This window comes from Molossus molossus, unplaced genomic scaffold (assembly GCF_014108415.1).
Source record: "Molossus molossus isolate mMolMol1 unplaced genomic scaffold, mMolMol1.p scaffold_m16_p_14, whole genome shotgun sequence".
Taxonomy (NCBI): Eukaryota; Metazoa; Chordata; class Mammalia; order Chiroptera; family Molossidae; genus Molossus; species Molossus molossus.
Genome location: NW_023425349.1, coordinates 87,643,185 through 87,770,027, shown reverse-complemented (window position 1 = coordinate 87,770,027; position 126,843 = coordinate 87,643,185). Strand labels below are relative to the sequence as shown.

At 52.2% G+C, this 126,843-nt stretch overlaps 1 protein-coding gene across 4 annotated transcripts; it reads left to right on the top strand.

Annotated features, from left to right (window-relative positions):
* Positions 1–6,711: 6,711 nt before the first annotated feature.
* Positions 6,712–89,699, top strand: PHF2 (PHD finger protein 2). 4 transcript variants are annotated; one of them, XM_036260719.1, is made up of 22 exons: positions 6,712–6,809; positions 46,073–46,158; positions 51,993–52,107; positions 59,094–59,254; positions 62,151–62,292; positions 64,822–65,008; positions 65,722–65,884; positions 66,790–66,877; positions 67,287–67,393; positions 68,900–68,991; positions 70,549–70,638; positions 73,042–73,095; positions 75,047–75,166; positions 75,675–75,793; positions 77,218–77,396; positions 77,523–77,593; positions 78,348–78,511; positions 83,510–83,784; positions 85,348–85,443; positions 85,853–85,962; positions 86,700–87,078; positions 87,766–89,699. In XM_036260719.1, exons 1-22 carry the CDS (start codon positions 6,712–6,714, stop codon positions 87,852–87,854), a joined length of 2,985 nt encoding a protein of 994 aa, XP_036116612.1. In that variant the 3' UTR covers positions 87,855–89,699. The 4 variants fall into 4 exon arrangements, with proteins under 4 accessions (XP_036116612.1, XP_036116610.1, XP_036116613.1 ...); XM_036260717.1 differs by having other exon boundaries at positions 73,042–73,410; XM_036260718.1 differs by lacking the exon at positions 6,712–6,809 and adding an exon at positions 34,790–34,895 and having other exon boundaries at positions 73,042–73,410.
* Positions 89,700–126,843: the final 37,144 nt, after the last annotated feature.

Genomic DNA, 126,843 nt, shown 5'->3' with positions numbered 1-126,843 from the left:
AGATGGACAAATTCCTAGAAACACACAAAACTGAATCATGAAGAAGTAGAACATCTCAATAAACATCTACCTATTAAGGAGTTGAAGCAATAATAAAAACCACCTGCTCTGGCTGGTGTGACTCAATTGGTTGGAACACTGTCCCATACACCTAAAGTCTCAGGTTTTATTTCTGGTCAGGGCAGATAGCTAGGTTGCAGGTTCAGTCCCCGGTTGGGGCATGTATGGGAGGCAACTGATCAATGTTTCTCTTTTGCATTGATGATTCTCTCTCTCTCTCCCTTCCTCTCTCTGAAAATCAATAAACATATTTTAAAATACACACCTGACAAAGAAAAGCCCAGGACCAGATGGCTTTGCTGGTGAATTTTACCACACACTTAAAAGTTAACACCAATCCTTCTTAAACTCTTCCCAAAAATTGAAGTGGAGGGAATCCTAACCCTTTCTATGAAAGTCACATTACCCTGATCAAAAGCCAGACAAAGACTCTATAAGAAAAGAAAACTGCAAAACAATATCCCTTAACACTGATGCAAAATCCTCAACAAAATACCAGAATTCAATAGCATATTAAAAGGATCATACACCATAACCCAATGGAATTTGTTCCTGGAATGCAGGGATGGTTCAACATCCTTTAAATCAATAAAAACCAATAAATGTAATACACTACATTAACAGGATGAAGGGGAAAAAACATCATCATCTTAATTGACAAAGAAAAGGCATTTGACAAAATGCAACACCCTTTCATGATAAAAATACTCAACAAAAATAGAAGACTTTGCAGCATTGTAAAGGGCATATGTGAAAGACCCTAAACAAATGTAATAATGGTGAAAGACTAAGAAATAAGCTTTTCCTCTAAAATCAGGAACAAGAGAAAGATGCCCCACTTCTATTAACATAGTACTGGAAGTTCTAGCTAGAGCAATTAGGCAAGAAAAAGAAAGAAAAGGTATTAAAATTAGGAAAGAAGAAGTAAAATTATCTCTGTTTGTAGGAGACATGATCTTATATCACGTAAAATCATCAAGATTTAAGAACTCTTGCCCTGGCTGGTGGGCTCAGTGGTTTAGAGTGCCGGGCCACAGACCAAAGGGCCAAGTGTTCAATCCCCAGCCCTGGTTGGGGTGAGTGTAGGAGGCAACCAATTAATGTGAGGCAACCAATTGATACATCTCTCTCACACTGATGTTTCTCTCCCCCTCCCTTCCTCCCTTCCACTCTCTCTGAAAATCAATGAAAAAAAGTAGCCTTGGGTGAGGATTAAAAAAAAAAAATTCAGGAACTCTGAAGATTCCATGAAAAGCCGAACTAATAAACAAATTCAGCCAAGTTGTAGGATACTACATCAACACACAAAAATCAGTTTTCATTCCACACACTAAAAATCAACAATCCAAAAAGGAAATTAGGAACACAATTCCATTTACAATACCACCAGAAAAATAAAATACTTAGGAATCAACTTAACTGAGGAGACTAAACCCATACACTGAAAACTACAAAATATTGCTGAAAGCAATAAAAGAAGACACAACTAATGGAAAGACATCCTGTGTTTATGAATCATAAAATATCATTTAAGATATCAGTACTACCCAAAGCCACCTACTAGACCCACTGTAATCTCTGTCAAAATTCCAACAGCCCTTTGCAGAAATGAAGAAGCCAATCTTCAAATTCATATGGAAGTGTAAGCCAAAACAATCTTGAAAAAGAAGAACAAAGCTGGAGCACTCATAGTTCCTTATTTCAAAACTTACTACAAATCTACCATGATCAAAAGTGTGGTACTTTAGAGAGAGAAGAAAGGAGCCAGTACCACCATATGAGTGTGGTACTGGCAAAAAATAGACATATAGACCAATATAATACAATAGAGAGCCCAGACATAAACCCTTGCCCATATGGTTAAATGGACTTTGACAAGGGTGTCATACCACAAAGAAAGGGCAGTGTTTTATTTTACATTATTTAAAAAACTGTTTAAAATTAATTTGAGAGAGAGAGGGAGAGAAAGATAGAGACATTGATGAGACGGAACATCAACTGGCATGCCCCCCAGTGGGGAGCAGGCCCACAACCTGGGCATGTGCCTGACCGGGAATGGAACTGGCAACCTCTTGGTGCATGGGTCGATGCTCAACCACTGAGTCACACCAGCCAGGCAAAGGCAGTGTTTTCAACAAATGGTGCTGGGAAAACCAGATATCCACATGTGAGAGAATGAAGTTGGACCCTTACCTCATACCACATACAAAAATTAATTTAAAATGGATTGAAGACCTAAATCTCAGAACTGAAACTATAAAACTCTTAGAAGGAAACATAGGGGGGAAGAAGAAAAGAAAATGTAGAATTAGCCAACATCACTAATCATTAGAGAAGTGTAAATCAAAACCACAATGATTAGGGTGTTTCAGTGGAACCAAAAAAACAAAACAAAACAAAAACACCACAATGAGATACCACTTCACACACATTAGGATGGCTGTAATAAAAAATAAACACTCACACACATGCAACCAAACCAAAAATGAGGAAAGAAGTGCTGATGAGGATGCGGAGAATGAGAACCCCTGTGCACTGTTAGGGGGAATGTAAAAGGTGCAGCTGCTGTGGGAAACAGTACTGGTTCCTCAGACAGTTAAAAATAGAGCTACCATATGATTCAGCAATTCCACTTCTGGGTGTATGTACACACAAAAGAAGTGAAAACAGGGACTTGCACAGATATGTGTACACCCATGTTCATAGCAGAATAATCCACCATAGCCCAAATGTGGAAACAATCCAAGTATCCATCAACAATGAATGAATAACCCAGACGATACATACATACAGTATAGGATTATTCGGCCTTAAAAAGCAAGTTCTGATATATGCTATGACGTGGATGAACTTGAGGACGTTAGGCTAAATGAAATAAACCAGACACAAAAGGACAAGCGCTGTATGATTCCACTTATAGGAGGTAGCTAGAGTTGTCAAATTCACAGGGTAGAACGGTGGTTTCCAAGGGCCAGGGAGAGGGGGTAATGGGGAGTGGAAGTTGGTGTTTAATGGGAAAAGAGTTTCAGTTTGGGAAGGTGTTCTGGAGATGGATGATAGTGATGACTGCACAACCATGTGAATGTACTTAATGCCACAGAGCAGTACACTTAAAAATGGCTAAAATGGTAACTTTTAAGGTGTGTGTTACACAATTAAAAATATATCTACACTTGCATTCATTGCAATCTACTGAGTGACGGATGGAATAAACAGGGACTAGAAAGTGCTGTTTTCCTTTGGGCAACAAGGTGAATGACAGGTCTTGGTCTCAGATGCTCACAACTGGATGCACAGTGCTATAGGTGTTCTTCATTGGAGCACCAGGGTGATGGGCAGCATGGGGACCACATCGTTTGGGGGCCCACCCTCTGACCCCTGCAGCAGGCCAGGCCACTGGGGGTGAGTGGTGAGGTCTTGATGCTCACAGACTCCTGGATGCTGCGCCCTGGGGAATGGGGCAGATTTTGGGGGGTGGGTATGGAGGCAATGGCAGATCATGTGGAGAGGCCACCAAGCTTGGGGCAGCAGAATCCCAGGATGCCTATGGCCAGAGAGGATGCCTGGACCTCTGAAGCCACCTCTTTTCTGGGTCCCTGTGAGGAAATTCCTTCTGCTGTCCTTCCCTTTACTGTACAGTCTCGCCTGGTCCAGGCCTCTGCTTCCAAGTCACCTCTGTCTGCCCCCCACCTGGGCCAGTTTCCCCAGGACACTGTGGCACCCAGTCTACTAGTCTTGCATATGTGTCACTGTCTCTCTTTACTATGGGACAAGCTCCAGAGGACTTGGGACTGCTCAGTGCTCCACAGAGGCTACCAAGCAGCTACAGCACTGCAGGGCACACAGCAGGTGCTCAATACCTGCTTAAGGAAATGAGTGAGATGGAGGGTGGACATGAACACAGAAAGAACAGGGAACTCATAGGGAGAAGCCCAATAGAGGAAGAGTTTGGGATCCATGTCCGGGCTTATTTCAGTCTGTATTTAGCAGGCAGCCATAGAAGAGGTATGAATAACAGCATTCTCAGTTCACACTTCAAATGCAGTCCATTCTCCAAGGTCAGCAGTGAATGCCTGCAGGTGGGGTGACAGGCTCCCAGGCAACTGTGTGTGCTTAGGGCGCCCTGAGGGTGGCAAAGGGGTGCAGCATAGGCTCTGGCTTGGGATTTAGTCTGGGTTCCTGTCTTGCTCCCTCATCTCACCAGCCAGCTGACCTCCTTCATGAGGCATTTAACTGCTTTGAGCCTCAGTTTTCACTTCTGGAAATGGCACCAATCCTACCCATCGATGACATCTATCTATATACTCATCTCTAAAGTGGAAGCACTAACACCTAAGGTGTCAATGTGAGTTTTGAGTATGTAATCACCACCAAGGGGATATTCTAAGTGCTTTAGAAGCAGCTGCTGAGTGCTGGTCTGGTCTCGTCTGGTCTGGGAACGACTAAGCACAGTGCATTTGAAAAATGCTGGGTAACTATTATTATTTGTAAACAAGGAAATGGAAGTGTCAGAGAGGAGGACCGTCCACAGTCAGGATGGCTTCCCCTGCACCACAGTGGCCTCCAGAAGCTTCTGGTTTCAGTGCACCACACGGGTACATGTGGACACTGCTGCTCTGAGTGCTTCAGCACTGCTGGAGGGGAAGTAACAGCAGTGCCCAGGCAGGTGGCTCTCTGGGCCTCCTTACAGACGCTGGCCTGCAGGCTGAGCACTGTTTATCTGCCCTAATTCACTCCAGGGTGTCAATGGTCCAACAGTTACTCCCTTTTCAGAGCCATATAGGCTGTCTCCAGGAAGAAAGACACAGGAGAGGAGGGACAGCCTTAGCTGCAGACCCTAGGCAGCTCACTAAGGTGTGAAAGGGTGGAAGAGAAAGCTTATCCCTCTCCTGTCTTACCCTTTTTCCAGCTTTTCCCCACTGGCATCTTCCTCATGCGTGAGCCCCCAGCGATGGCACTGCTGAGGGGGTCCCCTTTCGGGGGAGGATGGCTGACTGGTAAGGGCCGATTTGGACTCAATTAGGCGTGAGGACTTCAACTGAGCTGCCTGCAAGTGGCCCTTAGAGGCTGCTGGCTGAAGCCACAGGCCTGTCAGTAGTGCTGCTGGACCAGACTCCTGCCCCAGGTCTGTAACTGAGTTTGCAGTTGCCAAGGTGGGACAGAGTGAGGGAGCACATTCAGGTTCCCTACTCCAATGGGAGGACACAGTATGCAGCAGCTGGGAGGGGCAGGGAGGGTCTGCCAAGGGACACCTTGACAAAAGATCCCTGCCAGCTGAGCAGCCTGACCATACAAGCCAAACACCCCGACCAGCCAGGTGAGGAGGGAGGACTACTTTGGGGCAAGGCTGGGGGGCCCAGAGTGGGGCTATGGTGCCTCTACACCTCCTTCTCCCCAGTCACCAGTGGAGCTCAGTAATCCCTGACACAATGGGACATCGAGGGCCTGCTGCTCTCCTTGCCACTTAGATCACCCAGGCCTGGAAGCTTTGACCAGTGCTCCTGGGCTCCTGCATTCTGTCCCCCTTTGGGGCTGGGCATCAGGGAAGTCCAGGGGCAGTATGAAGGAGGGTGGGGTGTCTTCAGCCAGGAATGAAGGGGAAAGGCAGGAGGAAAGGGAGCAGGAAAAAAGGGACTGGAGGAACCCCTGCCTGCTGGGTCATAACAAAGTTAGAGCCAAGTAGTCCGTCTGCTCTACCTTCTTAATGAGAAAGGGCATGGGGGAGGGGGGTGTCACCCTGCACACAGGGGTTTCCTGTCCTCAGCCCACCTTCTCACCCCACCCTGTGTCCCTGTTCCCCCTTCCCTGCAGGTCCCTCCCCATGTTCTCCCTCCACCATATCCTGGCCCACCATCTCCTAGCAGGGTACCCCGTCCATATTCTCCTGCAGGGGGTATCCTGGGGCCTCCCTTCTCCCAGCTCCCCAGCTTCCTCCGCGGGTCCCCGGCCCACTATCTCCCCTGAAGAATCCCCCAGCTCACTTTCTCCCCTGGAGAGATTCCCAGGCCTACTTTCTGCCCTGGCAAGTCTCCAAGTCCACCTTCCCCCCTGGAGGGGTCCCTGACCCACCTTCTCTCCCTAACCAGGGGTCCAGGTCCCACTTTCTCCCCGGGACTGGCCCCCAGGCCCACTTTCTCTCCTTCAGGTTTCCAGCCCACCTTCTCCCTCGGAGGGGTCCCGAGCCCACCTGTCCCCTGTAAGGGTCCTCAGGACCACCTTCTCCCCGGCAGGTCCCCGGCCCGCCTTCACCGCGGTCCCCGGCCCGCCTTCCCGCGGCGGGAGCGGCGGCCAGGCCGCGGGCGGAGGCGGCGCCACCCGGGGCGCTGACGTAGAGGCCGCTCGGCGGCCGGGGGTCCCTTCGGTGGGGCCGCGGCTCCCCGCTCGCCCGCCGCCCCCGCGCGTCCATTCCCTTTTGTGTCCCGCGCGCCGGCCCCGCGCACACTCGCGCCCTGAGCCCCCGGGCCGGCGGGCGGCTCCCGCGGCCTGCGCGCGCCCCGCTTTGTGTGGACGCGCCGCGGGTGCGCGCGGGCTGTCGTGCGCCCCCGGCCCGTCCCCGGCCCCGGCCCCGGCCCGCCCGGCCCCCGCCCGGCCCGGCCCGCCCGGCCCGACCCGGAGCGCAGCGCGGGCGGCGGGCGGGCGGGCGGCGCGAACATGGCGACGGTGCCGGTGTACTGCATCTGCCGGCTGCCCTACGACGTTACCCGCTTCATGATCGAGTGCGACGCCTGCAAGGACTGGTTCCACGGCAGGTGAGCGTGGCCCGGCCCCCGGGCCGGCCCCGGCCCCAGCTCGGCCCGGCCCGTGCGCCTCGCAGGCCCGGCCCCGCCGCCCGCCGGCCGCGCGCCCTTTTGTGCCCGGGGCGGGGGCCAGGCCTGCGGCGCCCCTCGCTGCCGCGCACAAAGCGGGCCCGGGGGCCAGGCGGGCCGGGCTGGGAGTTGGGGCGCCGGCGGCCTGGCGACTGACCGCGGGGCGCAGGCCGGCTCCGAGGCCCAGGCCGGCCGCCGCCTCCCCCGCGAAGTTGCAGGAACTTTCCCCGCGCGGCCCGGGGAGGCGCGAGCGGCGGGCTCGGACGCCGGCGGGGCTTGGCGGACGCGGGTCCGGGGAGGGGGCGGCCGGCGCGCCCACCCTGCGCTGCGGCCGGAGCTCCCGGGCCTCGTCTCCTCCGGCGGGACCCCTTCCCGGCCCCGCGGGCTCCTGGACCCGGCGGCCTGCTCGTCCCCAGTTGGGAGTGGGTGACAGAAGGTGTCTGTGCGGGTGGGGTGTTGTGGCTTTGCCGCCTCCTCCCTGGTCGGTACGTTTCCCCTTTCCCCTCGTCTCTGCTCCAGACAGGAACACCCCGGTTTTGACTTGAACCTTATGCTCCCTGAGAAAGATGGGGTTGGGAAGGTAAAGCTTATCTCTTGCCCATGGCCATGACCTGGCCCTGCGCCTAGTTTTCAAAAGCCGAGGTCCCTTCTCACCCAGAAGTAAATGGAGGGGGAGGAAAAGGAGGTGGCACTGCTGCCCAAACTGCTCCAACAGGTTTTCATGTGTCTGGGCCTCTGCAAGACCGGCCAGGGGCTGGCCAGGGGTGGCCAGGACTGTATGCCCTCTCAGGCCTGGAGAACCGGGCTGGGGCAGGAGGGGTATGTGCTAGTGGGTGGTCCCTGATCCCCATGGCTGTTGGGTCTAGTCCTGCCAGTTCACGTGTGGGGAGCCAGGCAGCCTGATGTGACAGGGCCTGTTCACACTGGTCAGTGCCAGGCCTGAGTCCCTGTGACAGAGACTTCCAGTGAGGAGTGTGGAGAGCGGGGACACCTACTGAAATCTCCCGGGCCTCAGAGACTGCCTTCCTTTGGGTGCCAAGGGCTGCAGAGACACCCCCCCCCACAACACACATACCCCAGAGCATCAGAGCCTGGGGTGTGAACACTAGGCTCTACACATCCACCAACTGGCATCCTCTCAAAGTTCATAGCTGGACCAAGGGTGAGAGCTGCCATCTGATCCCTCATGTCTCCTCATTTCCAGAGATGCTGAGAAGGTGGCCCTCAGTGCCCTGAAAGTGAACGGGGCCTCTCCTTCCTCCCTACCTCCATCTGGACCTGCAGAGCTTCCAGGGTGCCCAGGTTGGGGGAGGTATAGGGCCAGGGAGGACCCTGAGGGGCTGGTAGCATTTGCTGTGTTAGCCTGGGAAGAGGCCAGGAGAGAGGTTTGTCCTGACACCTTAAAGGGGCTGTTTTGGGGAGGCCTTGTCTCCTTATTTCTTATTTCTCATCTGAGGTCTTTGATTTGATCTTACACAGGCTCAGATCATTTGATCAGCACAGATTCATGTCCACCTATGTGGAGTGGCCCTGGGGTCTGAAAGAGGCTTACCCTCTTTGGGAAAAGGGTCACTTGTAGACCGGAGCCCTGAGGCCGGATTGCCTCCTGGAGTTCCCTCCCCCTCCCCCACACAGGGAGTGCCCTCACAGACCCTGGCCAGGCCCTCCTTCTCTGTAACAGGAAGGTGTGTGACATGACGCCTGTTTCCCAACCTTTATTTCTGGATAACCCGCTGCTCTTTCTAGATCCACTTGCCACCTGTACTATTGTTTACTTAGTATTCAACAGCTCAACCCACTTTTAAAAAGTTTGAATACTTTGTAACTTTTTATTTTTAGAGAATTTTAGACTTACAGAAGAGTTACAAAAATGGTACAGATTCCCCATTCTTCACCTCCCTGAAGTTAACATCTCACTAGGTCATGCTGCAAGGGTGGAAACTGAGGCAGAAACACTGGGCACTGCGTCATCCAGACGACAGGCGTCAGCGGGTTTATTTCACCAGCTTTTCTCCCTGTTGTCCATTTCTTGTTCCAGGACACACAGTGCCTTTCACACCCATGTCTCCTTACTCCCCAGAATATTTTTTAGAGGAAAGCTTGGTATCTTTCCCTGAAGTGGAACATTAGTATCACTTGCCATGGATAGTACCTATAAAAAACAAACAACTGTTAAAGTCACAGGCTCTGTCTTGTCCCCCCCGTGATCTACCGCATCTCCAACACACCGCATTTGGAGATTACCCACATTCATGCCAGTGGAGCGTGCCAGCCGAGAACATGGTTGGGGCAGCTCTTAGGTAGGGCTGCTCCCATGGTTCGATCTCATCAGCACCCCAAGCCCCCCTCCCCATGTTCTCTGGGGAGGCCTCTCTGCTGGGTTGGGCTAGAAGTGCGGTCAGTCAGGAAGCCAGGAGTCCATGTTTCTGTCTTGACTGTGGCTGGTCACTCTCAAGTCGGGGCACCTTGTCAGCCCATCCAGCTGTCACCGGCACTGACTGGGCCTCACCTGGGAATTGACTTTGACTAGGATGGGATGGATTTTGCAGCCAGTTAGTTGCCTTGTGAACTGTCTTGTCCGTGTGTTTGGTAGGGAAGTGTGGCACCATGTCAGCCTTGGGGACCTTCCACCCCAGTTAGGGTGCCACAAAGCCCCTTGTATCAAGCCCCGGACAGCTTCTTGTATCTTCTGCCAGACCCCACGTGTGCCTCCACCCTTGCCTGTAGTGGGGTGTTCGGTGGCTGTGGACCAGTGGCTCTAAAAAATGACCCAGGTGGCTCATCTTGTCACCACCTGATGTGAAGAGTATTTGTCTCTGAAAAATAGGCATGTTTCTGTTAAAACAACAGACACCCTAAAGCTTCCTGGCCCTCCTTCAGGCACCTGTTCTGAAGGGTTTCTGGAGGCAGATGACTCAAATGAACTTGAACGAGTTTGAAAGCGAGTTGCTGTGTACATGCTTTAGTGATAGCAGTTCCGTGTATTCCTCGGTAAACGTGTCTGGGGTGTGTGTCCTGTGTGGGGTGCCACACTGGCTATAGGATCACAAGGTAGCATCCTTGCCTCTGCAGTGTTTTCTATGGAAGTCGGACGTGTAGATCTGGGAGTTCCAGGCCAGCCTGAGGAGCCTGGACAGAGTTGTGAGGAAGCATCATGGGGGCAGAAATGGAGGCGGGGCAGGGAGGCCACTTCAGGGATGTCCTGCAGCGTGGCCAGGAGGCAGGAGCCATATTGGAAGCTCTGAGCAAAGGAGTGGTGGGAGGGAACTGAGGATCTGGCAGGGTCCCTTTGGCTGCCACAGGCACAGTTGGTGGCAGAGGCGGGAGCCACTGTCCAGGTGAGAGGTGCTGGGCAGGACAGGGGTGGGGGGAACGGAGGTGGTGAGAAGGGGTCAGGTTCTGGTGTGGATCCCCTCCAGTCCCTGGGTGTTCTTCCGTCTGCCTGGGCTCTGCCCACCCTGTCTGCCCATGGCCTCCAGCACTTGTAGGCCTTTGTGGGCTCTTGCCATGTCCCCACCCCACCAGCCGCAAGAGCCTTGGGGCAGAGCCACGTCTGGAGGTCCTTGGCTCTCACGGGTGCCTGGCGACACAGTGGGGCACGTGGCCAGCTCTGTTGGCCAGCGGAGCATGTGTGTGCTTGGAGGGAATGGAGGGCCCGCCAGGGGTCAAGCTTCAATGTTGCAATCTGGGTGATTAGATCTGACATTTCAATCCTAGAACCTGAGATTCCTAAACACCAGGGGAAGGGCCTTCCACAGGAAGACGGAGTGTGGCCTGTCTGCCGAGCTTGGAGATAGCAGTCATATTAAAGCGAGGAATTCTCACTTTGTGAACTTAAGAAGTTCTGAAAGAAGTTGGGGAATACCAGCTTCCAGAGGGCAGAGCAGAGGTCCCCTGCCCATTGACCCTTTCCATGTGAGGCGAGGCTCCGAGGGAGTCACTTGGAGTTAGGCTCATTGTAATTGCAGAATGTTTGCTTTTATTGAAAATATTGAGTTGGAAACGTGCTTGGTTGTGAGCTTTTCCCCTGTGGATCCACATGGGCTCAGGTGTGGCTGCTGATGGCCTGACTTTGGGCAAACATTTGGGGGTCTTGGTATGGACCCTGCCACCCCCGAGCACCCTGTCCTCTGGGGCCACCCCCCGCCTCTAGGCTTGTGGCATCTGGCCACAGGGCAGGGCCTTATTCTCAAACAATTTGTGGAGATTTGCAGTTGGGAGTGAGTATTAGCCAGGAAATGTTCCACACCAAATGTGCTGGAAGAATCTAAGTCCTAAATTCTGTGTGTGCAGAAAGCAGAGTGGTCACTTGGCTTCTAAATGTCCGATGTGATAGGGCTGCAGGACTCACACTGGGCCAGCCTGTATGGATTTGCTCTCAGTCATCCTTGGTTCCCACAGTGACCTGGGTGCTAGGCCGCCTGGGTGCTTGTCCTCCCACTTCTAGCAGAGAGGGGAGTCCTGCCTCCTCATCCTCTGGAGACAGACACTTTCCCACCAAGGCGCAGGGGCAGGGATGGCATCCAGCTTAAGTCATTCTGGCTCAAGGGCCTGAACAAGTACCAGGTGCTGACAACCCCATGCGTGTCCATGGTTTCACAAACACAACGTGGATGGAAACATCTTTACAGTAGGAGGGTGGCATCCAGTGCCAGGCTCTCTGCAGTGAGGAAGCCAGGCTCTCCGCAGTGCCCCTGTGTCTCTGGTGTGCCCACGTCCCGCCAGCCCCTTGCACCTCTCCTCCTCTTGCTCCACCACCATCCCCTCCTGCGCGTGCCTTGGTTCTCAGCTTTTAGGCTTGGTGGGTAACCCTAACCATGCATCTGGAATGGGGCTTGACCCTGTGCTTTGAGTCTAGTGTCTGGCCCTGGCCGGGTGGTTCAGTTGCTGGAACATTGTCTTGTGCACCAAAATATTGTGGAAGGTTGCCGGTTCACTTCCTGGTCAGGGCACATACCTAGGTTGTGGGGTTGGGGTGTGGTCAGGGGGAAACCGATGGATATTTTTCTCTCACATCGATGATGTTTCTCTCTCCCTTGCTCTTTCCCTAAAATCAATTAAAAACAAATAAAATGTATCCTGGGGTGAGGGAATAACAAAGAGTTTAGTGTCTGTTCATTTCCCCTCAAAGTGATGGGTCATTCCTGGAAACACATAGAATTCCAATCAATGGTTGGCTTTGACCTCAGAGCATAAAAACTGAAGGTCATTGTGGTGTTTGTCCAGGCAAATGAAGAAACCAGCCTTTTATCTTTTTTGAAAAAATTGGGGTAAAATTTATATACCATGAAATTATCCATTTTAAAGTGCATGGTTTATGGCATTTAGTACATTCAAAATGCTGTGCAACCATCACCTCTCTCTAGTTCCCAAACATTTTTATCACCCCAAAGGAAACCCATTATACAACAGCTTTCCCTTCTCCTCCCCTCCCCGGCCCTGGACAACCATCCATCTGTTTTGTGTCCCTATGGATTTATCTATTCTGGACATTTCATATAAATGGAATCATACAATGTGAAACTTTTTGTGTATGGCTTCTTTTACTTAGCATAATGTTTTTTACGTTCATCCATGTTGTAACATATATCAGAATTTCACTGATTTTTTTTATGGCAGAATAGTACTGCATTGTATGGGCAGATCCCAGTTTGTGTATCTATTCACCTGTTGATGGACATTTCGGCTTTTTCCACCTTTGGCCATTGTCAATAGTGCTGCTGTGAACATTTGTGTACAGATATTTATTTGAGGACCTGATTTCAATTCTTTTAGGAATTGTTGGGTCATATGCTTATTCTGTGTTTACCTCTTTGAGAAATCAACAAATTGTTTTCCACAGCAGCTGCACCGTTTTACATTCTCACCATCAATGTAGTAGTGATCTGATCCTCACCAATACTGGTTCTTTTCCATGAAAAAAAAGTGTTTTTATTGGTTTCAGAGAGAGGAAGGGAGAGAGAGAGAGAGAGAGAGAGAGAGAGAGAAAGAAACATCCATCAGCTGCCTCCTGCACCCCCCCTACTGAGGGTCAAGCCTGCAACCTGGGCATGTGCCATGGCTGGGAATCGAACCAGCAACCTCTTGGTGCATGGGACGACACTCAACCAACTGAGCCATACAGGCTGGGCTCATTTTCCATTTATAAAATGATAGCCATCCTAGCGGGTGTGAGGTGGGACCTCAGCATGGTTTGGGTTTTCATTTCCCTAAAGGCTAATGATGCTGAGCATGTTTCCATGTGCTTGTCGCGTTGACATCTTCGCAGCAATGTATATTGAAACACTGCCCATCTGTAAATTGGGTTATCTTTTTATTTTTGAGTTATAAGTGTTATTTATATATTCTGGACACCAGATTCTTATCAGATACATGATTTGTAAATATTTTCCCATTTGTGGGTTGTTTTTCACTTTGGTGATAATGTCCATAAAAGTTTTTAATTTTAATTTTTCTTCTGTCATTTGTGCTTTTGGTGTAATAGCTGGCCAAACTCACAGTCATGAAGATGTACCCCTTTGCTTTCTTTCTAAGAGTTTTATCGTTTTAGCTCTTACTAGTTCGTGTTTTTATTTATTTTCAGTTCATTTTAATATGTGATTGGAGGTAGGGATCCAACTTCATTTATTTGCATGTGAGTATCCAGTTGCTCCAGCACCATTTGTTGAGAATATTCTTTTCCTGTTGAAATCTCAGTGGCCGTGTTGAAAGTAATTTGACCACATATGTGAGCTCAGACTCTATTCCATTCCATTGATCTCTGTCTCTACTTATGCCAGTACCACACTGTTTTAATTACAGTAGCTTTGTAAGTTTTGAAATCAGGAAGTGTGAGACCTCCAATTTTGTTCTTTTTAAAAAAAAAAAAATATTGTTTTGGCTTTTCAGGGCTTCTTGCAGTTCCCTGCGAATTTGAGGGTTGGCTTCTCCATTTCTGCAGAAAGGGCTGTTGGAATTTTGAAAGGGATTGCATTGAAGATGGCAGCATAGACCATTTGGGGTATCTTGACATCTAATATTATGCCTTCTGATCCATGAGCACGGGATGTCTTTCCATTTATTTAGATTTAGGGCTTTGATTTTTTTCAGCAACGTTTTATAGTTTTCATTGTATGAGCCTTACATACCTTGGTTGAGTTTATTCCCAGGTATTTTATTCCTTCCGATGCAACTGTAAGTGGGATCCTTTTTGTAATTTCCTTCTTGGATTGTTTATGGCTGGTACTTTTACCCTTAAAAAAAAACATTGCCTTTTAATATGTGGTGACTGAATTTCCAGAAGCAGACACCTGCAGGTGTCTGTGCAGGTGCTGGGGTGCGCACGCTCAGCTGCGCGCCCGTGGGTGCCTGGGGAGGGATGTTGCTTTCCTTTGAACCGCCGTGTTTGGTGAGCTTGGCTCTGTCCCATCCCAGGCTGGGCATTTCCCCCCCACATGTGGAGGGCTCCTTATTGTATACGTGGGTCTCTGTCTCTTTCACCCTGATCTTTGAGAAAGCCATGATGTGGCATTTCAGGAACCACGCTGGGGGTTCTGCACGTGGCCTTTCTGGCCTTCCTACTGCCCCCAAGGGTGTGGTGGGGGTGGGTTGTTCTCATTGGGAGGACCGGAGAGATCAGCCTGTGAAAGCCAACAGGACCACAGGGCAGGCCGGGACAGCAGTGGTGTGTCTACCCCAGAGCTCCCCCTCTAGTGCCTCTCCACTGATGAGAGTGACAAGGGGATGCCAGGGACCCCTGAAGGCAGGCTGGTCATGGGATACCCTAACCTGCAGGATAGGTCAGCACTGCTCATGGCTGAGCTGTGTCCTCAAGAAAGTTTTGGGCAGCCTCTGGCTGTGTGCTCCCCACGCTGGGTCCCCCAAGTGGAGTGCCATTTTCTGCTTCACACAGAGGTGCAGAGTGAACCTCATTCCTTCTTACACCTGACACACGTGGGCTGGGCACAAGTCTCACGGTGCCAGACAGTGTGAGTGTGAGCATCTGGATGGGCCTTGGAGAGGTCTGAGCCCCATCAACACTGACCCCTGGGGCAGCCAGGCTCAGCTTGGGTTCCCGACCACCCCCACTCCTGCAGCCCGCAATCCCAGAGCAACACACGAGTAGCCCATAACCTGGTATGTGACTCTGGTACTTACAGATCTTGTAACTGTGCAACTGTGCCCCTTATGTTGCTTCCCCCCTTAGAAACCCCATTAAGACAGAGTGTGGGTGCAAATTCTCAAGAAACTGGGCTGAGCAGGAAGGGCAGCGAGCACGTGGAACCTGAGTGTGTCCCAGCAGGGCATGGGGCCCTCCCTGCCCAGGCCTCATCTCCTGGCTGACTTGCCTTTGACTGGAGAGATGACACAGGTTTGGGAGTCAGGCCCGATTCTCCTTCAGGGGAGACTGAGGCCTGGGTCCTGGTGCAACATGACACTTTGCATCCTAACAAAATTTAGGATCTTCAGGTGGATCCAGTCTGCCTTCCAGGTGAACAAGGCCGGGGAAGGTGGGGCTTCCTGAGAGCTTCCCAGACCCCTTGGGGAGGGGGACCCTCTTGAACCACAAGAAACAATACAAGGGTGCATGTTGGACAAGAAGTGGGTTCTCCCTGAACTTCCTTCTGCCTACATTTGTGAAACTTGGAGGATTTGTTGCTGCTGGTGCCTTTCCTGGCATTTCTGACCATGCTGGCTGCTCTCTGCCCCGCTGTTGTGGAGTTAGAGCTCATAAAAAACGAGCGTGGGGGGAGCATTTCCTGCCACTCGTCTGCACCCAGCAGCCGGCGCCTTCTAACTGTCATCTCCTCCTTTTCTATCAGCAGCTCCCAAGGGCCCTGGACCTGGGTCTGCTGAGGAGAACCTGGCTGGGAGAAAGCCAGCAGCTGGCCTGGGTCACATTCTGATAAGTGGCCCATGGGGCTTGGCCCAGACCTGGGAACCTCCCTGACCCACTCTCCACTGCAGCCGTAGTGAGCAGCCATAACGGTTTCGTGTGGTTCCTGGTTGTGGTTGCAGGCCGAGCTCGCATTCAAGGCCAAAGCGGCCGGGAATCCCCATCTCGGAAGGCCAGGGCCTTGCACACAGGGCTGACTCCTCGCCTGCCAAGTAAGGGAGCCCATCAGTCTGTCCAGCCTAGCACCATGGGGTTTTGGGCTTATTTTGGCATCTGGATGCAGCACCAAGGAAGATGCTGGGTCCCTGTACCACTGGGCGACACATACCAGCGGCTGGCCTGCTGGCATTGCTGGACACCCTCATGGCCGCGGCAGCAGGGTGGTGGCCACAGGTGGCTCAGTGCATTGTGCAGGAGGACAGGTGCTGTGGGGATGGGCTGGGCTGTCGCCAGGGGTGGGAGTTCCCAACGTCCAGACAGAGGTGCGACCTTCTCCAGTTTACCAAGTTCTCTGAGTGCTGAGTGCCCTGTATGGAGGGGCAGGATGATGGAGTGAGACTCGAGACCAGCTAGGGGCCTGGAAGGGAGGACTGGATAGGGCCTGGGGATGCAAAGCCCACAGGGAGTGTCTGGCACTCCACCTTGCCTGCCCCTTGGGAAGGTCCGAGTCACTGGACATTGCTCCTGCCCTGGCTCCCTCGTGCTGCTGGAGGGTGGAAGCAGTATCTGCTTTTTGGCCTCGGGGTTCCCAGGGTCCATGTCGGCATGGTGACCGTCTGATCCCAGTCGTCCTGGCGCTGCCATGGCCTCCCCTGGGCCCTGCCTGCCAGGATCCCTGCTGTCTACCTACTGCACAGCATCAGGCACTTGTGTTTCCGTCCCGGCCCAGACTGGAGGTGACAGTCTAAGGCAGTGTGTGAGCATGCGTCTGGGGGCTCAGCCACGTCCCCCTTCTCTGAGATGCAACAAGGTGCGGGACTAGGGCTCCGAGAACCTCTTACCCGGCTCCCTCCTCCAAGGACAGGAAGGAAAGCTTTCTGTCTGACCTCAGGCAGCCAGGCAGGGTCTCTGTCCTCAGCCCAGATCTGCCCAGTGTGTGCTGTGTGGTCCCCTCCGGATCCCACTGCCCGCCCCACCTCTCTGAAATCTCTGTGGGGCCCTGAGGCAGTGCTGTCAGTGAGGAGGGGATTCAGTTCCGAAGTCCCTCTGGCCATCTGGGGTGGAGTGAGGAGAGACCCCGGAGTAGGCAGCTGTGAAGCCACCCCCGCCGGACTTCAGCCAGCCCTGCCCCTCCCATGTCCTTCCCCAGCTCTCCGGGGCCCCTGGCTCTCCTCTCCTCTCTGGCTGCTGCGTCCTCTGGAACAGCAGTGGGTGTCGGAGGGACCAGAGAGCGCCGTGTGGCTTTGCTCCTGCTGGTCCCCGGCAGCTGTCCCTGCCTCAGGCTATGAAGGAACCTGGTGCTAGATTAAAGCTCAGAGAAGGAGGCAGACAGATTTAGGTTCCGTTTGAGAAATAGCTTTAATAATTGAAACTGGCCTCGAACCAGGCATATCAGGGGAACGAATGTGTAGTTAGGCCGCGGTTTCTCCGCTGGCTCTGTGGGCGCTGAGGCTGGGGAGTCTGCTGGCAGGACGTGCGGCCGTCCTGGCCTCCACCGCTGATCCAGGAGCACGTGTTAGCTGTGCACTCTGGCCCCCGCCCTCCAGTTGCACTGTTGGAGCAAGATGTGCTGGGGGGACGTCCCAGGGTGCACTTGGTCTAGGCCTCCCTTCCACAAACAGGCGGCGGAGGCCGCACACCAGTGTCCTCTCAGCCTGGTGCTCTTTGCAGACCCTGAGGTGTCCCTACAGAAGGACTGGCCCCTCAGTGTGTGGCCCGGCAGCAGAGGGCTGTGGCCAGCTGGACACGTGGTTCTGGGGAAAGGCGGAGGTGGCCTGATGCCTGTGCGAGTTCAGGCTGCAGTCACCCTGCTGGGCCCCTTCCCTGCTGGCTGCCTGTGTTCTCCACGCGGCCTCTGTGTCACGCATGGGCCTGGCCAGCTCTCAGAGGTTCTCCGGCCTGCTCTCCATTAAAACTGTGGGTCAGGAGCAGCCCATCACCAGCCTTCCTTGCAGCCGGTCCCTGGAGACCTAAGGGGTCGCAGAGCCGACCAGGTTGTCTCCTGGCTCACACGTCCCTCCTGACACTCGGGAACTCCAGGATTTAGGCCTGTTCTGAAATTCCTGGGGATCCCTGTGCAGACAGTCCCTGTGCTGGGGCCGCTGGTCTGTCCCAGTGGATGCAGGAGGACATACCCGAGTGTCTGCTCCGGGGAAGGTGCCGGCACACCTGGCACTGGCCCGTCAGCGTGACGGACATGCACTGCTAGCTGGTGACGGAGAAGCTCTTGGTGAGGTCACCCAGCAGCACTTGGCAGTCTGCTCTTCCTACCACTGCTTGGCGAGAGAATCCTAGGCCCTTCTGGAAGTGTCCCGTCTTCAGGGTGGTACGTATAGATGAGGCGTAATTCTGTGCTCCCTGGTGTCTGTCGGTGAGTGTCCCTCGGACGGACGGAGAGCCCTGGCGCTCCCTGTTTGTGGGGTCTGGTGTGCTCATCTGTCCTCAGACAGCTCTGTGAGTCGTGGGCCCCAGTGTAGGGATGGGGCGCCGATGCGCTGGCCGCTCAGGAGCCACAGGCACCCGCTGCCAGGTTGGAGGGACCTGGCATGGCTACTGTCTTTCCGCCGCACTCGCTGCCCCTTGGCTGGTGCTGGCTGCTGTTGAAGTGTCCCCGGAGGCCCCGCCTGTGTCATCCTAGCCTCAGGCCTGGTACCTTTGGGGCTGGGGACCCATCAGAAGGCGCTCACCCCAGGGGGCCACAGTGCTGCTTCTACTGCAGGTCCCACACCCTGCAGTTGTGGCCTCTGGGGACCTGGGGCAAGGCCCAGCCAGAGCCCAGCCAGATTTCCATCTCCTAAGCTTTTCTTTTCTTGTCCTTTTGGGGGCAGGGTTGGGAAGGGGCAAAGAACAGATCATAGAATGTTCCAGCAGGACAGCACCTTGGAGAGCACCGGTCCCTTCCTTCTCCAGATGGGCAGCTGTGGAGAACCAGCCAACCGTTCTTTCTAGGGCTGCTCCCTGGAGGGTCGCAGTGCAGAGCTGGTCCCCAGGCCCCATGCCCAGGTCGATGCCCTCGGGGGTATGGTGGAGCCTGTGGACAGAGGCCTCACCTCCCTTGGTCTAGAGTCATTATTTCTGTTTATATGACCTTGGACTGCATTTGCGCTCGCATCAAAAGTGTCTTCCCAGCGACCTTGTGCGTTTCTCAGGGTTTTAAATGCAGGTGGAAGGCTGCAATTCTCAGAGCTCCCGGATGGAGATATTTGCTCTGTGTACAAGGGCTGGGGTAGATATCCAAAACCTGCTTATGACTTCTAAAGCAACTATTTCTCTGTCCAGAATATCTGTTAAAAATCCACTGGAACAGGTTTAAAAACACAGACATTTAAACGTGTATTTACGATATCAAGGATTCTGGACTCTTAGATGATAGAGTTGAGAGAATGATTAAGTAAACTATGATATACTCACGTAACGGAAAGCCATGCAGTCATCAACAGTGATGTGGACATCCAGGTTTTAGTGATATGTGAAAATGTTTGTTATAACACGGAATGGGGGTAAAAACAAATTTAACATTATTCATATAGTATGATAGTTGGTGTTAAATAGTTATAACGGGAAGCATCTGGAGGTACATGTTAAAAGGGCTAAGATCCCTGGCCGGTTTGCTCAATGGTTAGAGCGTCGGCCTGCAGACCAGAGAGGCCCGGGTTTGGTTCCCACCAGGGGCACGTACCTTGGTTGCAGTTTGTCCCTGGCCCCGATTGGGGTCGTGTGGGTGGCAACCAGTCGATGTGTCTCTCTCACATTGATGTTTCTCTCTCTCCCCTACTCTTTCCCTCCCACTCTATCTGAAGATAAATGCAAAAATGTCCTCGGGTGATGATTTAAAAAAAAAAGGCTAAGAATATTTTTTTCCTACTGCTTTTTTTTTTTTGGTGTTACATGCCCCTTGCGGTAACCGAACCCAGGACTCTCTGGTCTGCAGGCCGACGCTCAACCGCTGAGCCAAACTGGCCAGGGCACATCCCTACTGCTTTTATACTTTACGTTCCATTTTGTTTTACAGGAGCATAAAATTACTTTTATAATAAAAAATACTATTGCCAGAGTATAGTGGTCATCCTGCCCACCTCCCGTTTCACACATTTTGTGGACTGCGGGTTTTATAGACACCATGGCTTGAGCGTCTCCCACCTCCCAGTCACCAGGGGCAAGAAGATGATGTCCTTCAGGACCCCTTACTCTAAAGGCTGGGTGGGGATTCCTTTGCCCTTCTGACACCCCACTCCTGATGTAAGCACCCAGTAATGCACATTAGCCTGGCCTGCAGCCTGTCTGCTGAGAAAGGGCCCATAGGTACCCATGGCCAGAGCTGCCCCAAGGGTCCCTGTGCAGGTATCATTTTAAGCCCCTCACGCCCTGCCCAGTCAGAGCCAGGCCCCTCCTGTGGGATCATCGCAGGGGTGGGTCTGGGGATGGAGCCAACACTGCCCTAGGAAGAGCAGCTGAGGCCCCATGACCACTTCCCAAAGCAGCAAACCATCCTGCCATCAGCGGCTCTCACGCCCAAGTGTTGCACCCTAAGTGGGGACCGAGGTGCACAGCCAACTTCGGAGGACACCCTGGGCTTGTGCACCCAGCCCCCTCCAGTGTGTCCTGACATTTTCCTGCTGCAGACCCGCAGCTAAACTCCTACGTGGGGCCTCTTGCCGCGGAATGTGTGTTTTGCAAAGCCGAGGGGGTGTGACCCTAGCGGGGGCTTGTGGAGAAAGCCCAGTACACACCGGCCAGGCCAGACAGGCTGAGGGCACGGACCAGCGTAGGTTAGTTCCAGTCTGAGATGGTCAACACTCTCTGCAAATGGGAGTCCTCCTGCAGGGGCCTTTAAACCTGTACTTACAGATACGAAACAATTCCTCATATATATTTGGGTAGTTACAGGTGCAAATTATTATTTACATATGCTCCACCTGGGGGTAGAGAGTACGGTGACCTAAGGCCATAATATGGGGGCCACTTCCGGTTGGATCTACTTTAGGAATGACAATAAAGCATTCTGAAAATAAAACGTAAGCCTTGAGAAGTTTAGGATCTCTTGTCACAGAAAATATTTTCTGAGCACGTTCACAGAGCCCGTGCTTTCTCACAGTGCCGTTCTGAATGCCCTGGGAACACGCCTCTGTGCTCACACCCCTTCTGAGTGTGCCAGGAGCCCTTTGCAGTGCCCAGGGCTATAGGTGGCTGTTCACACTGCATGTCCACACCGCCGGTCTACACACGTGTGCATGTCCACACCGCTGGTCTACACATGTGTGCATATGCAAACAGGCCCTGTTCTTTTTTTTTTTTTTACACATATATGTTTTTTTTATTATCGGGAGGAGGGTGTCAATAGGGGGAAAAGGAGAAACATCTGTAACAAAAATAAATTAATAAAAAATATGTTTTGCCCTGGCCGGTTTGGCTCAGCGGTTAGAGCGTCGGCCTGCGGTCCTGAGAGACCTGGGTTCGGTTCCCACTAAGGGCGCGTACCTCGGTTGCAGTTTGTCCCCGGCCCTGGTCGGTTGTGCGGGTGGTAGCCACTCGATGTGTCCCTTTCACATTGATGTTTCTCTCTCTCTCTGTTCCTCTCTCTCCCTCCCACTCTACCTGAGCAAAGAATGGAAAAATGTCCTCGGGTGAGGATAAAAAAAATATATATATATGTTTTTATTGATTTTTTAGAGAGAGGAAGGGAAAGAGAGATAGAAACATCAATGTGAGAGAGAAACATCTGTCAGCTGCCTCCTGCACACCCCCTGCTGGGGATCAAGCCTGCCCCGGGACCTCTCCGTCCCTGGCACAATGCTCAAACCACTGAGCTGCACTGGCCGGGCAGCCCTGGTCTTTTCTTTTTCTTACATGGTTTACAAGATTCGTTTTATTTCTTCAGCTTTACTGAGGTATAATTGGAAATGAAATTGTAATGTGTGTAAAGCGCACGCCGTGATGATTTGATGTCTCTGTACATTGTGGAAGGGTTCCACCATCGCGTTCATCAGCTCACACGCTCACCCCCGTTTCTGGCGGGAACACCGAACTCCTGCTGGCTCGATGATATAATGTCAGGAACTCCAGTCCCCACGCTGTCTGTCAGATCCTCAGACCTTGCTTGTCTTGTAGCCGAAAGTTTGTGCTTCTCCCGTTTCCCTCCCCCACAAAGGTGCCTTGTTTTTGGTGGACCTTGGATTCCTGCAAGGGATGCCATCAAACAGAGGGTCACCGTCCTGAGGTTGACTCTGCTTCTTTACTTCATCGAGCGTCATATTAACTTGGTTTTATTCCAGTCTCACAGGACGGGGTCCTACTGGAGTATTTAGAGTTGACAGCTCACCCTGTCTGGGTGGCCATGTACACAGTGGCCAGCAGGAGTGCACATTTTTCCAGCTGCTCACTTCCCAGCTGTCCAGCCTCTTGGACAGGCTGCCCGCTGGCTCCGCCTTCCTGGCCCTTGTGTTTAGCAGGGCTCCTTCTCTCCTGTTTTCTGGGTCTGGGGTCTTCGCTGAGATAGCTCTAAGGGTGCTTGAAGCCTAGGCCAGTGGATGGCTGTTCCGGTGGGCACTTTGGACAACAGTGTCATGGAGGTTTCCTTGTTTCCATCAGGACCCTGTGCCCAGGACAAAGGGGGGCAGTTGCATATAGCACCTCCTGGCACCCCTCCCCCATTTGGCGGCTCCTATAGCTCAGCTCACTGGGTGCTGCACTTCCTTCCCCTGCAGGTCTCAGCTGCTCATCCACTTGGGTGGGAGGCCTGCTGCCTGTGGTGACCACCCACCTGGGGCCCAGGAGCAGTCCAGATGCCACTAAGAGGACACAGGAAAGCCTGACCCACCCAGGCGCCTGTTTATTCCAGTAGGTGAAACCAGCCGTGTCCATGGTGACAACTCCCCTGAATGTGGCCCCATGTTTGGGGGGGCTGCCAACTTCTTTGTCTCGAGAACCTGAGACTTGACCCATCCCAGTGGGAATGGGAGGGACGGTAGGCATCGGCGGGGTCTCGGGCTGGGCTGGGCTGGACTGCCGCGAGGGGCAGTGCCGAGCGGGAGAGCTGGACGTGGCCGTGCCGTCGGTCCCAGGCCTCGTGGCGCCCCGAGGAGCCCCCTGCCCCGCAGACGGTGGGGAGGCCCAGGAGGCGGGCCTCGAGGCTGGGAGAGGTCCTGTTGGTGGGGAGATGGGTTGGGGAGGGCCTTCCAGGATTGGGGTGGCCCCAGAGTGGGCATAGGTCTTGGCTTCCAAGTGGTGGTTCGCAGTGCTCAGGTGGTTCCTGTCCCCGAGAACAGCACCGCAGGGCTGGCCCACCTTTCTGGCTGGCTGTGGTCCAGGACAGCCCCACAGGCATCCTCCTCGCCCAGGCCCCAGGAAGCACACCCTCCTGGAGAGGACCTGAGGGTGTGTGTCCCGGGGCACGTCTGGGTGGACGAGCCGTGAGGCCCCGGAAAGAGCCCAGTGCCATCCTCACGCGGGAACTTGAAGCCACCTCCAGGGGGACTCAGGAGGCCATTTCCCCGAGACGCTGGCTCCACTTTGTCCAGTTGGCCCCGCCTCGCCCCCACACCCTGGTGTCTGACCCAAGCCCTGACTTTCCCTCGTGGTTGCCCTTGGCCATGTTCTTCCTCAGTGGTTCCATTCACACTGGTTGCTCTGTAGCCTGTATCTTCCCTTCACACAGGCCTCCGTGAGCGGGCCCTTCGGACACCCTTGTCGTGGGTCCCAGGGGTGGGGTCTGCTGCCCGTCCCTCTGTGGGGAGCTGGGGCAGCCCAGCGGCCCGTCCTCATACACCTGCAGAGGCTCCCGAGGGTTGTTCCAGGGACACCTGAGGGGCCAGGGCTGTGCTCAGGGTCAGTGCTTGTGTCCAGTATGTTCACCTGCTAGTGGCAGGACAGGCGGGGACCAGAAGCACTGGCCTGGCCTGAGAGTGGATGTGCACCCCCACACTGTGATGCCACCAGCCCCCCATGACCCCAGGTCAGCCCCTCCACTCTGGCAAGTCAAGAAGGGGGATCCCCATGGCCCAAGGAGGGGCTCCAGACAGATTCCAAATGGCAGTGGCGGAGGTGCTTCCGAGGGGTGGGTGCCTGGAGGTCAGAAGCAGGGATTTAAACACCAAGGAAGGGTGTGCTGTGCTTGAAATGGGCGCCACTGAACAGCTGTGGGGGACCTCGCCCCGGGACACTGATGACCACCCCTGAATCTCACCTTCCGGGGCTGGCCTAAAGCATGAGTGTCATAGCTGGGACCGAGGTTCCCTCCCTCATTTCACACCCCAGGGGGTCAGAGCGGAAGAGGACATAGCGATGTGGGGAGGGTACCAGATAGACATAGTTCAAATGTCTGTTCATCTGAAATTCAAATGTAACTGGCTGTCCTGTGTGTTTGTTTGTGAACTCTGACCATCCTCGGTGCAGGCCAGCCCTGTCTTTGTCAATAAGATGACACAAAGGAGCCCTGGCCTGTTTTGCTCAGCGGTTAGAGCGTTGGCCCGTAGACCAATGAGTCGCAGGTTCGATTCCAGTCAAGGACACGTACCTCGGTTGCGGTTTGTCCCTGACCCTGGTCGGGGTCATGGGGGAGGCGGCCAGTCGATGTGTCTTTCTCACATCGATGTTTCTCTATCTCTCCATCTCTCCCTCCCTCCTACTCTATCTGAAGATAACTGGAAAAATATCCTCGGGTGAGGATTAAAAAAAAAAAAAAAAAGAGGACACAAAGGTGGGACTTCCAGGGTCCCAGCACTTCTGGTGGGGGGAGGGGGGCGGGACTCTGGCTGTTGGGAAGTCCTGTGGTCCTGAGCTCGGTCCAGACGGCATTTTGTGAGAGGAGAACCCTGCAGTGTGTGGTCTATGTATTCTGTGTGAGGTGTACGTGGTGTGTGTATTTGTGGTGTGTGTGAGAGTGATATGTGTAGCTGTGTGCAGCCTGTGTTCGGCATTTGGAGGAGAACTTGGGGAGGCCCTTGTGAGCCCTCAGGGCCCTGAGTGGCAGCTGCACTGGGAGGAGGGTCGTTTTCTAGAGCCTCGCTGTGGGGTGCTCTCAGTCTGAAATCTGTCCCAATGGCGAGAGCCTCCTGCAACCTCAGGTCCTGGCGACCACCTCCAGCACGAGGCCTGCGTGACCCCTCGCCTGTCCCAGCCGCCGCCTCTCTCCTGTGCAGTGAAAACGACAGGGTCACCTTGCAGATTGCCATGAGGATGGAGGCCAGGCCGGGGCCCGCGTCTCGTCCCGGCACCCCATCAGGCCCTGCGCTGGAGCGGAAATGCAGATTGGGGTGGCTGGGTCTCAGCCCTCTGCCCACCGCCAGAGCGACCAGAGACTTAGGGAAGCATGTGCCCAGCCCCTGACCAGGGGGCCTCAGCTCCACGGAGCAGACCTGATAGGAGCGCCCGTCTCCTGTGTTTGAGGAGCAGAAACTTGATGTTTTACGAGATGGTGGAATTTGTGAGAGCATATGAAGGCGACCTCAGAGAATTCATCCTCTTGCAGTAACTGTAGCTGCGTTCAAGCGCTTCTAGGACTGTGCTGAAACTGAGCGCGCTGGCCAGTGCCGAGCCCCACGCAGCCTCCCTGGGTTTGGCTGTCCGTGTCCACACAGCCCAGGGAAGGAGCCGCTCTGCTGTCGGAGGAGACGCTGTAGGTAGCATCACTTTTAAAACGGTTCACTTGAAAAGTAAAAACAAAATTAATTGTAAAATAGCTCAGGCCTGAGCAAGGAGAAGAATAGTGTCAGAGTAGTGCTGAATTTACAGAGAGGCCCTGGCAGCTGGAGAACACACCGAAGGAGGTCCAGTGCTGCCCCCCCCCCCCCCAGTCTTTATTTGGTAAAGAAAAGAGGAGAAATGAGCTGAGTGTATACTTAGAGCCGAGGTTTTGTATACTCAGCATCTGACGGGAGGGTTGGCACCCTGGTACTTGGGCTGCTGTCCGGAGGCGCTCATGGCCTGAGGGGGACGCAGTAGGCCCCTGATGGACACGCAGGGAGGCTCTCGGGAGTGTGTGCTAGGCCCACACACTGTTCTGGGAGGAGGAAGGGGTGTGTTCCCAGTAGTCTCCAGGTGGTGAGGCTGCCGGCCCCCTCAGGGAACAAGGAAGCAAGGATGGCAGGAGTGTCATGGAGAATGGGGGCAGGGACCTGGTTCCGGCATGTGGCGGTGAGATGGTGTCTGCTTCTGCAGCCGCTGCACACTCGTCCTGCCGGGCCGGTGCTGGCGGAGCTCGGCCAGCCTCTCCTCTCCTCCGGGAGCTGTTTTCGTTGTGTCGGACCTTCTGCCTCTCTGTCCTGGCTGCTAACTCTGCTTCTCATAGTCCACCTTTCTGTCTCTGTTACATCCCGGGGGCTCCGCTCGCCAGTTCTCTGAACTCGATGGAAGCATGGCGCCACGTGGCGAATGTGTTGCTCAAACTGTTAATAGAGTTTTAGTTTTTTGTTTTGTTTTTTTAATCCTCACCCGAGGACATTTTTGCACTTATCTTCAGATAGAGTGGGAGGGAAAGAGGGAAGAAGAGGGAGTGAGAAACATCGACGTGAAAGGGACACATCAATTGGCTGCCACCTGTACGACCCAACCAGGGCCGGGGACAAATGGCAACTGAGATACGTGCCCTTAGCGGGAACCGAACCCAGGACTTTCTGGTCTGCGGGCCAACGCTTCAACCACTGAGCCAAACCGGCCAGGGCAAGAGTTTTAGTTTTTAATGTCATTATTCATTTCTAGAAGTTGTCACTTTCCAGATTTGTGTGATCATTTTCCCTAGTGTATGTTCCACCTTTGTGGATCCTTTTTTCTACAATTACTTAAAACAATTTTATTTCCTCTGTGAGAGCACTATGATGTCGTAGAGTTGGGGGTTTAGTCCTACTTCTGCTCAGAGTAGATCGTCTTGGGTGTGGAAGTGTGAGACTCGGGAGGGGCCCACGGTCCCCACCCAGGGCCGTTCAAGCACGGCTCACACACACTTGCCCCGCAGTGTCGTTTCTCAGGGTGTTGGTGCTCCTGGGGTGGTCTCCCGAGGGCTGAAGGAACTCGGTGCCACGGCGAGTGGTGGGGGGCTGTGAGAAGAGGTACTGGTCAGTGGTCAGGGGACATAAAGCCCGGTGGCACGTCACCCACGGTCGCTTCTACTCCACGGCACTCGTGCACATGACGTGTCCACACAGGTGGATACATGTTCCAGTGTGCCAGCTGTCTCCCGCGTTTCCCCGCAGCCTGTTTCCCAGGGCGCGGCTGCCCGTGAGTCCCTAGGTGGGTGGCATCCTGACTCAGGCCTCCCTGTGGAGCATCGGGAATCCCCAGGACCATCTTTTTCGGTTCTTTGGCATCCCTGTCTTTGGGCAGAGTGCCTGCAGTGAGGCCATCTGACCAGAGGACCTGGGCTGGGTGGATGGCTCACTTCTGGACATGTGGCCCCCAGGTACAGCTTCAGTGCTGTGACGGCTGGAGAGGCTGTGGAACCTTCTAGTTATCGCAGAGCCTGGGGCTGGGGGCTCTGCCTAGGAGTCTCTCCAGCAGGGAGGGAGTGATGTGGAGCTAAGGGGCCCCCTGAGTCACCTGGACCAGTTGGGGCACAGCTATGGGAAGGAAGCCAAGATGTGGAAAAGGACCCTCAGGTCCGCAGCCTCCCTTCCTGGGGGCCCCGGCTGCAGAGGCAGCTGGCCCAGATGGTGCTTGTGTGGGAACCTCACCGGTGCGGCGTCGGTGCCCTGGCTCTCAGTGCACAGGTAGGACAGGGCCCGACTGAAAGACTGGCTCCCCTCTCCTGGGCCCGTCAGTTCTTGGAGGGAGCCTCCAGGTCTGGGAAGGGACAGTGGCTCTGGCCTGAGCCGGCACTTCCAGCCACAGAGCGCAGAGCATTCTCAGGTGTGGACACAGTTGGTCTTGTGGTTGTGTTTGAAGGCACCATGGACTCCTGCTACCCACACAGCTGGGTCACTGACCACCTCCTCCCCAACCCTCACCCCCCAGCCCGGCCCTCACCTCGGCTTCTGGGTTCTGTACAGCTGGTAAGTGTCAGCACCCACTGCTAGACACATTCACCTACAGGGCCCTCCCCCTGGGCTCCAGGACATTCCATCATCTGCAGATTCAAGTGGCAACCTCAGCCTGTCGGGACATGCTGGAGGCCCCCCCTGTCCCTGCCAGCTTTTTGGGCCAGAACCACACAGGCTCATCAGCGCACCTGTGACCAGCGGCGCCCCTTCGCTGCACGCCTGCCTGTGGAAGGAGGCCTCACTCATCCTCTGAGACTCCCCGGATGCTGCTCCTCTCGCATCCCGTGTGCTCGTGTGAGGGCCTGGCACAGTGCACTCTCCTTGACGCCACCCGTCAGTCAGCTCCCGGAGGCTGATGGCCCCCACAGCCTGGGAGCACTGGGAGCACCGAGGGGGACGCTGAGATAGGGAGACCCCTGTGAGGTTGGCAGAAGCAGATGGTGCTCCAGACCAAGAAGCAGACTGGCGGGGGCAGGGCAGAGGACGAGTGGGGGTGGGGGCGTATGTGGAGGGTGGAGGCCTCTCATCTCCAGGGCTGAGCACCTCCTAGCCTGGAGCCTGACCTTGGCTCTTGGTGTCAAGGGATAGGAGAGAAGTGGGCTTAGTGGGTGGCAGGAGACCTTGCTTTTAAATGTAGAGAGGTGACAATTCTGTACATTGGTGTAGTATTCTAAAATGGAATAGCAGCTTTGGGATCTCGTTACCAGCACGCCAGCGTTCCTCAGTCCCGGCCCTCCAGCGGCTTGCTCGTGTTGCACCTGCTCTAAGTGTTGTCTGAGACAGATTCTGTTTCTGTCAGTTTCTTCAGTGTTTTGTGCATAATGTTTTCCCAGTTTGGCCACTTTTCTCCAGCGTTCTCACGAGATAACCCACTGTTTCTCTAGGATCTTTCAGTTAGTAAGTATTCAGACATATATGGAACTTTTCCTTTCTGCAGCTCTCTGATGATTAGTGATGTTGAACAACTTTTCACAGGTCTGTTGTCCATCTGTATGTCCTTTTTGGAGAAGTGTCTATTCAGGTCCTCTGCCCATTTTTAATTGGATTGTCTATTGTTTTGATGTTGAGTTTTATGAGTTCTTAACCCACTGTAAGATATATCATTGGCCAATATGTTCTCACATTCAGTAGGTTGTCATTTTGTTTTGCTGATGGTTTCCTTTGCTATATAAAAACTTTTTAGTTTGATGTAGTCCCATTTGTTTATTTTGTTTGTTTGTTTGTTTTCCTTGGCCAAGGAGATATGTCTGAAAACAATATTGCTAAGAGAAATGTCAGAGATTTTACTATCTATGTTTTCCGCTAGGATTTTATGGTTTGGGATCTCATATTTAAGTATTTAATCCATTTTGAGTTTATTCTTGTATATGGTGTAAGAAGTTGATCTAGTTTTATTTTTTTGCATGTAGCTGTCCAATTTTCCCAACACCATTTATTGAATAGACTGTTTTTACCCCACTGTATGTTCTTGCTTCTTTGTCATAGATTAATTGACCTATAGGTGTGGGTTTACTTCTGGGCTCTCTCTTCTGTTTTATTGATCTGTATGTCTGTTTGTGTGCCAGTACCATGCAGGTTTGATTACTGTAGCCTTGTACTATAGTTTGATATCAGGTAGTATGATACCTCTCACCTTGTTCTTTTTCAAGATTGCTGATGCTATTCAGGGTCTTTTATGCTTCCATACACATTTTTGGATCATTTGTTCTAGTTCTGTGAAAAACTACATTGGTATTTTGATAGGAATTATGTTGACTCTATGGGTTGCTTTGGATAGTATGGGCATTCTAGTGATGTCAGTTCTGCCTGCCTGTGAGCACAGTATGTCCTTCCATTTATTAGTAACTTTTTTTATTTCTTCCTTCACTGTCATAATTTTCTGAGCTCAGGTCTTTTACAGCCTTGGTTAAATGTATTCCTAGGCATCTTTTTGATGCAGTTGTAAATGTCATTGTTTTATTAGTTTCTCTTTCTGATAGTTTATTATTGGTGTTCTAAAAATGTAACTGATTTCTGAATATGTATTTTGTATCCTGCTACTTTACTGAATTCATTTTTCCGTTCTAGTAGTTTTTTTGTGTGTGGAATCTTTAGAGTTCTCTATGTACAGTATCATGTCATTTGCAAATAATGACAGTTTTTCCTTTTCCTTTCCAATTTGGATACCTACTATTTCTTCTTTTTTTTTCTCTTATTACTGTGTCTAGGACTTCCAGTACTATGTTGAATGAAAGTGGTGAGAGTGGACATCTCTGTCTTGTTTGGGATCTTAAGGGAAACACTTTTAGTTTTATTCTTTATAATTATGTTCTTTTTCTTTCTTCTTACAAAAATTCCTTTAACATTTCTTGTAATGCTGGTTCATTGTTGATAACTCCTTTAGCTTTTTCCTGTCTACAACACTTTTTATTTCTCATTCAATATTAAACGATAGCCTAGCTGAGTGGAGGTGTTTTGGTTGTAGGTCCTGGCTTTTTATCACTTTGAATATTTCATGCCAGTCCTTTCTGGCCTGAAATGTTTCTGTTGAGAAATAAGCTGACAGTGTTATGGGAGTGTCCTTGTAGGTAACTGTCATTCACTTGCTGACTTTCAGGCTGGCTGACTGTTGGGATTGACCCCGATCACATTGTACAAGCTGCTGTGTGGGGGCTGAACCCACAAAGTGGAATTTGCCTGTCGGGGTCTGCTGCCTGTTGGAATCGTCCTTTGGGTGGGATGCTTTTGGAACTAATTGGGTTATGCTCTGGTGTGGTCTGAAGTCCCCCCACTGGGTGTGTTGGTTCTGGGGACTCTCTTGAGGGTCCTCAGTGCAGGTCAATGTCAGATGCTGCCTATGACAGGCCTTGGGCTACCTGTCTAGAGCTACCATGTGATCTGCAGTTTGTGTGCCTCTGCTGGGCCTGGGTGCAGATGGGGCGGGTGGCAAGCTGCATACCGGCTTCAAGCCTGGGGGCAGGTCAGCAAAAGGCCCAAGGCACCCCAAGATCCGCTTCCACCTGCCAGCTGCCTGGTAGACCCGGGAAGAGCCTATGGCAAGTTGCGTGAACTAGGTTCTCCGTGTGGCACCAGGTGGGGGCAAATGATGTCTACCAGGCTGATACAGGTTCAAACTCTGTGCCAGTGCTGGGTCTGAGGCCACTCAGCCGAAGTCTCAGAGTACACCAAGGCCAGCCCCACCCACCTGGGACCCGTGGACTCTGAGGTGGGGCGAGGTCTCAGGGAGCAGTCAGGGTGAAGCCAGCAACGTTTACCAGGCTAAGACAGACCCAGATTCGACCCTGTGGAGGGAGGGCCCCTCACAGTAACAGAGACGCCCCTCAGGTGCAGGGCGGGGGAAGGTAGGGCCCTCCTCTCCAGCCTCGCGCTCAGTCTCTTCCCCTGTGATCCTGGCACTGCCCACGCCTGCCTCAGTGAGCTTGGCACCATGGGCGCAGGCTGGCGCCCGCCAGAGACCTCTCCACCAGGACTGTCCTGGCGAGGCGGGGGGCCTCCAGAAGTCAGCAGGAGCCGTTTCCACTCCCCAGACTGATGTATGAACGGGGATGCTTGATGCAGGAGAGATGGGGTCTGTGGGCAGTGTGGGAGGGGGACGTGTCACGGACGCTAGCTTGCTGCTACTCCAGTCCTGTCTACGCAGCTGTGCCACTCGAATTCCCCTGATGACTCCAGTCCGCCCTGAGCTGCCAGCCCTCTGTTAGAGCCCAGGGTGAGTGCTGTGACTGGCCCTTCGAGAGAGTGGTCCCCCTTCCCACCGGGGCTGGCAGAATCCCTGCTAGTTTTCAGTAGGATATTGTGTGGGTTCCTCTTCCTGTCTCTAGTGCTCTGAGTTGGGGAGCCTGGCCTGGGGCTGCGGCCCCTCGCTTCTTGGGGGGGAACCCTCTCAGCTGAGATATCCCTCTGAATTCCTGCCTCCCGCTGGTGGGCACTGCCCGCCCCTTTCTAGTCTCCGCCCTTTCTGCCCGTCTCAGTGTGGTTCCCCTGCGAGTCCTTGGTAAGCCTTCCGTTCAGCTGGTCTTCAGATGGCTATTCAGGCCGATTGCTCTGTGCTGCAGTCGCTACTCTGGTGTGGTTCTTGTGGGGCGAGGGAGCTTCCCCTCAGCTGTGGTCTTGCCATCCCTGATCATGGTCATTTTCATGCTGGTGTAACCCATCATCCCTGCCATCGCTGAGAGAACATGGCTTGCGCTTTCTCTGTCTTGCAGACTGTATTGTTTTCATATGCCTACATTTTGTTGCAGAAAACTATTTTAAACGCAAGACAGCTGTCCCCCTTCTGTGCCACTGCCCAGAGGTGCTCCAGACGGCTGTGTGCTGTCTGCTGTAGCAGGGCGTGAATGTGTCCCTGCAGGACAGCGTCTGGCTGCCCGATGACTTGTTAGGGGGCTACTGCCCTGCCAGCTCCTCTAATGCTGGACGCTGTGGGGTGTGAGATTCTTAGTCGCTCCGGCCGGCCTCCTCCTTCCTGGTCACTCTGATGCTGCTGCAGGACTGGGCATGGCCAGGCCTCTGTTCAAGGGAGCCTGGCACCTCAGCGTCCTGGGGCTGACTTCCAGCGGTGCTACTGGTCTGCAGGTGGGAGTCTCAGAGTAGCCCCAGGCCCGGAGTCTCTTGGCAACGGTGTGGTCCTTGGGCCACTGGACTGCCTCTCAGTCAGAGTGCAGGAAGACCCTGTGCGGCAAGGGAGGGTGGGCCGCTGCCCAGACAGCAGCACTCAGGCCTGGTCATGGAGGGAACCGGCAGGCCCGGGGGCTGGTGCGATCTCTCACCCCTCGGATGCCATGCTGTGGAGCCGGGCCTGGGTGGGTTCGGCTTCCTAGAGCAAGGGGGACGTGCTGACTGTGGGAAGGGGCGGAAGTTGCCAAGTGTCCCCTGGCTGGGCACAACGTACCACGGGCATCTGCTGGGCCCGTGACATTGGTCTGCACAGGGCTTTCAAAAACAGTTCTATTAGCTGCAATATAGTCAAATCAGGAGATTTCACCTAAAGATGTGCATGTCCAGGTTTTCTTGAAAAACGAGGAGACCCGGCAACACTCACGGCACATCGACAGTGCGCCCCGCGGGCCGTGCAGACCTGTCTCCCGGTCCTCGCTCAGCTGAGCAGGGCCCATACCTCTGTCCCCTCGCCCCTGCCTGCTCCCTCCCTGCAGGCCAAGCACTGCACCCTGCACACAGACGAGCACCTGGGTGGCTTGTTCTAGATGCCCCGGGTCTCCGTGTGGAGACGCAGTGGGTTCTGAGGGCCTGGCTGTGTGGAGACCCGTGATCGCTGGGCCTCTGTCATTTCCTTTCCACGTTTCCTTGGAGTGGCGTCAGGGAGAGCCCTTCCTGCACATGGGCCCCGCCTCTGCGATGTCCCAGGACAGAGAGAAACATGACTCACTGAAGGAGAGAGAGGATGGCGGGCAGGCTGGATTGGCCACTCGTGGCCTTAGTGTCCGCGTCTTACAGGTGACAGGGTTGGACAGGATGGATTTTTGCTGTGAGTCCTTTCGTTTCAGGTGCTGCAAGAGCCTTAAATATTTGCCCACTTAAGGTATTAGGGAGTTCTGAGCACTTACCAGGAATGCTTGATTTTGACCTGCATTTGATATAGATTTATTTTTGAAAGTCAAAGAGTATTTTCTTAAAACTCTATTTGTGTATACTTTTAAAAATGCAAACAGCTCTGGTTTAAATCAAATCAGTTTATAAGGATTATAATTGTTCTTTTTTTTTCTTTATTGATTTTAGAGAGAGAGGAAGGGAGAGGGAGAGAGTTAGAGAGAACATCGATTGGCTGCCTCCTGCATGCTCCCCACTGGGGATTGGGCCCACAACCTGGGCATGTGCCCTGGCTGGGAATCAAACCAGTGACCTCTTGGTACATGGGTCAATGCTCAACCACTGAGCCACACCACAACTGTTCCTTAAAATGTTTGAAGGTGGATAGCAATATGTATATATAGGAAAAAAATTCAACAGTCAGAAATCTGTCTTCAGTGGCAAATCTGTTCCCTTGCCTCTAACCACCACACTTGTCCAGAGATGGCTGCTGGGGTCAGGTTTCCGAGTCTTTCCAGAACATCCTGATCACAGAGGAGCCTGTGTATGCATTTCTGTCAGTGCCCCACAAAAACTGGGCGTGTGCCTTACTTCTGCGGCGCATGCTCTTTGCTAAACGATACATCCTGGAGATTGTTCCAGATCACTAAGTGTGGGGTCTGTACTTCTTGGCATTCCCTACATTTACCCAAGTTTCCCGTGGATGGGCTCCTGGCTGCGGTCTCAGGAAATGCCCTGTGCACACCTGTGCCCATGTACCTGTGCATTCTGGAAAGAGGGCCACAGGCAGGCAGCATGTGCTCTTGGCTCGGCGGCTGCCCCCTCGGAGGCCGTGGGAAGGGCGTGTGTCCGCATCTGCACACAGGTGCTCCCGGCTCTGCACCCTTGGCAGCTGACTGGAGAAAGGCTTCCCAGGGGTGGTGCACCTCTTTCCATGTGTTGAAAACCACATATGTCCTTTTCTGTAAGCTGTTTACTTAAAGTCACGATCGAAGTCATGGTCAGGCAGTTTCATTATGTGTTCGCCCACGAAGGAGTCTTTCTACTGTTCACGGTGCGTTTCACAGGGAGACAAGGTCTCCCAGAGGCATAGGAGATGCCGCGGAAAGCGTCATTGATCTGGGCACTGGTATTTCTTCCTTTGGGTGTGCTGTTCATTGTTGGGGCGATCGTGTCTGTGAGACGAAACTGAGCGCCTTGGCGGGGCCGCGGGGTGCTGCCCCCTGGGCTGTGTCTCCGTGGGAGAGGAGCCAGGTCTCCTCAGGGCCCACAGCCAGCCCTGATGTGTCCTTGGTCAGTCAGAGTCGCGAGCCTGGGCACCTTCTCCTCTCCCACAACACTTGTCTAAACTAACCCTGCAGGTGGGGCTGTGCACTTTTCAGTGCTCCAGGGGTGAGGTTTGAAGAAGGCAGTCCACATGAAAACGCGGCCCCGGGGTGCCGCCCCGCTGTCGGTCCTCCTGTTCTTACCTGCTCACAGGTGGGTGTCAGCTCTATTCCGTTCTCCTCTCCGCCGGAGGGAGATCAAGCTATTCCGTGTTCCTTTGGGACGGGCTGCCCTTAGGTTTCTCGGTCACAGAGCTTTAGTGCCTCCAGGACTTTGGAGATGAGCCAGGAAGAACGGTCCCCTTAGAGCTGAGGAACCGGACCCCCAGTAGGTGACTTACGTCCCATGGAAACGGGGCTCAGCTTAGTCTGTGGTTTCTACCAGTCACGCTTCAGTTTTCCCGGAGCAGATGATGGTCCAGAAATGCAGCTGAGGAGTGACTTCCTGGACGACAGAGGCTGGCGCCTCTGCACAGGTGGTGGCTGAGAGCCGAGGGTGCCAACGAGGAGCGAGCCTGGGACTTGGGTTCCACGTATTGGCACTTTTCTGGACGGGAGTCTGTGTCCCCTAAGAAGGAGGCTTTGGCCCCAGGTTTCAAGGGCTGATGGGCACAGCCTCAGCCCCACCTACCCTCCCAAGGGCCCTGAGACAGGCCCTGTTGCAGCAGCTCCTGATCCTGGCTTGTTTAGAAATGGGCCTGCCTCAGAACCTTCCCAGACCTTCTCCGCCCCAGCTTGGACCTGTTGCCAAGACAGGGTCATTGCCAGGACACAGTGCTAGATGGAAGCCTCCCAGGGTGGTAACCGATTCCTGCCGGGTTATCTCTGGGTGCTGAGGCCGTAGGCCAGAGCTTGTGGGGGAGCAGAGGGACCTCTCCCAGAGCCCTTCTTCATCACCTGATGGTGGCCTTCGTGCCTGGGGGGGACAGGTGGACCCGTGTCTGTGACCTACGCCAGCACCACTCACGGGCACTCACACCAGAAACACAGCCCGAGTGAGCTTGTGCGGGAATGCAGACAGCCCGGAATGTGTCTCTCTCGGGACCGCTGGCCCGGAGCTCGCAAAAGGCACCGCTGCTGAAGACGGAAAGGCCGGCCCTTTAAGGAGCCGGGCCCACAGCAGTGCCACGCGGGTCCTGGGTCCGTAGCAGCTGCAGAGACTGTTGTTGGGACAGCTGGGGAGTGTGAATGTGTAGACACCACATTAGAATACATCTTGGGGGTTGCTGCCGTGGTGATGGTGAAGGCCCTGATTTGGGGAGACTTCAAGCTGATGAATTAGGGGGACAGATGTGTAAAGCACATGAGGGAAATTGCCAGCCACTGGAGAGCATGAGTGAAGGGAACACAGATATCCATTGTACTAATGTGTCAACATTTCTGTAAATGTAAACATTTTCAAATAGGAATCGGGTGGGGAGAGCCCTCTCAGGTGACAGTGACATTGAGCTGGCGGAGAACTGTCACCTGCCTGCCTCTGCCCGAGTCCCTCCCCTATGCCAGGGGAGGGCCTGGATCCTGCCTGTCCGAGTGGCACCCACTTATGGATGTCTCGGGGCTGCATGGTGCCCGACTCAGGACTCGTCCCTCAGACCCGTGCTGGCTCCCCCGCCCTGCCCCTCACACCACCTTTGGTGCCCCTTTCTGGAAGGACCAGGACTGGAGAGGTGAGTCACCTCCCCAAGGCAGCCAGCAGGAGAGGAGCATGGATGGCAGGGACCTTGACCTCTACCTCCTTCCACTAGAGAGAGGACATCAGTCTGTGATCTGTCTTACTTAAACGTTGAACTGGGAGACAGGAGCAAGCTCCACGTGCCCCACGAGGGTTCATCCATGAACCTGTGCTTCCGTTGGTGGTGAGGGTGCATGTGTTCCTCTTGTGAACTGTGATACACTGAGACGTTGAAGAACACAGGCTCTCTGGGCCCTGCTACCCTCACCCTGCAGTTGGGCTCTCTCCCTATTCCCATGAGCGGCATTCTCAGGGGTGACCAGGCGGAGGATGCAGGCCCCCTCCAGGCAGCCTGCCTGTGGCTTCCACTCACCCCGGTTTCTTTCCCCCAGTGGCTTTCCTTTCTCCCGATGCTCCATCCTGCCAAGGGACGTTTAGAGAGGCACAGAAAAGGTGTCCTGGCCAGGGAGGGAACAACACTGGGTGGGGTGGGGGCAGGACTGAGCTGATCAGAGGCTGCTGGACCCTCCGTCATCTCCTTGGAGATGGGAAGGGCCTGGGCTGGGGTCCACTCGCCTCAGAGGCCTAGAGGACTGGGGTGGATGGATGTTGACATTCTTCCCATGCAGATTCTGTGATTCCATCTGGGGTTGTGTTCTTTCTCAGCCACTTGCTTCCAGGAATGACAGCATGTGTTCATTAGCCCAGCAGGAGAAAGTGATGATGATGATGATGATGTGATGGTGATGATGGTGATGATGGTAGTGGTGATTATGATGTGATGGTGATATGATTATGGTGATGGGGTGATGTTGACGTTGATGGTGATGGTGTTGATGTTGATGAAAGTGATGGTGATATGATTATGGTGATGATGATGGTGGTGGTGGTGGTGGTGATGGCATTGATGGTGGTGATGGTGGTGATGGTGGTGGTGGTGGTGATGCTCTGATGTTGATGGTGGTGATGATGATTTGATGGTGATGATGAAGGTGGTGATGTTGATGGAGGTGATGATGATGATGATGTGATGGTGATGGTGGTGATGGATATGACAAGCAGTAAACTGTCTTCAAAGGCCCCAGCTGTGTACCAAATATGGTGCTGGACTTTATACATACAACCTCTCTTGAGCTTACCTGTCCCACCAGCAGGTGACAGGGAGACAGTTGTCCTTTGCATTTCAGGGCCTGTGTCCATCTCTTCAGTGCATCTAGTTCCTTCCCAGAATCCCGGTTGTCTATGGTTGTGTAATAGTTACCCCAAAGCTTCATGGCCTCTGGCAATAATTACTTTATTCCCTCATGAGTCTGCATCTTGAGCTTAGCAGACAGACCTCATCTAGACCCCCAAAGCCCTGTCATCACTCTGTGGCTGGGTCCCCATGAGGTCCAGGTGGGAGCCAAATGGTCTCTGTGGCCCTGCTGCACTGAGTCCCCAGGCTGGCCACCCTCCAGGAGTCCCTCCTCTGTGGACCTGCTGTCCTTGTGCTGCGGTAGGCACCCCATCACCCCTGCACACGTGCCCCCAGGTCTACCAGGCTCTTCTGGCTGTTTCCTCTTTTCCTTTTCCTGCTTATTTCTATGACTTGTCCTCTGAGAGTCTGGCTGCATCAGAGGTCCAGCTCCACAGGTTTCTTCACAGAACACCAGGACCCAGGGAAGACAGAAGGAAGTGAACTGGGAAGGGGCACTCAGCACCCTTCAAACTAAAGCACGACTTTTGCTGCCTGTTACAAAGGGGATACACATTATTTTCGGCGACTTAGCAATGTACAGAAATATGTAAAGAGAAAATGAGCATGCCATTGTCTGGCACCAACACAGAGCCCTTCTGGGTGTCACTGTGCCAGCCTGTGGTTCAGTGTCCACAGATCTGAAATGTCTACATTAAAAAATGTGTACAACCTGAGTTTGAATGGCTGCATAATATTCCACTGTGTGAACACAGCATGCCTTGGGGATCTGACCTCCTGGCCAGAGGGGTTTGCTGCTCCTGTTTTTGTTATTTCAGGTGATCTCGAGATGACCTACCTTGCACATGAACCTTGTGTGCACTTCTACTTTTTTGCCTTAGAATAGGTTTGTAGATGTGGATTTATTTAGACTTGTAGGATAAAAACTTTTTTTAAAAAACAGGTTTTATTTTTCTTTATTGATTTTAGAGGGAGGGGAAGGGAGAGAGAGAGAGAAACATCGATGAGAGAGAACATCGATTGGCTGCCTCTTGCATGCCCCCCACTGGGGATTTGGCCCACAACCTGGGAATGTGCCCTGACCAGGAATCGAACCAGCAACCTCTTGGTGCATGGGTCTGTACTCAACCACTGAGCCATACCAGCTGGGCATAAAAACCTTTTTAAAGCTCTTGGCACACATGGCTGTATTTTGGGAGGCTCCTTCCCATGCTAGTCTGTCCATGAGCAGAATAGGCGCGTGGTCCATGCAGCCCCGTCCACATCATGACCACCACTGACAGATCAGCTGTGCTACCACCAAGCTCCTGGGTGCTTCCCTCCGTGCTGCAGGGCCCCCGGGGGAGGGAGGCTCTGCCTGTCTAATCTGGGATGAAAGGGGCCACTTCCCTTTTTTGAGGCTCCTCCTATAACTTAAAAAAAAAAGTCAGAACAGGGTTACAGAAGTTTTGGGTTACATTAAGTCAACACCCTTGACAACAACATTAGAAAAAAACCATGATATAATCTAACTGTGGCATCAGGACATAATTCCAGCCTTGATTCGCAAACACTAAACGGCGGTGTGAGGTGACCAGGCTGGACTCTGGGAGCCTGTGCCCTGGAGGAGCTCCTGTCCTGCAGTCCCTGCATGTGCCCTGCAGGAGGGCAGCACCGGACCGAGGCTCTCACACCGCCACAGCTCCAGGGCAGACCCGCGGTGAAGGGCGCACTGGGCGACAGGCTGCCGGGCAGTCCTGAGTTCTGCCCTCCCACCCCTGCAGTTTCTTTCTCTTGCCATTTGTGCCGACGGCTCATTCCCCGACCTCCCCTTCCTCCCCCTTTGAAAATCGTTAGGTTTCTACTTCCTGATCTCTGGGCACTGTGAGCTTTAACCTGGTTTGAGGGTGACTTGGTGCCAGGTTCCAGGGTCATTGGTGGCTGATATCAAACCCGCCTCAGGCCTTACAGGGTTGCGTGCCCCTAAAAACGCAGTCTCCTCCCTCCCTGGTTCTCTCCACCTGGCCTCAGCAGGGTGTACTGAGTAAGCCCGAGAGGAACACAGGCACAGACATTATGTGGCCACGACACCCCCTCACCACACACACCGCACCCACGACACCCCTCACCACACACACTGCATCCACGACACCCCCTCATCACACACACTGCACCCACGACACCCCCTCACCACACACACTGCACCCACGACACCCCCTCACCACACACACTGCACCCACGACACCCCCTCACCACACACACTGCACCCACGACACCCCCTCATCACACACACTGCACCCACGACACCCCCTCACTGCACCCACGACACCCCCTCATCACACACACTGCACCCACGACACCCCCTCATGACACACACTGCACCCACGACACCCCCTCATGACACACACTGCACCCACGACACCCCCTCATCACACACACTGCAAACACGACACCCCCATCATAAACACTGCACATACGACACCCCCTCATAACAAACACTGCACACACGACACCCCCTCATCACACACTCTGCGCACACGACACCCCCATCACACACACTATGCACACATGACACTCCCTCATCACACACACTGCGCACACATGACACCCCTATCACACACACTGTGCACACATGACACCCCCTCATCACACACTCTGCGCACACGACACCCCCATCACACACACTATGCACACATGACACTCCCTCATCACACACACTGCGCACACATGACACCCCTATCACACACACTGTGCACACACGACACCCCCTCATCACACACTGTGTACACGACACCCCCCATCACACACTCTATGCACACATGACACCCCCTCATCACACACACTACACACACGACACCCCCTCATCTTGTTTTGGGTTTTCCATCAAAAGGAATTGTACTATACACATTCTCCGACAACCTGGGCTTTTCAGCTCACGATATATTCTAAATTTCTTTCCAGGTCTGTATGTTAAGATCTACTTGATCCTTATTTGACAGTTAATGTAGCAGAATCCTGGCCACACAGAGCACTGTGCATTGCGTGTCCGGTGGCGTATCCGTGGTGACAGGACACGGCAGCTTTCGCAGGCTTGCTCGCTTCCTCGAGTGTCTCACCATTTCGAGGCTGCGTACTCAGAGGGGCGAGTCCCGGCTGGTGCCTCCTGGTCCATCCTTCGTGGAGTGTGGGTCCTTGTCCGTGTGCCTGTGATGCACTTTGAGTGTCTCGCCCGACTTGGGCTGCGGTGTACTGCTCTCCACACGGCCACCGTGCCAGCTGGGGGTTCCACTTCTCCTTCACTGCATGAAGCCTGGGTCCATCCCTCGTCCCCCTCCCAGCCTCTCCCTCAGTTGTCACACCGGCAGCGCCACCCCCAGCCCCTGGTAGGTTTGCGTGTTGATAGAAACATCACTTGTTTATTTGAGTCTGTCTCCACTTGGGCCCGGGGGGCCCTGGGTGCTGGTGACATGAGTTCTCGGCAGGGTCAGCAGAGTCCCAAGGAGATGCCTTAGGTGCCCCCATGACCTGGGCCCTCACCTGCTGCCCACCATGGAGAGTGACCACAGCCTCCCACCAGGGATGCTGGGCTGGGCAGCCTGGGTTTGGCTCCTACACTGCAGGAAGGCCTGCAGCCCAGGGCCGCTGCAGTTGTCTGGCTGTCTTTCTGCTGAGGTGTCAGACCTGTTGAACTTGTAGCTCTGTTTTAGAACTGATATCTGGGTGGCTTTTGTCTCCCTCGTGACCCCGCAACACCCTCCCAGCTCCTGGGCTTCTCTCGTCGGCCCTGAGTGAACTGCCCGGTCTCGGTGCCCTCCCCCACTCCCTTCCCCCCTCTTCCTCCACATCCTCTTTCTGCCCTCCCTGGCTCCTAGCCTCGGCCTCGTAACCACCTAGGCCACAGTTCTGTGTGGGCCCAGCTTGGGTCTGGACTGCCTTGTGCAGTTGTGGCGATCTTGGGGATATGGCCGCGTCCCGGGCCTGGCTCTTAGCTAGCTGCACCCCCCCTTCTCTGTATGTACCTGGACCTTCAGCAGGTAACTTGTAACTCCTGCTGGGGCCTAGAGCATGGGGCGGGCTCTGGTGCCTGCTTCCCAGGAGGTGGTGCCCACCTTCCTTCCAGAATCTCCCGAGTCTGGGGCCCGGTGCTGCGAGGACCATCCTTCTTCCCCCACCTGGGCACATCCGGTCCTCGCCAAGCCTTGGTCTACACAGTCCTGGGGCACGCACACCACCTGGGGCAGCCGAGGCCTTGGCCACCCTGCTGCAGACACAGGAGTTTGAGCAGGCCCGGCCGGGTGTGGAGACCTTCCCTCTGGGGAGGAGACCTCCAGATCAGTGAGCTCCAGCCACTTGGGCTCGGGGGGCCCTTGCAGAGGGCGTGGTGTGGACGTCCACCCACAGGCATGTGCATGTCTGGGATTTTCGTCAGACAGATGCTCTTTCGCCACTTGACCACTATTTAGAGAGCGTGGACGGCTTCAGTCACATGCACCCAGGGTGCGGGCCGGGGACAGTCTCCTCTGAATGGCAGCGTCTGCTCCTGGCTTTAGAGCAGGGGAAATGCTTCTGACTTTCTGCACCTCTTGTTCTCTCATAGTTTGGGGTAATTTTAATTTCCTAAGGGTCCCTCAGAAAGCCCTCACTGTGGGATAATAAAGGAAGTGAGTGGTGGTGTGAACGGCTTGCCCTGTGAGAACGGAGCTGACGGCAGCGAGGCCAGGCCCTCACTGCACAGGTGCCCCCTCAGGACACCCGGGCAGGAGAGCACTGTCCCCTCTGCACACAGCACGGCAGGGAGCTGGTTCCAGGGCCTTAGTTAGCATGCCGGGTGACCCTTGTCAGGGTGCAGGCACAGGCAGGGCCGGGGGCCAGTCCTGGGGGTCAGTCCTGGGGGCCATGCTGCATCCCCATCAGAGGAGGGTGCCAGCCCACCTATCGCCATCCCCCTGGCGGGCAGCCCTGGCTGCAGCTCGGCCCCTGCCTGTGGCCCAGGTCCTGGGTGTTATTTTCAGGTGAGGGGCAGCTTCAAGGTGTTTGGGGCAGAACAGGGGGGCTGCCATCCTCACCTCTTATTTTCCCTTTCAGTCCCAGGCTACCATGCCACCCAAGTGAGACCTGCACCCTCAGTGGATGGTGGTGTAAAGAAGGAGCCCCCCCGGGGCTGTGAACCTGGAATGTGGATGTGGGGTGTCGGCATTCACGTAGTCGTGACCCCTGGGCCTCAGCTTCCCACCTGTCACGTGGGGTGGTCCCCACCAGAGTGTAGTGGGGCTTCAGGGACCTGCGGGACCAGCAGCGGTGCTTAGGGAGCCTGTGGCTGGGGCAGACGAGGGTACATGACAGCCATGGTGTGCACGTCCCCGCTAGGACGGAGGCAGCCCCATCGGGGGTGGGCTGTCTGGAGCGTCTGTCTGCTCTGGGAGCTGCCAGTGAGAAGACACTGGAGCACTGAGTGCTTGAGATGTGAGCCAGGGCGTGGACGCAGGGGCAGACGTGGGCTGTGGACACGGGGTGTGGAGGGGGGTGTGGACCTGGGGTGTGGAGGTGGGATGTGCAGGTGGGGTGTGGACATGGGGTGTGGACCTGGGATGTGCAGGTGGGGTGTGGACAGAGGGTATGGACTTAGGCTTTGGTCTGGGTCGTGGACCTGGAGTATGGAGGTGGGGTGTGGACACAGAGTGTGGACCTGGGGTGTGTACAGGGGTGTGGAATTTATTTGGCTCTGGATGTGGGGTGTGGATTCCTGACCATTGCAGGGCTCCGCTCTGCCTCACGCTCCAGCCCGTGGCTCCAGGTGGGTGTGGACCACGGGAGCTCATTGCACACACAGTCTCCAGCCTGTGTGGTCACTCGTACCATGAGGCCGCGTGATGGATGAGCACACAGGCCGGCCAGCCCCGTCATGCTGTGCAGCCAGAGCCGCAGTGGCCTGTGGTCCTACCTCACTGCCTTCGCGGCATGGGTGTCAGCAGTGGGATGCGCCTGGCTGTGACCAGTTTGCTAGTGGGAGCATGGTGCTGGGACTGGTGTGGGTTCCTGGGTTGGCGGCGGGCGTTTCCCACAGCAGCAGTGCCTGTTCTGCTCTGGCTCTGCCTAGTTTTCTGCAGGGAGGGGTCCTGTTCCTGGAGGAAGGGTAGGAGCACTCACCTGTGTTTGTTGTAAATGTTTTTTATAGTTTGCCCTTGAAAGATTGTTTTCAGGATCTGAAGCACTTTCAGTCCATCCATGTTCTCTCTGATTTCCTTTCCCGACATCTGTATGTTTGTTTAGAGAGTTACCTGCACAGTGAGAGCAAACACGTCCTCACGTGCTGCTTCACCATCAGCTTCGGGCTGCATGTTATTTCAGTGTATGTTCTGAGGTGACACGTGGGCTTGATGTTTCAAAACGTGCCAAGTCTCTCTGGGCCGCAGGGTGTGTTCCCATAACGGCAGGACTGTGGCCTGCACGGGGTTGTCTGCTGAGTGCTGGGCCAGAGCCTGGGTGAGGGAGGACTGTCCCATTAAACAGAGAGGAGACCTTTGGGTCTAGGCAGACATCGTACCTCTAGTGCCTCAGTTTCCTCACTGTACAACAGGACTTGTCATAATTGTCCCCACGATTGCAGGGCTCTTGCTGCTGCCCAACAGAGTGAGCAGTCAGCAGCATTAGCAACGACAGGGTTTGTGTTGGTGATGACAGGAAGGTGTCACTCTCACGGGGCCGGGTCCCTTTTCTATTGAGATAAAGTTCACGTGGCATAAAATCAGCCATTTAAGGTGAACATTTCAGAGTGTTGTGTAACCATCTCCTCTATCCAGTCCCAAAACATTTTATCCCAAAGGAGACCCCATGCCCACTAGGCAGGCCCTTCCCTTTCCCTCTGCCCCCACCCCCAGTGCCACCAGCAGTGTTCTGTCTAATGTGGGTGTTTCATGTCATTGGGGTCATGCAGGACGTGGCCTTTCTGTCTGGCTTCTTTCACCCAGCATGCTTTTTTATAATTTTTTTGAAGGTCATCCATGTTATAGCGTGTATCAACCCTCCATTCCTTTTGAAGGTTGAATAATACTCCATTGTATAGACATACCACAATGTATTTACCCATTTGCCAGCTGGTGAACATTTGGCTTGCTTCCATCTTTCAGTGATTTTAAGTAGTGCTGCTGTGGATGTCTGTGTGAAGGGGACTGACCACACCTCAGTTCTGTGGGGCATATACCTAGGAGTGGAATTGAGGGGTCCTGTGATAATCCTAGCTTTAACTTTTTGAGGAACTGCCCTACTGTATCCATAGAAACCATCCCATTTTACATTTGTAGGAGCCATGTAAGAGGGTTACAAGTTCTCCATACCCTTACCAGCAGTTGTTAATTTCCTGTTGTTGTTTTTCCTTTTTCTTTTTCAAACTGTAGCCTTTCTGGTGGGTGTGAGGTGGTCCGCCATGGTCTGACTTGCCTTCAAGGCCATACGGATGACTCAGGGTGTTGAGCATTATTCATAGCCTTGTTGGCCATTTGTCAGTCGTTTTTGGGGAAATATCTATTCAAGTCCTTTGCCTGTCTTTTAGTTTTTGTTTTTCTTTTAATCCTCACCTGAGGATATTTTCCCACTTATCTTCAGATAGAGTGGGAGGGAGAGAGAAGGAGAGAGAAACATTGATGTGAGAGAGATACATCGACTGGCTGCCTCCCACATGACCTTGACCAGGGCCGGGGACCAAATAGCAACCGAGGTACATGCCTTTGACCAGAATTGAACCCGAGACTCTGGTCCACAGGCCGACGCTCTAACCACTGAGCAAAACTGGCCAGGGTTGCTTTTTGTTGTTGTTGTGAGTTATGAATCCTTTGTGTATTCAGAATGCTAGACCCCTATCGAGTATGTATTTGAAAATATTTTCTCATTCTGTATGTTGCCTGTTCCCTTTCTTGACAGTGTCCTTTCAAGCACAAAGGTTTTGACTTTGATGGCTTCCAATTTATTTTTTTTGTTGTCGCTTTTGGTTTCCTATCTAGGGATCCGTGACCAAATCCGAGGCTGTGGAGATTTACCTGTATGTTTTCTTCTAAGAGTGTTACAGTCTTAGCTGTTTTGTGTAGGTGGTTAATCTATTTTCAGTTCATTTGTATACATGGCGTAAGATAGGAATCCAGCTTCATTCTTTTGATATGCAGACGTCCCAGCACCTGGCGCTGCCTGCTGGGAGGTTTATGGCAGGCTCCAAAGGGACCCTGCCCATGGCTCCGAGCTGCCCCCAGCAAAGTGACCCTTCGCCTCCCTGAGCTTGATGATGACGAAGTGACAGCTGTCATGGAGGCAGGCCTGCCGGACCACCTGGTCCCTCCCCTGTCCCAGTCCTTCATTGGCAAGGCCTTCCTTGCCTCCTCCTTGTCCCCTGACTTGTCCCCGAGAGCCACTGTCCCCACACACGCTGCCTGGGAGCGCTGCGGGGGGCGCTTGCGGGACTGTTGAACACCAGTGACACCTGTCTCCTGCGTTTCAGCTGTGTTGGCGTAGAAGAGGAGGAGGCCCCAGACATTGACATATACCACTGCCCAAACTGCGAGAAAACGCACGGGAAGTCTACTCGTAAGTACAGCACCACGGAGCCGCCCCGGGGCCTGAGGGACTCCTGACCTGGCCTGCTGGGGTAAAGCTCTCTCCGTGCTGTCACCCTGGTGCCTGGGGACCACCTCTGGCCTGCTTGACCAGCCCTCCTGATCAGCTCCTGCACTCACGCCCGGTGCTGAGACGCTGTCAGCTCTCAGCAGGGGCCACACGCCTGCAGGGCCCAGGCTCTTCCCAGCCGACCTCTGCACGTCCTGGGGTCTTGACCTGTGCATCCCGGGGGTCTCCTCTTCCTCGCTTCTCCAACCCTGCAGGGAATCTTACGCAGTTTCCTTTCGCAAACTGCCTGCTGATTGCCCATCCCAAGGGTTTTATTCCCACCTTCCTCTGGTCCCTTAGGGCTGTGGCAGTTCCTTTGGGGGCTCCCCAGGGTGTAGACTCATCAAAGGTGGCTCCAGGGGTGCCCAGGTCATGGCTGGAAGGCAAGTTCCAAGGCAGAAGTCACTGTGGGGTGAGGTGCTGCGGTCTGCAGGGACCGTGGGAGGGGCTGGCCTGGGAACAAGACAGGTGGCCTGGGAGTGTCAGTGTGGCCTCTGGTTTCCAGCCTGGGTCAGGGGCTACCCGAAGAAGGTGCCGGCTGGTGGCCATCACAGCCCTGCCGTCCTAAAGCAGGACGTGGTTTCTAACCCACCCTCGTGCCCTGAGGAGTCGGCGGCACTGGTGTCTGCTCTGGTCACCTGCTCCTCGTCTTGTCATCACTCTTCTGCAGATCTAGGCGGTAGCTGCCACCCCAGGGGTCAGCTGCTGGCACATCTGGCACTTCTTGAGCCACTGGGAAAGCTCAGGGCCTCGGAAAGATGAACAGGGCAGGGACTCGGGGCAGGAGTGGGGGCTGGGGTGGTACCATGTGGCCCTGGGTGCAGGTCCAGGAACAAGCAAGGCTGGATCAGAGACCTCTCCTGACCCTCCAGCAGAACCCAGTGTCTTGGGGAGGCACAGTCTTGGGGGGCTCAGGGAAGGGGGCCACCTCTGTGTTCGGGGGCTGTTGCATGAGTTGGGGCTGGGACTGGGCTACAGCAGGGTGCAAGGTGGACATCAGCGTACACACACAGTGCAGTTTCTCCAGCGCCCCTGCGTGTCCCCAGAAGCACTCTTTCCTGACAACGAGAACTTGCCTGTCCGGGGTACGTGTGCCTGCCTCACCCAGCCCCTGTTCCTGTGCTCTTGGGTTTGGGCAGAGGCTGGGCGGTCCCTGCTGCCTGTTATTGCCACTTAAAGTCAAGTGCAGCCAGCCCCCCCCCCAGGGCATGCAGGGACCCAGCAGCCCCTCCCTGGTTGTGCACATGTGCATGTGTGTGCGTGTGTGCCTGTGTGTGTGAGGGGTATGTGTATGTGTGTATGCATGTATATGCACACGTGTATGAGCGCATGTGTGTGCATGAGTATTTGCATGTGTGTGTATGTGTGCATATGTGTTTTTACTGTCTAATGTTATTGGTGGTCATATGCCACCAGGGACATCGTTGCAGGTTCTGGCACCTTCCACATGTTCGCATTCCAGGTTGGCCACCACTCTATGTGAAATGAACCTGTGCTCTGCCGGGAGCCTGTCTGAACGCCAGCTGGTTTTTGCCACATCAATTTAGTCACACTTTCCACAGCAAGGCCCCTTGGGGACAAGAGGCCCTTGATGTCACTGCGTCTCTAGGGGAGCCCCCAAACTTGCGGGTTGTGCTGGGGCCCCCTGAGGCCCAGGCCTGCCTCCTTCCCTGCCCTGAGTGGGCTTGGCGGCAGGCATGGCAAGGTGAGGAGGGGCCGCAGGTTCCCCTTTCACACAGATCTGGTGCAGGGTCAGGTGGTCCCCATGGGAGCTCAGCAAGGGGTCCCCATTGACAGGTGGCACGAGGCCCATGGAAAGCAGGTGGCATGCCCTCAGAGTGGTTCTGACCCCAGCTTTGCCTCTCTTTAGCTGTGTGGCTGCTTAAGCAGTAACTTTACTTGCTGACTTTCACTTGGACCCTTCCTGAGGCTGGCCTCGCTCTCATGCCCAGAGAAGTGGGGTGTTGCCCCCCACACTCCAGGTGCCCCACTGGGCAGCTGTCCCCAGGGTGTGCATTGTCAGCGAGGATGTTGGGCTCGGGTGTCAGGGGCCTGTGGAGGGAAGGAGCCCTCTGGCTGGGGCTGCAGGGGGCCCCCAGCAGAGCTCAGATCATGCCTCAGCTCTGTCTCTGGCTGTTGTCCCAGCCCGCCTGCTGCAGCCACGGCACCAGGCAGGGCCATGTCCCCACGAGGTGGTAGGGCTGCTCAGTCCTGAGTGAGGGTCTGGAAGGCCAGGTGGTCCAGGATGCCCCGCTGCCGGTTAGCACCTTCTTCCCAGGCCCAGCTTCTGGGGGACGTGGAGTTGCTGCTGCTTCCTCCTCTGCCCACTGCACCCCAGCACAGTCACTGGGCCCTGTGGCCCCTCCACGACTCAGTTTTCCCACGTGGCCTCCAGGACAGGGCACTCAGTGCCGGACAGTCTGCACCCTGTGCCTCTGCGTGCTCTCCTAGGGGAGACCTTCCCGTGGCTCCAGCCTCGACTTGTCTGGAAGTGGGCTGTCCCGGGGCCACACTGCCTCGCAGAGGAGGGCGGCCGCAGGCCCTGCTGGGAGTACAGTGGCTAGGGAGCATGGGGGGCGCCCCCACCCTGCCAGCCGGAGGGATTCACACAGAGTCCCCCTCAGCACTCCCTGCCCTCCTGCCCCTCCTGCCGGCCCCACACAGCGCTAGTATCGCCTGCCTCTCGTCAGCCAGCCTCTGCTCCCTGCAGTGTCGGGGCTGCCAGCGTGTGCCCTGGGCATCCCTTCTCATCCCATGGCAGACCCCTGAGTACACAGGACCCCTCATGGGTGGTGACCCCCTAAGAGCCAGGCCCTCCCATTGGGGGCAGGCAGCTTCCTGGTTTGTATGCACCCCGAGTTCCACTCCGCTCCTCCTTCCTTTCCTCAGGCCCTTGGAGAGGGGAGCGCCTTGTGAACTCTAGAGCCTGTGCACACAGGACGTCCCAGGGTCACTTCCCGATGCTGCGACAGGCCCCGCAGAAAGGACAGTGGTGTTTAGGCTCTTTTCAGAGTCAGAGTGACCCAGGCTGTGGTTGGGGTGGTGTCCCCACCCCAGGGCCTTGCCTTTGCCTGGGGCATCCTGTGCCAGCCCCCTGGGCTCTTTAGGAAGCTGGATGACCCCAGGCCATCTGTCACTTTGGAGACCCCTGCACGGAGCTGAGCTGCTTGGTGTGTACTTGCAAACTTCTGGGGAGATGGACCTGAGACTGGGTAACCAGAGGGCAGTGGGGAGTTAACCATGGCCCTGGCATTGCCCTGCTCTGGTGCACATCGAGGGGCAGGGGTGTGGGCTGAGCCTTTCTTGTCTGAAGTTCATCCCCCCATCCCAGAGGCTCTGGATGGAGGGGCACAATGGGGTGCATGGGGAAGAGCCTGCGGGTCTGAAACAGGCGCCGAATCTGCCTGTAGACCAAGCAGCCATGAGAAAGGGGCCTGAGCGTGCCCTGCAGAACTCCCCAGAGCATGCCTGGTGCCTAGTACCATTCCCTTATTACATCTCACAAGGCACCCAGGAGGCCACTATTAAAGATAAGACACAGAGATGCCTAGTAACTTGCCCAAGGTCACACAGCAACAAGATGGTGGGGCAAGAAAGAGCTGAACAGGTGACTCTGCGCCCTTTGGATCACCTATCTATGCCTGGTACTGCCTGTGGAAGTCACAGCTCAGATTTTGCCAGGTTTCCATAACATCCACTTACACCCTCGCCCTGGGGACAGGCATAATATAATATCACGCAGTGTTGGAGATAGTCTCCAACTTGACTTGATGGAGATAGGGAAGGGTTGGCGATTTGGAACGGAGACCAGCTCAGCCGCCCACCACCCAGTGCCTTCCCCTTTCTGCTTTAGGAAAGTCCTTCTCAGGGGCATTCATTGTCACTGGGCTGCCATCAGTGGCCCTCATCCCCACCACCTCTGAGGCATAGGAGTCCCAGGGCTCACCCTGCAGCTCCCTTCCTGTCCTCGTCTGGGAAGCACAGCCACCCTGAGGGCCCTGCCAACAGTCCCTCATACCCCGTCTCATTTCTGCTGAAGGTCAGCCTCTCTCAGACCCCCTGACCCCCACCTCCAGCAGTTCTAAGGATCAGGTCCTCCTCACTCACCCATCTACCTGTGGCTGCCCTGAATCAGTGGTGACGGCCACAAGGAGCTTCCTTCCCTCTTTGGGGGCTCACAGTCCAGCAGGGGTGTGTGTGCATGTATGCATGTGTGAGTGCAAGTGTGTCACAGTCCAGCAGGGATGTGTGTGCATGTGTGAGTGCACGTGTATGTGTGCATGTGTGAGTGCACGTGTGTCACAGTCCAGCAGGGGTGTGTGTGCATGCATGCATGTGTGAGTGCACATGCATGTATGCAAGTGTGTCACAGTCCAGCAGGGATGTGTGCATGTGTGAGTGCACGTGTATGTGTGTAAGTGTGTCACAGTCCAGCAGGGGTGTGTGCATGTGTGAGTGCACACGTATGTGTGCAAGTGTGTCACAGTCCAGCAGGGGTGTGTGCATGTGTGAGTGCACGCGTATGTGTGCAAGTGTGTCACAGTCCAGCAGGAGTGTATGTGCATGCATGCATGTGTGAGTGCACGTGTATGTGTGCAAGTGTGTCACAGTCCAGCAGGAGTGTATATGCATGCATGCATGTGTGAGTGCACGTGTATGTGTGCAAGTGTGTCACAGTCCAGCAGGGGTGTGTGCATGTGTGAGTGCACGCATATGTGTGCAAGTGTGTCACAGTCCAGCAGGAGTGTATGTGCATGCATGCATGTGTGAGTGCACGTGTATGTGTGCAAGTGTGTCATAGTCCAGCAGGGTGTATATGCATGCATGCATGTGTGAGTGCACGTGTATGTGTGCAAGTGTGTCACAGTCCAGCAGGGATGTGTGCAAGTGTGTCACAGTCCAGCAGGGATGTGTGTGCATGTATGCATGTGTGTGTGCAAGTGTGTCACAGTCCAGCAGGGATGTGTGTGCAAGTGTGTCACAGCCCAGCAGGAATGTGTGTGCATGTATGCACATGTGTGTGTAACTGTGTCACAGTCCAGCAGGGATGTGTGTGTATGTATGCATGTGTGAGTGCATGTGTGTGTGCAAGTGTGTCACAGTCCAACAGGGGTGTGTGCACACACATAAAAAGATGAAGGTGTGCATACAGATGCTCTGGGAGCATGAATGAGGACAGGGCTGCCTGAGAGAGTGGGCAGGATGACGTGGGCAGGGATGGCTGTGCAGAAGGGTATGAAGTGGGCACAGTCCAGGGCTGGGGAAGGCAGAGGGCACAGCAGATGGTAGCTCTGTGAGCTGTGGGCTGCTGAGACAGGAAGGTCCCAGCAGGGTGGCAACAGGGTCTGCACTATTTTGAGGACAAGTCTGAGGGAAAAAGGTATCCTGAAGGCTGACCTTGGTGGGACCTTCTTGGGAGATGCCTCTAAAGAGTTCTTAGCAGACTGGGTGCTGAGTAGGGAGGGATCCTGGGAGATCCCAGCTTCTGGGTGCCACCAACAGCCACAGTGCTGGGAGGTATGAGGTGGGGGTGGGGATCCAACCAGAGGCTGAGGGTGGCCAGGGCTCCTGACCATGTGATGACGCAGGGTAATGAGGGGTGTGGAGGCTGGGTGGGCTGGGCCTAGGGCCCGAGGAGGGTTGAGTGGCTGCATTCATAGCTCCTCTGGCCGCCCTCCTGGCTGGTCTCTGCTGGCACGGAGGGGATGCAGGGAGGGAGCCTGTGCGGGTGCTGACCCACCACCTCCACCCCGCAGTGAAGAAGAAGCGGACCTGGCACAAACACGGCCCAGGGCAGACCCCCGACGTGAAGCCCGTGCAGAACGGCAGCCAGCTCTTCATCAAGGAGCTGCGGAGTCGAACCTTCCCCAGGTGGGTCACCACAGCTTCTGCTGCCGGCTCTGCACCCCCAGGGGCTCAGCAGCTGTGGGCCTCCCTCCAGGGCAGAGTGTGGGTCCTCAAAACTCCGGGCCCTGGCAGAACTTCTGGGCGCAGGGTGGGAGGCAAGAGGCCTGTGTCCCCACTGGGTGTGTCCTTCCCATGGGACCTTCTTAAGGGAGAGGAGTGGGGCTCGTGTCCAGCCTAAGACCATCTTCCAGACGTGCAGGCCCTGGCCCCAGGGTCAGTGGGTGTCCCTGGTGTCCTGACCCTCTCTATCCCCCACACCCTTGTCCAGGGTGAGGGCAGAGGGAAGGATCAGGGCCGAGGGCTGGGCTTTGGGTGAGGAAGGGGCCTGGGGACATGGGACCGCTCTGAGCCGTTTCTCAGCCCTTCATGCTGGGGGATGGTGTGGTCAGACGGTTCCACTTCTCCCTCACCCGTTCTCTTTCTGGTGAGAATCCTGTAACTCTTATCCTTGATTCTCTAAGGACAACGTGGTTTTCCCTCTCTGGCTTCTTTTTCTTTTCTTTTCTGTTTTTTCTACCTTTATTGAGATATAATTCATATGCCATATAAATCACCCATTAAAGGGTACAATTCAGTTGTCTGGAATAGTCACAGTTCTGTGCACCACCATCAATCAATTTGAGAATATTTCATCCCCCAGAAGAAACCTGTAACTTGATCCCTCCTGACCCTGCTCCACCTGTCCCCAGCCCTAAGCAACCACTAATCTGCATGCTGCCCCTGGATCTGCCTGTTGTGGACATTTCATCCGAACGGAATCATACAGCATGTGGCCATCTGTCTCTGGCATCTTTCACTCAGCATGATGTCCTCAGGGTTAACCCACATCATGGCATGTACCAGCACTTCATTTATTTTTCATGGCAGAGTAATATTCCAGTGTGTGGATAGACCACATTTTGTTTATTCATTCATCAGTTGACAAACATTTGGGTTATTTGTGATTTTGGGGTACTGTGAATAATTCTAATATAACCATTCTTGTACATTATTTTATGTGGACATATGTTTTTGTTTTTTCATTGATTTTCAGATAGAGTGTAGAGTGGAAGGGAGAGAGGGAAAGAGGGACAGAGGGAAAGAGAGAGAGAGGGGAAAACATCGATGTGAGAGAGACACGTCGATTGGTTGCCTCCTGCATGACCCCCACCAGGGCCGGGGATCGAACCGCAACCGAGGTACGTGCCCTTGACTGGAATCAAACCTGTGACTCTGGTCTGTGGCCTGACACTCTGTTTAGCTACACTGGCCAGGGCTGTTTTCATTTTTTTAAGAGTAACTCTTTGTTTAGCTATTCGAGGAACTTCCAGGCTGTTTTCCAAAGTGGTTGTAGCACTTTCCATCCCTGCCAGCATTGTACAGGGCTCCAGCTTCTCCCTGTCCTCACCAGCACGTCCTATGGATTTTTTTAAAAAATACATTTTTATTGATTTTTTTTTTAGAGAGAGAGGAAGGGAGAGAGAGAGAGAAATATCAATGGGAGAGAGGTACATTGATTAACTGCCTCCTACTGGGGGATCAAGCCCACAACTCAGGCATGTGCCCTGATCGGTAATTGAACCCGGACCTCTCAGTCCATGGGATGATGCTCCATCCACTGAGCCACACCAGCCGGGCTTGAATTTTTTTTTTAATCTTTACCCGAGGACATGTTTTGTATTGATTTGAGAGAGAGTGAGGAAGGGGGAGGGGAGAGAAAGAGAAAGACACATGGATGTGAAAGAAACATCGACCAGTTGCCTCCCATACCCATCCTGACCACAGGGGTCTGAACCCTCGACCTGGGTATGTGCCCCGACTGGGAATCGAACCCGTCACCTTCTGGTACATAGGACGATGCTCCAACCAACTGAGCTATACTGGCCAGGGCCTCAGCGGCACTTTTTATTATCTGACTTTTTTATTTAAATCATCCTTGTAGGTGTGAAGTGTTCTCTCACTGTGACACTGAGCATTTTTCCATGTGCTTCTTGCTCCTTTGTGTATCTTCCTTGGAGAAATGTCAGTGTGGATCCTTTGCCCATTTAAGTTATTTTTGTCTTTTTATTATCGAGTTCTAAGATTTTTTATGTATTTTATACACAAGTCTCTTATCAGACATGTGATTTCTGAATACTTTTATCCCATGGGTTGACTTCTCATTTTTCTTGATGGTGTCCTTTGAAGCACAAACTTTTGTAATTTTGATGAAGTCTGATCTATCTATCTGTCTTTTGTTATTTGTGCTTTTATTGTCATATCTAAAAATCTCCATGTTTTTATTCCTGTTTTCTTTTAAGAGTTTTATTGTTTTAGGTGTTCCAGTTTGGTCTTTGATTTTCAGTTAGTTTTTGCATATAGTGTAAGGTAAGGATCTAACTTCATTTTTTTGTTTGTTCGCTCGTAGCTCTCAATTTGTCTCTGCACCATTTGTTGAAAAAGACAATTTTTTAACTTTTAAATGGTGTTGGTGCTCTTGTTGAAAGTCTCCCAGCCTGGAAGTGTGCACTCATTTCTGGACACTTTGTTCAGTCACTCTGCTCTGTTTGTCCTCAGTCCCATCTTCCACCGTCTTGATGACTGTAGCTCTGTAGTTTTGCAGTAAGTTTCAAAATTGAGAAGTGTGCTTCCTCCCATTTCCTTTTCCTTTTTCAAGATTGTTTTGGTCATTTGGGGTCTCTTGCAATTCCAGTGAATTTTAGGACCACCTTGTCAGTTTCTAAAAAGAAGTCCCCTGAGGCTCTGATGTGGATTGTGTTGAATCCATGCATCAGTAGAATGAGTATTGCCATCTTAACAATGTTAGGTCTTCTGACCCCATGAATATGAGATCGGTTTCTATTTATTGAGCTCGTTTACCTTTCTTTCAACAATGTTTTACGGTTTTCAGAGGATACGCTTTGCACTTCCTTGGTTAAATGTATCCCTAAGTAATTTATTCTTTTTAATACTCTTGTAAATATGTTTTCTTAATGTTGTTTTCAGATTGTTCATTGCTACTGTAATATGGAGCTTATATCCTGCAACCTTGATGAACTAATTTATTCTAATTTTTTTTTTAGTAGATTCCTCAGGTTTTATTTATACACAAGAGCATATCATCTTTGAATAGATAGTTTTACTTCTTCCTTTTCCAATCTGGGGTACTTTTGTGTGTTTTTTCTTGCCCATTGCTCTGACCAGGGCCTCCAGTAGGATGCTGAGTAGAAGTGGCCGGGCAGGGGTGATCCGGGCCCAGGATGCCCAGGCGCCATGCTCAGGGCAGATCCTCGGTCCACGGTCCCACCGGTGTGGGCGAGGTGCAAGAGGGGAGCTCCTACCTCCTGGCAGCCCTTGCCCAGGACTTAGCCTCAGCAACAGACAGCCGGGGAGGGATAAGAAGGGTTGACATCCTGCTCCTCCAGGAGCAAAGTCCTCCCCCTGGGAAGTGGGTGAAACTTTCATTCAGCTTTCCTGTGCCCTTGGCTGCAGCCTCCTGGAGCGGGGCCTGCTCCTCACTGAGCCTGGAAAGAGGAGGGAAGGCAAGTTTCGGGGCCAGATACCTCACGGTCGTACCGTTTTCATACCAAGTGTTCACAGAATTTCCTTGCATAGATGGTTTTTCTTTTGCTATTTGCTCTTAGGAACAATTCCAGAGGCTTTGAATAGTTTTTAAGATAATTTTCACCCATTTCACTGGGATGCAGATCAGGAGAGCTCTTCACTCTGTTGTGCCAGGAGTTGATCTCTGTCATTTGGCTTCTTTGAGGAGATTTTCTATGTTTTTGATTTTCTGTAGTTAGAATATGACATGCCTAAGTGTAGTTTTCTTATTTTTTAATTTTGTGGTTTGTTTGTTTGTTGGTATTTATGCTGCTTGGTGATGCTGTCCAAGCTTTCTGGATCTGTGGTTATGTGTCTGTCATTAATTTTGTAAAACTCTCAGCCATTATTTACTTCAAACATTTCTTCCTTCCTTCCTTCCCTCCTTCCTTCCTTCTCCTTCCTTCCTTCCTTCCTTCCTTCCTTCCTTCCTTCCTTCCTTCCTTCCTTCCTTCCTCCCTCCCTCCCTCCCTCCCTCCCTCCCTCCCTCCCTCCCTCCCTCCCTTCCTTCCTCCTTCTTTCCTTTGCCATCTAGCATTTTCATCATGCATATATTGCTCTATTTGTAATTATTCTACGTTTCTGGGATATTCTGTATCCCTCTTTTTTTATTCTTTTATCTCTTTGCCTTTCAGGTTGAGAAGTTTTTGTTGGCGTACTTCAAGCTTACTGATTCTTTCCTCAGCTGTGTCCAGTCTACTGATGAATGTCCTTCCTTCCTGTTAGTTATTTTTTAACTTCTAGCATTTCCTTTTGATTCTTAGTTTCCATCTCTCTGTTTACCCATCTGTTCTTGCATGTTGTCCCCTTTTTCCATTAGTGCTCCTCACATATTAATCATAATTAATTTACGTTTCCCTATTCAGACTCTGGGTTTTCCTGCCTGTTACCGTGCCCTGTAGCATTCTGTTCCGAGCTGGGTAATACGAGCTGAGGGACTCACTGTGAGCTTCTGTGTTGACTTGACTAGGTGCTGGGCTGTTGTTCGCTGCAGCTGTAGATGCAGAGGCATCCCTTCTAGTTCCCTTGTGCTTTGTTTTTTCCTGTTTGTTTTCTTTGGGTTTCCCTGAGAACTCCTTCTTACATAGTCTGTGTCCTGCAGCTCTCTCCACTCTATTGAACCGTCATTAGACTGTTATATGGCGGTAGGGTTGTGGAGACTGATGTGTGCTATAATTTCATGATCAAAGGTCAGTGGTTTAGTGGGCCTGAGGCTCTGGGCTATCACCTTTAGAAGTATTTCTTGGCCTTTCCTTTTTCTTTTCTTACCTGGGACAGGAAGGCTGTGGGGCTACAGTTGGCTACTTGCCCTTCTATCTGTCAGACAAGGATCTGGTCAAGTAAGTTCTCCTGGAAGTTAATTTTATTATGGAGAACACTCTTAGTGTATCTGGACCTAGTTATTCTTCCCCTCCCCCTGCCTGAACTAGGAGCAGGTCTTCATGACGAGAACCTGGTAGAGTTCCTGGAGGTAGAATCCATGAAAGTGTGGGTCTCCGCTGAGACTGGGCCTCACAAGTATGTAACTGTTAAGCTAGTCCACATTCAAAGTCCACACTTTGTCAAAAATTATCATTTAAGTATGTTTCCCTATCAGTCACTGCCTCCAGCAGCTTCTGCTTCAGGTAAGGTTATCTTGGCTGTAATTTTCTGTATGAGCCTGTCTCTGCAGATATTGGGGTGGCTGTTTTCCCCGTAACCTCAATTTTCTGAGGAATCTAAGAGAAGTCTTTGGTTTGCACTTTGTTCAATTTGTTTTCTTTTCTTTTTTTTTGTAATCCTCAACCGAGGATATTTTTCTCTTTTTCTTCAGATAGAGTGAGAAGGAAAGAAAGGGAGAGAGAGAAAAACATCCATGTGAGAGGGACACATCTACTGGATGCCTCCCGCACGACCCCGACCAGGGCCGGGGACAAACCGCAACCAAGGTACCTGCCCTTGACCTGAACTGAACTCGAAGACTCGTTGGTCCACGGGCCAATACTGTAACCGCTGAGCCAAATGGCCAGAGCTCAACTTGGTTTCTTTTTTTTTTTTTTAAATTAATTAATTAATTAATTTATTTATTTGGTACATGCCCCTAACGGGAACCGAACCCGGGACTCTGGTCCACAGGCCAAAGCTCCAACCACTGAGCCAAACCGGCCAGGGCTGAACTTGGTTTCTTGTTGTGAGAACAGGAGTGACAACTTCCAGGCTCTTTACATGTGAAATTTGAAAATAGAAGTTTGGTCCCATGTTATTTTAACACCTTCCCGTTAATTGGGTTGTCTTTATTGTTGAGTTGTGAGAGACTTTTACATATTCTGGATCTCATCACTTACCACATACTTTTTCTCATTCTATGGGTTGTCTTTCCATGTTCTTGATAGTGCTCCTTTGAAGCACAAAAATTTATAATTTTAATAGCAAATCTTAATTTGTCTATTTTTTCTTTTGTTGTTTGTGCTTTTCATGTCTAATCTAAGAAACCAGGGCTCAATTCAAGGTCGTGAAGATTTAATACTATCTTTTCTTCTAAAAGTTTTATAGTTTTAGCTTTTACATTTAGGTCTTTGACTCATTTTGAGTTAATTTTTGTAGATGGTGTGGGGTAGGAGTCCAACATCATTCTTTGGAATGTGGATGTCCAGTTCTCCCATGCACCGTGGATTGAAATGGCTATTCTTTCTCTATTGAATTGTCTTGATGTCTTTAATAAAGAGCAGTTGACCATAGATGTGTGGGTTTATTTCTGGATGCTCAGTTATGTTCCATTGATCCATATGTCTCTTCTTATGCCCATACAACCCAGTGTTGATCACTGTAGCTTTGTAGTGAATTTTGAAATTGAGAAGTGTCTTCTAGTTTTGCTTTTCATTTTTAAGACTATTTTGTGCATCTGGACACCTTGCATTTCCATCCAGCATTCCAAGTTTAGCTTGTAACTTTCTGCAAAGATTTCAACTGGCATTTTGATAGGGAAGGTGTGGAATTTGCATATCAGTGTGTCACTGAGAAGAGCTTTGCCTCCATTTGCTGCATCCTCAGGCCCCAGGCCCCCTGTGTAAGGTCTGCCTACCCATGTAGGGGCTTGGGGCGAGGTGCTGGGAGAACAAGGAGGAGGGGAAGATCTCGGCATTGGGAGGAGGGATGGGCGCTGTGTGTCCCCATCCCCCACTCACCATTCACCTCACCCTTGGCCAGGACTCCATCCATGAGGAGTATGTAGGGCCCTGCCGTGGCTGCCCTGTGACTCCTGGGCCTGTGGGCGTTCTCCACTTGGGGCCCTGGGAGATGGATGAGCTCGGGCTCCACGTCTCCAGCCCTGAGGCCCTGTCCAAGCCTGTCACAGTGCAGAGAGGCTGGGACCTGGGCTGATGTGACCTCTGACCTACACTCCCCCACAGTGCGGAAGATGTAGTGGCCCGTGTGCCAGGCAGCCAGCTCACGTTGGGCTACATGGAGGAGCACGGCTTCACGGAGCCCATTCTCGTCCCCAAGAAAGACGGGCTGGGCCTGGCGGTACCTGCCCCCACCTTCTATGTCAGCGATGTGGAGAACTACGTGGGTAAGTGCCCCCCTTCATGTGGCTGTGGCACCCCGGGCCTGTCAGCCTGGAGCCCTGGTCATGTCCCTGTGCCATGTGAGTGAGTGTGACTCAGGGTCTCTGTTCTCTGTTCTGGGCCCTCTTAGGGTTAGACCACACGTCCCTCCTAAGTGGCGTGAGACCCTGGCGCCTTCCCTCTCGGTTACTCTGGCTGCAAAGTGGGATCTGTCTTGGAGACCCCTGGATTCTGCTAGCTGCAGATTCCATCACTCTCGGGCTCCAGTGACAGACGTGCCAGGAGGGCTCAGTGGGTGGGGCCATTTCCCCCGAGGCTGTGCTTTGTCCTCAGCTTCTCCTGTTGGCTGGTCTCACTCAGGACAAACCTTCCCATGACCCAGGGCCACCTCTCTCCTGGGTCCCTCGGGTCCCAGCTGATGCCGTGGGCAGCTCAGTCTCACGTCCCCTGGAGGTCCCAGCGCTGTGGACACCCTCTGGGCGGAGGGAAGAGCCTGTGTGTGCTGAGCTGTCGTCTGTGAGGCAGCTGGCGTGGAGGGGCCAGCCCGCACCTGGCGCTGACTCCAGCAGGGCTGGCAGCCATACGGCCCTGGCTCCGAGGCGCTCGTGGTTGCCAGGGGTTGGCGTGTTCACAGGGTTGCCTGCGTGGCCAGTGGGGGAAAGCAGAGACTCCCTGAAGTGGCCAGTGCCCAGGCTGGCGCTGCCACGTGCTGGGCAGGTGAGGGTGTGGGCACTGGGGCTGCAGAGTTGTTCCATTGCCCAGAGCTTGACCCTCGCATCTGTAAAGCCTGCAGTGGGGGCAGGCATGGGACCTAAGTGAGATCATCTGTGTGTGAACCAGAGGCACACCCCTCTCTGTCGCTGGGGTCCCCAGGGCTGGCCGACTTGTGGCCGGGAGGAAGAGGGACTCACTTGCCACCAAGGCGAAGGCCACCGTCCCAGCCTGTGAGAGTCCTGGGAGATCAGCCATCTAGTGGATGCTCCCGAGAGCGGCTGCTCTATTCTAGGCTCTTTCCACATGCAGTGCCATCCTGCCCACGGCTGTCCTCCAGGCCCCAGGCTGGGGTGTGCCCAGTCCTGCCCCCTGCACCTCCACGGTGCCATGTGGGGAGATGATCTTAGAGACTTTTACTGTGTCATTCTTTCCCCTCTTGTTTTATTATGGAACTTTTCACACACAAAACATGAGAGAAGTCAGCAGTGAGCCCCGACGTGCCCAGTACTGACCACAAAACCACCAGATTTTGGCTGTTTTTCTGTCTCCTCCACTCCCCCCCCCCATAGTATTTTAAAGCAAAACTCTGGTACATCCATCGCGTCATCTATGACAACTCCCGTACACAGTTCTAACAGACAGTCCTTTTAAAAAATGTAATCACAATGTGTTCTTGCACTCTGTAACACAAATGATAGCTCCTTAATACCGTCTAAGACCCACGGTAATTCTCCCCAGTTGCCTCAGAACCCCTTTTACGTTCGGCTGAATGAGAATCCAAACAAGACCACACGGCATTGGGTTTTTATGTCCCTTCCCGTCTCTTTGCTTTTGGAATAGCCCCCCACCCCCGCGATTCCCCTGATTCGCTGGGGAAATGGGCTGGCTGGTCGTAGACAAGTTCCCACGTGGGAACTTCAGAAGCTCTTGCGCTGGGGATGGGCCAGCGGCATCCCTGTGTGTCACGTGGCATGTTGCCCTGTCCCCAGCAGTCCCGGCGCCACACGGCGAGAACGTGCTCAGACTGCCTTCAGGCTGTGGCAGGATCCTTCCAAGGAGGGGTGCTTCCGTTCGGCTGAGGGCCCGCGGTGGTCCAGGCGTCCACCCATCCGTCCACAGGAACTTCCATCAGCCTCCCTGCTTGAAGTCTGAGCAGCTTGGAGGACTGTTGGGAAGAAAGGGTTGGGTAACTCTGTCCTTTCTCTGTTAATTGCGAGTCTTCTACAAAGAGTTCCGTAAGCGCTGACTTGGTTGTGCCGAACTTTCTTTTCGTCATCAGCCCTAATTATCTGCACTTCCCCTCATCAGCTGCAGGAAACAGGGTACATGTTTTCCTTCTAGTTATCAACTTCCAGAATAAAGAGTTGTTGGTGCCCTAGAAATGGAGAAGTTTCTTGATTTAAAAAATTTTTAAGTGTAAATGTGTGCCACGAATTATTTGGGATATACACTAAAAACATCTTCATTACTTATCTCAAGTTCAAATTTACCTGGAATCATATATGTATGTGTATATATATATATATATATATCTTCATTTGAGGATATTTTTACATTAATCTTAAGCTAGAGCTGGAAGGAGGGAGGGAGGGGGAGAGAGAGAGACACATCGATTGGTTGCCACTTGCACAACCCCACCTGGAGGCCGGGGACAAACCTCAACCGAGGTACATGCCCTTGGAATCCTATATATTTTTTTTTATCCTCACCTGAGGACATTTTTCTATTTTTTGTTCAGGTAGAGTGGGAGGGGGAGAGAGGAAGAGAGAGAGAGAGAAACATCGACATGAAAGGGACACATCGAGTGGCTGCCACCCGCATGACCAACCAGGGCCGGGGACAAACTGCAACCGAAGTACATGCCCTTAGCGGGAACCGAACCCCGGTCTCTTGGGACCGCAGGCCGACACTCTAACCGCTGAGCCAAACCGGCCAGGGCGGAATCCTATATTTTTAATTGCTGATCTGGCCACCTTAGCTGAGGCTGGTGACTCTGCCGCCCCATTGCACCATGGGGTCCTCCTGGCAGCCTGGAGGGAGCCGGCAGGGTGGGGCGTGGGGCTGTGGAGACCACAGGCTGAGCATGGGCCCTCTGCTCAGTGCCTTCCCTCCTGGCTGTCCTGGCCCCACTTCACGGGAGGCCAGGCCACCTTCCCCGGGGCACCCACCCTCCTCCACTGCCCCCAGGCCCAGAGCGGAGCGTGGATGTGACCGACGTCACCAAGCAGAAGGACTGCAAGATGAAGCTGAAGGAGTTCGTGGACTATTACTATAGCACCAGTCGCAGGCGGGTGCTCAGCCTCACCAGCCTCGAGTTCTCCGACACCAGGTGAGCCGGGTGGGCGGGGCCTGGGCCGGCCTCCCCTGCAGGGACACACGTGGCAGATCTCAGGGAGTGAAGTCACACACACACATGGCGGTTTTTTGCTCTCTCTCCTAAGGTTTGAATGTTATTCATTATGAACAATTCAAACAGAAAATAAAGAACAAATGCCAGCTCCCCCTCTGGTCGGCCCCATCTTGCTCCCCGGAGAGAACCGTTGGTACCAGCCTGGGGTGCTTTCCCCCAGGATGCATGACACGCTCGTGTCGGATGCACAGGTGCACACACTCTCACACACACACTCACTGAGAGTCCAACTCACTGACTCTTTTACAGACGCTTGCACCCACACACGGGTGTGCACACTGCCACCGCCCCTACGTCACACTGACACGTGCACACATGCTTACTACATACATGCTCACATGCCTGCACACACATGCCTTTGCACCTTTAGCCAATGGGATCATGCCGTAGCCACTGCGCTGCTGCTGCCTTCCCAGCCTCGGCCACCCCACTGGCATCCCCCCACCCCACCTTGTGTTGGGGCCCTGCCCTACTGGCTGCTCTTCTCAGGGACAGGTCCCTACACAAGGTGTCATGCTAGCTGGGCCCCCTAGTTCCAGGATCTGTCATCAGAGGCTGGTCAGACTCTGGTCCTGCCCCATGTCTTTATGACCCCATTCCCAGGACCACCTGCTCAGCTGTGCCCACCCACAGCTGTGGCCTCTTGCCCCTCTGTCAAATACCCACTGCCTTCAGCAGGCCCTTGGGAAGGATCCGGTATGTTCTCTCTCCACAAGGTGTGAGTTGATGATGGTTTAATTTAAGAACAATTTTATTTTTGGATTATTTCCACCTTGCTAATTCTAGAAAGCACACGAGATAATAAAATAGCCCAGGTGTCAAAATTCAGGGAGGAAAAAAGAAGGGTTATCAAAAACCACATTGAGAAGTAGAATATAGAACTACCAGGAGCCATAATGAAATAATGTAATTGGATGATGGGTTTTATTTGAGCGTCCTGACAGCAAAGGCAAAAAGGGAAATAAGGTGGGTCATGGTGCCTGGAGAAAACAACCTCTTTTCTATGTATGTACACAAAGGATTTTCTTCAAGGCTGAGTTCTGAGGAGTGGGTTACGTTGATATCCAAGAACACACTCATGTCACCATCCGCTTGATTGGCCTCCCTGCCAGAGGGATCGTCACACAGTGACACTGGGATGTTTGGGTGATGGAGCGAGGCCTGGAGTTTCCCGTGGGCCTCTCAGGACCACCGCTTTGCTGGCAGAGAAGCATCTGGTGCTTCCAGCGTCCTCTGGCCCTGCCCAAGAACCTGGTGGTGGGGGTGCGGGGACATGTGCACTTCAAACCAGGCCCTTCGTGGTCACGGTGCCAGAGCTGTCGCATGCCCGGGGATCACCATTTGAGAGGGAGGAGGCGTGGTCTCTGCTTCCTCAATGCAGTCTGTACCCGAGGATGTCTTCTGGGGATACAGTGGCGGGGCCCAAACCTGTGGGCGGTCTGGGCTGTATTCAGGGCATCCGTGGGGACCTCCTGTCACCTTCCCTTCTCTCCGGGTGTCTGAGGGCTTCGAGGGGCAGCTGGCATTGGTGGCAGACTTTGTGCCTGAGGAACCAACAAGCAAGGAGAGGACATTTGGGGTCCTGTGAGGATGTGGCAGTGGTCCCACTGCGGTGTCTGGGGGGACATGGGCCCCTCTTCTGGGGTAGAGCTGCGCCTGAACTGTGGGGGGCCAGGGGAGTGGGGAGGGAACAGATGGGCAAAGAGGGCTCTTATGGGGATGGAGAAGGATTCTGGTTTGGAAGGAGCCAGCGATTTAAAGAGGGGGCCAGGGACTGAGGCCATCGAGCTCAGGCGGCCCGACCTCTGGGCTGTGATCGTCTTGTGCGGGCGGAGTGGCCTTCAGTGCGGGGAGGTGCGGACTGCAAGCCAGTGAGAACGCAGAGGTGCCCTCTGAGCAGCGGGGTGTCTGCACGGCCGGCGCTGGGGCTGCGCTTCCGGAACGCAGTGTCGTGCGCCTTACCCGGGACAGGACGGGGATGCTGAATCGGCGCACAGGCTGCCTTTGCCTCCCTGCACGTTCCCTGAGAGCCAGCGGCTGGTCTGCACAGGGCTCAGCACCCAGTCAGCACTGCACATCAGTGGCTTTTCTTCAGGTGACGCAGCAGGTGCCGGGCTGTGCACGAGGCGTGACACGCTCAGCCCGGGCCAGCCAGGAACACTCCCTTCCTGGGCCTCCAGGGTGCTGGTCCTCAGGCCTCCACACTCTTTGGGCAGGGAGACCAGTGTTACACACTCGTCACAGCCACACCTAGCGGCTGGGCTTGTTCTGCCTTCCATGAGCCTCAGTTTGCCCATCGGTAAGATGGGAACAGTACCATGTAGCCCGAAGTGGGATATGTGTGTGGGACATGAGTCTCAGAGCCCCTTTCCCTCCCCGTCCAGGGCATAGCAAACCTGGGGACACTTTCCCACCTCTGCCGACCCCTCTGCTTGTCCCTGCCCCCAGAATGTCCAGCTTCGTGGAGCCACCTGATATCGTGAAGAAACTGTCCTGGGTAGAAAACTACTGGCCCGATGACGCGTTGCTGGCCAAGCCCAAGGTGACCAAGTACTGCCTGGTCTGTGTGAAGGACAGCTACACCGACTTCCACATCGACTCCGGGGGCGCCTCCGCCTGGTACCACGTGCTCAAGGTGAGCTCGGGGCTCGCCCCACCTTTGACCCGGTCAGTCGGTCTGCAAGAGTGTCTGTGGTCCTCTCGAGCCCCGATGGTGGCCAACACTGGAACCACGAGGGACAAGATGTTTCCACCCCTGGAGGTGTGGGGGGCAGGGCCACCTCAAAACCAAAGCAACCTGTGTGTGCTGCCTTTTTCTAAGGACTGAGACTCGTGAGGCGGTCAGAGGACCCGGTCGGGTGACTGAGTGGTCAGTGGCCGTGCTTGGCCAGGGAAGGGAGAGCAGTGCTGGAGAGAATCCTGGAGGAGGGGACGGGGAGCTTGCTCCGCCGCCTCCCCCAAAGGACTGTGCGGGGGGTGGGGGCTTCGGGTACACCTGAGCAGCAGGGAGGGCGGGGGAGCCCTGGCTGGGGCCAGATAGAGAAGCTGGGGGAAAGGAATATGTGAACACAATAAAGGAGGCCGAGTTTCTCCAGACAGCACGTCCTGTGCTGTGTGTCCTTGGTCGGCGGCCCTGAGAGTGAGGGGTCCTGTGTCCTGGAGCACACCGGCCTCTGAACTGTAGAGTACACGGGGCTCCAGTGGTGGCCTGGGACCACACGGACGGGACCCCAGTGTCTCCAGGCACGGTGGGCTCGGCCCGTGGCCCTGGCACTGAGTTGAGGCAGGCTCCCTCCTCGCTGCGCTCCCAGCACGTGGCGAGCTCTGTTCGCGGCCTCTCGTTGGCAGGGGGAGAAGATCTTCTATCTCATCAAGCCGGCTTCGGCCAACATCTCCCTGTACGAGCGCTGGCAGTCGGCCTCGAACCACAGCGAGATGTTCTTCGCCGACCAGGTGGACAAGTGCTACAAGTGCACGCTCAAGCAGGGCCAGACGCTCTTCATCCCTTCGGGTGAGTGCCTGTCCCCGGAGGGCGCCTCTGGCTGCGGCCCTGTCCCGTGCAGGCCCCTCGTGTGGCCACCTCTGGGGTCCCCTCGGGCCGGGAGCCCCAGCAGCCTCCAGCCTGGCTGTGCTCGGGGGTCAGGGTCATGGCCTTTGCTGGGCCCCCGAGAGCCCGGCCACACCGTTCGAGACAGGTGTTTGCTGATCTTGACATTTCAAACAGCAGGGGGAAGCGGGACATGAGCACACAAACGCCCTTTACAGGTGTCACATGGCTCCACCTGTGAATCTTGCACCGTCTCCGGAGTCTTCTTTCTAAAAATAGCATAATTACAATGCTGTCATCACACCTTAAACACGAACAGTGAGCAAGCCTTAGTTGCACCAACTAGCCGACTGATGCTCAGATTTCTTACTGTCGTACATGGAGGCTCGTGTTCCTGTTGACTTCTCTGCTCTGAGTTTCTTGATCTGGGTCCACCCACCGCCGCTCCCCCCAGTCAGTTGCTTCCCCAAGTCTGGCCCAGGCTCCGCCTCCGAGGGTGGTGTAGGGATGAGCCTGGCTCTCCAAGGAGACGTGGCAGCCCGGTGTCCTCTCCTTCTGCCCCTGCAGGTGGAGATCAGGGCGGGCGGGCAGCCGGACCCCGGGTGGCCTGAGCAAGTCTCCGCGCTCCCAGGCCTCAGGGTCCCCGTCTGTACTGTTCAGGGCTGGATTGAACAGACTGGGCCAGCTCGGACATGGTCTCCTTCCCGGAGGGCCCACCCACTCAGTACACGAGGCCAGGCCAGAGCTCCTTCCATGGGTATCAGGTGGACAGGGGCGCTGAGCCCATGCCGGCCAGAGACAGGCCAGGCGGCCCCCGAGAGCCTGGTGTGAGAACGTGGTGAAGGACTAGCCACGTCTGTCTCCCCCAGGCTGGATTTATGCCACGCTCACGCCCGTGGACTGCCTGGCCTTCGCGGGACATTTCCTCCACAGCCTGAGTGTGGAGATGCAGATGAGGTAGGGCTGCACCTCCCCAGGCTCCACAGGCAGGCCCCACCATCCGTGATGCCACCGTCCCTGAGTAGCTGGGCCTCCGTGGTCGTGGGAGGAAGGAAAAGAGGGCCCCTTGAGGTGCCTGATGTCTGGGCAGCCCCATGGCCCACGGTGGGTTTGAAATGAATTGAAAGGCCAGGCTGCCTTCCCCATAGGTACCGACCCAGAGGTGTAGAAGCCGTGGCCAGCGGACACGGAGTGCTCGTCCCAGAGTGATCCCCCGGTTCACCTCCCTGCAGGCCTAGCGGGAGGCCTGAGCGGGGATGGCCTCGGGGCGGCCTTGTCTGGCCATGGTTGTGGCTGGGTTCACCGTTCTTTGGTGTCACCTGCTCTGGGCTTGGTGCACTGAATAGTTCTTTGCTGTGGCTTCCAGAGCGTATGAAGTGGAAAGAAGGTTGAAACTGGGTAGCCTGACTCAGTTTCCCAACTTTGAAACTGCCTGCTGGTACATGGGAAAGCACCTGCTGGAGGCCTTCAAAGGTACGTCCGGCACCTTGGCCTGCAGCTTTGGGCCTTTCGTTTGTGTGTGGAGCTCAGGGACACCCGGAGGGGTCAGTGGTGCCCTCACGCTGCAGGGCACCAGACCCTCGGCAGGCTGAGCACTGCCTTCAGGAGGCTGCTCAAGCTCCCTCAGCTCCCGGCCTCGGTTTCCCTGTGTGTGCCTGTGGGGCTGGACTGGACTTTGCCTATAGGGCCATCCGGTGTTTCAGAAAAAGCACAGGCTGCATGTACCAGCCAGGTGTGCATTCTGCTGGGTGTCTGTGTCCTCATGTCGATACTGACAGAGCTCACTCTGGACATCCAGAGGCCTGGGGTCTGACTGGCCCTGAGCCACCAGCGGAGGGACCCCTAAGGCATTCCCGCTGTGTGGGGCCGGGTGTGCCCGTCAAGGTCCCATGGGGGTGCCTGCGGAGAGGGGCAGCTTCCCTGGGTCCCTGACCTCCGAGCACATGGCACCCGCAGTCCCAGGCCCTGCTGTCCACACTGTGGGGTCCGTGCTGGCCTTGGCCCTCGGGTGCGCAGACTCTGCAGCCCCACAGGGAAGTGGAGGAGCTCTCCCTGATGCTCCCCCTTCCTGTGGCGCCTGTCTGCCCTGATGCTCCCCCTTCCGGCGGCGCCTGTCTGCCCTGATGCTCCCCCTTCCGGCGGCGCCTGTCTGCCCTGATGCTCCCCCTTCCGGCGGCGCCTGTCTGGAAGCTACTCTTTTGAGCAGAATGGAGCCCCGTCAGGACCCTCTGGACTAAGGTTTTAGTTTGAGAAGAGAAAGCTGAAAATGGTTCTCAATATGGGCTGGCCTGGTGTCAATGACATCTGCCCATTGAACCCCAAATTCAGAGCTCGAGCTATACCCTGGCAGAGGGGCTGCCCCACCCTGGGGGCTTGGTGGGAGGGGGCAGGAGAGGTGAGTGGAGCCACCCAGCTGCTCTGCCTCAGGCCCCCGTCTGAGATGGGGACTGCACGCTTTCAGGGCCCAGAGGACCCAGGGGTCCTCGGTGATGTCAGAGCTCTGGCAAGAGCAGCAGTGCTCTGTCCCTTTTCTGTGGGGCTGGCCCGGGCCCCAAGGGCATCTTTGAGATGGGCCCCAACAGGAACCAGACCCCCTCCTGGGGACCCTCAGCTGGGCAAGGGGCGACCTGAGGGTGGGATCGGAAAGCACCTAGTGACGCTTGGTGGGGACACAACTGACTTATTGCTGCGGTGGGTCGGGGACCAGGCAGAGGGGAGCCAGGCCACCTGTGTGAGAGGCCCGGTGTGGCCGTGGGAAGGCCAGTTCTGCCCTGAAGGGCGTCCTGGGTGGGTGTCCCCCTAGGTTCCAAGAGGAGCCGTTGGCAGTTGGGCAGGTGGTGGTGGGCAGAGGCCTCAAAGATCCACCCTGAGTGGTCTCCCCATTCCCACCCTCCACCCCACCTTGGGTGTGAAGTCACCTGTGGGCAGCAGGTGAGGATGGGCAGGTGTCCGCCTGAGCTAACCTCTCCCTCTCTCTAGGTTCTCACAAATCTGGGAAGCAACTGCCCCCTCACTTAGTTCAAGGAGCTAAAATTCTCAATGGTGCTTTCAGATCATGGACAAAAAAGCAGGTAGGGAAATGCGCCAGGCGAGACCCAGGGCGAGAGCGGGGGGCAGCCAGCCAGCCCCAGGCCCCTTTCCTTTGTGAGAACTGGTGTATGAGGAGCAGGAGGTGCAGCCAGCCCACGGCAGACCCTGGGTAGGGGTTTGGAGACAAGTAAGCCCTTCATCCTGGAGCCGGGCCTAGAGGGTGGGCTGGGCGGCCTGGAGAGCTGGTGGGAGGAGGGCTGCTGGGAGAGGCGGCGCTAGGTGAGCCCAGGGGTCCGGGAGCAGGAGGGCGTGAGCAGCTGCCTGCCGGATGGCCAAGTGCTGGGCTTTGACCATGAGAGCAGGGGCTCCCTCTCAGCCCTCCCTGGCCCAGGCATAGCTCAGCCTGCTCTGCTTCCCCTGTCCCCCATATCGCCCACAGTAACACGGCCCTGGGCCCCCACATCCACACAGTAACACGGCCCTGGGCCCCACGTCCCCACAGTAACACGGCCCTAGGCCCCACGTCCCCACAGTAACACGGCCCTGGCCCCCACATCCCCCCAGTAACACGGCCCTGTCCCCCACATCCCCCACAGTAACACGGCCCTAGGCCCCCACATCCACACAGTAACACGGCCCTAGGCCCCCACATCCACACAGTAACACGGCCCTAGGCCCCACGTCCCCACAGTAACACGGCCCTGGGCCCCACGGCCCCCACAGTAACACGGCCCTGGGCCCCATGTCCCCCACAGTAACACGGCCCTGGGCCCCATGTCCCCCATAATAACACTGTCCTGTGCCCCCATGTCCCCTGCAGTTGAGAGGTAACACCTTCACTAGCACCCGTGCAGCCTGTTCTCCGGGGGAGACCCTAGAGAAGCAGCTTTAGACTTCCCTTGGCATTTTGCCTGGGCTGTCAGTACAGAGGGCAGGGTCACAAGCAGCCTCGGGCACTCTCAGGGGCTGTGTCCCCTCTGCCAGTCAGGGGAACCAGCACTGTCTGAGCAGGCCCTGCAGTAGGCTTTGGGGTGGGGCCAGGAGGGGAACACCTGTGTGCTTCTTGCCTCTTTCATGGTGGGCCCAGTGGGGTGAGTGGGCCAGTGCCCTCTCAACAATGTCCTGGTGGGCACATCTCCTCCGGCCTCAAGGCTTGAGTGAGCAGTGCAGGGCATCTCTGCCGCCTCACCCCAGCCCAGCGGCCAGGACGGGCAGCCTTCACTCAGGAAGAACAGCCCACGTCCAGTAGCTGATAGTAGCTGTGGGTACATCGTCCTCTCTGGGACTCAGTTTCTCCATCTGTAGAGTGGGGCCATGGCAGATCTTTCTTGCTGGGGCAGTGTCTGGCTGAAGTGGGCTAATTTCTCAGGACCCCAATGCCTCCAGTCAACGGCCCTGGCAGCCTCTGCCCTGTGGTTTCTGTGTAGTGGTGGGTTCTCGGTCAGTAGGCAGAGCAGGGCCTGGAGGGACAGAGAGGGTTAGTCAGGGGTCACTGACTTGGGTGGGAAGTGGAGTGGAGGTGGGCGTAACACAGAGGGTGGGCACCTCGTCCCGACGAAGTGGCTGACCCGTTGACCCTGCGCATGGCTGTCCTGCAGGCTTTGGCAGAGCATGAAGACGAGCTCCCAGAGCACTTCAAACCCTCGCAGCTCATCAAAGACCTCGCCAAAGAGATCCGGCTCAGTGAGGTAGGCTGACGGCAGGGCCCGCGGACTGCGTGAGTGTCTTCTCTGGCCCTCTGTAGAGCTGCTTGCCTGGAACAGCCACGTGGCTCACCTGCAGGGTCTGGGCTCAGACTCCTGCCCCTGTGGCGTCTCTTGGTAGGAGTGTAGGGAGTGAGAGGTGGAATGGGGGGGCCCCTCTGCAGCTCCCTGTGCAGGTAAGGGAGGATGATTCCAGCCCCTCCAGCAGTACCCATCAAGGGGGTAGAGGGGTCAAGTGGCTGATGGTGTAGATGACTGTGGCCATGGCACATGATCGGTGTAGACAGGTGTGCATATCACACAGATGGTGTAGACAGAGGTAGCATGTTACATGATGGTATAAATCAGTGGTTCTCAACCTTCCTAATGCCGCAACCCTTTAATACAGTTCCTCAAGTTGTGGTGACCCCCGACCTTAAAATTAATTTTGGTTGCTACTTCATAACTGTAATCTTCTGCTGTTATGAATCACCATCGGAAATATGTGTTTTCCGATGGTCTTAGGCGACCCCTGTGAAAGGGTGGTTCAACCCCCAAAGGGGAACGACCCACAGGTTGAGAGCCGCTGGTTAAATAGATGTGTTACTCAGTAGTGTAGACAGATGTTCATGTTACATGGATGGTGTAGATAAGAGTAGGCGTCACACAGAGTATAGACAGATGCTAGCTGGCCACATGGAATGTGTAGGTAGATGTGTCCATGTCCAAGGATGGTACAGACAGATGTGTCCATGTTATGTGGGTGGTATAGACAGATGTATCTGTGTCACACAATGGTATAGACAGATGTGATTGTATCACATGATGCTGTACTGTAGATGGATGTGCCTATGTCACACAATGGTGTGGACGGATGCGGGTGTATCACACAGAGGTGTGGACGGATGCAGGTGTATCACACAGAGGTGTGGACGCATGGGAGTGTATCACACAGAGGTGTGGATGGTGTGGACAGATGTGGGTGTATCACACAGAGGTGTGGACGGATGTGGGTGTATCACACAGAGGTGTGGACGGATGCTGGTGTATCACACAGGTGTGGACAGATGTGGGTGTATCACAGAGGTGTGGACAGATGCGGGTGTATCACACAATGGTGTGGATGGATGTGGGTGTATCACACAGGTGTGGACGGATGGGCGTGTATCACACAGAGGTGTGGATGGTGTGGATGGATGCGGGTGTATCACACAATGGTGTGGATGGATGTGGGTGTATCACACAGAGGTGTGGATGGTGTGGATGGATGCGGGTGTATCACACAATGGTGTGGATGGATGTGGGTGTATCACACAGAGGTGTGGATGGTGTGGATGGATGCGGGTGTATCACACAATGGTGTGGACAGATGCGGGTGTATCACACAATGGTGTGGATGGATGTGGGTGTATCACACAGGTGTGGACGGATGGGCGTGTATCACACAGAGGTGTGGATGGTGTGGATGGATGCGGGTGTATCACACAATAGTGTGGACGGATGTGGGTGTATCACACAGAGGTGTGGACGGATGTGGGTGTATCACACAGAGGTGTGGACGGATGGGAGTGTATCACACAGAGGTGTGGATGGTGTGGATGGATGCGGGTGTATCACACAATGGTGTGGATGGATGTGGGTGTATCACACAGAGGTGTGGACGGATGGGCGTGTATCACACAGAGGTGTGGATGGTGTGGATGGATGCGGGTGTATCACACAATGGTGTGGATGGATGTGGGTGTATCACACAGAGGTGTGGACGGATGGGCGTGTATCACACAGAGGTGTGGATGGTGTGGATGGATGCGGGTGTATCACACAATGGTGTGGACGGATGTGGGTGTATCACACAGAGGTGTGGACGGATGTGGGTGTATCACACAGAGGTGTGGATGGATGTGGGTGTATCACACAGAGGTGTGGATGGTGTGGATGGATGCGGGTGTATCACACAATGGTGTGGATGGATGTGGGTGTATCACACAGAGGTGTGGACGGATGGGCATGTATCACACAGAGGTGTGGATGGTGTGGACGGATGCGGGTGTATCACACAATGGTGTGGACGGATGTGGGTGTATCACACAGAGGTGTGGACGGATGTGGGTGTATCACACAGAGGTGTGGACGGATGGGAGTGTATCACACAGAGGTGTGGATGGTGTGGACAGATGTGGGTGTATCACACAGAGGTGTGGACGGATGTGGGTGTATCACACAGAGGTGTGGACGGATGCTGGTGTATCACACAGGTGTGGACAGATGCGGGTGTATCACACAGAGGTGTGGTTGGATGTGGGTGTATCACAGTGATGTGGATGGATGCCCTTTTTCTGCTTGAGTGTCTGGGACTGTGGTCATTTCTGACAGGAGGTGGTTGGTTACCTCTTTCTCTCCTTTCTTCAGAATGCCTCCAAGGCTGCCAGACCGGAAGTGACTTCTGCCATTTCCTCCAATGAGGTCTGTTTTGGGGACCGAGGAAAGGAGGAGCCTCCATCCCCCATTGAGGCCAGCCCTCCTCGGTCCTTCCTGGAGAAAGTGTCCAAAAAAAAGACTCCCAAAACCATGAAGATGCCCAAGCCGTCCAAAGTCCCCAAGCCCCCCAAGCCCCCCAAACCCCCAAAGCCCCCCAAATCGCTGAAGCTCAAGGATGGGGGCAAGAAGAAAGGGAAGAAGTGTAGGGGGTCAGCCTCACCCACCATCCCCAACCTGGACCTGTTGGAGGCCCACACCAAGGAGGCACTGACCAAGATTGAGCCGCCCAAGAAGGGCAAGGTGGGTGGCCTTGCCCTCCCCACCTGTACTTAGCCTGCAGACAGCTCTGGGCCAGGCCTGTGGGGCGGAGCTATGGCTGCCAGTTCTGGCACTAGAGACCCAGTGCAGATGGGCTATATCCCAAGCTTGGCGTGGAGGGCAGCTAGGAAGATACCTTCACGATGAAGGCAGCAGTGTCTGTGCTGGGATAGGGTGGCAACATGGAGGGTCACCTGGGGGATGAGCTGCCTGAGTCTTCCCAGGCATTGGGCTGAGATTTACGAGTGGGTCAGGCACCAAGTGGAGGGCAGTGGGGAGGCAGGAGAGAGACTGGCAAGGGGGCCCAAGCCCCTGTGGGCAGTGAGAGAGGCGGGCCTGGCCCTGAGGACCCGCTAGTGTAATCAGAGGACCTTAAGTATGGGCTTCGGGGACCATGAGTTTCTGAGACCAGGTCTCATTGAGTGAATTGCTGCTAGTGGGAGGCGGTTAACCTTCCAGGAGGTTTGCAACCATCAGGGCCAGTGTTTCAGGGCTGCAGCGGGGCACATGATTCTCCTTTCCTCAAGGCAAAAAGGGTAGATAAATGAAGCAATGAACAGATGGGTGAAGGAAGGAGGGAGGGAGGAAGAGAGGCTGGAAGGAGAGGGGATGGATGGGTGGTAGGTGAAAGGATGGGTAGTTGGTGGGTGGGTAGGTGGATAGGTGGTGGATGGATGGGTAGGTGGATGTGTGGGTGGATGGGTGAATGGATGGATGGATAGATGGGTGAGTGAGTGGGTGGGATGAATGGATGGATGGGTAGATAGGTGGGTGGGTAGATGGTGGATGGGTGGGTGGATGGGTGTGTGGGTGGATGGATGGGTGAGTGGGTGGATGGATGAATAGATGGGTGGATGGATGAGTGGGTGGGTGGATGGGTAGGTGGATGGATATATGGGCGGGTGGGTGGATGGGTGGATGGATGGGTGGGTGGATGGGTAGGTGGATAGATAGATGGATAGATGGTAGATGGATGTATGGGTGAATGGATGGATAGTAGATGGATGTGTGGGTGGGTGGGATGAATAGATGGATGGGTAGATAGGTGGGTGGGTAGATGGTGGATGGGTGGGTGAGTGGGTGGATGGATGAATAGATGGGTGGATGGATGAGGGTGGGTGGATGGGTAGGTGGATAGATGGGCGGGTGGGTGGATGGGTGGGTGGATGGGTGGGTGGGTGGATGGGTGGGTGGGTGGGTGGGTGTGTGGGTGGATGGATGAATAGATGGGTGGATGGATGAGTGGGTGGGTGGATGGGTAGGTGGATGGATATATGGGCGGGTGGGTGGATGGGCGGGTGGATAGATGGGTGGATGGATGGGTGGATGGGTGGGTGGATGGGTAGGTGGATAGATAGATGGATAGATGGTAGATGGATGTATGGGTGGATGGATGGGTAGGTGGATGGGTGGGTGGATGGTAGATGGATGGGTGGGTGGATAAGTGGATGGGTGGGTGGATGGGTGGGTGGGTGGGTGGGTGGGTGGAAGCATGAATGAGCAGCTGCATGTGGGCCAGGAGGAGAGAGGGGCTCTGTGGTTTTTGTTTTGTCCTCTAGCCTGAGGTAGCCCACTACCCTCCCATGTCTACCTCTGGGTCATGGCTGCTACTTTCTAGGCCACAAAGAGCGTCCTGAGTGTGCCCAACAAGGAGGTAATCAGCACACAGAATGATGTGGAGAGGCTGGAAATCAGAGAGCAAACCAAGAGCAAGTCAGAGGCCAAGTGGAAGTACAAGGTGAGATGTGTTTACGTGGTTGTGCATGTGTATGTGCACCTGTGTATTTGCATATGCATGCGGGTGAAGGAGTCTACCTCCAGGGAGGGCTGCATTCACGAGAGAGGTGGTGTGTAGGGTGTGTGTGACTTGGTGTTGTGAGCAGAGGCACACACCTATGCAGCTGTGTGAATGTTATTGTAGGGCATGTGCAAGTGTGTGTCCACTTGTCCCTGGTAGGTAGTGTGCTGTGAAGGTTTGGGTATCTGTGGCCTTGGAAGGGCACCTCCCAGGGTGTTGTGATGGGAGCATCCTGGTGTGAGAGGTTGAGCTTGTTGCCCTTGGAGATGAGCAATGGCATTGCCCTCCTTCACCCAGCCCTGGTTTGAGCTCACACTCCCAGGGTAGGTCCTGCAGGCCCATGGGTCCCTGGATGACATGTTCAGAGGGAGGAGGCTGGCTGGTCCGGCTGCCTCTGCCCACTGACATCCATGTGGGACTTAAGGATGGCCCCGCGTTTGCTCTGCAGAACAGCAAACCTGACTCCCTACTGAAGATGGAGGAAGAGCAGAAGTTGGAGAAGCCTCCTACGTCAGGGAGCAAAGACACCAAATTCTCATTTTCCTTCTCCAACAAGAAGCTTCTGGGGTATGTGATGCTCATCACAGGAGGGGTTATTCCCACTTGCATCACAGACACACACACACTCTCTCTCTCTCCAGGTGAAGCCCAGGTGAGCTGGCTGACATCACGGGGAATATCCCTTGTAGGGGCCACACTGGGCAAACCCCTTTCCTGCCTCCTAAGCCAATAGCTGGTATGGATGGGGAGGGGACAGCAGTGTGTGTTGGCAGGAAGGGGAGAGTGTGACTGGGTGTATTAGCTGAGTGGCTGTCCTGGGCTGGCTCCAGGATGTGTAGTGGGGGGAGGGGCCAGAGTGAACCCAGTACTCTCCAGTCCACCTAAAATCATAACTGTGACAGGGACCATGGGTCCTTGTGTGCCCAAGGGAATCGAGAGGGCTTTCACGAGGAGATGGAACTGAGCTGAGATATTGGGGTGCCCAGCCTGGGAGGGGATGTGTGCGTGAGCGGCGGTGTCTGGTTTCCAGACTGTGGGACAGGTCTGTGTTGGTGACAGCGGCAGCCCAGCCCACTGCGCGGTGGATGGGACATGGCCTCGTGCTGCAGAGGTCTCGCACCGGCCGTGGTCCTGAGGTGTTTGCTGAGGCAGAAGTCCAGGTTGGGTGGCCTGAAGGCAGAAAGCAGACACAGCCGTGGGAATGGGGCCACTTGCCTGTGGTGGGCCTGTTTCTTCATCTGCAAGATGGGAGGAGAAGGCCACTTCACGTTAGGTGGGCCAGCGTCTGGGGCCCGTTTTTCCTGAGACCTCACAGCAACGAGCTGAGACTGCCCAGCGAGCAGGGGGGCTGGGTCTGGTCTGTGGGCCCTGTTGCCCTGACTTCATGGCTCTGAGCACGTCCTTGACTATCCTGGGGTCCTGGAGAGCTTTGAAATGGTGTTAACTCTGTGACTCACCTGCTGCAGGGGTTAGAAATGGAGAGAGAGGTGGACATGACTCTAACCATATCACACCTGTCATGTACGTGTGCGTGTGTGTGTGTGTGTTACCTGGATCATACACACCCGGCAGGCTTGCTGATGGTCAGCCTCTGTTTCTGCAGTTGGGACTTGGAGTTGTGCCCTTGGGAGTCGCAGACCCCTCTGTCCCAGCTGCTGTCCCCGCTGCTGAGCGTGTCCAGGCCTGGGCCAGTGGGGAGGCTGCCGCTGGCGCTTGTGGGGCAGGCTGAAGGAAGGCCATGCAGTCCAGTGGCCAGGGCGGGGCGGCGCGGGCTCACCCTGAAAGATCGAGGAGAGGCCTTGCCTCAGCGGAGAGGGCCAGGCCCCACTGCGTGGGTGTGCCCCGTCCGTGCCCGCGTCCATGGTATCCAGGAGGGAGCTACGGGATCGGGAAGTGCTCAGCCTGACTGCTGACCCTCTGAGGCCCTTGGCGGGGTGCTGGGGCCACCGGTGGCTGTGTGGACCCCACTGACCAGCACACTTCTGTCCTAGCCCCAAGGCCCTCAAGCCACAGCCGAGCCCCGGGGTGTTTGGGAACTTGCAGAACTTCAAGGAGGACAAGCCCCAGCCCGTGCGGGATGAGTACGAGTACGTGTCAGACGACGGGGAGCTCAAGATCGATGAGTTTCCCATCAGGAGGAAGAAAAACGCCCCGAAGAGGGACCTGTCCTGTGAGTCGGGGGACTTGTGGGGGGCAGACCCAGCTCTGGAGCACTATCGGGAGGGGGGTGGCAGGCATGGCTGGCTGGAGCCACCCTCCCAGAGCCACTGCTGACGCTTGTCTGCTTTGGTCCCAGTCTTACTGGACAAGAAGGAGCAGCTGCCCACACCCGTCGCGAAGCCAAAGCTGGACTCGGCGCTCTACAAGGTGAGCCTTCCGAGCCCCGAGGCCGTGGCCAGTATGTGTTCTTCTTGGGGTGCAAAGGGGTGTCTTTACGTTCCACCCTGTCCTCGGAGGTTTGGTGTGGGGGCCAGCCTACACTCTAGAGGTGGGGATGTTTGGCCGGTGCCTCGCCTGGGAGGGAAGAAGGGAGGCTTGGGGTGTGGGGGTTCTGTGGTCTCCTAGTGGCGGGGCCTCGGGAAGGCAGCCAGACCTGCCATGAAGATGGTGCATCTTCTTGATACTGAGGCCCAGGTGCGGGTGAGCGGGACCTGCTGGGGCCCAGGTTAGATAGCCTGTAAGGCTTCACCAGCCGCGACAGGGGGTTGGGGGTCTCCATGGGGGCACATGCTGCCTGGGGAGTCTTGGGGTATCTCCTCAGAGCCTCCTGCCAGGGGCTAACTGGGGCCCTTGGGTGTGGGTGCATCCTCCCGCCCTCTTCTGATCTGACCACACTGCCTCCTTTGTACCTGTGTTCAATATTGGGGCTCTCGCATAAGGGCCTGGGGACCAGGGTTCCTCTGGGAAATGGTACTGGGCATGGTGGTATGCGGTCCTTTTTGGGCGGGGCTCTGTGACGCCAGTGGACAGCACCCTCACCAGGTGTCTGGCCATGTGCTCATCACAGGCTGGGATCTTACTTTTTTTTTTTTTAATGTTTAAAACCTTTTTTTTTGTCAAGGGGAACAGTAGCCCTGTCCCTTCCCCCAGCTCTGTTCTGACCAGTTTCCGATCCCCACAGCCAAGCGAGGACTCCTCGGACGAGGGCTCCCTTCGGATCGACACGGACACCAAGCCCACTCGCAACGCCAAAGTGAAGAAGGACGGCGGGGGCTCGGCCGCGGGCATCCTGGACCTGCTGCAGGCCAGCGAGGAGGTGGGCGCGCTGGACTACAACCCCAACAGGTAGGCCTGGGCCTGGAGTGGCCGGGAGGGGGGGGGTACGAGGCAGGGCTCTGTTGGCCATGGTAGGTTGTGCGCAGGGGGCTCCCTTTGCAGGGGCCTGCGCCCCAGGGGCCGGTAGCCAGAGGACCCCTCCCTGCCTCCCTGGCAGAGGGGATGCTCGGCAGTCAGGGCGTTCGGTGCATGTTTGCTGGCCCCGTGGGTCGTGCATGTCTGTGGAGATCCTGACGAGGGCACAGAGCTCCAAGAACAGGCTCCTCCCCCCCACAGCTGAGGAGTGACTGGGTGGGGACCCTGCAGGAGAAGCAGAGGGGCTGCCATCCCTGGAGGGCCTTTGGGGAGGCAGTGCGGGGCCAGGCGGCAGGGCTACTCCGGGCTGGGATGTCCAGCCGCCTCTGTCTTGTCACTTCCTGAATGCCATTGAAAATAACATAAGAAGATGTCTGTGACGTGCACTATGCGCTCAAGCCAAGGGCATTTGAGGGGCCTCTCTGGGACCACGAGGCTGCCTTCTCCGCAGAAACCTCACCCCAGGGCACAGGGACGTGAGACCGCACGCGGAGGGGCCGGACTGGCACCGGCGGGCACAGTGTCTGAGAGCAGGCGTGCGGCCTGTCAGCTGGGTCAGGAGCCCACTCACGCGGGCATGGGTGCTGCGTTGTCGTGGAGACCCCGAGATTCTAGGCAGATGGGCAGGTGGTTCAGGACGTGTGTCCGCTCTTCTCAGGCCAGGTGGCCCTTCCTGCCCAGGCCTGACAAGGCCCAGTTCTCTGATTCAAGAGAAATGGATTCATCTGGGCTTTGCACTGGACGAAGGGCTGAGGATTGTGTCTCTCTCAATCCCAACAAGCATTTAACAATGCTTAAATTCTGTTAAGCATTTCGGCCAATACTTTTTTCCCACATGGAATTTCTGTAAATGTCACAGACAGAACTGAGGTGTTGAGGCCTATACCCCCTGCAGCCTCCTGCCTGGGGACCTTAGCCACCATAAGGGGTTTCTCTCCTTCTGCTGAGACAACTCGCACAAGTCCACACTGCTGGGGGGCAGCAGAGGAAAGACCAGAATCCCCATCTGCCTGATAACAACCCAAACCCGGGGCCCAGGAAGGCTGACCCAGGCCAGAGTGACTTGGCCTGAGGAAGGTGGGGCCCGTGTGGTCTGCTTGGTACCTTCTCTGTGCCCCAGATCTGCCCTCCACTCGTGCCCCTCTGAGTCTGTTTCCAGAATTGAGGTCCCAGGGCTGTGTGAGTCCATGGGGGCCACATGCCAGGCCCATCTTAGACGGAGGGGCTCGCTGGAGGCGGATCGGGCTTGATGGACAGAGCTCTGGCTACTCAAATGGCTATGTTTTTGTTCATAAGTTACAATTTTTTATGCAGTGTTATGTCCTCTCATGGGAGTGGGTGCAGGGCCCTGGCCCCTGTGTGGTTTCTGTGGGTGTGAAATCCAAGCCTCTCCCTGCAGGGTGCCCTGGGCATTTGCCAGAAGTCTGGCCATGAGCCCTTTCCTGGGGCACCAGTGCCCAGTGTCGGCTCCACGCCCCTCTGGGGTGCCTTTTTCTGAGTGGAAGCTGGTTTTCTCAGTACCTGGTTGACACTCAGACCCTGGAGAGGAGCTCTAGACACCCTGGGCTCCTAGAAGGTCCAGGGAGAGACCCCAAGAGGAGGACAGATGGGCCAGTGCCCAGGACTTGAGCCTGAGCACAGGCGCCTTGGCTTGGGCTCCCGGCTGACCCGGGCGGGCCGCCCCCAGAGGGCCGCTGGCCTGCGGACGAGCTGCCCACGGCCCTGCAGACGCACACTCGCCGTACCGCCCGCACTGCGCACGTGCCTGCCGGCCGCCCTCAGCCCGCCACAGGCGGTTCCTCTCCAGAGTCTCCCATTTGGAGCGTAGGTCAGTTTTTGATGGTCCATTTGCTGTGTTTTAAGTATTTGCTATTTGGGAAAGAAACAGCTGAAGAAAATGGAGGAAAATATGTTAATTTCTCGTGGCTGGTTTGCTTAGTGTTTACTGCTCAAGGAGCGGAGCAGATTTTGATATGATAATTGGAGGATTAAGGTATTACTTTCCATGTGCACTGGTTAGACTTGGCTCCTTGATCTGCCCCTGCTGTGGACAGACGGCAGCCCCGGGCGGTGGCCCTGGGCTCCACGGCCCCCCTCTTGGGTTGCAGCTGAGCTGGACCTCGGGGTCCAGCTGGTACGGGTGGGCAGCTGGCTTCGAGGGGACCCTCACGGTGGGTGTCCTGGCCCCCGCCTTCCCATCCTTTTCAGAAGCCTGGTGTTTGTATGGTCTGAGGCTGGGTAAGGGGCCTGGACCTTCAGGGCCGGCCGCAGCACCGTCCTTCCCAAGGGCTGGAGGACCGCTGTGGGCTTGCTGGCTCCCAGGCTGGGTGGGGGCTGTCCCTGCTCCGGAGAATGTAGTGACCACAGGAGCAGTGGGGCTGCCGCATGCTGCAGCCCCCGGGGTCTGGGCAGGCACGTCGGGGTGCTGTGGGGCCGGACTGGGCCGTGGGCACTGGGGCAAGCTGGGGGTTCCTGAAGAACCAGGGTGGTCTGACGGCACTTGATTTTCCCATTGTTTGTGGCTTAGGAACATAATCCTGTTCAGTCCCAGTGAAACCCCGAAACACTTTGGTCCAGTGTGTCTTGGGTGGGGCGGGGAGGTGGGGTTGGAGGGGGGCTGCCCATCGCCTCCTCCCCCAGCTCGGCCTGGAGCCCGGCAGTGCCGCTCGCAGGACGCTGCCGTGCACACTGGCCTAGGTGGTCCCGGGACCTCAGAGACTGTCCTGTGTGTCTGTGCCTCTGTGGCCGCTCCATCTCTCCGCCCCCTCCGGCCTCAGTCTGGGAACCTCTTGTTTCCGAGCAGGTACTCCTGACCCCTTCTCACTGTAATGGTCTTACTACATGTGCCTCAGACCCTCCTTGGGAGTGGAGGTGGGGCGGGCAGGGGCGGTGTAAGGACGGTGCCGAACCCTCGGTGAGGCCTTGGACCCGCACTTGTTGGTGCAGCATCGGGGTCACGGCAGCCCTGCGGGCAGGTCTGTCCCCTGGGGTGGGCAGAGAGGGCTTCTGCCTCAGACACACAGGGTGGGGCTCCTGCTGCCTCCTCCCGGGACTCCTAGGTCTGTGACAGCTGGAGGGATAGCGGGGCTGTGGTTCCCCCAGCCCCGAGCCAGGCTCCAGGCCCTGCCTTCCGGGACTCTAGGGAGCAGAGGGAGACACCCTCCCCCGCCAGGCCCTGATGCAGTGAGAGGTGTGGTTGGGCCCCCACAGGCTGGGTTGGCCATTCTTTCTAGGGTGATGGCCAGAAATGGCCCCGAAGAGAGACACCCCACTGGCCAGCTCCCCTGGGAGCTGCCTGGCTGGGCTCTGTGCCTTGTGAGGGTGCGGGAGGTGAACAGGGCAGGGCCTCCTGTCCTGGCTGCAGGGGCACCCAGAGCCCCGGCCGTCCAGAATCCCTGGGAAGGGCCTGGGTATTGGCATTTATATGCTACGCAGGGATTCTGGTGCACGGAATCCCTAGGGGTACTGGTTGTGAGAGGTGTGGGCTGGGCATGGACGGGCTGTGGGGCAGGGGAGGGCACGGAGCAGAGAAGCCCCCCACCTTTGAGGAGGCTGGGCAGGACCCTGTGGGAGAGGCTGCAGTGACAAGGAGGCCAGGGAAGCTGCTTGAGGAGCCCAGGACTCAGCCTAGAGGGGCGGCTGTTCAGAGCTCTCTGGACGCGGCTTTGAGGAAAGGTGCCACCTGCCTGCCCTCCCCGAACCAGGGCAGCACATAACCAGGTGCTGGGCAGTGGTGCTGGCTGCACTGGTGTTTCAGAAGCTGGAGCAGGTCCTCTGGAGGGAGGGGAGCCAGTGCAGCCAGGGGAGGCAGCACGGGCTCAAGCATGGGGCAGGGGACAAAGGGCTTGGCCAGGAAAGTATAGACTGGTGCTGGGGGACAGCACTGCCCAGAGCTGGAGGGCAGCAGGGTTGGGTCAGTGAGGGGAAGGTGGCATCAAGAAGTTGCCCCTTTCAGCCTGGGCATCTCAAGGGCTGAGAGGGACTAAGCTCTGGCTGAGCTGAGGTGTGGCTGTGGCTATCAGGTGAAGTACAGGTGAAAGTGCAGAGCAGGTGGAGGTGCAGAGCAGGTGGAGGTGCAGAGCAGGTAGAGGTGCAGAGCAGGTGGAGGTGCAGATGCAGGTGTAAGTAGGGGAGCAGGTGGAGGTGTGCGTGTAGATGCAGGTATGGGTATAGGTCCAGGTGTAGATGTGGTTGAAGGTGCAGGTGGGGGTATAGGTACAGGTACAGGTGTAAGTAGGGGTGCAGGTACAGGTGGGAGTGTAGGTGCAGGTGCAAGTGAGAGTGTAGATGCACGTGCAGGTGTAAGTAGGGATGCAGGTGCAGGTGGGAGTATAGGTGCAGGTGCAGGTGAGGGTGTAAATGCAGGTGTGGGTGTGGGTGTAAGTTAGATGTGTGTATAGGTCCAGGTGTAGATTTGGCTATAGATGTAGTTGCAGGTGACAGCACCGTCATGGAGGGAACATGCGTGTCACCTGGGCAGAGCAGGGGCCATGGGAGTGAGATGCTGTGGTCCCCCATATGCTGGGTAGAGGGGTGCCCTTGAAGGCACTGTGGGAGAAGCAAGTGGGCTGTGGCTGAGGACAGGGGGCCATGGTGGGACAGCAGCGTGGGGGTGATGCAGACACGAGCTGGTTGGAGTGGAGGAGGGCCGGCAGCTTGGGGCCTTAGTCTGCCCACCACTTCCCTCTGTCTCTCTCCTCTCCCTCCACCTTCCTGGCCTGTGTTCCCTGAACTGTCCCCTCTCTGTCTACAGGCCTCCAACTCTCCCTTTGGAATGGGGGGTGGGGCAAAGGGTAGGGGATGGGAGGTGGCTGGCCATTTCCATGGGGTGATCGTCAGCCACCACCATCCTTCCCACATCCTCTACTGATCACCGGCCATGCGGGCTGTGGGCGGTGGGCCTGGTCTGAGTGCCTGTCTCTCTGCCTCCAGCCAGCCCCCAGCGTCCCCCAGCACGCAGGAAGCCATTCAGGGAATGCTGTCCATGGCCAACCTGCAGGCCTCCGACTCCTGCCTGCAGACGGCGTGGGGCGCCGGCCAGGCCAAGGGCAGCTCGCTGGCGGCCCACGGCGCCCGGAAGAACGGCGCGGGCAGCAAGAGCGCGGGCAAGCGGCTGCTGAAGAGGGCGGCCAAGAACAGTGTGGACCTGGACGACTATGAGGAGGAGCAGGACCACCTGGACGCCTGCTTCAAGGACTCGGACTACGGTGAGCACCATGCGGAGCTGGACGGTCCAGCGGCCTTTCTCATGAGAGAAAATCGCAGGCGGTAAATGTCACCCTTCAAAAGTGTGCGGCCCAGTGGGGTTTAGTATATTTAGAGGGTGCACCACCACCACCATAGCCAATCTGAGAACCTGTCACCACCCCTGAAGGAAACCGCTCCCCTGACCCCCGGCCCCTGGTGACCACTGGTCTCCTCTGTCTCCCAGACGGCCTGGGCACATCTTCCCAGCGTCCAGCCGTGCTCGGTCTGTCGTGTCTGGCTTCTTTCATTAGCGAGCTCTCCAGGTTCACCCACTGGCTCGTGTCAGCACTTCATCTCGAGGCGGATAGCACCGCAGCGTGGACACACCACGTTGCGTACCCTTCCTCCACCCACGGACACCTGGGGGGCTTCCAGCTTTGGCGATCGTGAATAGTGCTGCTGTGGACATTGGGGTGCCAGGGGGTTTGTGTGCCTGGCTGCAGTGTCCCCAAGTACATCGTGGGAGGGGCGTTGCTGGGTGGATGGCCAGAGCTCTCTCACCTCCTGAGGACCTGGCCGGCGTCCCCATGCAGCGGCACTGTCCCCATGCGGGGACACCGCTGCGCACTAGCAGGGCGTGAAGCTGTGTCCCGGTCTGTCTGAGAGCAGGTGCAGTGCCTGGCTCGCAGTGGCTCTGTGGCCAGCAGCCGAGGTGGGCAGAGCGCCATGGGCGCAGTCCTCCCGGGGCGTGGCCGCTCCCCCCGCAGGCCTCTCCAGGCTCTGGGGTCCGGGCTCTAGAAGATCCAACTGTCAGACTCATGGGAGGTGACGTGGAAGCAAGAGCTGCCTGGGGACGTCTCGGTCCCCTCGGGGCACAGTGTCTAACACAGGCTCACCACTCTCCAGGGTTTGGAGGGCCCTGCCCCTGTTCCAGGGCCTGCCTGCAGCACAGTCCGCATGGCCTGAGGGCCGCGTGTCCGTGCCCCTGTCCCCACACAGCCCTCTGGGGTTGAGGCTGGCCCTGTCTCATCTGGGGGACACATTCCTGCCTCGCTGTGGGGCCTGCCCTGTTCTGACGGACAGTGGAGTGAACTCTATGTTCTGGGCATGGGCTGGGTCCTGAGGGTTCAGGTGCCACAAGTCATGGCGGTTGAAGGTCCCAGCCCACAGTGTGGGAGGTGGGGGTGGTACCTGCAAGTCACCCAGAGCGACTGTGAGGATGCCTCCTCAGAGGCTCCTGAGCCACTCAGCGCCATGGGCGTGTGACGCATTCCTTCCTGGTGGCAGCAGAGAACGAGACATTCTCAGCAGACCTGGTGGACAGTGGGTGCTGCCGTCAGGCTGGTGCGGGCAGAGCTGTTCAGGGACCCACCCCTCCCCCCGTGGTGGCTGGACGGGGCCTCTTGGCCATCCAGTTGCTGCCCCTCTCTGAGCCTAAAGGAGGCCTGGGCTAGACAATTTCAGGGGCACCCCGTGTCCAACCCTCTGCATCCTGAGGATGGCCCAAGGACATGGGTTAGCAGGTGGCAGTGCCCTCGCCCCTTGGCCGGCCCAGTGGCTCAACCCTTCCCCCTCCCCTCCAGTATACCCCTCTCTGGAGTCTGACGAGGACAGCCCAGTGTTCAAGTCCCGGTCCAAGAAGAGGAGAGCCTCGGACGACGCCCCCTACAGCCCGACAGGTAGTGCTGGGGCAGGGGGCTCCGCCCTCACCTGGCAGGAGTCATGGCTCACTGGGGTGTCCCTGCCTGCCTCCCTCCGGGGCCCTGGAGCCCAGGTGCTCTGTGGGCGGGTTGCTGTGGTGCTCCCACGGGGTCCAGCCCTTGTCCTGGTTTCTCCTCAGTGAGCAGCCCAGGAGGCCCACCTTTGCACCGGCCGCCATTGCGGCAGCCAGTAGGGTCACTTCCTGTGTGACCCCCGCCCTCTCTCCCCTTGCTGGGTGGGATCCCGTACCCTGCTGAACCTCTCACTGACCCTCCCCAAGTGAGGTGTCCCTGGGACTCAGGGGCAGGCTGGGCAGGTCCGGGGGAGCCCCGAGGTGCCCACGGTGGCGGGCAGCCAATTGAGGCAGGCTGACCTTCTTTCCCAAAGCGAGGGTTGGCCCATCGGTGCCGAGGCAGGACAGGCCTGTTCGCGAGGGGACCAGAGTGGCCTCCATCGAGACCGGGCTGGCAGCTGCTGCGGCCAAACTATCCCAGCAGGTGAGGAGGGGGCCCCTGTCCCCAATCAAAACCCACCCAGGATGGGGGCTGGCACGGGCTTAGGGGAATTTGAGTATTGCTGACCCCTGTTCTTGTAGGCCCCTAAGTCCCTGAAGGGGGAGGGAGCGGGGACTGGTGGCCGGTGCCTTGGCGAGGTCGGCTGTCCCAGGCACGGAGGGCAGTGGCTCTTCCGGGGCCTCCCCGGCCTGGCAGGCGGTGCTTTCCTCCTGTCCTCCCGGGGCCGGAGTGGGCGCTCCATCTTCTGTTCATCCTGTTTGCCACCCGGTGCCTCCTGGCCGCAGCTCCCTCAGAGCCGGTCTCCGACTCCCAGGTGCCAGCCAGACCGGGCTGATGCCATCTGGGCACCTGAGAAAGTTAACAGGACCAAAGGGAATATTCTAGAACCAGGAGTCCCAAGGCCACTCTGAGCAGAGTGCTGGAGGCGGGGGCTGGGGGCTGGTGCCACCTCCTCCTTGGTCCCATGTGCGGGACACCCCACCGCACAGAGGGAAGCGAGGTGTCCCTCCTCCGGCCCAGCCCTGCCCTGAGGGGCTCAGGCACCGGCTGGCCCTTTCTGCTCCCCCAGCACAGTCAGCTCCGCTCCACCGGAGAGGCCTCGTGCCAGGGACCTGCCTCCCTTGGGTCCGGGCCGTGAGGGCTCCTGCCTGCTCTGACTGCCCAGCATCTAAGGCCGGCCCGGCCCTGCTGGCTAACTTGCCCACGTGCTGTGTTCAAAGGAGGAGCAGAAAAGCAGGAAGAAAAAGAACTCCAAGAGGAAGCTGACTCCCAACACCACCTCCACCTCGGCCAGCACCACCTCGGCCAGCACCACCTCAGCTTCCACCACCTCGGCCTCCACCACCTCGGCCTCCACCACCCCAGCCTCTGCCACCCCTGCCTCCACCAGCACCGCCAGCAGCCAGGCCTCGCAGGAGGGCAGCTCGCCCGAGATCCCGCCCGAGGCACACAGCAGCAGCCTGGCCGACCATGAGTACACCGTGGCCGGTGCCTTCCCCGGGGCCCAGGCAGGCCGTGCGTCACAGCCCATGGCCCCTGGGGTCTTCCTCACGCAGAGGCGGCCCTCCACATCGTCCCCCAACAACACCGCTGCCAAAGGTACTGTACCTGCCGGCCCGAAGCAGTCGAGACTGGCAGACTGCCTCCATAGATGACCACAGGTCCCCTTTCCCCACCACGGCCACCTGCGTCTGTGGCCACACGTGTGGAAGCAGTGGTCTCTTTCAAGGCTGAGAGCCAGAGTCACACCAGGCGGTCTGGTTCTCTGCGTTTGGTCCAGGTCCTCAGACCCCGAGGACATTGGCTTTGGGGCCTCACTTGGAGTCGGGGTGTGGTAAACAGTTTGCCAGGGGTTCTCTGGGAGGGCCCAGGGTGACTGACCCGGATCCTGTGTGAGTCGGGGGTGCACGGCTGTGTGGCATCTCCCCACGCAGCCCTGGCGAGTGCTGGCTCACTTCCTTCCTCAAGGGACTCGGAGTCCCTCACCCTGGCTGTGCCCAAGCCAGTGGTGGGCCCAGCGGGTGTGGCTCCAGGTGGCTCTGCGGCCAGGTCACATCACCACCGTCCTGGCCGCAGCCCCGCCCCTTCACGCCCCTTGTCCATGGAAGCTCTGATCCGGGGGCTTTGTCGAAGATTTCTGATTTCAGAGGGGCAAGAACCCCAGTCCCAGATGGCATGGGCCCATTTTACAGCTGGTGGGAGAGCTGAGGGGTTTGCAGACTCCCCGCCCACACAGCCCCTCTCACAGACCTGTCTGCCTTTTTGTGTCCCCTCTTCTACCCTCAGGAAAACGTACAAAAAAGGGCATGGCCACCGCCAAGCAGAGGCTTGGGAAAATTCTGAAAATTCATCGGAATGGGAAACTGCTCCTTTAAAGTTTGGAAAGCCAGGATCCTTCTGCTCCGCTCAGGACCCCCGGAGCCCCGCTACATCAGCCCAGGAGGGTGGCCACGCCGCCTCGCCCTGGGGAGGGCCTGCCGCCTCCCAGCCGACACTCCCCACACAGAGCACCTGTCGCTTCAGCAGGCAGAGCTCGCCGGCACGGACACATGTCCTTTTCCAAGTTGCTTAGAGTGACCAGTTCCCGAAACTCGGCCCCGCCAGTTTGAGGACCATTCCAGTTTCAGGACCGCCTCTAGGCACCCCCGAGCGTGGTTGTGACCGCAGGGCCTCTGCAGCTCTGCTGGGAGCACGAGTCCTTCGAGGAAGGAGGAGTGAGCCAACCATTCACCAGGCCCAGAGTTGAGCCAGCCACAGGCTGGTAGCCTCCAGAGGCTTAAAAAAAGGCAAAGAACACTAGAGAGGAAGAGGAGGAGAAAGCAGGGTGTTTATGTGCCCCCACCCCATCTCTTCCCGAGTGATTCTCAGACACGTCCAGAGAGCATTCATTCTGGCCAGGAGAGGGGGCCTCCAGTCTCCCTGGCCGGCACGTGGCAGGCCAGATGGTGGGTGTTGCTCCTGAATGCCCAAGGCATTTCTAGGAGCGACTGGAGGCCGGCAGCAGGGTCAGTGTGTTAGTGGGTAGGGGAGCCACCGTGGGATCCCCAGCCATGACGCGGGGCCCAGGGGCCCAGGCAAAGCCACATGGACGGGCCCTGTCCAGCCCCACTGGCTACACTCCCAAAAGCACTTGTCAGCCAAGGCACCCTGCCCCGGGCCTGGCGGGGCGGAAGGCGGCCAGGCAGCCCGAGGGTGTGGGGGGCCTGGCACTTCTGTCTTGTCACCTGTCACCTGGTGTCGAGCGCATGGGTGGCTCCTGGACCGCGTGTCCACCCATCGACACAGAGGGGCTGGCTTTGTTTCTCAGGCAATCCTGTATTTTAATTTTAGATGTATTTCCTGAAGCATATTTTTCATAGAATGTAGCGTGTAAATAGCTTTTTAAATAACTTCTTTTTTATAAGAGTAAAAGTATCTTTAGGAATTTCTTTGTAGAGTCCTTCATTAACATTTATACAGGTTTTTTGCCGAGTCTGATGAACAGTTGGGTTTCCGATGCTTTTTTTTTTTTCTTTTTTTTTTTATTGTTATGGTTATTTTTTTCTTTTTCTTTTAGGGACTAAGGTATTGCCTGAAAAACAAGTGGTGTCTGTGCAGCCTTATATCTGTCTTTACAGAAGCAAACAGTACTCAAAAGATCTATTTCAGACATGTTTGAAGATGCATCTTCAACTTGAATACCAGCTCTTTCTTTCCTTCTTGTTGATGAAGGGGTGGGGTACAGTTATTTTACTAGCACCTTGTGAAGTGTTCTGTGTTTTGTGATGCTGTAATTTATTAATGTTTGTAGCTTTTTATATTTGTACATTTCTTATGAGCTTTGTTTATATGCCCACCCTGGGTGTTCTGTCCACGCGGAGAGGCAGCTTCGTGCCGGCCTCGGCCCCGGCTCAGCCTGTGGGGGCCGCGGCCGCGGGGCCTGGAGAAGGGCCGGGCGACACCCGCGGACCCGACTCCAGCCCGGCGTTTTGAAGGTTTCCTTGCCTGTCATTGTTGAACGTTTATATAATCTAACCCAGCCATCAAACTGTTCTCTCTCTCTCTCTTACTTTTAAATTTTATTATTATTTTGGCAACATGTACATTTCTAACAAAGTTTATCGTGGCTATTAAAGTGTTTTATTTCCCGATTCATATCACTCTTGTATCGAGTCCATGAGGTCTAAGGCAACTGAAATCAAAGTTTTAAAAGAGTAAAGCTATTTCAGGTTTTGTACAGAGCCCTGTCTCATTTCTGCCTCGCTCACCACCGTGCGTCCTGGCAGGGAGGGTCCCGGCAGGGAGGGCGGCGGGGTCCTCCGGGAGGCCGAGGGGCTCAGGCGTGCCCGCTGAGGGCAGGTGTGCGGGTGGGCAGTCAGGTCCCGGAGACATCCCGGGATTGCCTGCAGGGCTCATCCGCGCTGCTGCACCCCAGCTGTCCAGCAGGAACATCCTCGAGAGCCTCTCGAACCTGTGGTTCACAGGTGGGCAGTTAGCTGAGCCCAGTGAGCACTGGGCCGACACCCACAGGCACTCAGGGACGAACACAGGATTTCAGTCTGAGTCTGACAGTGTTCACAGCGAATGAACAAAAGCAGAACCCACCCCCTACCCCCGGACAGACAGTGTGGGCACAGCGAGGGTCAAGGACTGGGCAGGGCAAAGAAAGACCAGCTGGCTGGAGGGGCCGCTGCCAAGGAGCACTGGGACTGTCTGGCTGCTGGGCATCTCGGGCATCACTGGGTCCTGAGACAGGGTGCTCTCCCCAGGCACCCATAGTTTGAATCCATTCTGCTGGACCCTTCGAGAGGTGTGGTCCTTCACATACCCAGGCTAGGCACTCAGCCCACCCGGGAAGCCTTCCTGTCCCTGCTCAGCTCCAGCCAGACTCCGTGGCTCCCACGCCCTCACCTCACAGACACAGGTGCCGTGCCTGGCCCTTGGCTGCTCGGCCCCTCCAGGCCTAGCTCTGGACACCTCAACATGCCCAGCCTGGCTGGACCCTGAGCCCGGTTCTGGAGGCTAAGCTGTCTGAGTACTCCTTGGGTCCCTTGGCTGTGGGCACTGGACCTACAGAGGGCTGTCAGGGAGCTGAAGGCCTGAAGCCCAGGGAGGGGCCCCCAGAGGCTGCCCAGAGTCCCCCAGTTCCAGGCCCTGTGCTGGTCAGCACCCACGCAGTTCTGGTGTTGTGTGGCCCGGCCCTGCCTTGGTACCTCACAGTGGCCCCGTGTGCAGTGTGTTTGGGTCTGTGCAAAATCCCAAGACTCGTGTTTCTGGGCGTGTCTGTGGCAAGGCAGCAAGGGGCCAGGTCTTCTCTCAGTTCAGGCCCCGTGACAGTGACCTGAGAGGGGAGGGGCTGAGTGAGCTCCCAGCATGGCCCCTGGGCCCAGCTCCTCACTGACAGGTGAATAAACTGAGCTCCAACTCCCTCCTCCCTGACAGTGGTCCCGCTTGAAGGGAAGTCTGGGGGCCAGCTCTAGGGGGCCTGGCGAGCCCATCCAGCGAGGTCCCCCAGGAGAGTTCAGGTCAAGCCATTCCTTCATCCAGGCCCTCACCACTGGCTGCCATGAGCTGCCAGGAACAGCCCCTCCTCGGGGGCCCTCTCAAGGCACCGTGGACCCATCATGTGCACAGGCCACTCTCAAGGTCTCAGGACCCAACCCGGAGCTGTGTCCCCAACATGGCAGGTCCACGGCACACGGGCAGACACAGAGCAGCAGGCGCTGAGGACTCAGAACAAAGGCCTGTCTCTCCTCCCCAGCTTGGCTCACAGGTGCCCCGACAGTGCTGTAGGACCCCTTGCCCATCACATTTTGCAGCCCCTGGCGGAGGTGTCTGGCGTGAGAGCAAAGCACCGCCATCCTGGCGAGGCCCCAGGGGCCGCACGATGCCAGTGGCCGGGCCTGGAGTCCCCACCGCGAGAAGCGCGCCGGCCGGCGGAGGACTTCGCGGAGAGAACACGAAGACGTGGAGTTAGGCCCCTAGATGCGCAGGTCGGTCTGACAGACGCACGGCCGCCGTGAGCTGTGCGCTGAACCTTGCAGACATAAACAAATGACCCTTAGCTCAGCTTCCCAAAGTTCCCTTGGATTCCGGAGTCATTTTCTGAGCACCTACTGAGTGCTGGGCCGTTGAGAATCTTCCAGAACCTTCATCAAAGCCGACAGCAGCCCGCTTTGCGGAGGAGGGCACCAGGCTTCGCAGAAGGCCAGCTCCCTCCGCCTCACGAGGAGCCCAGGCCTTGCCAGCTCCAGGGCCCCCACCATCGCCTGCTTCCGTGGACAGTAGGACATGTGGTCCTCTAAAATCCCAGGTGGAAGAGGGGTCTGAGACGTCCCGGGGGCCACCCATAGGAGATGAAAGTGTCTTCAGCAGCATGAGCAAAGCCCTGAGGCAGGCGGTCAGGCCTCAGGGTGCTGAGATGGTGCGAGGTGAGGCCGGGCAGTTCAGTGTGGACCGAGGGCATCCACACACGCAGGATGCCAGGCCCTGGGTAGGCCCTGCGGGCTAGAGAGCAACAGCAGTGCTTCTCTTGGGGAACAGGCTACTGGAGGAGGGCTGAGGGCAAGAGCCCCTCCCCTGTGGGCTCCTCCTCTCCTTGCCCTGTGCCCTATCAGCACCTTTCCTTGGTCTCTGCGTGGGTGGGGAGCTCAGTACTACAGGCAGCTCGGTCTGTTTTGCAGGGCCAGACTGGCAGTCTGGATAGAACCTGCAAGAAAGGGCCCTGCTGGGCCCCTGGGGCAATACTGAGAGTGACCAGTAGGGGGCAGGGGAGGGCTGGGAACGAACAGTCCTTGGAGGGCAGCAGCAGGAGTTCATCCAGTGCCTGGCGTTGAGCAGGCAGGAGGGAGCGGGATGGAGCTGAGAAATAACGTTATTAGCGGCAGCTGGCAAAGAGATGGAACTCTCTCATCCTGAAAGATTTGTGTCAGATGTGCCAGGATCTGTGTTAGCACATTGGACACCTGATAGCACATTCTGAGGAAGAGCCCACCACTGTCTCTGTCTCACCAATAGGGAAAGTGAGGCACAGGGCCTTGTAGCTGGTGGATCTGGGGTTCAAGTCCAGGCAGGCCAGCCCCAGAGCCCTTGGACTTATGAGACAGCACGCCAGAGAGACCTTCCCATAGAAAGAGGCCAGATGGGCAGCTCCCTAAGGCCCCAAGAGGAAGAGCTATGCCAGAACAGAGAAAAGGGAGCTGCCGTGCAAAGGCCCTGAGGTGGGGACAAGGTGAAATGTCTGTCTTTGGGGAGACAGCTGGAGTGAGGGCCTGGGTGCAGGGCTGGGGGTGGTGAGGTGGGGCAGGGCAGCAGGCCAGGCCATGCTGGGGCACTTGGAGCTTTTCTAAAGGGCAGCACCCCTCTGCCAGGCTCTGTCCTCCATCACAGGGGTCTCCCTTCCTCCAGGCTGCACAGAGACCCTTGGGCCTGCTATCTCTCTCCACTTCTCCCCCTGGTCCCTGCACCCCACCTCTGCACAGCCCTGAGCAAGGTGCCCTCTTGCAGATGTGGACACAGGCAGCTTTGTGCAGGGGGCTCTCTGCTGTGTCCACAACATTGCGAGGCTGGACGTAGGAGAGTCAAGAGGGCTACCCATCAAGAGCTTAAAAAAAGATGCTGCTGATGTAAAAGTCTAGGCTGTAAGCAAGTCTCCTGAACAGTAACTCCCAGGGATAATGGTACATGCAAGTTGTGTCAGAGGCATTAGGCAGCCATGTGCATTTCACAGGTTTGTGTGGTGACGGTGCGGCAGCGTGGCCACACTTGCTGAGCTCACACTCTGTGCCGGGCAGGGTGCGCAGGCTGTGTCCCCTGACCTGAGTGGCTGCACTGCAGGCCAACAGAGGGCTTGGCTGGCTCCCTCCCAGCTGGGCTGTGTGACCTGTTTCCTCACCTGCAGAGCTGTAGGCGGCGGAAGCAACCACGCACAGGTGCCGCAGGGGGCCCCCTGGTCCCTGCAGGTCTGCCTTCGCATCTGGCCCTCTGCAGGGGCCCTCCCCGACTCCCCCAGCCTGCCCTAGGACCTGTCCACTGTGTGATCACGTCTCTCTCTGGGCCTCTTCTGTCTGCCTCCTTGGTGATAGGAGAGGGGTGGATGGAGGGCCCCACTGGAGCTGAGGGGGCAGCTTGTCCCACCCAACCTGGCCCACATCCTCCATCACAGCTGGCCCCATGGTCTTTCATGGAGGTACTGGGGTGAGAGGTGACTCCCTTGCGTGTTTGGTTGTACAGACGCTCTAGAAAACACTTACTCACTTCCGTGTGCGGTCTCCTCATATTTTGAAGAGAATCTTTACTTTTCACAACTCAGTTTCGTGTCCCCAGAGCCCAGAGGACAGAGGGATGCTGGGTGGGGCGGTCAGTCCAAAGAGGAGTGATGGCAGGAGGGAGTCCAGGCCAGGCTGTCGGGCGGCCTGACAAATGGCCTCTCTCCTTCGCCGCCAGCCCGCCTTTCCCAGGCTGAGTCCTGCCGGCCGCCTCATCCAAACATCCCTGGGGATGCCACCTCGGCAGAAAAATGATGCTGTTCCATTAACATCTGACACGGATTTGCAGGCCCCAAACAGACGAGCGTGCATGTAAACACCCGGCCCGGCCAGGCCCTTGCTGGCTCAAAGAGGGATCCTCGTAATTAATTGTCCGCCTGCTGGCCCAGCAGCCTGGGCCCGCACTCCAGCCAGTGCTATTTCAAGACTGCAATCCCTCCTTGCCTCCCACAAGCAGCACGTACCAAACAGCGGATGTGCTGGCGCTGGTAGGGAGGAGCAGTGAGGGGTCCTGGCTCCGTGGGCATCCACGCTCCCTGGTGAAATGGAGTCGTCACCCTGGCCTCCCGGTGGCGGTGAGAACAGGGTCCACATGCCTGGCATGGGCCAAGCCTGAGCCTCTCACATCTGCTCGCAGGCTGTCTCGGGCTGTCCGGTCAGTGGGTCAGGGGCTGCCAGGCACAGCGCTCCCACTACAAGCCAGCAGGCCAGCGCCGCGGTTCATCAGCTCCGCGCAGTTGGGTGGATTTAATAAGCCTGTAAGGCTGCCTCGACATCGTTACACGTGCCTTTTTACCCTGAAGAAGAAGGATTTGTTCTAGAATGCTGTTCAAGCGTGTTGTCTTGAATCAGTGATACGTCATGTGTACGTGCATAACAATGATACCGTCGCTGCTTGTCAAAGAGAATCTTTTATCAATGGGCAACAATTCTCCACACGTTTTGTACAGTGAGGTTTGATCTGCTATCATCCCACGTTTATATGTCCTTCCTTCTTTTTTGGGTTCATTTTTTTCCCCTTAGAATGTAAGAAAACTGCATGACTTTGCCATGAGGGGTCTCGCTGCTCTGCACCCCCAGCTGGTAGGGACGCCACCCCTGTAAGCTGTGACATGGGGACAGTCATCTTACCTTTGGGGTGCCACAGGATCACAGGGACAAACCAGGGCCTGCTCACAGCTGTGTCCCCGCATTGTGTGTTGGGATCGGTATCTTTGCTCAGAAACTCATTTACTTCATCGGTAAAATGAGGAAAAAATGGCACTACTTCCTTGTTTTTTCCTTTTCAAAACACCTGACTCCAATCCCCCGAATTGTGTTGTAATTTGTGGCTGAGGGCTGGGACCCTGAGTTTATCCTCCGTCCAGGTGTCCGTGGCCCATGTCACACAGACAGTAGGTGGTGGGTCTCTCCCGGTGGCTGTGTTTTAAGCTCTGGCAGAGTTTATCAGGGTCTCCCCTCTGCTCCTCCTGGGGTTTCCAGGAGCTGTGTGGGGTGGAGGTTCCCTGAGAAGGAGGCATCTCAGGCTCCCAGTGGATATGAATAAAACCCTTTCTGGGGAACTTTTTCCTTTTCTTTGTCCTGCTCTAGACTCAGTCCTCTGTTGTTTTCTAGACTGTGGCCCTAGGATATACTTCCGATCTATAAAGTGCTCCGTGTGCCCCTAGAGCGGACATGACGTGGTCTGCGAGGCCTTCTGCAGGCGTGGAAAGGGGCTGGTGCTCCAGGCCAGTCCGCTCAGGGAGGGGGCACCCGCATCCCTGCACCCCCTCCGCCCCCACACATGCAGACCTTCTCTGGGCTTAGCTTCCCCGCCCCTACCATACAGTTTCCCAGGACCCCTACTACTCTGACCCTCCCCGTGGGTATGGGGCGCCCACGGCCACATACATTCTGTGGCTCTCACCCTTCACTCCTAGGTTCCCTGGGCCTTGGGGATCCTTCTCTGCTGCCCTTCCCCCTACAACCCTGGACTGAGTTGATCTGGCTTTGTCAGATCTCAGAGACCTGCCAGTACCCCCAACCCTCCCACCTTGGGACCCCCCTACCCCAGCCCCTCCTCCCTGGGACCCCCCATACCAGCCCTGCCCTATCTCTGTCACTCTGATTTTCTTCCTCACGGTCCCAAAATTTAGCCCAAACACCATCTCCTCTGGTTATTCTGAAGCTCGGCCGTCTTTTGTGACTCCCCACTAACTGCCTAATCCCCGTATTCCAGACCCTTCGGCCTCTCATGCCTCAACTTCTGCAGCCCCGGCAGGAGTGGTCATACAGGTCACCCTGGCCCATTTCACTCCTCAGGCAGTCCCTGTGTGACCCCACGGGGCACAGGGGCCATGAGGAGCCCCAGCTCTGGGCAGGCAAGGGACCCGTGGCTGTTGAGTGGTAGAAGTGCAAGGTGGACTGAAGGACAAGGAGACCCCGAGAAGAGGTGGTGCCCCCAAAGCAGAGGAAGGGGGTTCCACACAGAAGATACGTGGCATATGTGGGGCAGAGCCTGGGCTCCCTGGCCTGTGCAGGTGAGGTCAGAAGTGGGGGAGGCCGTGTGGATCCTTGTCCTACAGGGTGGATTAGGACAGATTAGCATCCGAGGGGCCCTTCTGGGGCCTGACGTTATTGTTGCTTCCTCTCATGAGGATGCTGATGATTCATGGCGAGGGCTGATGGACAAGGAGTCAGGGCTATGACTAGGTCGGCAAGGTTGGGAGCTGGCCATTCCCTCTGTGGTGGGCTGGGCTGACCTGTTCCTGCAGGCCTGGGATGTCTGGACACCCTGACGCCGGGTGCAAGACTCCTGCCACTGCCCTAAGCCATCCCAGAGAAGTGCCGTCAGACCTCAGCCCCATGCGCCCCTTGACAGGGGGCTCATGCCCTCCCAGACACCCTGTCTCACCCCAAGCTCACTCGGCCTCAGAGAGCTGGAACCTGCTAGGCTTTGTAGGACCTGAGGAGGAGGCTTCTCTGTGCCTTGGCTCTGGGGCTTAGGCCATAAACCAGGCCCACGAGAAATGGGTATGCAGACCAATGTCTGACTGAGACCAAGTGACATAGTGACATGGGTATCCTCAGTGGCCCATCTAAAACCATGGCTCAGCATTCTTAGCCTCCCTGTGAGCTCAGCTCATACCATGCCCCAAAGGAGACTCATCTGACCTGTTCTAATGCCCAGAGGTCCTGCCTCGCTGAGCTCACTGCTGCAGAGGGACCGGCTGGCTGCACCAAACTAAACCTCTGGTGTGTTCCTTCTGGCGGTGCTAGGGTTGAAGACTGAGAACAAGACTGAGTGGTATGGCTCTGGAGTAGGGGCCACTTTTCTCTCACTGGGTGTCTGACCATGCTGCCCCCAAGCAGGAGACCCAGACCCATTAGCCCCATCCTCCTGACACTGGTCACCCCACCCTATTGAGCTCTTGCCTTATGGAAGGGTCTATGGGTTGTGGCCAGCCTGGGCCCATACTACAGTCTTTCTATAGAAGGCTCTGGAGAGAGACCAGGCTACCTCAGGGTACAGCAGAGTGGCCAACAGGAGGAGAAAAGCCTTGGTGTGCCTTGGAACGTTTACTAAGCCAACCGTTATATACAGCATGGCCCTCCCATACACACCCAGGCCCAGTAGAGGCATCCACAAGGAGTAAATTGTGTGGTAGCTCCAGACAGGTAGCCCAAGGCTGGTTACAGGCAGAATCTGACATCAACCTGAACCAGAACCCTGCCCAATTGGACCCAGAACCAACCACCAGTGGAGGGCTTCAGACCACTCCGAAGCTAGATCCAACTAACCACACAAGTGGTATACCAAGAGGGAAATGCCTCAGGCACAACCCCTGTACAGCAGTTTACACACTGTGATTGAGATCTATCCTTATAGTCAGCCAGCCTGGGGACTAAACCCACCCATGAACAGGCCAACAGCATTTAAGACTCAACTACAACTATAACACATAACCCACAGAAGAGACATTCCTGGAGCACAGAGCTCAGGTGATCTGGAAAATTGTGCCATTGAGCCCCAAAAGACACCTACAACATAAAACCACCATAACAAGTTTGGAAGTCATAGCAGATCTACCTCATACACAAAGAAAAACACACACAAAAAAAATACCCCAAACAGAATGGGGAGACAGAGAAACATACCCCAAATGAAAGAACAAGAGTAATTCTCGAAAAAAGAATTAAATGGAATGGAAGCAACCAAGATACTAAATGCAAAGTTCAAAACAGTGGTTATAAGGATGCTCAAGAACATTACAGGAAGAATTGATTATTTCAGTGAGAACTTACACAAAGGGATAGTAAGCATAAAAGAGACATAAAAACCATACAAAAGAACCAGTCAGAAGTAAAGAACATCTAAAATGAATAATACACTAGAAGGAATTGACAGCAAGTTAGATGAAGCAGATAATCAAATGAGTGACTTAGAGGACAAGATAACAGAAACACCAAAGTAGAACAGCAAAAAGAAAAAAGAAATTTTCTTTAACATGAGGAAAGTCTAAGGGACCTCTGGGACAACATCAAGCAAAACAACATCTGCATCATAGGGGTATCAGAATGAGAAGACAGCGAGTAAGGGATTGAAAACCTGTTTGAAGAAACAATAGCTGAAAACTTTCCTAACCTGGTGGAGAAAAAAGACACAAGTCCAGGAAACACAGAGAGTCCCAAACAAGATGAACACAAAGAAACCCACATCAAGACACATCATAATTAAAATGGCAAAGGTTAAAGATAAATGAGAAAATCTTAAGAGCAGCAAAGGATAGACAGTTACCTACAAAGGAGCTTCCCATAAAGCTGTAAGCTAATTTCTCAATAGCAACACTTCAGGCAAGAAGGGACTGGCATGAAATGTTTTAAGTGATGAAAAGCAAGGACCTACAACCAAGACTAGCCTACCCAGAAAGGCTATTATTTAAAATAAAAATAAAGAGCTTCCCAGACAAAAGAAAAGTTAAAAGAGTTCATTACCTCCAAACAAGTATTACAAAAAATGTTAAAGGATATTTTTTAACAAAAAGAAAGGAGAGGGAGGCGGCCATAGGTACAAAGAGTAAAATGGTGATACACAAGTACATATCAATAATTACTTAAAATGTAAACATAGTAAATGCATCAATCAAAAGACATAGAGTAGCTAAATGGATAAGAAAACAGGACCCACATATATGCTGTCTACAAGAGACCTACCTCAGAACAAAATATACACACAAACTGAACGTAAAGGGATGAAAGAAGAAATTACATGCAAATGAACACAAAAATAAAGCTGGAGTAGCAATACTTATATCAGACAAAATAGATTTCAAAACAAAGACCATAATGAGACAAAGGACACTATGCAATATTAAGAAGATCAATCCAGCAAGAGAATATAACCCTTGTAAACATATATGCACTCAAAATAGGAACATTTAAATATATAAATAAAGTCTTGGTGGACCTAAAGGGAGAGATCAACATTAATACAGTCATGGTAGGAGATTTTAACACCCTATTAACATCAATTAAATAATCTTCCAGACGCCCTGGCCGGTTTGGCTCAGCGGTTAGAGCGTCGGCCTGTGGTCCTGAGAGACCCGGGTTCGGTTCCCGCTAAGGGCACGTACCTCGGTTGCGGTTTGTCCCCGGCCCTGGTCGGTCGTGCGGGTGGCAGCCACTCGATGTGTTCCTTTCACATCGATGTTTCTCTCTCTCTCTGTTCCTCTCTCTCCCTCCCACTCTACCTGAACAAAAAATGAAAAAATGTCCTCGGGTGAGGATAAAAAAATAAAAATAAAAATAATCTTCCAGACAAAAATTAAAAAAGGAAACAGCAACCTTAAACAACATACTAGGTCAGATGGATTAATTGATATTTATAGAGCGTTTCACCCCAAAGCAGAAGGATATACATTATTTTCAAGTGCACATGGAACATTCTCTAGGATAGACCAAATGTTAGGATACAAACAAGTCTTAATAAATTCAAGAATATTGAAATTATATCAAGCATTTTCTCTGACCACAATGATATGAAACTAGAAATCAATCACACACACACATACACAAACAAACAACGCAAACAAACAAAACACACACAAACAAAAAACAACTTGAAAGACACACAAACACATGAAGGCCAGATAACATGCTAGTAAACAATGTATAGGTTAATAATGAGACCAAGGCAAAAAATAAAAAGTTACACTCAGACAAGTGAAAAAGAACACATAACAACCCAAAATCTAGGGGACACAGCAAAAGGAGATCTAAGAGGGAAATTCATAGCAATACAGGCCTACCTCAAGAAACAAGAAATATCTAAAATAAACAATCTAATCTCACATGTAAAGGAACTAGAAAAAGAACACAAACAAAGCCCAAAGTAAATATAAAGAAGGAAATAATAAAGATTAGAGTGGAAATGTCATTGAGACTTAAAAAACAATACAAAATATCAATGAAATCAAAAGCTGTTTCTTTGAAAAGATAAAGAAGACTGGAAAATATTTAACCAGACACATAAAAAGAGAGAAAGAGAGAGCGAGAGAGAGCGAGAGAGAGAGAGGACCCAAATAAATAAAATCAGAAATGAAAGAGCAGAAGTCACAACTGACACCACAGATATACAAAGCACTATATGAAAATATTATGAACAACTATATGGCAACAAATGGGACAACTTGGAATAAATAGATAAATTTCTATAAACATACAACCTTCCAAAACTAAATAAGGAAGAATCAGCAAACCTATATAGACTGATTATAACAAATGAAATCAAAGCAGTAAAAAACAAACAAAAACTTTCAGCAAACAAGTCTTGGACTGAATGGCTTTACCTGTGAATTTTACCAAACATTCCAAGAAGAACTAACACCTGTTTTTCTCAAACTAGTCCAAATGATTCAAGAGGAGGAAAGACTCCCAAGCTCATTTTACAAGGTCAGTATTATCCTAATTCCAAAACCAGATAAAGACACTACATAGAGAGAAAATTATAGGCCAATATTCCTGATGAACATACATGCAAAAATCCTCAACAAAATATTAGCAATACTGGATCCAGCAGTACATTAAGAAGATCATATATCAGGATCAAGTGGGATTTATTCCAGTGATTCAAAGGTTGGGACAATATTCATGAATCAATAAACATAATATATTACATAAACAAAATGAAGGATAAAAATCACATGATCATATTAACAATGCAGAGAAAGCATTTGATAAGATCCAGCACCCATTATTAATAAAATTCTCAGCAAAGTGGGAATAGAGGGAACATATTTCAACATAATAAAGGCCATATATGACAAACACACAGTCAACATCATACTCAGTGGGTAAAAACTAAGAGTGTTTACCTTAAGGTCAGGAACAAGACAGAGCTATCCACTTCCACCACTCTTATTCGACATAGTACTGGAAGTCCTAGTCACAGTTATCAGATAATAAAAAGAAATAAAAGGGATCCAAATTATAAAAGAAGAAGTAAAACTGTCATTATTTGAAGATATGTGAAAAAGAACACACAATGATATTCTATATATAAATATAGAATATCTTTATGATATTCTATATAGAAAACCCTAAAAATTCCACCATAAAACTAACAGAACTAACATAAATTCAGTGAAGTAGCAGGATATAAAATGAATATTCAAAAATTGGTGGCATTTAAAAAATAGGTTTTTCTTGATTTTAGAGAGAGAGGAAGGGAGAGGGAGAGAAAGAGAAACTTTGACGTGAGAGAGAAAATCAATGGGATGCCTCCAGCATGCATCCTGACCAGTGATCAAACCTGCAATCTGGGCATGTGTCCTGACCAGGAAACAAACTAGAGACCGTTTAGTGCATGGGATGACACTAAACCAATTGAGCCACACCAGCCAAGGCAGAAATTGTGGAATTTTAATATACCAATTATGAACTATTAGAAAGAGAAATTAATAAAGCAATCCTATTGTATCAAAAAATAATAATAATGATACTTAGAAGTAAATTTAACCAAGGAGGTAAAATACCTGTAGTCAGAAAATTATAAGCTCCTGAAGAAGAAATTGAGGGAGATACAAAGAAGTGTAAGCATACACCGTATTCATAGATAGGAATAATTAACATCATCAAAATGTTCATACTACCTAAAGCAATCTATACATTCAATAAAATTCTTATAAAAATACCAATGACATATTTTACAGAACTAGAAGAAATGTGCCAAAAACTTATATGGAACCAAAAAAGACCTGAAAACAATCCTGAGAAAGCAAAAAAAAAAAGTGGGAGGAATCATGCCACCTGATATCAAACTATACCACAAAGCCATAGTAATCAAAACAGCATGGTACTGCTGTAAAAACAGTCATACAGATCAATGGAACAGAAGAGAGATCCTAGAAATAAACCTACACTTTATGGTCAATTAATATTTGACGAAGGATGCAAAAACATACAATGAGGTAAAGACAGTTTATTCAATCAACGAAGCTGGGAAAAATATGTGCAAAAAAAAAAAAAAAAGAAAAAAAAGAAACAAGACCACTTTCTTACACCTTATACAAGAATAAACTCAAAATGGATTAAAGACTTAAATGTAAAACTTGAAACCATAAAAACCCTAGAAGAAAACATAGGCAGTAAAATCTTAGGCATTTCTTGGAGCAATCATTTTTCTGACATATCTCCTCAGGCAAGGGAATAAAAGAAAAAAATAAACAAATGGGACTTCATCAAACTAAAAAGTTTTACACAATAAAGCAAAGCATAAAAAATAATGAAAAGACAACCCACTGAATGGGAGAACATATTCATCAGTGATATATTTGATTAATATCTAAAATCTATAAAGACTTATACAACTCAACACCAAAAAACCTCCAAACAATCCAATATAAAAATGGCCAAAGGACCTGAATAGACACTTCTCCAAAGAGGACACACAGACATAGGATGGCCAACAGACATAGGAAAAGATGCACAATGTCACTAATCATCAGAGAAATGCAAGTTAAAACCACAGTGAAACATCACCTCACACTTGTCAGAATGGCTATCATTAATAAATCCACAAATGACAAGTGTTGGTGAGGATGTGGAGGAAAGGGAACACTTGTGTACTATTGGTGGGAATGGAGATTGGTGCAGCCAATATAAAAAACAATATGTAGTTTCCTCAAAAAATTAAAAATGGAACTGCCTTATGACCCAGCAATTCCACTTTTGGGAATATATCTGAGAAAACCTGAAAAACTGATCCGAAAGAATATATCCACCCCTATGTTCATTTCAGCACTATTCGCAATAGCCAAGATTTGGACATGGAAGTACCCATAAGTAGATGAGTGGATAAAAAAGATGTGGTACATTTACACAATGGAAGATTACTCATCTGTAAAAAAGAAAGAAATCTTATTTTTGAGACAGCATAGATGGATGTAGACAATATTATACTAAGTGAAATAAGCCAGTCAGAGAAAGACAAATAACATAAGATTGCACTTATATGTGGAATCTAATATACAAAACAAACAAATAAAACAGAAACAGACTCATAGATAGAGAATAGACAGCTGTTAAGAGGGGAGGAAGGCTAGAGGGCTGAGTGAAAGGGATTAAACAGAAACCAAACAAACAGCCCAGGCCAGTTTGGCTCAGTGGTTAGAGCGTCGGCCTGCTGACCAGAGAGTCTTGGATTCAGTTCTTGCTAAAGGCATGTACCTCAGTTGCAGTTTGTCCCCGGTCCTGGTTGGGGTTGTGTGGGTGGCAACCACGCAATATGTCTCTCTCACATCGATGTTTCTCTCTCTCTTCCTCCCTCTCTCCCTCCTGCTCTATCTGAAGATAAAAGCAAAAATGTCCTCAGGTGAAGATAAAAACAAACAAACAAACAAACAAAAATAAACCTTCATGGACACAGACAACTCTATGGTTGTTACCAGAGGGAAAGGGGCGGGGGAAGGTGGAAGAGAGTAAACGGGGGATAAATGGTGATGGAAGGAGACTAGACTTTGGAGGATGAGCACACAATGCAATATACAGCTAATGTATTGTAGAATTGTACTCTTGAAACCTATATAATTTTATTGATCAACATAAGCTCAATAAATTCAATAAAAAAAGAAAAACAATAAATAAAACCATGCCTCAGGCTCGTGGGGGAGACAAATCGAACCCTACTGGGACGTTCCATGGGACTCAAGGTAATAGGAGCATTGCACGTTGAGCAGGTGGTGCAGGGCAGATAGTTGTGGTGAAAGCTGAGGTGGAAACAGGCAGTCTGGACTGGGACAAAGCAGAGGGACAAGGAAGAAGGGAGGCAACCATAATTTCTGAGCTGGGTCCAAGACCAGGGTCTTCAAGAAGACAGGACAGATTTGAGAGCCCCTTGACCCTCTATAAAGCTCAGAGAAAATGCCAAGCTAGGAGAAAGGGGACCATTGGAGAAAAAGACCTCCCACCCCCAAGAACAAAGACATCCAATGGAACTGTTTGCAAAGATGGAAATGCTCATATATTGCAATGAACATTTATAATGTTGCTGGTGTGACTAAGTTCTGAATTATTAATTTTATATAATTTTAAATTTAAAAAGTTTCATGAAAAAAATCAATGAAGTAGAAAAACAATAGAGAAAAATCAATGAACACAAAATTGGCTCTTTGAAAAAAAAATCAATAATATTGATAAACCTCTAGCTAGACTAAGAGAAAAATGGAGAAGATACAAATTCCCAATATCACAAATGCAAGAGTGGTCATTACTATAGATCCTGCTGACATTAAAAGAATAACAAAAAATATTATTATCAATTTTATGCAAGTAGATTTTACCACTTTGATAACAGAAAATTCTTTGAACGATACAAGTAACCAAACTGATAAAAATCTGATTAGCCCTCTGTCTGGATTAAAAAAAAAAAACATTAAAAAAATTTATAATGAAAAAGTCTTTCCACACACAAAAATATTCCATTACCAGATGGCTTTACTGGTGAATTCTAGCCAACATTTTATAAAGATAGACTACATAAACTCAGAAAATACAGAAGGAGGCAATGTTTCTTATCTCATTTTATGAAGCCAGCATTATTACCCTGATATAAAAAAATATATAAAATAATACAAATAAAACTGTAAATCTATATCTCTTGTAAATAAAAATATGATTCTCTATAAAATATTGTCAATCAAGTCCAGAAATATAAAGAGCATCATATTTAAATGGGGTTTAGCTCACCCAGCCAGTGTGGCTCAGGGGTTGAGGGTTGACCCACACACCAAGGGGTCACCTGTTCGATCCCTGGTCAGGGCACATGCCCAGGTTGCGGGCCAAATCCCCAATGGGGAACATGCAGGAGGTGGCCAATCAGTGTTCTCTCTCATCGATGTTTCCATCTCTCTCTCCCTCTCCCTTCCTCTCTCTCTAAAATCAGTAAAGAAAAATAAAATAAAATAAATGGGGTTTAGCTGAGAAAAGCAAACAAATTAATCAGTGTAATTCACCATATTAAGTAAAGAAGAAAACCATATAATAATTTCAATTTTATTTAAAAAATAAATAAATAAATAAAAAACCAACCACTTGATAAAATTTAGCACACTTTCAAGAAACTGGATATAGAAAGGAATATCTTTAATTCGATATCTCATAAAAAGCCTCTATTTATAAAGAGAAAAAAGGATATTTTACCTCAAGAACAGAACTGAGGTGAGGGCATCCACTCTTAGCACTTCCACTCAGTAGACTTCGTGCAATAAGGAGAGAAAGAGAAACCAAAGGCCTATAAACTAGATGACATTCACAAGTGGCATCATTGTGTACATGGCGATTTCTAAGGATTTTACAAAAGAGATACTGGGACTGATTTGAGCTAAGATCCAGAGCATATATGAGTTTTATGTGTAATGACCAAAGAAGAGGAGAAGGAGGAAAAAGTGGTAAGACTGGGCAGATTGGCAAAGGCCAGTTTATCAAGGTCATAGGATACAAGATCAGCATTTAAAAAATCAATTGCATTTCTATATTCTAGCAATGAATAACTGAAAAATAAAATTATAAAGTAACACTAAAAAATAACATAAAAATATAAAACGAGGGTAAGTTTAACAAAACTATATGCAAGACCAATATACTAAAAACTATAAAAACTGCTAAAAGAAATTAAAGACTTAAATAAACAGAGATAAACTGTGTTTATTGATTAAAAGGATTGATGTTGTAATGCTAATTTGCCCTGAGCCAATCTTTACATGTATTGCAATTCCAATTTTAGCAAGCTTTTTGGTAGAAATTGACCTGGAAATGCAAAGGATCTAGAACAACTAAAACAAGCAATATTAAAAAAGAAGAACAAAATTGGACTTACACTGGTTGGTTTAAAGATTTGACACAAAGTTATAAAGACTTGCTATTAAGCTAAACAAATAAACAAACAAAACAATGTAGTAGATATAGAAAAATAGAACTAGATGGAATGTCCAGAAATAAATCCACATGAATCATATGTATATGATTGATTTTCAACAAAGTTACCCAGGTAACACAATGTAGAAACAAAACTCTTTTCCACAATGGTGCTGGGGAAATTCGATATCTGGCTAGGGAAACAAACAAACAAACAAAAACCTTGGCTTTTACTTCATTAATCCACAAAAATTAAAATTAAGGGATTAGAATCTTAACTTAAAAGCTAAAACTATACCTCTTCTGGGAAAAAAATAGGAAAAAATTTCATGAACTTGCATAGGCAAAAATATCTTAGAATAGACAAAAAAGAACAAAAAATGAAAAATTGACATCAAAATTCATCAAAAATAAAAATGCTTTTTTTGGGTAAGTTTCTGATAAAATAATTAAAAAGTAAGCTACACAAAAGACATAAATCTACTGACTCAAGAAGCTAGGGAAATTCCAAGTAAGAAAAACCCAAAGACATCCACACCAACAATGACACATCAAAGTAAAACTTGGAAAAAATAAAGACAAAGAAAAAGTCTTTTAAAAAATTCAAAGATGAATGGCACATCATCTACAAAACAGTGATCATTCAAGTGGCAGCAGATTCTTCATCTGAAACCTTAGCATTTAGAAGGTAGTAGTGGAATGATTTTCAAGTAAGGGAAGAAAAAAACTATCAACCTCACATCTTATATTCTTTATGACTGAAGGAGAAATAAACATATTTTCGGACAACTGAGCACTAAAAGATTTTGTTGCTAGCACACCTACTCTTAAACGTAGTTAAAGGAAGTTCTCCACCATAAATAAAATAACAAAACACTGGGACCTTTAGAAAGACAAGAACAACAGAATAGGTTTTTTAAAAAGGAAGAATAGGTAAAAATAGAAGTAAATGGGATAGGTAAATATAGAAGTAAAATAGAAGTAATCTCTTTATCTCAGAGTTTCTTTAATCATATTTGCAATTGAAACAAAAGTAATAGTTTCAATCCAAACCCTTGGATGTGGTGCTCAATATATGTAGAGAAAATAATTAGAAAAATTATACTTTAAAAGTTGGGAGGGTAAAAGAAGTCTAGATGGAAGTAAGGTTTCTACTGTGAACTCTGAGGAAAAAAAGATACCTACGAACTGGGCTCAAATTAAAAAACAAAACAAAACAAAACAAAAAAAAAAAAAAACAAAACAAAAACAGAGCCTAGCAGCCATTTCTGCACAGGGACCTCTCATGCAAACAGCACTTCACCGAGAAACCCGTGCTGGACTGCTTGCCCCTGCTCTGAACTTCCTGCCTGCACTGTATTTCTGCCATCTGAACCAGCCCTTATAAAGGAGTTCCTGGAATCCCATTCAATCAGTAGGACTGAGGCTTTCCCTTTCCATTTGAAACTGTGCAGCTCCAGCCAATCAGAGCAGCTCTATTCTGACCAATCAGGACAGTGCTTTTTGGACCAATCAAACTGCGAGGATTTGGAGTCCTCATTTGCATTAGGATGGACCAATCAGGGACCAAGAGTGGAGACTCCTGTCCATATAAGCCAGCTCTCCTCTCACTGAGTGAGCACACATTCCTCTTCCACCAACTGAAGCCTGCGTCTGCTTGGCTGAGCTGAAACACTGAGGATGTCTGCCAGAGCAGGTCAGAACAGACCTATCTAGCCAGAGAGGGGCCTGGCCCCAGGCTGGCCTCACAGTGTTGCTGTTTTCACAGATGTGCTGTGTCATAATTGAGCTGTTTTGCACTGAATAGAGTTTTCTTTTTAACTGCATATCAAGTTGGGGGATTCCTGTTGGCACTGAATTGGTGTCAGTGACCATCAGTTGACACTACCGATCATGCAAACTGGTAAAACAACTATACACTAAGATGTAGAAAATAATCTCTGTATATGATAACACCTAGAGTACCTATTCAAAATGATAAACTTTATTTATTTATATTTATTTTAAAATTATTATATTTATCTTTAAAATTATTACAAATAAATCTAAATGGAACCTCAAATATGTTCAAGTGACCCACAGAAAGGCAAGAAAGGAAAACATAGGAATGGACACAAAAGGAACAAATAGGAAATAATAATGAAGCAGCAGAGTTAACCCCTAATATCTCATTAATTATTTTAAATGTAAATGATATAAATACAACAATTAAATGACAGAGACTAGTGGAGTAGATTTTAAAATATTCCAATTAAAGACTGTCATCAAGAAAGTCACTCCAAACATAATGACAGAGTTAGCTTGAAAGTGAAAGAATGGAAAAAGATATATACACTTTAAACATTAAATTTTTTTTAACCTCTCCCGAGTACATTTTTTCATTTATCTTCAGATGGAGTGTGAGGAAGAAAGGGAGGAAGAGAGAGAGAAACATTGATGTGAGAGAGACACATGCCAGGGACAAACTGCAACCGAGGTACATACTCTTAGCAGGAACCGAACCTGGGCCTCTCTGGTCTGCGGGCCGATGCTCTAACCACTGAACCAAACCAGCCAGGGCTCAAGCACTAATTTTAAGGAGTAGTGACTATGTTAACATCACATAAAATGGAATTTAGAGCAAAGAAAATTACTAGAGAGAAAGAGGGAGATTACATAATGATAGAAGCATCAATTCACCAAGAAGATATAGCAATCCTAGATGTGTGTGTACTGCACAACAGGTCTTCCAAGTACACAAAGCAAAAACTGATACAGCTCAAAGGAGAAACGAACAAAGACACAATTATACTTGGGACTTCAACACTTTTAGCAGCTGAGAGAACAAAGAATGCTCTATCAGACAACAGCAGAATAAACAAACATTCTTTTCAAATAGCCATGGGGCATTTACCAAGATAGGTTATATCACAGACCATGAAACAAACCTTAACACATTTATTTTTTTTTCTCTATTGATTTTAGAGAGAGAGAAAGGGAGAGAGAGAGAGAGAGAGAGAGAGAAACATCAATGAGAATCGATTGGCCGCCTTTGCATGCCCCCATCTGGGAATTTGGCCCACAACCTGGGCATGTGCCCTGACCGGGAATTGAACCTGTGACCTCTTGGTGCATGGGTCGACACTCAACCACTGGGCCATACCGGCCAGGCCAAACCTTAACAAATGTAAAAGAATTGAAATCATACATAGAATGTGTGTGACCATAATTGATTTACCTTAGAAATCAATAAGGTAAAGACAAAAGAAACACCTTTAAATACTTGGGAATTAATGAACACATTACTAAATAATCCATGGGACCGAAAAGAAGTCTCAAAAAAATACAAGAATAAATACAACTAGGTAAATATCAAAACATGGATATCAAAATTTGTGGGCTACAGCAAAAGCCACACCGAGAGGGGAATTTATAGTACTGAATGCTTAAGTTCTCAAAATAATAACTTACATACATATCTCAAGAAATTAGAAAGAAAAGAGCAAAATATAACCAAAACAGTCCGAAAAAATAATAATAAAGAGCAGAAATCTATAACACTGAAAAGAGGAAATTAATACAGAAAGTTAAGAAAAAATTGGTAAAGTTGATAATCTTCTATCAAGACTGAGGTAAACAGAGAAAACCCAAATTACCAATATCAAGAATGAAATAGGAGGTATCACAAGAGATACTGCGGCCATTTAAAATGTAATAAGGAGCCCTGGCCGGTTTGGCTCAGCGGTTAGAGCGTCCGCCTGCGGTCCAGAGAGGCCCGGGTTTGGTTCCCGCTAAGGGCACATACTTCGGCTGCAGTTTGTCCCCGGCCCTGGTTGGTCGTGTGGGTGGCAGCCACTCGATGTGTCCCTTTCGCATCGATGTTTCTCTCTCTCTCTCTTCCTCTCTCTCCCTCCCACTCTATCTATACAAAAAATGGAAAAATGTCCTTGTCGCAGACTTGGCGACCTCCTGAAGTGGCTACTGACAGCTCTCACCCCCTGGGTCTCAACCTTGGCCTTCACCCCATGGGCTCTTTTCCACAAGAGGAGGCCTCCAGAGCATCCCCCAGTGAAGCCTCACAGCACAACTAAGAGTCCCTTCGGGTGACAGCTGCCCAGAGACACATTCTGCACGTACAGCTAAACTGGGGGAGAAGAGGAATGCCATGAACAAGGCCTGGAGAGAGATGCTGGTGCTTCAACAAAATATTGCAAGATGCTAACTGTTGAGCTGTGGTGATCTCTAGTGCAGGAAAAAATGTTCACTAGGTATCGAAATTGAAGAGTGTCACCTTCTCTAAGCTCTCAGAGCCCCCACATCCCAGACCCTGGCCTGGGGTGTGGTTTTGCCCCAGTTCATGCCTGTGTTTCCTCATCCACACAGAGGGAGGATTAGTGAAGATGGTCACTTTGCTGCCTTCTGACCAGGTCTCCCAGTTTATAACTTTATGATGTTGGTAATGCCCAGGGCCATATATTACCCATGAACAATAAAGCAAAATGAAGAAAAAAATGAAATACTGCAATAAATTCTATGGTAATAAATTTGACAAACATAGAAGAAATGGACCAATTTCTTAAATAGCACAAATAACTAAGACTTAACCAAGATGAATGAGACAAACTGAATGGTTATATAACCATCAAATAAATGGAATTGGTAATTTTAAACTCCTAAAAAAGAAATATTTAGACCAAATAATTTCAGAAAATTCCAGCAAAAATTTAAAGAAGATTTAGCACTATTTCTGTGCACTCTTTCAGAAAATACAAGAAGAGAAAATACTTCCCAACTTATTTTATGAGACCAACATTACCCTGATACCAAATCAGACAAATAAAGTACAGAAAAGATCAACCAAATACTAATGCCTCTCATAAACTTTGTAGCAAAAATCCTTAAAAAAAAAAAAAAAAAAAAAGAGCAAATCAGAACCAACAGTATAAAACAAAAATTATACCCCCACAATGGGATTTATTTCAGGAATGTAAACCTGGCTCAATATTTTAAAATCAAGCAATACAATCCATTAAGCAGTCAAAGAAAAATATCATCATATCAATTGATGTAGAAAAACATTTGACAAAATCCAACAATCGTTTATGATAAAAATAAATAAACATATAAACACTTTCCAAACTAGGAATAGAGAAGAAACTTCGTCATCTTGCTAAACATCATCTACCAAAAAATCCTACAGGTAACATCATACATAATGGTGAAGAACTAAATGCTTTCTTTCTGAGTTTGGGAACAAGAAAAAGGTATTTTCTCCTATCACTGTTATTTACCACAGTACTGAACGTTCTAGCCACTGCAATAAAGGCAAGAGGGAAAGGGACACACAGATTGTAAAGGGAGAAACTAGACTGTCCCTATTTTCAGATGATGTTAAAATCCAAAGAAATCTACAAAAAAAACAAACAAACAAACAAACACAACAACAACAACAACAAAAAACTCAAACAGACTCTTAGAAATAATAAGTGAGTTCAGCAAAGTTGAAAGGTAAAAGACCAAAGTACAAAAGTCGATTGCATTTCTATATACTAACAAGGAGCATTTAAAAATTAAAGTGAAAAACACAATACCATTTACACTTACTCCAAAGAAAATAGCTTACTCAGGTACAAGTGTAGCAAAACATGCACACGCTCTGAAATACTGACAATTGCAAAATGTTGGTGAAAGAAAACAAAGATGACCTTAAACAATGGAGAGTCATACCATGTTCATGGATTGGAAGACTCAATGGGTAAATAAATCAGTTCTCCCCAAACTGGTGTATATGTTTAATGCAATTCTTATGAAAACCTCAAGAGAGGTTTGTGTACATGTAGAAAAGTTCATTCTAAAATTTATATGAAAAATCATAGGCCTTAAAGTAACATTATGGGTTGAATTGTGTTTCCCAAGATGCACATGCTGACATCCTAACCCCCAGTACCTTCGTTTGGAGATAGGGTCTTTACAGAGATAATCTAATCATAACCTGTTCTTTCATGTAAAGGGGGAATTTGGAGACAGATACCTTTATAGAGAAAACACCATGTGAAGATAAAGACAGCCATCATGAGCCAAGGGCAAAAGGCTGGAACATATTTTTCCTCACAGCCTGCAGACAACTTGCACTAGGACTTCAGCCTCCAGAGATTATAAATTCCTGTTGTTTAAGCCTCTAGTTTGTGACACTTTGTTATAATAGCCCAAGCAGACTAATATTTGTAGCTGAAACAATTTTGACAAAGAATTGGAGTGGATGGAGAGGGAGGATTCACTCTCCCAATATTAAGGATTCCTCTGTAGACACAGCAAAGAAGAAAGTTTGGTGCTAGTGGGAAAGAGACACAGAGATCAATGGGACAGAATAGAGAACCTAGACATAGACCCACAAAGGTACAAATGCAATTCAAGGAAGGAAGGACAGAGCCTTTCAATAGATGGTGGTGGAGCAATTGGATATCCATAGACAAACCAATGAACCTTGATCTAAACCACACACCTTATATAAAAATGAACTCAAAATGTATTACAGATTTACATGTAACTCAATGACTTTTAGGAGGAAAAAAAGAGAAAATCTTTAGGATCTAAACTTAGATCAAAGAGTTCTTAGACTTGATATCAAAAGAATGATCCATAAAAAAAAAAAAAAAAATCAGTCAAAAAAACTTTAACTCCTCTGTGAAGACCCTAGTAAGAGGATGAAAAAATAATTACAGACTGGAGGAAATGTTTGCAAGCCACATGTATGACAGAAATCTAGTGTCTACAATATATGAAGACCTCTCAAAATCTAATGGTACAAAAACTACTCCATTAGGATATGGGCAAAACGCATGAACAGACATTTCTTGGAAAATGATACAGATGGCAAATAAACTCGCGAAAAGATGTTCAGCTTCAGTAGCCAGTAGGGAAATGTGATATTATTACATGCCTGTCAGAACAGCTAAAACAGAAACTTGTGACAATACCAAATACTGTGAGGATGCAGAGAAATCGGATCCCTCACACATTCACAGTCGATATGTAGAAAGGTACAGCCACCCTGCAAAATACTTGGACAGTTTCTTTCAAACATATTAATGGAATTACTAGAAGACACAGCAATTGGACTCTTGGGCATTTATCCCAGAAAATGAAAATTTATTTTCACATAAAAATTTGGACAGGAATGTTTATATCAACTTTATTTGTAACAGTTAAAATCTAAAAATGAGCCCAATGACCTTCAGTGGGCTCACTGGTACATCCACACCAGAGAAAGCTACTCACCAAGAAAAGGCATAAATATTGACACACACAGAAATGTGGGTGAGTCTCCAGGCAACTATGTTGAATTTTTTAAAAAGCCAATTTCAAAAGAACACATACTGCGAGATTCTTTTTATAAAGCATTTATTAAATAGCACAGAAGTGAAGAACACAGTAGTTGTCGTCAGGGGTTAGGGATAGGGTAAAAGTAGCTGTGAAGTGAAAGTGTGAGAGAGGCTGGTGGAGATGAAACATGTGAGTATCCTGATCCTGGTGATGGTTACATTAAGCTACACATGATAAATTGCATAGAATTGCATACACATACACACATGCATGCACACACACATGTTCATGTATCACTGGAATAATCTGAATAAACATCATGCTTTGTAGCTATGTGCATGTTCTCACTTTTTTATCCTCACCCGAGGACATTTTTTTTTTTTTTTTTGCATTTATTTAGATAGAGAGGGAGGGAGAGAGAGAGGAAGCGCGAGAGAGAAACACCAATGTGAGAGAGACACATCAAGTGGATGCCACCCACACGACCCCAACCCCCTGGCCAGGGAAAAACTGCAACTGAGATATGTGCCCTTAGTGGGGACCAAACCCAGGACTCTCTGGCCCATGGGCCAATGCTCTAACCACTGAGCAAAACTGGCCAAGGCATGTTCTCATTTTTATATTACTCTATTGTTATACATTGTTAGCATTGGGGGCAGTGGGGTGAAGGCTGTATAGGACTTCTTCACACTTTTTTCCCAACTTGCTTTAAATCTACAATCAAAAAATTTTTGATCTTTATTGATTTTAGAGGAGGAAGGGAAAGGAAGAGAAAGAGAGAAACATCAATGACAAAGAATGTCATTTGGCTGCCTCCTGCATGCCCCCCACTGGGGATTTGGCTCACAACCTGGACATTTGCTTTGACCAGTGATCTGTTGGTACATGGGTCAACCCTCAACCATTGCGCCACACCAGGTGGGCTACAATATTTTTTAAGTTTAAAAAGGAAGTCTGGCTGGTGTGGCTCAGTGGACTGAGTGTTGTTCCATGGACTGAGAGGTCCCAGTTTGATTTCTGGTCAGGGCACATGTGCAGGGTTGCAGGCTCCATCCCCAGTGGAGAGTGTACAAGAGGCAGCCGATTGATGTTTCTCTGTTGCATCGATGTTTCTATCTATCTCCCTTCCTTTCTCTCTAAAAATAATAAATAAATAAATAAATAAATAAATAAATAAATAAATAAATAAATAAAATATATTTAAAAAAGAAGGAAAGCCAAAGTTTAGAGTGGAAAAATGTACATAGGACTTATATATCCAAAACACATAAAAAATTGCTACAACTCATTAATGAGACAATGCAAATTACAGCTGTAATGAGATAACACACACTATCTGTTAGAATGCTAAAATTTAAATAAAGGATAATACCATCTGTTGAAGAAAATGTGGGACAGCTGAAACTCATACACACTGCAGGTAGCAGTATAAAATGGGCCCCACAGGGTGGCTGCTTGGCTTTGGTGTACCCTGAGACTTTTGCTGAAGGCCAGAGACTCAGAACTGGTACAGAGTTTGAATCTGTATCAACCTGGTGAACACTCACCCCTACCCGGTGACTAAGTACCTGCCTCACACAACTCACGTCATTGGAGATTCTTTCACTGGCTGAGCCTAAGAGAAAGCCAGCAAGTGGAGCTGGATCTCAGCGTGCTTGGGGTCTTTTTCTGACCTGCCCCTGGCTTAGTGCAGGTGGAAGTCAGCTGTGGTATGCAGCTTGGCCTCTCCCATATGCACCCAGGCCCTGCAGGGGCAGCCACAAATGGTAGATCACTTTGTAGATCCTAACAAGTAGCCCAGGGCTGGTCATAGGCAGTATCTGACATTGAACTGCACCAGACTCCCTCCCAAGAGGTTCCAGAACCAATACACCCAGTCATTGGAGTCAGACCACATCAAATCATGACCCAATTAACTCCAAAAGAGATCTCACCAGACACCAAAGCTTGCTGGACAGAATTCTGCTTTATGAGGTCAGAACCTGCATAGCAGCTCGTACAGTGTGGTCAAGGTCAATCCTCATAGTCAGCCAACTGGTCAGCCCCACCCACAATGAGCCAACTGCAACCAAGATTCAACTATAACTAAAGGCTTACATAGTCTACACAAGAGACATTCCTGGAGCACCTAACTTAGGGAAACTGCACCACTGAACCCCACAAGACACCTACTACACAAGGCCACTGTACCAAGACTGGGAGACAAAACAGACCTACAAAATACACAGAAGAAAATACAAAGAGGCAACCAAAATCAGGAGACAAAGAACATATCCCAAATAAGAGAACAAGAGAATTCCCCAGAAAAAGAATTAAATGTAAGGGAGGCAAGCAATCTAACAGATATAAAGTTAAAAAATAATGGTTATAAGGATGTTCAAGGAACTTAGTGAGGAATTCAATAACATAAAAAGGACATAGAAACCACAGAAAAGAGCCAGTCAAAAATGAAGAATACAATATCTAAAATGAAGAATATAATAGAAGAAATCAATAGCAGTTCAGATGAAGCAGAGGATCAAATCGGGAATTTGGAAGACAAGGTAGCACAAAACGCCCAATCAGAGCAGCAAAAGAAGAAAGGTATATTTTAAAATGAGGATTGTTTAAGGGACCTCTGGGACAACATCAAGCATAACAACGTGTATCATATGGGTGCTGAAAGGAGAAGAGAGAGAGCAAGTGACTGATAATCTATTTGAAGAAATAATGATGGAGCTCTGGCCATTTTGGCTCAGTGGTAGAGTGTTGGCTCATGGACCAATGAATTGTGGGTTCAGTTCCGGCCAAGGTAACATACTTTGATTGTGGTTTGTCCCCGGCCCTGGTGGGGGTCATGCAGGAGGCAACCAGTCAGTGTGTACCTCTCATGTCAATGTTTTTCTCTCTCTCCCTTTCCCTTTCTCTCCTTCCCACTCTGTCTGAAGATAAAAAATAAAAAAAAAAGTCTTTGGGTGAGGATTTAAAAAAATAGTAATAATAATGATGAAAAACTTTCATAAACTGTTGAAGGAAAAGGAAACACAAGTCCAGGAAGCACAGAGTCCCAAACAAGATGAACTCAAAAAGGTCCACACTGAGACATACCATAATTAAGATGGTAAAAGCTAAGTATAAAGAGAGAATCTTAAGAGCAGCGGGAGAAAGTCATTTAATTACCTGCAAAGGATCTCTGATGTGACTTTCAGCTAATTTTTCAACAGAAACATTTCAGGTCAGAAGGAATTGGCATAAAATATTCAAAGTGATGAATAGGAAGGAGCTACAACCAAGACTACAAAGAAAAGGATAAGAAAATAAGACCCATATATATGATGTCTACAAGAGACCTACCTCAGAAAAAAAACACACACACACAGACTGAAAGTAAAAGGATGGGAAAAGATATTGCATGCAAGTGGAAATGAAAACAAAGCTGGGGTAGCAATATTTTTATCAGACAAAATACACTTTAAAACAAAGGCTATGCCCTGGCCAGTTTGGCTCAGTGGTTAGAGCGTCGGCCTGCGGTCCCCAGAGACCCTGGTTCGGTTCCCGCTAAAGGCACGTACCTCAGTTGCAGTTTGTCCCCGGCCCTGGTTGGGTTGTGCGGGTGGCAACTACTCAATGTGTCCCTTTCACGTCGATGTTTCTCTCTCTCTCTCTCTCCCTCCCACTCTATCTGAACAAAATATCAAAAAATGTCCTCGGGTGAGGATAAAAAAAAAAAAAAAAGACAAATACAACAAAGGCTATCATAGACAGAAAATAGCACTACATAATGATAAAGGGATAAATCCAACAAGAGTATATATCCCTTATAAATATTTATGCACCCAATAATGGAGTACCTAAACATATAAAGCAAATATTTATGGACATAGATGGAGAGATTGACAGTAATACAGTCATAGTAGGGGACTCTAACACCCCATTGACTTCAACAGGTAGATCCAGAGAGAAAATTAGCAAGAAAACTGCTGTCTTAAATGACACATTACACCAGATGGATGTAGTTGATATTTTCAGAACATTTTACCCCAAAATGGCAGAGTATACATTTTTCAAGTGCATATGGAACATTCTTTTAGGATACACAACATGTTAGGCCACAAAATAAGTCTCAAGAAATTAAAGAACACTGATAGTGTATCAAGCATAGTCTCTAACCACAATGGTATAAAACTAGAAATCAACTACAGGGGAAAAAAAACAAACAAAAAACAAGCATCTGAAAACACATAAGCACAGGGAGGCCAAATAACATCTTACTAAACAATTAATGGGATACCCAGCCAGTGTGGTTCAGTGGACTGAGCATTGTCTCATGGACTGAGAGAGGTCCTGGTTCAATTCTTGGTCAGGGCACATGCCCAGGTTGCAGGCTCAATCCCCAATAGGGAGTGTACAGGAGGCAGCTGATTGGTGTTTCTCTCTCACATGGGTGTTTCTATCTCTCTCTCTCCCTTCCTCTCTCTCTAAAAAGATCAATAAAAACATATTTAAAAAAATGAATGGGATAAAAATGAGATCAAGGAAGAAATCAAAAGACACCTTGTAAAAAAAGAAAATGAAAACACAACCATCTAAAATTTAAAAATCTATGGGACACAGCAAAAGCAGTCATAAAAGGGAAATTCATATCAATAAAGGACTAGTTCAAGAAACAAGTTCAAATTAACAATCTTACCTCACACCTAAAAGAACTATATAAAGAAGAACAAATAAAGCCCAAAGTGAGTAGAAGGAAGGAAGTATTAAAGATCAGAGCAGAAATAAATGAAATAGAGTCTAAAAACACAATAAAAAAGATCAATAAAACTAAGAGTTGGTTCTCTGAAAAGATAAACGAGATTGATAAACCTTTAACCAGACTCATCAAGAAAAAAAGAGAAGATACAAATAAATCAGAAATAAAAGAGGAGGAGTAACCACTAACACCACAAAAACACAAAGAATTATAAGAAAATGTTACAAACAACTATATGCCAACAAATTGGACAATCTGGGAGAAATAGATAAATTTTTAGAAATATACAATTTTCCAAGACTTAATAAAAAAGAAACAGAACAGACTGATTACAACAAATGCAATTGAAGCAGTAATAATAATAATAAAAAAAAAAATACCAAGCAAACAAAAGTCCTGGGCTGGATAGCTTCTAGGTGAATTTTACCAAATATTCAAAGAAGAACTAACACTTTTCCTTCTCAAACTATTCCAAAAACTTATTAAGAGGAGAAAGACTCCCAAGCTTATTTTACAAGGGCAGTATTATCTTAATTCCAAAACCAGAAAAGGATACTACAAAGAAAGAAAGTTATAGGCCAATATCCCTGATGGACCCAAATGCTAAACTCTTCAACAAAATATTAGCAAGCAAAATTCAGAAATACATTTAAAAAATCATACACCATAATTAAGTAAAATTTATTCCTGGGATGCAAGGTTGGTACAATATCCACTAATCAATTAATGTGATACACTACATAAACAAAATGAAGAATAAAAATTATATAATCAAATCAACAGATGCAGAAGAAGCATTTGACAAAACCTAGCCCCCAGCTATAATAATAATAAAAAAAAATCTCAGGAAAGTGGGAATAGAGGAAACATACCTCAACATAATAAAGGCCATGTATGCCAAATATACAGCTAACATCATACTCAACAGGAAAAATTCAGAAGCTGTTTTCTTAAGATCAGGAACAAAACAGGATATTCGATTTCAACACCCTATTCAACATAGTACTAAAAGTCTTAGTCACAGCAATCAGACGAGAAAAAGAAACAAAAGGCATTGAAATTGGAAAGTAAGGAGTAAACAGTCATCTGCAGATGACATGATACTGTGTACAGAAAACACTAAAGATTCCACCAAAAACTACTAGAACTGATAAATGAATTCAGTAAACTAGCAGGATATAAACAAAATATTCAGAAATCAGATGCATTTTAATATACCAATTATAAACTATCAGAAAGGAAAATTAAGAAAACAATCTCATTTACAATTGCATAAAAAATAAAATACCTAGAAATAAATTTAATCAAGGAGGTGTAAGACCTGTACTCAAAAAATTACAAGACACTGAAGAAAGAAAGCAAAGAAGATACAAATAAAGGGAAGCATATACCATGCTCATGGATGGTAAAAATTAACATCATTAAAATGTCTGTATAGCCATAGCAATCTATAGATTCAACACAATTCCTATCAAAATACCAATGGCATATTTCACAGAACTAGACCAAATGATCCTATAGCCACAGCAATCTTGAGAAAGCAGAGCAGAACAAAGTTGGAGGTATTATGCTACCTGATATCAAACTATGTTACAAGGCCAAAGTAATCAAAAGAGCATTGTACTAGCATAAAAACAGACACATAAATCAATGGAACATAACAGAGAGCCCAGAAATAAACTCATACTATATGGTCAATTAACATATGAAAAAGAAGGAAAGAGCATACAATGAGGTAAAGACTAAATGGCATTGGGAAAATTGAACAGATACACCACCTCCCAAAAACAAACAAGACTACCTCTTTACACCATATATAGGAATAAACTCAAAATGACTTTAATGTAAGACTCGAAACCATAAAACTCCTAGAAGAAAATATAGGCAGTAAAATCTCTGACATTTCTCTTAGCAATATTTTTTTTCTGACAGATCTCCTCAGGCAGGGGAAACAAAAGAAAAAATAAACAAATGGGGCTTCATCAAACTATAAACTTTTGTACAGCAAAGGAAACCATCAACAAAATGAAAAAACAACTTACTGAATGGAAGAAAGTATTTACCAATGATACATCTGATAAGGGGTTAATATCCAAAATTTAATATCCAAAGAACTCAAAAATTCAACACCAAAAAACCAAAAAATTCTATTAAAAATGGGCAGAGGACCTGAATAGACATTTCTCCAAAGAGATGTATCTGTATCAACCTGGCATGCAGATGGCCAATGAACATATGGAAAGATGCTCAATGTCACTAATCATCAGAGAGATGCAAATTAAAATCACAACGAGGTATCATCTCACACCTGCCAGAATGGCTGCCATCAAAACATCAACAAGAGTTGGAGAGATGTGGAGAAAAGGGAACCCTTGTACACTGTTGGTGGGAATGCAGATTGGTGTCGCCACTATGAAAAACAGTATGAAGTTTCCTTAAAAAATTAAAAATTAAACTGCCTTATGACCTTGCAATTCCACTTCTCGGTATATATCCAAAGACACCCAAAACACTAATTTAAAAGAGTATATGCACTCCTATTTATTGCAGTGTTATTTACAATGGCCAAAAAATGGAAGCAACCCAAGTGTCCACCAATAAATGAGTGGATGAACAAGTGGTGGTACATATATATGATGGAATATTATTCGGCGTAAAAAAGAATGAATACTTACCATTTGCAACATCATGGATGCCCCTAGAGGGTATTATGCTAAGTAAAAAAAGTCAGTCAGAAGAAGACAAATATCATGTGATTTCACTTGTATGTGGAATCTAAAGAGCAAAATAAACGAGCAAACAAGACAGAAAGAGACTCATCGATACAGAGATCAGATTGATAGTTGACAGAGGGGGTAACTTGGGGAACTGAGTGAAAAAGGTGAAGGGATTAAGAAGTGCAAATTGGTAGTCACAAAAATGTCACAGGGACATAAAATATAGCATAGGGAATATAGTCAATAATATTGTAATTACTCCTTCTGGTGCCTGGTGGGTACTTGAAATATCCAGGGACTACTTTGCAAAGCATATGATTGTGTAACCACTGTGCTGTACACCTGAAACTGATACAAAAGAATATTGAATGTAAACTGTAATGGAAATATAAAAAATAAAATAAATTGGGCCCCACGGGGTGACACGTTTGGGTACTTTTTTATTAAGCCACACGTAGTTACCGTAAGACCCAACCAAGATTCCTAGTTCTTAGCACTTATCCAGGAGAAGTGAAAGCCTGTGGCCACAGACGGACCTGGCCACGGCAGCTTTAGGCACCATTTTCTTAAACCGGAGACCGCCCAAATATCTCACAACAGGTGAATGAACACTCAGCAATGAGTGCAGTGAAGAGCCGATGCTCAGTCCCAGCCATGGATCTCACAGCCATTTTGCTGAATCAAAACCCAGCAGAGACAAGTAGGGGGGCGTGAAGTTCTCCGGCAGGCAAAGCCAGCCAGTGAGCAGTCCTGGCTGTCGGAGGCCAGTGTAGGGCGGGGCAGGAGGGAACTTCTCAGGGTGATGGAAAGGCTCCGCTGAGGTGTGGGTCAAAATGCACCGAACACAGTATGGAAATTACTAAGGTTGCCTTGAAAACAGCTCCCATGTCTCCCCCTCATCTGGGGCTGCCCCTTTTAACAGCCCCCGACAGCCCTGCTTGGCTGAATGGCTCACCGTCTGCTTCTGGAATGGAATCTTCCATGTGAAAGAACTGCTCCTCTTGTCTCCTTTGGGCAACTGCATACAACCCACAGACTGTCCTCAGACCACATGTGGCTTCTCACCGGCACTGTCCTCCCACAGGCCTCCCTTCGCCCTGTCTGTCCACTCCTACCTCTTCCTTCCAGTCCCTGGTTTAGGCACTTTCTTCTCCAGGAACTTTTCCCTGATTTCCAGACTGAGCTGGGTTTCCTGTGTGTCCCTGGGTATTCCCGTGGTGTCCCAGAGCTGACCTGCTGTTTTGTCCCAGGCTCCCCCAGGGTTTCTTCTGGGGAGACCTCTATGCGAGGCTAGCACGGCTGCTGTGCACAGGGGGCTTGTCGCCTCCCCAGGGCCTGTCCTGAAGGACCCAGGGGACTTCTATTCAGTGAAGGACAGAAAATTGCATCCAATCTCCCCAGCAGCCATACCTGGGCCCGTCAGGAAATGCGAGCCTGACAGGTGGGGTGGGCCTGGCTCAGGGTTCGGGGCTGATTCGTTAAAGGTTTTATGAAAACATGCTAAATAGACCGTGCAATTGCAAGAGTGAGTCCTTCTCTGGTGGAAATTACTCAGCCATTTGGTTTTTATTTTTGCAAACGTGGTTCGGCCCTTTTGAACACTCACTTGATACGCCTTCGCTGCCAACGCAACAGGAAGACATGCTTCGAATTCTCAGTAGAACCTCCGTGTAAACACTAGGCTTAGGGGTAATTGCAACAGAGCACCAGCCTTCTTGGGGAGCCTTCAATGGACTTCCCGCCCTGACTACTGCGGGTAAACACACATTGCCCCTGGGAGCCCCTACCTACCCCACAGCACCCATCCCCCAAAGCTTCGAGGGTCTAAGGCGTGCCTGTTGGGCCCTCGTTACAGACAGAGCAGTGGGGCTCCGGCAGGGTTGTCTGTGGGGAAAGGAGCTCCCAGCTTCCTGAGGCTTCTGGCCTTGGGGTTCACATCTCTCCTGCTTAGCTCTGATCCCTGAAGTCTAGTCCTGGGGAGCCTCCCCTGACTCCCCAGGGTCTGAGCAGCTACGTCCCTCCTGGCTCTCGGGTGGTGTCCAGCCTCCAGCCTCACTCATGCTGGTCCACCCATCTGGACCTGCCCCTACAGCCTTTCCTATGATAGCTCCCACCTGCTTAGCACACCTGTCCCCCTCCTGGGAGACCTTTACCTGGGCCTTCCATTTGCATTCCTATTTGGTGTTCCTGGACAGTCCTCAGCAGCCTTCCCAAAGCTCCCAGCAGGACAGCTTTCTCTGGTTTCGCAGCCTTCTGGATCCTCAGTGGGGGTGGGGGTGGGGAGGGATACCCTTTGCCTTCACCAGACTGGACTGTGTCTGGGCTCTGGGCTGGAGTCCATGTCAGCCTGGAAAGCACTGGCCTGAGGCAGGGCGTTTAAATGGACCTTTTAGCCGACACCCAGATACAGTAGACAGGGAGCTCCAAAGGTGAACTGTGAACTCATACAACTCAGCCCAGCGAGGTCCAGGGAAAGGGGTTGGGGCTTCTGTAGGACCTACAGGGGCTAACTCCTGCTGCTGGGAGCTCCTGGCCTGAAGGAGCAGAGCGGGCATCCCCAGGGGCCTCTGGACAGAGCCTCATTCATCTCCAGGCCTAGGAGAGCAACTGGCACAGGCGCCCTACTCTGTCTCCTGGAGCCCACGCCACCTTGCCGAGAACCCACGCGCGGAGCTGAACGCAGCCTTGGTTTCCCGAGAAAGCAGGAGTGACTAAGGACGAGTGTGGAGAAGCATGGATGAGCGGTGTCCATCCCAGGCAGGCACAGGGACCACTGAGCACGCGAACACCGAAGGAGCAGGGCAAGGATGCGCTGGTGAATGGCTTCCCAGGAGCCGTGCGTTCTCATCCCCATACACGCCGTGACGAGTTGGCGGCCAAGACCCAGAGGAGGGGGTGTGTAGCTCCTGTCATGCACTCCTTCGCTTCATTCATTCACTCATTCATTCATTCACTCATTCACTGTCACTCCCCCAGCAGCTGCTGGAGCGAGGCTCACTACCGAGCATCACTCTGACCCAGCGGTGAGTCCTAAGGGGCCGCAGGCTGGTGGGGAGAACAACAGGGAGGCACACACGACCACTCAGGCTGCCAGGAGATGAGGCCTTGGCCTGGCCTGGGAAGGCTCGGGAGGGGCTGGGCAGGTGGGAGATGGTGGGATGGGTGACGGTGTGCTCCCGGTGGACCAACATGAAGCCTGGGTGTGGCGGCGGCGCAGGCCTGGGGCTGTGAGTGGCCCAGGCAGGGGCCTCTGGAGCAGTTCCCTCCTCCCTGTGCACACAGGCCCAGGGAACCCGGGGCTCAGGGGGCTTACAGGCCCCCTAGTCCAGCCTCCAGCAAAGACTGGGAGCTTCTGCCTGCCCCTGCACACATGCCTGCAATGGGGGCTCCCCGCCCCTGGGCATCTCCCTCCATCCAGCTGAGCACCCACCAGGACAGGCCTCGCACTGTCACCAGGGGTCTGGACTGGGCAGGCAGCAGGGGGTGGCGGGGCAGAGACAGGTTCTTGTGGGGCAGAAAGGAGCTGCCAGCAGCCAGCGCCGCGCAGCCATACCCAGCCAGGGGTTGGCGGGACACCCACTTGACCTCTGTGTTTCAGCCTCACCGTCTGTACAAAGGTGGGGGCTGTTCTAGAACCTATAGAGCCGTGGTGGTTGTTAACTATGGCAACAGCTGTGCAACTCTTAACTGCTCTGCTGGACACGAGTGATCGACACAGTTATGGATCCAGAAATGTCCTCTGTACTCTTCAGCCAGGGCCCTGCCCCAGGTCAGCCCTGGACACAGTCTGAGAGCCATGGACACCGCTGGCTATGAGCATTGTTCCGCGTGGCATGCCATCCAAGAGGCGGGAGCTCACCCCACTCTGCACTCGGGGACTGCCTGCCTGGAGGGCCCGGGTGATGACTTCCTGGCACCCTGGTGTCCTGGAGTTCAGCAGCCTGGGCACACAGGGCTTGGGGAGCAGCCCTGACTCCTCCCCAGGAGTCTCATCACCCCATCCTTGTTATAAATGTTGCTGAAAGAGAATGCAAGCCGACTAGACTTCTGTGCTGGAGACAAGGGGCTGATCTCCCAGCCGCGTGGAGAATGGACACGGCAGTCCCTGTCCTTCACCTTGGCCGATGAAGTTTCCATCTTCTGTCACCATCAGCTGTGGTCCCTTGTTCCAGTGAGGAGCCCAGAGAGGCTGGCTCCCCCATCAGCAGACCCAAGACAAGGGCTCAGTGCAGCCGTGTGTTTGGAAGGAACCCCAGGAAAGGCTGGGGGAGGGGCAGGAAGTGAGGCATGGAAGGAAGGAACCAACAAAGCAACTATTACCCGGCTGGCCACCTCGGAGGCACCTGTGTAGGCCTCAAACCTCGGTTTCCCCACCTGAGTGAGCTGAGGCTCTGCTCACCAGCTGGTCAAGGAGTGCTCCCAGGGGCACTTCATCCTGGCAAGTCCCACGTTCCCAGTAAAGGCAGAGGCTCGCCAAAGGGTCCCAGGCTGGACTGTGTGCCTAATGCAGCCAGGACACAGAGAGAGTCCATCTTCTGAGGGCACGCAAATCTGGTTCCCTGGCACGTGTCCACTCCCCGCATTCAGCTTGGCCCAGAGAGGGTGTCCCTGCATTCTACGTGGAGCCTGTCTTGGAGGCTCAAATGGCTGGGGACCACCAGAGCCGTCCAGAAACTTTTTTTGTCATAGGCCCAGTGGAGACCCCACTTCTTGGAGGAACTCCAGAGGCTTTGCAGCCATGATGAACACCACCTTTTACTGGGCTAAACAGCCACCTGGGAGGTTGACCTGGCCACTGCTTCCACCCCCTTCGCCCTCTCCCGTGTGCAGGCAGGATTTGACCTGGTCTCCTCCCTGGCCCCACAGTCCATCCTTTTTTGTAAACCACGGAACGTCCCTGTTGCAGGAAAAACTTCATTCTGTCAACAAATGCTTATTGAGTCATGGTGACCCAGCTGGATGTCACCCTGTTTCCTGGAGCTCTAGGAGGAGGCTTGAGAGACAAGAAACCAAGGACCTGCCAGGCTTGGGAGAGGCGGAGGGCAGGAGCAGCAAGAAGGGACCCTTTGACTAGAGGAATCAGGAAAGGCCACTTGGAGAAAGTGACTTTCCATCTGAGATGGCAGTGGTAAGAAGACCTAAGTTGAGTGCAGATCCGGGCAAGGACTCTCCTGGCAGCAGGAACAGCTGTGCAAAGGCCCTGGGGTGGGCCTGAGCTAGGAGTGTCTGGGAGCTGAAAGGAGTGACTCGAGAGGAGAGGGAAGGTGCGTCAGGAGGTGTCACCTGGGGTTGTCATGATGGCCTTTTGAGTCAGAAGTAGAAAATGGAACCAAGGAGTACAGGAAAGTCTCACAAGGCCACCGCAAACCCAACCGCCCCTCAGTCCCCACCCCAAGGCCATACGCAAGGTGTGCCAGGCCGGGCCCAGTTAGGGCCAAGGCCAGCCCTGTGGCAGTGTTCTCCCCTCTCCTGCTCCCCTCTTTGCTCTGGGTCCCCACCTTCTGCTCCAGTCCTGCCGGGAGCAGTGGGCCGGCGGTGTGGATCAAAAGGCCCCCAGGGCTCGGCCTCGCCGTCAGGGAAACATCACATTGCTCTGGAATGAGGTGATTTCGAGCAGCCGATGCAAGGAAATGGGTATTTATGTAACGGTGGGCATGGTTTTTATTTTCTCTAATTTTCAGATTACTTTCGATTAGGCCTCTTCGGAGTAGAAAAGGCTTGAAGTGAAATAGATCCTGCCTAAATCATTATGGCCCGCCCAGCCCCAGGCTGCCTCTGCAGACAATTACCCCAGACCCTGGGGTTAGGGGGCAAACTCCAGGCCGGGGCACTTCCTCGGTGCTTACACGGGAGATCCCTGGGCTCGGCGAAAGGCCTCTGTGCTTGGTGGACACACAGTGGCCATTGATTCCGACGTCCCTCTGGCCAGAGGGGCTTGGGGGAGGGAGAGAGAAAGTAATTCCCACCAACATCTGGACTC

Bases quoted from the DNA above. Each gene is read 5' to 3' on its own strand.
- PHF2 (XM_036260717.1), top strand. From the start codon at position 6,712: ATGGCGACGGTGCCGGTGTACTGCATCTGCCGGCTGCCCTACGACGTT. The intron at 65,009-65,721 runs GTGAGCTCGGGG...TCTCGTTGGCAG, and splicing joins CCTGGTACCACGTGCTCAAG to GGGGAGAAGATCTTCTATCT. The intron at 65,885-66,789 runs GTGAGTGCCTGT...TGTCTCCCCCAG, and splicing joins GACGCTCTTCATCCCTTCGG to GCTGGATTTATGCCACGCTC.